This window comes from Eulemur rufifrons, chromosome 7, assembly GCF_041146395.1.
Source record: "Eulemur rufifrons isolate Redbay chromosome 7, OSU_ERuf_1, whole genome shotgun sequence".
Taxonomy (NCBI): domain Eukaryota; kingdom Metazoa; phylum Chordata; class Mammalia; order Primates; family Lemuridae; genus Eulemur; species Eulemur rufifrons.
The window spans coordinates 156375875-156504571 of record NC_090989.1 but is presented as its reverse complement, the minus strand read 5'-3'; the positions used below and the strand labels follow the sequence as shown (position 1 = coordinate 156504571).

Below are 128697 nucleotides of genomic sequence, written 5' to 3'. Positions count from 1 at the left end.
TGGGTCAGGCCTGGCACTTCCCTGGGCCTCAATGTGCCTGTCTGTGGGTTAGGCAGACCACAGCAGCTCAGTGAATAGATGAATGAACGAGGAGTTGGACTAGACAGTCTCCAACCCCCTAAAACTCAAACCCTCTACAATTTCCCCCTCCTCATTTGAGCTGCAAGTCTCTGCCCAGGTATGTGTCTGCAAGGACTGGCATTGGCCTTGGCATGGCTGAGCGGGGCAGAAGCCCTGGGGATGGTCAGAGCAGACAGGAGCTGCAGGGGCTGAGAGCTGGGAGGGATATCAGGCGACTGAGTCTTGAGAGGGTGAGGGGGTGAAGGTGCCCATCCCTGGGCCTGGCTCGAGGACCCCAGCCCGCCTGGGCAGAGCACCACCCCCATGCCACGCCATCCCAACTCACCCACGCCCAGCAGCTTCTCCCGAAACTTCTGCTCGGCTCCAACAGTCTGTCACTGGGGCTGGTGATTCACACACTCTGCTCTTCTTTCCTCTTCCCAGCTAATTATAGCTCCTGTGTGTTTTTCCCCCTGGAAAAATGTCTTCTTAAAAAAATATATCCTCAAGCCAGTGGTAATTAATTTAGTGAGCGTCACTGCGTACAATTCAGACTGACTCTGAGGACAGGCAGGTCCCAGGTGTGGGGGTGTCTACTGCCCGGCAGAGGAAGGATGGGCGTGGGACGCGGGGTGCACATGGGGACAAGCAGTGGAGGCTCAGCCCAGCCCCTTCCAACGCATCACGGTTCCAGGGACCCTGGAGAATAGCAGTCACGGTAATGGTAATGCGCCTCTACTGCGCTCCGGGCACAGTGCCAGGTGCCTGCCCCGTGCATCGGCATTTAATCCTCTGACACCTGCTGAAGCTGGCCCTGGTATTGGCCCCACTCTGTAGAAGAGGAAACTGAGGCTCAGAAACTCATCCAGAGTCACACAGCCATAAGCGGTGGGGTGAAATGTGAACCACGTGGCGCTTGGAGCTGGGAGACTGGGTGGGGACCACGACCAGTGGCCCGATCAGGGGAGGCCCAGCATCTTTAGGCTCCCAAGGGACAAGCAAGCACGTGGCCCTCTGCCCTGTCTCTCCTTCACTTGCCTTCTGGAATCACAGCAGCTCCCCTGGAACTGGGCCAGAGCTGAGACCACAGCGTCACCTGAGCTCTTCCTGGGGCCCAGTGAGCGGATGTCGGAGCAGATGCCTGAGCAGACAGCCTGGCCAGGCAGGGAAGGTCCAAGAGTAACAATGACTGAGAGGCTGAGATAACCTGAGACTGGACCAGAGATGGCCAGACAGAGTTAGACGGGGGACAGGAGTCACCAGTCCAACGGCAGAGAGCGAGGCAGAGATGGAGACTGAACCAGAGAGACAGCCGGGTCTTAGCTGAGACCAAGAAACAAAGACAAAACCCAGAGAGACCAGAAAGAGAGACACAGGAGAGGGGACTGAGCAAAGAGGGGGCAGCTGGAGTCCCAGACTGAGCGGCAAGGACAGCTGAGACTGGAGAGGCGCCCAGACCTAGTGTGGCAGAGGGGCTGGTTCTGCAGAGAGCCCGAGGGCTGGGGGTCCGGGAGAGAGTCTGCGAGTGGGGAGCGGAAAGGAAAGCGGGAGAATGGTGGAGGCCTGAGGCCCTCACAAGGCAGGCTGAGCTGGTGGGTGCGCCAGGGAGCACTGCCTGGGGAGCGGTCCCAGAGCAGGAGGGCATGTGGGCATTAGGGTGCTAGGAGGACCGAGGGTGGATGGGGGAGGTGAGCAGGTAGGAGGGGACAGCCACTCCAGGGCCCATCCTGGGAGAGGCTCCTCCCCTGGAGCCTGATCTCCCCCGACCCCAGCTGAGGAAAAAGACCCTCCCCAGGGGCTCAAGAACACCCGGGCGGGGTCAGACCATCTCATTTCCTGGTTGGGGAAATGAAGTCAGTCTGCAACAACCTCCCCCCCACCGTGCCCCTAACACACACAGCCCATTCCCCACCAGCCATTAGGAAATAAACTCCCTCTACCAGCTCCCAAGGCCAGGGGCCTCTTCAGATTCCTCTGCGGGTCCAGGTCTCCGTTAGCCTAGTACAGGACCGTGCTTCCTTCCCCAGACCCCTCAGGACAGGGCCTGCCCCTCCCCTCAGACCCTCCAGGCCAGGCCAGAGGCGTCTCTCTCCTTAGATCCTCCAGGCCAGGGCAGGACCCCTCCCCCAGCCCCTCAGCGGGCTCTGCCTTGGCAGCCCAGAAGGTGCTGACAGCCTCGCTAACTACAGGCAGACTGCCCCTGGCTCCAGCCTTCGCCTCCTCCAGCATCCGTGGACACCTGACACGGCCGCCGCCTGCCCTGGGTCAGGGCCCAGTGCCCAGGACCTGTTAGCCAGGCAGCTGTCGGGATTTCCGGCACGGGGGGGGCCTCTGGGGCTGACACCTCTCTCAGCCACTCTCTCGTCTGGAATCTGCTGGCCAAGTCTGCACTCTTCTGGGGTCTGTGTCTGGACCCTGGAGCATCTGTCATGAGGAAGGAGGGGACACAGCAGGGAGCAGGTGGCCTTGGGTGGCCTTAAGTTCAGAAGACCAGCAAGGCCTCAAAGATGTGCTCTTGAGCCCCAGGAATGGGGCAGGCAGTGGCTGAAGTTCCCGGGAACGGGGCCGGTCAGTGCAGGAGGAAGTCACCCCAGTGGGACACTGTGGTGACCAGAGCATTTTGATGGAAACACCCCTGTTGTGGGTCCCCAAAACAAACCAGGAAACCTCCTTTTGTAACGACAGGAGGCAACACAGGAGAGGGAGTCTGATGAACTGGGTACACCCAGCTCAGGCTCTGGGAGGTGACTGGGCCTCGGTTTCTTTATCTATAAAACGGGGCTGCCAGTAATTCCTTGCTCAGACAGTGCTGTGAATAAACAAGATTTCGCACGTGGAACTGACACTCGAACGGTGCGAGGAGCCGGGAGATCTAGGTGGTGGGCCCCTCCCGAATGGGACCACCAGCAAGGCCCCTCCCTCTCGGGTCTGTGTAACAGGGTTCAGAATGGCTGAGGGCCTTTCTACTCCGATCCGGAATCCTCAGGCCACTCCCAGGGGTCAGCCACCCTCTGCCCTCTGCACCTCCACTCTGGCCCCAGCCCCCTTCCAGGCCAGCCTGGCCTTTGGCCCCAGCTCCTCCAACATGAAGAGAGGGAGGAGGGCTGGGCCACCCCCATCAGAGACCATTTTTAGCCCCCTGAGGAACTCGGCGTCCTCCCAGCAAGGGTGCGTGGGTCGTAGCCGGGTATTAATAGCTCAGCTGGAGGAGGTGACCGGGACTTTGACAGCCAAACCCTGAGGCCTCACATCCTGGGCAGGCAGGGCAGCCCTCTTGTCTTCCACACCTCCCCTGCTGGCCCTACGTGCCACCATTGCTGTCCCCCAGGGGTGCTCTCACCCTCCAGCCCACACCCCCTCACGCATGCCTGGTTGATTCTTCCTGGGGTCCCCTGGTGAGGAGAGACCTCTTGGGTCAGGGCCCCAGTGGTGGGTTGGTGGCCTGAGGCTGGTCCCTGACCGGGACCGTGGGAAGTGAGAACAGAGAAGCCCGTTTGAAGGCTTCCCCCTCACACCCTGCTCTCCTGCCCTCTGGCCTCTCATTCCCGCTTGCCTACTGCAGCCCTGGCTCCTCCACTGGCTGCTGTGTGGGCTTGTCCCCAAATGTCTGTCCACACTGTCCCGGAATGGAGAAGAGACAGGAAAACGCAGCTGGCAGACTGCAGGCCGGGGGAAAGGGCCCCGGGCAGCCTGCACAGTGCTGCCTGCACGCGGCTCAGGTGGAACAGCAGGGCCTGAAGGGCTGCAGGGCCACGCCCCGGAGGCAGCTTGGGAAGTGACGGGGCCCTGTGCTGTGACTGCGGACCTAGAGCCTTGGCCCATTTCTGCCACAGAGGCAGGGAAGGGGCACGGATCCCCACCAAGTGTCTCGCACACCTGCTGGGAACACTCAGCCATGCTCCGTTAGCCCTCCCACCCCTGTTCTGGAGCCTACAGCTTCAAGGGCAGGAATCAGCAACGCTGAGGGAGCACTGTCGATGTAGGGGTGGGTGCTATGACCACCCACATTCCGGAGATGAGCAGCCGAGGCTCGGGGCGTCCATCCTGCAACCAGGTAGCCAGGGCCAGAAGCCTTCAGGAAGGAGATACGGCCCCAGCCCTGTGCATAGTCCTGTTCAAGCCCTGCAAGCCCCCACCGTGCTTGTCGCAGGCAGCCCTCTGCCACAGATCCTGCTCAGAGTCCTTTCCAGGAAATAGCAAGGCTTCTGGGTCTTTGGGGGCCTCCTGCTCAGTTAGCCATGGCCTTTAGGACCAGTCTGATCCTGACCTCTGACCTCTCATCTTACCTCAGTCCTGACCCTGACCCCAGACTGAGCTTGGATCCCCATCCCCATCAAGTTCTGAACAGTGACCCCTGCCCTCTGACCCCTGACTCCAAGCCAAGCCTGGACCTCTGACTGCTAGACAAGACTGAAGCCCAAACCTTTAATCTCTGGTCTCAGCTCTAGTTTAGGTCACGACCCTTAGGCCCAGATTGAATCTGGGCCACCAACCTCTGACTCCCACCCCAGGCCTAGCAACACTGGTCCCTGCTTCTCTGGGTCCCGGGCTCAGCGGCTCCCTAGCTCTAATTTTCTCAACCTGGAGGAGGCCCTGTGTGTTCCTCACACTGTCTCAGCCACCCCCACCCTGAGCCTTGAGCAAGCTGACACAGGGAGCACATCACGCCAGGCAATTTATGACTTGGATGAGCAGAGGCTGGAAACATATGCTATTTCTGGGCTGGATCTTATTGGTTTGGACTTGAGCGAAGCAGAGCCCACGGCAGAGGGAAGGGAAACAGAGAGGCGGACAGACCCTCAAACACACTGACACCACATGGTGGGCTGCAGGGGCCCTTGGGGGACCGGGGGCTGGGACCATGCTCCCCTGGGGCAGAAAGGCAGGTGCCCACACCCCAACCTGGCGGAAACAAATTATGATAAGTGGTACACACGCACCCCACTCCTGCACCTAGTTTTCTTTCTGAGGAACCCATATTCCTGGTGGCCCAGCATGGAACCTGGGTCCGAGTCCTGGCCCTCCTTCCTGCACGCCTTGAGACCTGAGGCAAGCTGCTCACTCGGCCTCAGCCCCAAATAGCCTCGGCACCCTCATCTGCAAAACGGGACTGTGACGCTCCCTTCCGCTTGGGGTTTTATGAGGACAAAAATGCAATTGTGGAGGCAGAGTCCCTGTGCTTGTGCATGCCTGGAATACGGGAAAAACTCACAAAGGGGAAGCTACTAATATTTTATCAGAGATCAAAGTCGAGCTGCTCCAGTTGTCCTCCCAGCCCCCGCCTCTGTCTCTCTACAAGGGCTCCTGGGGGAAGCATTTTGGAAACCCTTAACTTAGATTCTAGGCCGACAGCGGGGCCAAAAGTAGCGTTAGCTGACGATTACAGGAGCTGGGACAGCATGGAATTTGTCAGCATGGAATTAGGTCACAGAATTCTTAAAACAGAGGAGCCACAGAAGCCCAAAAATCCCAACATCCCAGGGTGCAGTCCTCCCCTGATCTCCTGGGCCAAGAATGGCACGAACCAACCGAGAAAGGACAGGCTCCTGCCTCCGACAGCAGCCAGGGCACTCTGGGCTCTTTGCCTGGGTGTCCTTGGAGCATCCAGGCAGCAGGAGGGCCCTCAGGCTCCACCACGATCACTGACCCCCTCACGTCCTGAGGACTGCCTGCTTCCCCTCCTCCACCTGCTCGGGTCCCCCGAAGGTCCAGTGCTCCCAGAGCGCCCCCGCTTGGTCATGCCCTGCCGACCCCTCCCAGGACTCCCTACCCAGCTGCTGAGGTCCCTTGTGGTAATTCCCAGGGGGCTCTCCCTGCTGCCCTTAGCCTCTGGGGTCCTAAAAAGTGGACTCCTGACACACTAGTGACCTCAGGCTCTATCCCCTCTGGCCTCTCTTTCCTCATGGGTGGCATAAGCAGTTTAAGGAGTTGGCACTGTGGGAAGCAGGTAAGCACCCACCTGTGTGCAGGGCCCCTACTGGGCACCAGGGTTTTGTGTCCACCATCTCTGATCCAGAAAACAGGGCCAGACCAAGGGGGTGGTGGTGACATGCCCAAGGCCACACAGCTGGGAGGTGGCTGGGGGAGGGTTGGACCTAAATCTGCTGTCCTGCTAAGAAAGGTGAGGAGTGAGGTCCCAGCTGTCAGATGGGTCACCCCTCAACAGGCAGCAGGAGAGACCCACAGTCCATGCATCCTGCACCCCAATCTCTGGGAGGTAGCCCAGCTTCCACCATGGCTGGCTGAGCCCCACCCCCTGGTGCCAGTCCCACATGACCTTTCCAGGTGGCTAATGAGGGCCCCGGCACCACTCAGTAATTGGCCTCATTAGGCAGCCAGGGCTGCCCAGGGGATGGGGTGGCGGATGCTGGGCCCCGTGGGGACCGACCAGACAGCCGCCCGTTAATTACCTGAAAAATCAGACAATTAGGCTTCCTGCCACCCGCCTGCCCACGTCCTGCTGGCCCCTAATTACTGAGCGGCTGCTGAGCAGGCTGGGAGTGACCTGGATTTGGACTGAGGACCAGCCCCGGCCATCTCGCACATCCCCTAGCCCCTGCCTCCATCACAGGCTGCAGAGACAGAGCGCTGGGGTGGGGGGGTCTTTCAGGGATCCTCTCCATAACTCCCGACCCCAAGCCTCCTTTCCCAGCCCTGGACCCTTCCCCACCCCTGCTATCTCTGCTGAAGGCAGCTCTGGAAGAGCAGAGATTGTGCCCAAAGTCTTGGCAGCCCTGAGGGAGGATGGGTGGGCTGCCGGGGGAGGGGCAAAGACCCAGAAAGGGGTCCAAGAGGTCTTCAGGGTGGGTGATGAAGTGGCTGTCTTCCCCCTTCTGCCTGGCTCCTCCAGGGAAAAGATACTGGCCCCTGTTCAGGAGTAAGAATGGCAGAGAAGAGGAAGTGAAAGTCTCTCCTGAAAGCCCTGGTATAGCCCAGGGGAGGCTGGGACATCCAGGCCTGTCCTCGGTAGTCCTCCCACTGGGAAGGGGAGACGGACCTGGACAAAGCAGGACCAGTGTGCAGCCTACAGTGCCAGGGAGGTGTGGAGAGAGGGGCCTTGCTTGGCTGGGTGGTCCTGGCAGGGGACCTTTAGGCTAAGTGAGGGGTGCACTGTGCCAGGCAGAGGGAACAGCACATGTGAGGGTCTGGAGGTGAATCCTCCTCTGCAGAAAGCACAGAGAGGTAGGGTACCCTCTCAGCAAACACCCGCATGTGCCAGGCAATTGGCTGGAGGCAGCTAGCTGGGCCCCGTCCTGGGTGGGAGCTGGGGTAGACACGCTGTGGTCTAGATTGAGGCTCAGTGGGGCCAGGTAGAGGCGTGCACGCGGCTCCTCTTGCCGAGTGCGCTGGGAGCCATTGCCTCCGCAGGCAGGGCTGAAGAAGAAAGTCTGATCTGGGGTGTGGGTCCAGCTTGCAGGAAGGACCTGGGCCACCACCTTCCTGATCTATTTCCTTTCCTGGTTCTGTGCTGGGATTGAAAGTCCCTTCTTTGGTTTCCTTGTGGGACTTGGAGCCCAAAGGTACCCACTGCTCTGAGGGGCACTCCTTGCCCAGGGAGGTCAAGAGGCTAAGCTGAGGTCACCCACCCAGCTGGCTGGAGTGCGCCTCCGAGAGGTGTCCACTCTGGTCTTCCAGTGAGATCCTGGCCCAGCCAGAGATGGCGCCACCACAACGGGAGGAGAGGCAGGAAGGAGATGGGACTGCACTGGGAGGCTGGACACCAGCATTGGGAGCTGCCAAAAGTCATGCCACTTCCCCCTCCCTAAGTGTAAATCCAGGGTGGCCCTGGAGACCCTGCCCCAGCCCACTCCTTCTCCCAAGCCATCCCTGAGAAGAAGGCCAGGAAGCCTTCGTGGCCTTCCTCCACTGCAAGCGCTGGATCCCGAGACTCAGGGCAGGCAGAGCCCGGAAGCTAGGAGCCCCTTTCCATTGGGCTGCTACAATCACTGGTGTGACTGCCTTGTGCTTCGCAGCCCTAATTGCCGCAGCTGCCCAGGTATTTCCTGCCAAACATACTACTTTGACATGTGGTGATCACTGCAAGGATGGGGGGCCTCCAGGCTTCTGCCAACAGCTCCCCATTGAGTCAGAGTACCGTGGCACAGTGCACACACATGTACACCCAACCGGGAGCCCTGAGTGCCTGCCCCTGCATTGTCACTGTTCGGTAGGGCACGTTGTGCCCTGCACAGTTCCAGGGCTCCAATCCCAGACGCCCTGCTGATCATCTCTCTGTCCTTACTGAATTGGTCCATGCTACACCTTTCTGGGCTCTGAGAGCAGGCCTGGGCCTCACTTCTACTCATCCTCTCGTGGTGGCTGATCCACTGCCTGACACACACAGCGTGACTTATAAATGTGTGTTGTATGGGCAGTGAGTGGGTGGGTGGGTGGATGGTTGGAGGGATGAGGGACTTACGCAAGGTCTCTTACCCAGCTGTAGATGTAAGCCTTGAACCTGGGTCCTGGGCTCCCATGTGCTGCCTGTCTTATCCCGCACCCAGCCTGATCACCCCGCCAGGAGCCCCGTTAGGATATAAAGGCATCTGTACAGTAAACACCTCTGATCTGTGCCCCGCCTCTGGCTGCCACTGGACAGCCTGGATCACCAACCCCTGCAGCTCTGCCAGGCCTGAGAAGGTGCTGCACATCTGAAGGAAGAGGACATTGCCTGGGCCAGGAGAATTCTCACATTCGCTCTCACCTCCAGGGTGCAGAGCTGGGCAGGACACAGCTGGGAGGAGAGGAGTGGAGAGCGGGATGAAGAGGTGGGGGTCCCTTATATCTCACTATCCCCCAAGACCCAGTGAGGGAAAAATGAGCATCTGGAGCTTAGGCCCTTTGTGCGGGGGGGGGGGGGGGGGGGTCCTTAGAGGCAGCTGCTGAGTGAGGCAACCTGGCCCAGGGGAGGGGTGGGTGTGGCAGACAGAGCGCAGCAGCACAGTGGTCTCAGAGCCTGCGGGCAGCCTGCCCGCAGCTCAGCTTCCACCTCCTCCCAGCACCAGCGCTGAGTCAGCCAGACCTGGGTATAACCTACCTCCACGGATCACGGGCCCGGACAGCCTGCTTCCTCTTGAAGCTTCAACTTAGTTGTCCCAAATCAGGTGAACAATGAGATTAAATGTAAAAAGATCTCTGGGGACAGTCCCTAGGCATTGCAGGTTTTCCACAAATGGAGGCTACTGTGTATTGGCCCATTCTCCAGAAGGGGAAACTGAGGTCTAGAAAGGCAGGTAAAGTGACATCCTGAGAGCAATGGCAGAGCCAAGTCTGGCACCCAGACCCCCTGGCATATGGTACAACATCCTGGCCACACTGATCCCTGGTTTGGGGCAGGCCAGATCCAGCAGGGTGCATGTAGATGAAATTTGTGGTCTCAATTGGGTGTGGAGAAAAGAGTCATTCACATCTAGTCAAGGTTGGCTAAGCAGGTCTCCAACGCGGTACCTTGGTGACACTCATGGTGGCTGACCCTGCAAGGAGCTTTGGAAGATCATGCCTAGTCTGCCCTAGGCAACTGGGTCTGAAATTCTACCCTGATCCCTTTTTGCTGTGCCTTCTCAATGTTGAAATCTGCCCTCTCCTCCCCCACCCCCAACCTGGGGCCAGCTGCCCAAGAAGCTATCCTGGGCCACACTCTTGGCCTGACACATCTGCTGGACATGGCCAGACATATGGCCTGCCTGTAACAATGTTGGGGCAGGATGGGCAACACCTTCTTGGCTCTTTCTCAGAGCCATGACAAGGTACAGGCTGTTCCTGGAAGATTGTGACATGAGCTGGGCCAGGGAGCACTGTGCCCATGGCCCACAGGTCTCTGGGCAGCTCTCTGGACAGGGGACTGCAGGCTCCCCTGTGGTCAGGCTCCACGAGGCCATAGCTTGGCATGTTAAGGCCTGCAACTCAGGGACAGGACTGGAAATTGGTCCTTTCCTGAGGGTAGGGACCAACTGCCAACAACCCCATCCCTAGCTCAAAGAATCATGATAACTACGTGTACCTCACTTCACAGTCTGAAAAGTATAATAATCTAGCATCTCCCAGCTGGTGATGGGAGTGGGGTTCCTGTGTGCCAGGGCCTGTGTGGGGTGGTCTTCAGCAATAGTTCTCTTGATCTTAACTACGACCTTGGGAAGAGGGGTGTGAAGACTCAGAGAGGGGCAGTCCCTTGCCTGAGATCACACATCCCTCGAACTCGGTTCAGCCTGACCCTTGAGCAGGTGCTCCTCACTGCTACCAACGATGTGGGAGTTGTGGCTATTACTAACTAATGGGCTGGGGGCCTAGGTGGGAGCAGGAGTGGACCTCAGAGGCCCAGGGACGTGCAGAAGATATGGCGGGGATGGCTCTTGAGCTGGGGAGCAGGAGGTAGAAGTCAGGACAGAAGCACCACCCTGGCTGGACCTGGCCCCTTGTCCTACTTCTTGGGCAGAGCAAGGAGCTCCAGATTCCCCTGGGGCTGAGGGCAGAGGCATCAAGGGACAGTGGCCTCTAAAGACAGCCTTCAGGTGAGGGGCTGGATGCAGAGACTCACAATTGTCTTGCAGTGCTCCCTGTCTTGTTCCCGTCACCAAGAGCCATCAAGCCACATGTCCTCCCATAATCCTTTCCCAACGCCTCATGTTCCACCATCATAGCACCGAGGATCATGGATTGAAACCCTGTGTCTGTCTCCTTCAGTGGATGGGCAGCTCCGGGAAGGTGGTCGCTATTGCCTTTCACAGCTCAGCAGCCGACACAAAGGAGACACTCAATGAATATTTGTTAAATGGATGGATGGTTGGTTGAATGGACGGACAGATGGATGAACGGATGGTTAGATGGTGTATTTGTTTCCTATAGCTGCTATAACAAATTACCACAAGCTTAGTGGCTTAAAACAGCACAAATGTATTATCTTACAGTTTTCGAGATCAGAAATCTAAAAGAGGTCTCCCTGGGCTAAAATCAAGGTGACAGCAGGGCTGCATTCTGGAGGTTCTAAGAGAGCATCCTCTTCCTCCTCGGCTTTCCAGCTCCTGAGGCTGTCCATTCTCCTTGTCTTGTGGCCCCTTCCTCCATCTTCAAAGCCAGTAATGTTGGGCAAGTCCTTCTCACACTGCCATCTCTCTGGTTCTCTCTTCTGATTCCCTCTTCTCTGAAGAGCCCTTGTGATTATGTTGGGCCCACCCAGATAATCTAATATAATCTCCCTATTTTAAAACCAATGATTAGCAACCTTAACCCCCCTTAGCCATGTTAAGTAACATTATCACAGGTCCTGGGGATTAGGATGTAGACATCTTTTGGGGAACATTATTCTGCCTATCACAGATGGATAGATGGTTGGTTGGATGTATGTATGTATGGATAGATATATGGATGGATAGTGGGATGGGTGGATGGATGGATGTATGGGTAGACATATGGATGGATAGTTGGATAGTTGGATGGATAGATGGACTGTATGGATAGATGTAGGGATGGATGGTTGAATGGATGGATGGATGGATGGATGGACATATGGATGGAAGGTTGGATGGGTGGATGAGTGGATGGATGGATGGGCTATATGGATGGATGGTTGAAGGATGGGTGGATGGCAGACTGAGCCCCTCCTCCCCAACCCTGGTGGGGATGAACAGCTTAAGACAGAGCACACCTATTACCTCCCATCTCCTGCACACTCTACTTCTACTAACATAGTACAAGAGCCCTGGGCCAGGGAAGGGATCTTTGCCAGGCCCTGAACTTCTTTCCTTTATGTTTTATCTTCCTAACTGGCTCTGGTGCTCGCAGAGGTGGGGAACCCTACCCCACCTTCCAGACTGACACTATAAGCCATATTTGACCTTTACCTGCTGGTGAGTGAGAGAATGACTTTGTGGGACATTCAACTGGGCTGGGAGGTTGGGAGTGGGTGGGAATCTGGGGTTGCCATTCCTTCTAGGTGCATGTGATGGAGTTTCTGCCAGAGGAGGCAGGGAGAGGAGCTCAGCCCTCGCAAAAAACTCACCCATTCAGGTGGGATGGGCTTTTTGTGGGGTGGAGGGCGGTCAATCAGCTTTGTGTCTATTCCTTGTTCATCTTCTTAAGTATAATATTTGATTAATATACAAGAGTATTGGTAAGGGACAATGCATAATAGCATAATGGACACCTGTGACCTGCCACACAACATTAGAACAGGAACAAACTTGCCTTGCTGGACCATCAGCTCTACGGGGCCTGGGCTTCACGTCTGCCTTGCTCACGCCTGTGTCTCCCCAGTGCCATGAAGAGCACCTGGCACCCTGCGGGCCTGAGACAGATGTCCATGGGTGGGACCTCCCTGCACATGCCGCCCTCCCCAACTCTTGCCTCCCCCAGAGTAGCACAAGTTTTGTTTTAGCACTTTCTGGCCTTTTGTGAATAGTTCTATCACATACCTACAAACTCCTAAAACTATATTGCTTAGTAATACTTTGCGGGGGTGGGGGGGTTATAATAATGGCTTTGAACCTAACGTGGCCTCCTGCAGTTTGCTTCTTCACCCCACATTATGGTTTAGGATTCAGCCACGTTGCTGTGGGAGCTGCAGTTGATTTCTCAATTCGCCTGTCACTGGATATTTGTGGCATTCCTAGTTTCTCCCTAGGAACAATCTGCTAAAAATGTCCCGGGTGGGGGTGAGGGTTATTATCATTACTGTTATCTCTGGTCCTGCTCCCACCCAGGCAGGTCCACACTCCCTCCTGCGAGCACAGCCACTTCCCAGGCCCACTGGTGCCCCAGAATGAGGCTCCCTGTGGCCTGAGCCAACCCTGGGTGGGGGTGCGGCCGTAGGAAACTTCTCATATCTGGATCCATGCCTGTGCAGCCCACTTTGAGTCACCCCGCATAGGCATATCTGGTCCCCCAGGCCCTCCGTTTAGAACAGGATGAAATGTCAAAGCGGACTCTGCAGTTGAGCATCATGTGCGATCCGTACGACCTCAGGCAAGTCAGTTCCCCGTTCTGAGCCTCAGTTTGCTCACGAGCGAGTGGGGGTAGCCTCAGTACCATCCTCCCAGGGCATTACAGAGCCCCGGAGAGGCTCAGCCAAGGGCATGGAGGCTGATGCTGTGGTTGTGGCTGTTTCCCTCTTCCTGCTCCAGCGGTTTCTATGCTCTGTCTACCTCAAATGCTGTCAGGAGCCTTAGAGAGCCCCTTCTACAGATAAGGAAACTGAGGCACAGGGGTTTCCCAGCCTATTCTCTGCTGCAGGACTGATTGGTCCTATACCAGTGTGCCCCCCGCCTCTGTGTGCGCACAAGAGACTGCCATGCTGTCCCCTCTCTGCCACATGGCCCTGGACTTGCCCTTGAGCTGCTTGTGCTCCTTTGCCTGCCCTGTCTCAGCTCTGGGTGTGAAACTGGGGGTGGCGAGAGGGCAGCCCTAAGCCAGGTCACTAAGCCAGGGTGAGTAGCCTATCGTGCAACTGACCCCAGGCTCCTGCATGGGCCCGGCAGTTACCTTCTACCCTCCTGAGCCCCTGGAGTCCCCACTCTCCCTGACCAGCCCCTCTTCATCCCAAGGACCCTGGGTCCTGCCTGTCCAGCCCAGGCACAGCCCCTACCCTGCTTTGAAGGGTGCTCACAGGACGGGCCCCTCGGCAGGCATCGAGGGGGTGGGCAGTGACAGGGAGCTTGATGCTGCCTCTCTGGACAGATGAGATGCTTCCTACAGAGTGGGGTGTGGAGTCCAGTGCTTGATTTTGCAGTCGCACCTGGTTTTCCACTGAGGAAGTTGGGTTCAGGATCATACAGGCGGAACAGAACACGGTGCCAGATCCCCGCTGCCCACTGCCCGCTACAGCCAGCGTTCAGTGGTGCCCAGTGCAAGGGCAGGGAGGGGCCCCTGCTCAGGTGTGTGTGCAGGGTCTCCCCCAAACACAGACCCTGCCCCCCACCACTTCAACCAGGCCAGTCCCTCTCAATGGTGCAAGCGCGGAGTTCAGGGCCAGCCCTCCCCACGGGGTTGCTCCAGAAGCACCGTCCCCAGAACAGTGAGAAAGGCCTTGCTCCCTTCAACGGCCTGCGCCCCTTCCCACCTGCCAACACTCACTCTTTCCCATTTCCTCTCAGGGAACCCCTCCTGGCTGCTGCCCGCCCCCGCAGTCCCCAGGCCCCTCCTCTGCACCAGGGTGGGAGCACGGTAATTCAAGTTATTTTTAGCCAAGCTGCATCCTCCAGGAGACTCAAGTCAAGGGGAAGCCGCCCCCGCGCCTCCAGGAGCTGCTTGCGGAAAGCGATCGATTAAAACCAGTGCTGGAGGGCCCCGTGCCAGGCAGGCAGCAGGCGCCGCGACAGGCAGAGCCAGGACGTGGGCCTTTCACCCGCCGGCTCTGGGTGCTGGTGCCTGTTGTTAGGAGTGGCGGGGGACCCTACTTGCCCCCCACAGCCACTGTTCAGCCACTGCTCCTCAGCACTGCCCATCAGCCTCATCTCGCCCTGTCCCCACCAGCCCTGCCCACAGCAGGAAGGGCCACCGCTTTCCATCCCCCTTCCCATCCCCACTCAGAGCAGGGTGCCTTGAGGGCAGGCAGCCTCTGCCCAGCAGGGGAGATTGGGGGGCAAGGAAAGACCCCCATTTTCCTGCCTGGCCTTCTGCCCAATTCAAGCCTTGTCCTAGGAGAGGTGCCAGGTGGGATAAGACAACTCTGACCCCCAGACTGCCAACACCTGGCCCTGAGTAAATGAGGGAAACAAGGACCAGAGCAGCGGGCAAGCGTGGGAGCAGGCAGGTGGCTGGTGAGCACCCAGTGAGCAGTGGCTGTGGGCCAGGCCCCGGGAGGGAGGTGCTTGGAATAAACAGGTCCCCAGAGTGTCGCCACAGCCTGCAAAGTAGGTAATGCCCAGGTGCCCCTCTTACAGATGAGGAAGCTGAGCACAGGGCCGAGTCTTTGCTCAAGGTCACCCCACTGCCTGGTGCCCAGGCAGGGCCAGGGCTGTGCTCGCAGCCTCCCTGTGAATGAGAAGATCCAGCCCGTGAACGGTGTGGGGCAGACACAGAAAGGGAGGGCTGGCAGATGGAGTATTGCAGGGGACGCCTGTGGGATGGGATGGGCCTGAGCCTCCCAGCATGCAGCCTCATCCATGTCCCAGAGCCCTCCGCCAGAGGCTCGTTCCTGGAGCAGGCACCGCCTTCCTTTTCCCCAGCCGTCCTCAGTGTGAGAGTCTCAGGCAGTGTTCACGCCTAGAAGAGCTTCCAGGAGTGGCCTTGACACAGGAGAAAAAGCTGGGTGATCATGGGCAAGTCACTTCACTTTGCTGAGCCTCGGTTTCCTCATTTGCAACATGGGGTTAACAAGAGAGGCTACTCCGAGGGTGTGCGAGGACCAGGGCTAACTGAGGCAAAGCTCCTGGCTCCAGTCCAAAGCAGGAGGCCTCTTCCCCGCCTGACCCCTGGACTCAGGGCTGTGAGCTGGGAAGGTGAGGGCACCCTGTGGGCCAGGTGTCTGCAGCTTCAGTGGCACAATGACAGCTCAGGGAGGCCAGGCCTTTGCCCTCTCCAGCCCACTGAGTTCTCCCCGCCCCTGCCTGACTTACAGGGCCTGCCTCCTTCCCCAGGAGGGCTCCAGGGCCCTCCTCCAACCCCTCGAGGCTCCGCAGGGGCCTCTGGCCTGGCTTGGATGGAGCCTCCTCTGTTCCACATCTCAGGGTGCTGTGCCTGCTGCTTCCTGCCCTCCCAGCCATCACGGACGGCAGCAGCCCTGGCCCAGCAGATACAAGAGGTTTGGGGCTTGGGGCCTCGCAGGGTTCACCCACAGGTCTGCCGCTTCACGAGACCGTCCCCTAGCCTATGTGGCTGACCCTGCTCTCCATGGGGGTTTGGGGGGTGTGGGGGCGATTTAGCAGCCCCTGGGAAGTTGAGTGACTTGCCAGTGACACACATCCAGGAAAGGGCTGTGCTGGGGCCAGAATCCAATGCCTGTGGCCACAAGCCCTTCTTGCTCAAGGGACATGTGATGGGACCTTTAGGATCCCCAGCCCTCCCATACCACCAGCTCCTCTCTGCTCTTTCTGGTGTCCCTTGTGCCTCCCTTAATAGGGCCAGGCCTCACTCTCCCTTACTCAGCCAGGGTGTGCTGGGGCCTGGGGGGAGTTTACACTGACGGTGGGGAGGCGGGCACCTCTCAGGGAACAGAACAGGTGAGGGTGACCGAGGGCTTTCCCTGCACCCCTGGTGAACCCCTGGGGGAAAGGGCAGCAGGCCCCTCCCCTGGGGTGCAGCTCTCCTGACACACACACTCACCCCCGCCTTGGCCCAGGCCTCTCTGGTTCCCTCCCTGACTCTGCCACATGCTGCCTGTGTGCCCTTGGCAAGTTCCTTCTCCTCCCCAGACCTCAGTTTCCCCACCCATAGGCTTGGAGAGGGGAACTAGATGATCTTCAAGCCCCCTACCCTGGTGCTGGTTTCCTAAACTCTGCTGGGGCTCCTGGGTCACAGTCTCTGTCTCCCAGGAGAGGTGGGGTGTGGGATGGGGACAGAGGGGGGACTGGGAGAGTTGGGACTTGACATCTTCGGGAGATGATAGACTGTCTTTCATTCAAAAGAATTCTTTGATTCTTTCAACGGTCACTCCATCCTGTCCTCGTGCCCTGGTAAGGAGGCCTCCATCTGACCCCTAGGAAGGGGCGGCCCTGGGATGCAGCCAGAGCATTAGCCCCACGGCTGCCCGGGGAGCAGAGAAGTCCGCTCTCCACCACCCTCCAAGCTGCTCTTCAGCCTGAGCTGGAGGAGGGTGCGTACAGGCGACAGGGGCATCTAGTCAGGACAGGGTTAAAGGAGAAAGGGGAGCTGGAAGGGTGCTGCGGTTGCCAAGGTAATGACATTGCTGGGGCCACTGCAGCCTGCTGGGGAGGGAAAGAAGAAGGGTGTCCTTCCCATCCTCGGCTTCATTCTTCCATTTCAGATGCTCTTTGTTAAAAAGGAGTCTCTTTAGCCTCCGTTTGTAGCTGGGCATGGGAGCTGGAGGAACCTCTTGGGGGTTCCCTCCAGCCCTGTCCAGTACCCACCAACTCCATCCTTCCCTCCCACCCTTCCTGACAGGTCAGTTCTCTGTGCTGCTGAGCTTCGCTCTCCACACTTGGCCAGTTCCTGGCTGCCTGAGGCCAACTGACCCCAGTCCAGACCTGATCAGGCAGGAGCCTGCCCTCCTCCCAGGAACCCTACCACCTCCTTTCCAGGCCTGCTCCAGATGGGGCAGCGGGTCTGAGTGGAGGCAGGGACTGGCACCAAGGAAGCCCCCACGCTGGGCATCTGTTGGCCATAGAGACTGGGGCTTCTCCCAGGTCACCTGGCAATCACTGTCACAGGGCCCCTTGCATGTACCGTCTCATGCTCTCCCAGATCCTGGTGGGCACGTGGACTGCGCTCTCTCTCCATTTGGCTGTGGGACCTCTGGCAAGTCATTCCCAAGGACTCCGTCTCCCCATCTGTGAAGTGGGGTGATGAGAACCCACCACTTCCAAAGGCTGCTGTGTGGCCTCAGGCACAAACCCACAGCCCTCCAGGGGGCACAGCCAGGCTCTGGGAGGTGTCCGGCCTGCTCAGCGTTGGGTGCTGCTCTTCACTCCACTGTGACAGAGGAGGGACGAAGGCTAAAAGAGGCGAAGCTACCACTGGTGAGTGGAGGGCAGAGTTTAAACCCAAGTCTGTCTGATGCCCAAGGCTGTTTGTTCCTTTAATGCCCAAGAGGCATGGCCTTGGGTAACTCTGAAGTGGGCCAGGAGGGCCTGCGCCCAAGGGTGCCCACAGGCTCCACTTTTCTCTGCCTTGAACCCTCGCTGGGGGAAGACACCTCACCACCACCACCAGGAGCTTGGAGCCACGGGAGACGTGACCTACCCCAGAGAACCTGCCCAGAACGGGTAGACAGGGACTTGATCTGTAGGTGGCGGAGGTCGTGGGAGGCTGGAGGGGCTTCCTGAGGGAGGGGAAAGGGTGCCTGGTCTCCAGCCCATGTGCAGCATGGCGACTCCATCCGCGGTCCCACTCTGCCCCCTTGCGGGCGACAGGCCCATATTCCCGGCTCAGGATACTAAATCTCCCTTGGGCTAGGTGGTCCAGGCGCCCCCAACAGAGGGAAAATCAGTGGCTGGGGCTGAGATGGTGTGTGCTATAACCTTAAGAATAGGCTGCACCTCTAAGCCTCTGCTGGAGCTGAACTCTCTTCCGATAGATAACTGCACTCCCGCCGGGCATTGTATGCTGCCCAGGGCCCCTTTCCTTCACCCGGGAGATTTGAATCCCAGACTCCTGAAGGGAAGTGAATTAAATGTTGTGTATTCCAACTGTCCATCCCATATTTCAACCCAACCCCAGTCATTCAGTGGCTGCTTGCACACCTCTCGTATCAGAGAGCTCACTCCCTTTGGGAGCAGCACATGGTTTGCAGGGAATTCTGATTGCAGAAATGACCCTTGTCCCAGTCTTCGCCCCTGGTTCTGATAACCATTTCATAGTCCCTCTTATCTGAACACACTGGTAGTCCCTGTCTCACTGGAACTTAGGCACTGAAGGGACCTCTGAGGATTGTCACTTTCCCCCCTCCCGGCTCTCCCTTCTTGTTCCTGGGATCCTGTCCTCATTGTTAGCATCCACTTGTCACTGACCTTCTTTCCCTAAACCCTGTCCCCCTCCCCTGAGGCCTTGTGGGGCAGAAGCAAGAATGGAACTAACAATGACTGCGCACCTACTATGTACTCAGCACCATGTCTGGTGCTTTACTCAAATTATCCAGTTTAGCCCTGAGAGGTAATTGCTATTTTTATCCCCTTGTTCCGCTGAGAACTGAGGATTAGTGAGCAGGGCTGTGGGTCCAGTAGAAGAGCTGACTCTTATCTCTGTGAAATCCCTCCAGGCCAGCCAGTCTCCTGCTCCTGCTCCTGTCATCTGCCTAGATTTATGAAATGTGCATATTTAACTCCTCAAACATTTATCTGGTCCCCACATACTCCCCGGACTGTGATAGACACTGCAAAAATAGCCCCAGGTGTCTCCAACCCTGGCATTTTGCTGAGTAGACTTCACTGGATCCCACTTGAGTTGTGAATTGGTTTGTGGGTCCGGGCAAGGCCTGGACAAGATAATACCCCCATAGGGGACATGGCTTGGGTGGGTCACATCCAGCCCCACCCAGCCTGAGTTTTGTCTTTTCCCCCAGGCTCACATATTTTTCTGCCTTATGGCCAAGGCATCTGAGAGGGGCCCGGTTGACTGATCTGCTGAATCCAGTTAGCGGCTCTGCCCAGAGGCTGGAGTATGGAGAAAGCTGAGTGGATTTGAGATGATGAGGCAAGAGCCACTCACTCATGGAAGGTGGGAGTGTGTCAACCCTAGAGGAATGGTCAAGTTCCGTGACTTTTCTTATGCCAGAGACTTCTTTGGCATCGGGCGAGATTTATTAATCTCTTCTCAAAATAATGTTCTTAAATATGTAAAATAGAACAGGATTACAAAAGATTTTCATGAGCAGGGGAAAGATGTCCACAAATTATGACTGAATGCATAAAATCAGGTTATAGAAGTGTTCATATGGTAAGGTTTCATTTAGGAAGACAGAGAAAGAAAGAGGAGGGAAGAAAGGAGGAAGGAAGAAAGGTAAAAAAGAAGGGAGGAAGAAAAGGAGAAAGAGGCTGGGTGTGGTGGCTAACACCTGTAATCCTAGCATGCTGGGAAGCTGAGGTGGGAGGATCGCCTGAGGTCAGGCGTTTGAGACTGGCCTGAGCAAAAGTGAGACCCCGTCTCTACTACAAATAAATAGATAGACAGATAGATAGATAGATAGATAGAAAGGAGAAAGGAAGAATACTATCGGCCAGGTGCGGTGGCTCACGCCTGTAATCCTAGCACTCTGGGAGGCCGAGGGGGGCGGATTATTTGAGTTTAGGAGTTCGAAACCAGCCTGAGCAAGAGCAAGACCCCATCTCTACTAAAAATAGAAAGAAATTATATGGACAGCTAAAAATATATAGAGAAAAAATTAGCCGGGCATGGTGGCGCATGCATGTCCCAGCTACTCGGGAGGCTGAGGTAGAAGGATTGCTTGAGCCCAGGAGTTTGAGGTTGCTGTGAGCTAGGCTGACACCACGGCACTCTAGCCCAGGCAACAGAGTGAGACTCTGTCTCAAAAAAATAAATAAATAAATAAATAAAATAAAATACTATCCCTATACACACGGCTGCCCCTACCATCTTTCCCACTTTGAAAAGTATGACAGTTCAGTGGTTCCAGGTCATTGCCCCCTTTGGCCTTGCAATGTCCCCTCAAGTCACAGCCAAAGCTCCTCATTCTTGTCACTGCCTCCCCCTTGTCTGGCAGCCGGGATTCCACCTGGGCCTATCCCTGTCACAGCCCCAGTGGTATTGCATGGCTATCATCCATCTCTCAATCGGCCTCCCCCACCAGACTGTGGCTTTCCGCTCACTGCTTTTTTTTGCCACTTGCCGTAATAGCTTGGCAAAACCAAGTCCTCAGCAGGTGTCACTGCTCACTTTTTGGGAGCTATGGGAGCCACTGCCCAGGTGGAGGGCCACGTAGCTGGGCAGCCTGGTTCCTTCTAAGTTGCCACAGCCCCTTCTGCTAGCCTCTGTCCTGCTTGCCTCTTTCTCGAGGGTGAGCAATCCGACCTGCTCCTCCCTGTCCCAACCTCCAGTCCCACCTCTCCCACTCCCTGCAATGAGGCCCTGACTTGCCACCAGGCATCATGCCACCCTCACCTCCTGGAGTCCCCATCTCTGCCTACCAGGTTCTCCACCTCTGCTCAGCACTCCACAAGGACTTTACTCCTGCAGAGACACCTTCTTCTCTGGCCAGGTCATCCATGAGCATATGAGCCTGCTCTTCATTCTCCCAATTCACACCTGACACATTTCTCTCACCTTCTCAGGAATGCTTTGGTAAGGAGTCCTGTCTCCACACCCCCCTTTCTCCTTCATTCCACAAATCTCTGCAATATACTTCTATCACTCTGTGAACTTACCTTGCCAGGGAACATTCATTCAGCAGGTATTTATTAAGCTCCTGCTCTACATCAAATGCTGTTAGGCAGTGGGAAAATGAAGGTGATCAAACCAGTCCCAAAGTCATGGTGCTTGTGACAATGTACAAATACACAAATAAATAGAGTCTGGGAAATTTCTATGAAGGAAGCAAACAGAATGAGAAAACACAGAGTAACTGTGGATGGGACAGAGGATCTCTATTTTAGACAGTGCAGTCCAGGGAAGCCTCTACAAGAAAGAGTACAACATCCAAAGAGCAAGAAGGGCAGTCCAGGGAGAGGGGATAGCAAGTGCAAAGGCACTGTGGCAGGAACATGTATTTGTGCTTGGTAAGAAAGGAGGCCACGGGTTTGGAAAGAAGTAAATGACAAGGAGTGATTGCCAGGGTTAGGGGAGGTAAGGAATTATCTTCAATGCAAGGGTATGCCCTTGCAGACTTTAAGGGACAGGATCTAATTTGTATCTTAAATAGAGGCCTCAGGCTCCACTGCTGTGTGGAAAATGAACTTAGGGGGAAGAGGCAGAGAGGGCAACAGAGTTGTTAGGAAGGAACACTTAATTCGGATGTTCAATTGGCATTTCATATTTAATGCATCTTAAGAGAAACATCGAGATCATCACCTCCCCCCACAGCACCCTCCTCCACCCCACCCCCCGCCAAAAACCCAAAAAACCAAAGCCCCTGCTTCTCCCCAATCTTCCTCATCTCTGTAAACAGCCCCAGCATTCACTCGGATGTTCAAGGCAAAGACTTAGAGGCTATCCTTGACTTCTTTCTCTCCCTCATCTTCTGCTTCCCAAGTCCGGTCATCCCCACTGCCCCTACTCAGGTCCAGGCAGCCATCGCTCTCCCACAGTGCTCTGTACCAGCCTCCTCACACCTCTTGCTCCTCCTCTCTGCCCCCTACAGTCCATTCTCCACGAAGGAGCCAGGGGTACTTTTTAAGAACACAGATCTGTCACTCCCTGCCTCACATCCATTCCTCAAGGACTCCCTTTGCTTTCAGGATCTTTAACAAGACCGAGCCCCAACAGCCAGGTCCTGAAAGAACAGTAGAAAGAGGAAAACCGAAAGGGAAGAGGCAGCCCGAACGGGGCGGAGCCAGGCTCGTAGCACTGCGTCCCCGACTGGCTTGCGTCCTTCCGGGCTTCGGAACCTTTCCTCCCGGCGCTGGGGGGAGCTTTTCCAGTAGTACCTTCCGGCGTCGTCGGCCCTATTTCCCATGGTGCGCCGCGGCCTCTCTTTCTTTTCCGGTCCCAGGCTCTTCAGCAGCCGCGGGTTACGGTGAGTATTGGTCGCGAGGCATCTGATGCCATCCGCGACTTATGGGCGGCGGCGGGGCGCGGGCTGCAGGGAGGACAAGGAGACTGGCTGTGTGGATGTGGGGAGTAGAGGCTGCGGCGTGGGGGTGGTTCTTCTAGGTCCCCAAGGGCTCCATGGATGGCAGGGGTAGAAGTCGGACTTTACGGGGGGACGCAGCCTTGTGGGGCTGGGGAGTTGGCTTCAGGGCCTCACCTGGGTTTGGGAGGCGGGGACAGATATCGGATCGTGCAGAGTGAATGGCGGCTGGTGGTGGCCGCAGATCCAAGCTTCTGTCTGCAACCTAATTCTAGCTTCTGAACTCACGTTCCACCAGGTCAGGGCGGCAGAGGTGGCTCAGCCCGGCGAGCCCGCAGCCCTGATCTCCACTTTTGTCTTCCAGGTGTAGACATGGCCAAGTCCAAGAACCACACCACACACAACCAGTGTAAGTTTCTTGGGCCCAGACCCTGGCAAGGATTGGTTTAGGGATATGGGGGCAGGGTGAGAGGGGGCACATAACCACTGTGGGCCTGGGGCTGATTTTGTTTTCAACTGGCAATATCTTTGGGGCTATAGGTTTAGGAGCCAGAGATCCACTTGAGATACCCACAAAGTTTTGCATTCAGCGGTAGTTTTCCAGATGTCAGTAACATCTGCTCTAGGAAGTGTTGGGTCCACCAAGCTTGCCAGCTGTGATGTTGGGTGGTCTTATTAGAGAAAATCTTGTTATTGGCCTAATTCCTTTTTTTCCCCACAGCCCGAAAGTGGCACAGAAATGGCATCAAGAAACCCCGATCACAAAGATATGAATCTCTTAAGGGGGTGAGTGTGTACGCGGAATCACACGTAAATGTCTTGTCTTGGCTCCAGGTGCACAGTATAGCGTGCCATACAGCCTTTTTACGGCCTCATCCTCTGCCTGTGCAGAGCTTGTCGCTCGTCTCATCTGGCCCACCAAAGCCTATAATTCCTTTCTCTGCCCTGCCAGACCCATAACAAAGCTTTCCTTGGCCTTCCCTGGCCTGAAGTGTAACCCTTTGGTCAGAATGTAATCTGCCTCCTGAGGGCATTTGGTTTGGCTCCCTCGCTTGGCCACAGCACTTAAGGTAAGGAGTGGCCTTGTCTGTGTGTACCGGGCACCTTGTGATCCTTCCATTCCACATTGACTGACTAGCCTTAAAACCTTGGATCTGACCCAGTGCTGGGCTTGGGGTCAGCTTCCTTTCCTGTGTCAGGGAGTTCTAAGGATTAGCTGAGAAGGCTGTAGGGTCTAGGGGAAGGCTAAGCCTGTCCCCAGTCTTTTCCTCCCCGGTACCGTTGCCGTATGATCTGTGGAGTAAGTCACAAAATCTGAACCTCAGTTTCCCCACTTTGGTGTCTTATTCTGCCTCATCTGTGAGTCTATTGGGCCAGCCTTGGTGTTTAATTGACACCTTCCTCTAAAGGGGGAGGGGATAACCCTGAAGGGATTTCAGGGAAAAAGCTTGGTTGAACCCCTTCTGTAGGTTGCCGTGCAACCTTGGCAGAGAGGGCAGCAGCCTTCCTCTTTTTCTTCTGCACTTGGATTTGACTGTTGGCTCTACTGGCCTCTGGGCATGTAACCTTGAAAGTGTGGTCTGCACAGCATTAGCCAGGTGGAGTGTTGGCTCCCTGGGGCCGTGGTACATGTTTCTAAGGGTTGGCTGTTTCCACATTTAAGGTTGACTTGATGCTGTCTTTAGAATGCTGGGCACTCTTATGGAGAGGGGCACCAGAGTGTGACTTGGGGGCCTTACATACTACTGCCTATACCTTTCCTGCTTTCCAGGTGGACCCCAAGTTCCTGAGGAACATGCGCTTTGCCAAGAAGCACAACAAGAAGGGCCTGAAGAAGATGCAGGCCAACAACGCCAAGGCCATGAGTGCACGTGCTGAAGCTATCAAGGCCCTCGTAAAGCCCAAGGAGGTTAAGGCTAAGATCCCAAAGGGCATGAGCCGCAAGCTCAGTCGACTTGCCTACATTGCCCACCCTAAGCTTGGGAAGCGTGCTCGTGCGCGCATTGCCAAGGGTCTCAGGCTCTGCCGGCCAAAGGCCAAGGATCAAACCAAGGCCCAGTCTAAGACCCAGTCTAAGGCCCAGTCCAAGGCCCAGTCCAAGGTCCAATCTGCGGCTTCAGCTGCAGCACCAGCTTCAGTTCCAGCTCCAGCTCAGGCTCCCAAAGGTGCCCAGGCCCCTGCAAAGGCTCCAGAGTAGAGGCCTCTGTCTGCCAACATGAGGACAGAAGGACTGGTGTGACCCCTGGGCTGCTGTCTGCATGGGGCTGGGGCCCTCCTGTGCTATTTGTACGAATAAACCTGAGGCAGGATCTGTTAGCCTGTGTCTATGATCCTGGGCTGGGTGGGAGGCGAGGTTGCTATCTCTGTTGGTGTGGGAGAAGACAGTAGTAGCCTTGTGTGGATGGTGGGGTGTGGGTGGGAGTCAGGAATTAGGGCCCTGGGGTGCAAGAAGGGGACCTAGTAAATAAGAAATGGTCAGAAGCTTTAGGGGAGCTGGGGCACATAGCTTGCCGAACTGGGTGAGCTGCTGAGGAAAGGAGGAAAATCCTAAACCTCTTTGTTAGGTCTTGAAGCATACCCTGAGGGAAGGGGCCGGGGCATTGCTGAGCAATTCTGCAGTCTTGGGCCATTCCTAGTGCACCTGGCCAGCATCTACTGCTCTGGGTTGTGCTGGTCCCCCAAGTGCTAGGGACCCAGGAAGGCAGGGCAGCATTGGCACTGCATTACTACCATGACTGGGCCTGACCCTGCTGTGCTGCTGGGTTAGCTGCTTCACATACATACAGGATCTTAATAGAGCAGCCAGTGGAGCAAGTAGTTTAGTACTAGGTATTTGTGGGGGCTTCCTGTAGAGGGTACCAGGTGGAGCACTGTTCTGGTTACACTTAGTCCTCAAAATCAGCCTTGGGCACTTTGGAAACTCAAAAAGGGGCACTTTTATGCCAGAGCAGAAGATGCGGCTCATGGCATATTGATCCCCTTGCCTCTGAAATAGATAGTACTGTTATCTTTGTTTCACAGGTAAGGAAACTTAATTGTATAGCTAGGAAGGCATGGAGGTAGCATTTGAGCCCATGCAGTCCACATGGGACTCTAGGAAGTTTATTTGCCGAACTAGGGTTGGGAGGATGTCAGATGGAGGTGGGGTCTGGAAAGGGAGCAGGAGCATGTTTTGTGTCCTGAAGATGGCTTGGCCCCACTGGAGGTCACCAGGTTGGATGACTTCCAAAGTGAGGCCTGTGTGCTAGTGTCCTGAACAGGGTGTAAAGGCCCTGCTTTCCCCAGTCATCCTGCCAGGAGAAAAGAGGTCTGAGAGGGAGGCCAGACCCCAGGTCAGGGGCTTCAACTAGGCTTTCTTAAGGTCATAGCCAGCTGCTGCCCTCAGCCTCCAGCTTCCACTTGGAGCCTGCCTTATGCGAAGGAAGCACAAGGTCTGGCACTTGAGTTTCAGTTGCCCGCCAAGCTCTGGACTTCCCTTCTGGCTACAACTAGAAACTTCAAAAAGCCAGCCCTCCCTGTCTCTCCTGTACCCCTCATGGAGGACAGGACAGATCAGCTCAGCTAAAGCAGGCCCCTGGGGTCATAGCTGACTCTTGGTACTACCTGAGGGCTCAGCAAGGTTGAGACTGAAGCCCAAATCCTGGGCCTTTGTACACACTGGTCCTTGGTCCCAGGCTAGGGTGCTGGAGGCTCTAAGATGAATTGACCTGGTCTACCCCGGGGTAACCTGCCCCTCTGTAACCTCTGCTCCCAACACCAGAACCCATGGGTTTTGACAAATGCCAGCAGTCATGTCTTGGAAGTTGTCCCTCTCCCTGCTCCACATCTGGCAGGGGCTCAGGTGGCCCCCTTCTGGTCCTGTCTCAGGATCCCAAATATATCCCCAGAAAGACAGGAGTGGTCCCCTGAGGTCCATGTCTTGGTATCTCCCTTCAGTGGGAACTGAATCCCTGACCTCACAGGTCAGATCTAAGTATGGTGGCCACTAAAAACAGGAGCTATGGCCCCTTATTGTTGGGCACAGACGTGGCTGGGTGGTACTGGATAGGAGTGCTATGTCTAGGGGCAAAGAGCAATGTGGAATGGTTTTGGGAAGACTCCAAAGCCAGGCTGTTTCTGCCATCTGTGAAATGGGAATGGTAACAGTATGTCCCCAGAGAAATGGGAGTTTCTGCTCCGTGAGTGTCCTTGTTAGTACTTCAGAGACAGACCCTGCCCATACAGAGATTTTATTATTGGGCAGAAGGAAGAGAAGGTCTTTGGCTCTAGTTGGGATGGAAACTCCAGGGTCAGAGGTTGGGGATCCTGGGGGTTCAGCTGTCACTGGGCAGAGCAGGTACGCTGGCCAGGGCAGGCAGCAACTGTGTATATATGTCGATCCCACGGAGGAACACGGCCTCGTGCAGCCGCTCATCATGGTCGTGCAGCAGTACAGGTGTGCGGTTCATGGGTGAGAAGCCCAGCGCTGGGACCCCCGCCTGCAGGGGCGAGGAGGGGTCATTAGGGAAAAGCCACCATTCAGACCCCGTCCACTGCCCACACACTGCCATGCAAAGGGCTCACCGCGCGGAGATAGCGGCTGTCTGTGGTAGCCGGAAAGATCTCCACCTCTAGAGTGAGGTTCCTGCACGGGGAAGAAGAGCCTGATGAATGGGGAGGAAGGAGGGGGCACAAGGGAAGAACTGAAGGTGGAAGACAGGTGGGGAGGGAGAAAGGGAGGGGGAGGGGAAAAGCAAGGAGAGGAGGAGGGAGCTGGGCTGTGTAAGGACAGCTGGTCAGTGTGCTCACATGTCCTTGAAGACCCGGCTAAAAGCTGACCACCAGGGGTCTGAGTCATCAATAGGTGTCGCTCTGGGCTTCATCCACTTCTGTGGTGGGGTAAGGGGGAAGATGGCAGCATCAGGACAGGGGCCTGGGCATCTTGCCCTGTTTCCCATAGGGTGGGCTGTGCCTGGCACAGAACACCTCCCTACCCCTACCCAGCAAAAGGCCCTCTTTCAGCCCCTCAAATGCTCTAGGTCTGGGACCTTCCCATGCCCTCCTACTTAACTCCTGTCCATCCTTTAGATCTTAGCCCAAGTTCTCCCCCAGACCTCTCAGACAAGTTTTTTTTGGAGACAGGGTCTCACTTTGTTGCCCAGGCCTGGCCTAAGGGCAGTGGTTTATGTCATCATAGCTCACTGCAACCTCAAAGTCCTGGGATCAAGTGATCTTCCTGCCTCAGCCTCCTGAGTAGGTGGGACTACAGGCTTGCACCACCATGCCCAGCTAATTTTTGTATTTTTTGTCAGAGATGGGGTCTCACTCAGGCTGGTCTTGAACTCCTGGCCTCAAGCAATACTCCAGCCTCAGCCTCCCAAAGTGCTAGAATTATAGGTGTGAGCCACCATGCATGGCCTTCTCAGACTAGTTGAATACCTCAATTATAGGTTCTCAGAGTGTGAGATCCCACCTTTCCTGGACCATATGTGTTCATATTTACATAAAAGTAATACTATATAAATATTTGATTTATGTCTGTTTCCCCTTTTCACACCATGAGGGCAAGAATTGTGCCTAATGTTACTCCCACAGTTCCCCAGCACCCACAGTGGCCTCCACAACGAATGCTTGTTGGGTGAATAAAGTATCTGTCACAGATTAAAAAAAAATGCCCACATGTATGCGGACACACCAAGCACACACTCCCACGCTGTTGCACACTGGGTGCGCCCAGTCTCCCCCAGCCTCTACACTCCCCCACCACAGGTCCCAACTCATACCTGAGCAAACTCCAAGGTGACCCCCTCGCCAGCTGCCTGGCACCAGGCATGCAGCTGCTCCTCGAAAGCCTAAAAGAAGGGAGATGAGCTAACTCCTCAGGCTTTCCCGGAGCCTTTAGGACATGATTGAGGACCCAGCCTCTCTCTTCCAAATCCATGTGGAGGTGGCACCTTTAGATCCACATCCGGTGCCACGCGGAAGTCAAAGCCAGCGCTCATAGAAGCAGGTACCACGTTATAGGCCACGCCACCCTCTAGCTTAGTCAGGTTCACAGAGGTCACGGCCCCCTCCTTCAGGTGGGGGTTTGACTGCAGCCTGCAGTGGGGGAGGGGGCAGGGGATGGGCAGCAACAGATACGAGGAGGTGGCTCAGCTTCCCTCCTCTCTTGTGCAGTCCCCCAGAGGCACCCCCATCCCCTTCCCAGGCTGCCTCACCTCTGCCTTTCCTTCTCCCGGAATGCCAGGATTGAGCTCACAACCTTGTGCTAGAAGAGTATGAGGTTAGATGTGACAGCAGCCCTGTGAGAGCCTCCTGAGCTCCCACACTCCCTCCCCTGTGCCACGCACCAGCTTCTCCGCTGCTGTGTCCTCAATGAAGCGCGAGCCATGGCCTGGCCTCCCAGTGCTGGTAACCCGCGCCCCTGGGGAGATGGAGGGGGAAGGGAAGGTCTTCGGCATGAGAAGGGCTGGAGATGCAATCAACCCTGGGGTGGGCTGGGTTCCCCCTTGTGCCAAGCTTCTCTGGCAGGGCTCTGTCCCCCTCAGAGCCTGCAGCGTAGAGCTGGTTTCTGCCCACAGTCAGGGTTTGCCCTCAGAGAAGCCCAGGACGGAGATGCCCAGGTAGGAAGGGGCTGGGAGGCAGAAGCCCTGGGTTCAAGGACTACTCAGGCCCCAGCTTGCTGTGTGACGCTTCACAGGAGCCTGCCCTTTCTGGCCTAGTCTCCCACTCATACAGTGACCCCTCCTCCAAGCCCATACTCACACCAGACGCTGCGCTCGCTATAAAAGACAGTGAAGGCGTCAGTGGGGTTGGCCAGGCCTGAGGGGGGAAAGGGGGTTCAGAGGATGGAGTTGCCTGGCCCCACTAGCATCCTCCCTACCCCTGCCTGGCTGCTCAGTGCTGGCCAACCTGCTCACCCTCATCCAGGGCGAAGCCAGCCCTCAGGGCCCGGAACTCAGGCCGCTCCACAAACAGCTCCATGCCGCGGTGACCCCCGATCTCCTCATCTGTAAAAGCGATTAGGAACATGAGATGAGGGAGCTGTCTCCCCAACACACCCTCCCGCTTCCCAAAGGTGTCCCTCCCTGAGCCATTCCTACCAGGCACAAAGGTCATGTGGATGGTTCTAGGGAAAGAGTGGCCCTCAACCTTCAGCCTCCTCACCGCCTCCAGGTACCTAGGTGGGCAATAAGCCAGGTGTTGGGGGAGCCACCAGAGGCTCAGCCTGGCCCAGTAGGCAGGGCTGACAGGCTGAAGTCCTGTGCCCTGGACCCTCCCCTACTACAGCCTGGCAGGAACTCCAGAAAGCCCCTGGCCCTCTCTGGGCCTCAGTCTCCCCATCCATGTTATAATCATGGCAGTAATTTTGCCCAAAGTAAGGGGTCAAGACGTCCCTTGGCCTTGAGGTTCTCCAATCACGCTCCCAGATCCTGGGTTAATCCACTGGGCTGGTGGGAACGTTGTGGGGATTGGGAAGAGAGGACACTCACTGGATGCCGACACACTTCATGTCCTGGGTGCCCCTGCCATAGATGTAGCCCTCAGAATCCTTGAAGGCCTCAAAGGGGTCATGACTCCAATGTTCCTGGAGGCAGGGATGAGAATTTAGTCAGGCCGCTGCATCTGGTTAATGGTGGGTTGCCCTAGGAGCCCACCATAGGGTTGGGGTGACAGGTGGAGTGGTGAGGACAGAATGCTGAAGAAGGCAGCTGACTGCCATCCTCCTCAGCCCGCCACATGCAGTTACTGCTGGGCGAAGGCTGCTTGCCGTATGGATGTTGAGAGTTAGTGCCAGGACCAGCACCACGGGCTGCTGAGATTGGATTCTGGGGTCTGTATTATGTCTGTCCCCAAGGCCTGCACTGCCCCCACTACCCACCTCGAAGACAGGCACCACATCCGTGTGAGAGTTGAGCAAGATGGAGGAGAGTGCAGGGTTGGTGCCTGGCCAGGTCAGCACGGTCACCACATAGCCAGGTGCCACCTAGAAAGTGTCAGGAGAGGATGCGGTCAGCACAGGGTGAGGAGGTGCCCCAGACCCATCTCCCCTCCCTACTCAGGGCCGCAGGCTCACCTCCACTTTCTGACAGCTCAGGCCCAGCTGGTGGGCTCTCTCCTCAAGGAAGGCCACGGCAGCCCCTGGGGGCACAGAGAGTCTTGGGCTGCTTCTGCCTACCATGGCTCTCAGTAGCCAGGCAGCCCAGAGAGGGGGGCAGATTCAGAGAAGGGTTGCTGCCTTCCCAACACAATTCCACACCCCTCAGAGACACCTGCATTTCTATCCCCAAGAAAGAAGATATTTTTGGCCAGTGTGACCCTTTGTGGAACGCCAAGAGGAAGTCCAGGGTTGGAGGCAGGCGTCATTATCTTCCTTAAATATGGGGAAACTACAGCATAAAGACATGCAGAGATTCACCCAACGTCTCTCAGCTGGTAAATCACAGAGCAGGGATTTGGACCCATGTACACAATTTCCAGCCACCAAGCTCGATTCCCTAAGGCCTGTGGACTTTGTCCAGCCCCAGTAGGCTCTGGAAGGCCGTGGTGGCTGCTCCAGTCTCTCCCAACCACTCCTGCTCTGCAGAGTGAAGTGGACTTATTCTTTAACTAGCTGCCAGGAGTAACCTCTGAAGCAGCACAGCTCCTGGGGAAAGGTTTCCTCCACAGCCTAGAGGGGCTGCCTCAGTCTGCTGATCTGGGGAATGGCTAGAGGGGCTGAGGAGTGAGTTTCGGCTGGGTGACAGCGGTTGGAGCTAGTTTAGAGCACAGTCCCCGACCCTTAGGCCCCATCACAGGCTCTGGAAACACCGCCTTCTCACCATAGTCCGGCTTGGGGTGGACGGTGCGGATGCGCAGGTACCGGCGAAAGAGCGTCACGGATGGGTGCTCGTCCTCGGAACCCTTGCTGGTCATGGTGCTGCGCGTGGTGAGCTGGGGGCAAAGTGAATGGCTAACTACCCCTCTGCACAACAGCCCCTCCCCAAGCAGTTCCCCGGACGTCCCAGAGGAGAGGACGCCCTGTTTCGGGGCCCCCATTAACGGAGCCCCCATTCCGTTTCAGGCGCTGTGCTGGCTGCTTTCAGCACATTTCCTTATTTAATCCCCACAAGAGCCCCATGAAGTCTGTGCCTCTGCCAGGGAGTAGCTGAGCCAGGTTTGACCCCCGGCATTGACTCCCCCCCCGCCCTCCTTCAAACATGCCCCCCAGCGGCCCGGCTTTCAAGCCGGGGAGCCTCCGACCCCTCTACTCTCCAGGGCTCCCCACCTCGCTTTCTCCAGGTCTCGAGCCCGCGCCCGCCTCCCAGCGTCCGCCCCGACTGTGGCTGGGACTCCAGTGAGTCTCAGTGAGGCCTCAGGCTCAGAACCGCCCTCATCCTCCCACCACGTGGCCGGAGCCTGCCCGCTGGGCGGAGACCGAAGAGTGCGAGTAAGGGCCGTCCCAATCCCTGCGGCCGCTTCGGCGCAGGCGTCCCAGCCCGACTCGGGCCTGGCCCCTGGGCGGCTCCGCCACTGCCATCCCCGCGGCGAGGGGCGAGCTCCGGGCTGGCCCCGCCCCGCCCGCAGGACACGCCCCCACGCGCGGCCCCCAGGACGGCCCCGCCCTCAGGGGACTGCCTTTCGTTCAGCCTCCGGACAGAGCCGGAGGAGAGGAGGCTCTCGGGGTGCAGGGCTGCAAAGTCCGCCTGCTCCCCTGCCCCCTCCCGCGAGTCTGCTACCGCTCCGCTTCCCATGACTCAGCCCCTCAAGGAGCTGCTCCCTGACTGCCTCGCTGCCTGTGTGGCGAGGTTACTGGTTAACGTCTGTCTGCCCCACACGAGGAGCTCTGCCCTGACGGGGGCACAGCGTGGGTGCTGGGACTACGAGCCAGAGATGAAAGCTAAATGTATGGTGACAGCACGAGTGATGGTGTGAACACGCCACTGTGTGGGCAAATCTAACACTGTGTATCAGTGGGCATGACTGTGTGTGCCAATATGAGTGTGAGTTGGTGGGTAGGTGTGACAGGATGTCATGGTGAGAGGATGTAATTGTGATGCTGAATGATAGTGTGAGAGGTGGGGAGACCATGCCAAACTTTCTGGCTCTTCTGGAACCTCCAGGGAGGGAGGCTAAACAGAGGCACAGGTGGCCCATTGGTACCCGCAGGCCGCACACAGGTGTAGACAGATGCCCACGTGTGCACCTGGCTGCCATTTTTACCCCCAGGAAGGTCTGCCCTCTGCTCCAGGGGCAGAGCTAGCTTGGGGAGTGGGGAGGGATGAAGACTTCAACCTCTGGCCAAAGAGGCAGGCTGGGAGGGGAGGGGAGAAGTCCATTCCACCCCTCCTGGGGTTTCAGTCTTGGGCTGCTCACCCATAGATAACAAGGGGCAAACAGGCTTGGCAGTTCACCAGCAATGTTGTATTTTTTTTTTTTTTTTTCATGACAGAGACTCACTCTGTCACCCTGGGTAGAGTGCAGTGGTGTCATCTTAGCTCACTGCAACCTCAAACTCTTGGGCTCAAGTGATCCTCTTGCCTCAGCCTCCTGAGTAGCTGGGACTATAGGCACGTACCATGACACCCAGCTAATTTTTCTATTTTTAGTAGAGACAGGGTCTCACTCTTGCTCAGGCTGGTCTCAAACTCCTGCCCTCAAGCAATCCTCCTGCCTCGGCCTCCCAGAGTGCTAGGATTAAAGGCATGAGCCACGGCACCGGGACCACAGTGTTGTGTTAATTCTTTTCTTTTTTTTTTTATTTCAGCATATGATGAGGGTACAAATGTTTAGGTTAAGTATATTGCCCTTGCCCCACGTGAGTCAGAGCTTCAAGCGTGTCCATCCCTCAGCTGTGTTAATTCTTAAACCTCATTCCCCACAGCCATCTCTACATATCCTGCTTCCTTTGGCCCCAGGTTCCTGACTCCCCCAACTCAGCTGCTCAGACCCTGCATTTCCCACCAATCCCCGATCCCAGTGGTCATGCAGTAGTGATACATCCCTTTCCCAGCCTTGTGTGGCCAGGTGCTTCACTTATCCAAACTCATGCAATCCTGCAGCCACCCTCAGAGCCAGATGTTGCCATCATGCCCCTTTTACAGATGATGAAACTGAGGCAGAGTGGTGAAGGCAGACAGCTAGGAAGTGGTGCGGTCTTAGCCCTCTCAGGCTGCTGGAGCACACTCTGCAGTTCCCAGCCCCAAAGCAGTCCCAGGCTTGCCTCCCACTCCTGCCTCTCCCAAAGTATGCTAGGAAATGGCACCTGTCACACCCCAGGCAAGACAAATGCTTTTTTATTGTGTCTGTGAGATGAAATGAGAGGTCCTGGCTGGGTCTGACCCTCTGACCTCTGCCCTCCAATCCCAGGCGATGCCTCCCTGGTGCCGGGAGGGTTGTGGTCCAGACCCTTCAAGCTCAGGCCAGGCCTGGGCCCTGGGTAGTGGGTTAGTTCAAGGCAGATGGTCAAGGAAGGCAAGGAGGACGAGGTGGAAGTCTTGCGGCTTATGGAGGTAGCAGGCATGGCCTGCGTTGCGTAGCTTCACCACAGAGTGGTTGGGCAGGTGGCGGAGCTGCCGCAGAGATTCTCGAGCCAGGATGCGGTCCAGCTCTCCATACAGGATGAGGGTTGGAGTCTGGAAGCCAAGGCAAGGGGCTGTGACCCTGGGGCCTGATGAGGATCTGACCACCCCCAAACCACCTCCTTAGGAACCCTTCCCCAAACACCCCACCTCTTCCATCTAAGATGAGGGATAAAGCCATGTCCCTCCAGGTAAGACTTGAGTCCTGAACCCCATGACCCAAGCCAGGGACAGGGTGCCAGGACCCTTGAAGATCCTTCTCCCAGTACCTTCACGGCCCAGAATTGCTCCTGGGTGTAGTTCTGGGTGGAGGTGGGTGCGATGGGCACAAATCCACGTAGCTGGTGGTGGCCTCGCATCAGGAAGGGCAGGGCATAGCGTCCGCTCAGCGAGGGGCTCACCAACACGGCATTCCGCACCTCCAGGTCCCGCAGCACCTGCTCCAGCAGCCCTGCCCGCCCTGCTTCTGTGCTTGCCTCCTTTGAAGGCGCTGAGTTCCCAAAACCTGAGAACAGCAGTAGGCACCAGCTGAGGGGCGCTGCAAAGCAGCCCAGGACCGCATGGCACATGCTACCCCAAACCTCCTAGAAGCTACTTTTTCTAATGCAATAGGCCTGCTAGAAAAACATATCTTTCGTTCATCCTATTAGCAAAACTAAAAAGACTAAACAGCCAGTGTTGGGGAAGATATGGGGAAATGGGCATTTTCATACACGACTGATGGGAAAATGAATCTGTGTAGCCTTTTTGGAGGGTGAGGTAGTGTTTGTCAAAATTTTAAAATGTGTAGCTTTTGACCCATCAATTGCCCTCAATGCTACCCTAGAAAAATTAGTGACCACATGCTCAAAGAAGCATGTCCAAAGATGCTTCAGCTACATTATGTGAGCATTTCAACTGACACTGAAAACTCTGTAAGTCAACCTACATATCCACCAGTAGAGGACTGGCTGGATAAACCCTGAGCCTCCTTCCTATGGTGCACACCGAGGAGTTAACCAGCGGGTGGTTTGCAGGGACTGGCGTGATCCACGCAACATGGTGTCCCGGCAGAAAACCGAGCTGCAGATGGATTAGCTGAGCAGGAAGGACAGCAGTCCCCACGAGACAACCTGCATATTGTCTGTATCTGTGTATGGACATGCCCAGAAGAGGGTCTGGCACGCCCCAAACTGCTTGGAGAGGCAGAGAAATGTGACACCGGTCTCTGAGGGCTTTACTATTTTTTGATTTTTTTTCTTAATGACAAGAATGATAGCACAAATCATCTGTGTATTTAAAAACACAAAAAGCTACATAGTCTGTAATAAAAAGTATAGTGAGCCCCTGCCCCCCGACTGCTTGTGAAGTAAGTCATGTTTCTATTTGTTCTGTGACATACAACAATCTACACTGTGGTTTTCAAAGCAGGAAAAAAAAATACAGACTTTTTTGTGGTGCCATCTTGTGTTGTGACCTGCCACTGCTTGTCCAGACACTGGAGTCCTGAAGCTCCCAGCCACACCTTAGGCTTCCCTACCCCTCCAGTTCCCCCATCTGGGGGTAGCTGCTGCATCCTGCTTCCCTAGACCCTGGGGTGGGGGTGCTCACCTGGAAGGTCAAGGGCCACGGCCCGGTAGCCCCTCTGCGACAGCAGCTGCAGGGTGCCCAGCTGCTCCCACGTGTGGGAGTTAAAGGCCTTTCCGTGGAGTAGCACCACCTCCACCCTGCGGGCACACAGGGGAATATGTATCCTGGGGCCTGGGGGAAGCCACCGTTCTTTCTTCCTAGGCTTCTCCCACTGCCCTCCCAGTCCCTGAGCACCCTGAGTGAGACTGGGGTCCCACACAGGGACTCCCCTTGGGCCTAGTCCCTCCACTAGACCCTTTGGTCAGCACCCACCTGCGTGGCTGATGGAGTGGGAGCACCTCGCGGTAAAAGATGGGGGAGTTGCCAGGGGTGAGACCAGCCAGGACTGTGACATTGGGGTCTCCCCAGAGCCAGGAAGTCTGCTTAGGGAGGCAGGGCAGCCCCACATACAGTAGTAGCATGAGCAGCAGACCCAGGCCCAGCAGGGCTACTTGGGACCGGCTCATGAAGGTCTGTACCACAGTCTGGAGGAGGAGAGGAGAGGGAAAAGAGGCTGGGGCTCAGTCCCGACAATGATCCCCGGACCCTACCCCAAAACCCCACCCAGAATCCCCCAGCAGGAAGAGCTGCAGCCCTTGCCCCTTCCTTTGCTCTGGGCAAAGGTCTGAGGGTTCACACCCAACTACTCCACATGCCAGGGCATCAGATACCCTGCAGAGTTAGGAGGTGTCTCTGAGGTATCCCCTGGCACACAGCACACTCAGTGACCACCATCATCACTGTGGCAGCAAACCACTTCTGATCATCAAGTGACAGCAGGCCCTGGGCTTGGCCCTTCACATACGAAGGCTCACAGATCCACAAAGAACACTGGAGAGCAGATGTGACTATAGGTCTCTTACAGATGAGGAAATGGAAGCTCAAGGTAGCAAGTGGGGGAGCTGGGATTTGAACCTGGGGCTGGGCTCCTAACCACCAGGCTACACTTGGCTTGCCAAGGAGGAAAGGGCTGCGAGGCGATGGATGAACTGGAACCTTGCTGGTGGACAGAGTGGTGAGGACCATCAAGGGGACCTCCCACTCAGGGCGTGTTTGGAAATGGTTGTTTTTACCTTGCTACATGTAACACTGCTAAAATCGGAATGGATTTCGTAATCACATTGTATTTAATGGCCTACCCCAGTTGTATTAAGAGGCTCACAGAGAAGGTCCGTGATGGAGGAAATGCTGAGGCACAAGCAGGGGGCGCGGGAGGAGCATGGTGTACCTAGAAATGGAAAGGCAGCACGGGGCTGGAGAGATGAACGTCACCTCCCTGTTCCCATTCCTCACACGCAAACGGCCTCATGCCAAATGACCTGCTTCACGGACCCTTCAAGTCAGGGGCCTTTGCCAGCCCAGGGGACAGAACTCTGGACCCAGGACTCAAACAGGGCAGGTAGCCCTGGCTTTTGAGATTGCCACTTCCTGACTGTGTGTTTCGATTTGTCAGTAAAATGGGATAACCTTGTGGCTGCCCTCCCAAGCCTGCTGTGGGATTTAATAATACAGTGGACTTGACAAAGGGATGTCCCTGTCATTTCTTGGGCCTAGGATGAGCATGCCTGCCCCACCCCAGGATTCTAATAAACACATCTTTATTGAGCACCAACTGGGTACCAGGCTGAGCTAGGAGCTGGGGACCTGTCTTGGGCCCCACCCACCTCTCCAGGATGTTTTGGTGATGTTTCCCCAGCCTCCCACCCCAGGCTCTGGGGTCAGGTGGTACGGGTGGGCCCCAGTGGCATCCTCTCTGGTGCTTCTGGAAAAGCAGGAGCCTGGCGGCGGAACAGTGCACTCTTCTTCCACAGCCTCCGACATACACCTCCAACTGGGTGTTACTCCAGGTTCCCACCAGGTGGTGCATCCCCCATGGGACCTTTTCTATCTGTCTGATGGGGGTATCCCCGTGCCTCTCCTGGGATGGAGGGACAGGGCTTCAGCCATTGCCTTAGCAACCTAGGGTGCCACCAGGACTAGACAGTAGTAACAGGACTGCAGCCCAGGGCTTAATCTGCTCTATAGATGGTGGGGCTGAGGTAAACTGTGCCTACATTAGGTCACTGGAATATACACTGACAATGACACAGGTGTATACACTTGCACACAGGCAATGAGTCTTGCCCTCATACGCTTTGCTTTTGCACAAGCTATTCCCTGCATATACATGCAGCCTCCTTGCACACGCACTGGCCCATGCGCAACCAATCCTTTGTAATAATACCCTCTAAATCACGCACACAGTCAGGCATCAGGAAGGCAGACTGATGGAGGCACACATGCTTTCAAAACCACACACAGGCTAGGTATGTAATCCCAGTTCGCCTGTAATCCCAGCACTTTGGGAGGCCAAGGCGAGATGAGTGCTTCAGGCCAGGAGTTCGAGACCAGCCTGGGCAACATAGCGAGACCCCGTCTCTTAAAATAAAAAACAAAACCCACGACCACATGCAGATCCTCAGAAATACTCAAACACACAGTCATACGACCCTAAAACTACACACAAGCCAAACACATGCACACACAGGCAGACACACAGGTAGATACATACTCTCAAAGTCACATGCACACAGCAACAGAGTAGACAAACGCCGACACAAGCAGGCTGACATACTGAGGAACACACCCCCAGTATAAGTGCGCAGAAACACACGCTGACAGACACCACACAGACACACATATACACTCAGACCTCCGAGAACACACGCAGACACGTGCGCGCGCGCATACACAACACGCCAACACGCGCACACGCACTCTCGCCGCCCCAGCGCCCGCGGCTTCCACAGGACTCTGCTCCAGGGCACCGGGGCAAGGGGAGGGGCAAAGATGGCGGCCCTCGGGCAGCCTGCCGACCTCTCTCCCCGGGGACACTCACCGGGCCGACTGGGCGGGCCCCGCCCACGCGGAACCAGCAGCCGAACAGCGCCCCGACCATGGCACAGCCTTCGCCGCTCGGGCGGCTGCTCCCGCATTCGGCGGCGGGGAGCGCGGCCACGGGACGCGCATGCGCAGTCCGCAGCCGCGGGCCTGGTGCCCAGTTACCTAGCCAGCCCCGCGGCAGGGGTAGTGGGGGCGGCGCCCCGGAGCTCCGAGGCCCGTCCAGGTTTTCCAGGATGCTATGGGCCTGAGGGATGGTGGAAAGCCACCTGGCTTCATCCCCCCAGAACATCTTCATCCTCGCTCAGCTCTCTGGTCTGTCCGGGAGTTAAGGATAAGATCCACAGCATAGGGTTGTCATAAGTACATACTTAAGAACCGGTCAAGCCGAGAACAGTGTAGGGGCAGAGGCCTCTTTGTGTGAATGCCAGATATTGTCATGCAGCAGCGCCAGGTCTCAGCCCAGCCACTTCCCTGCGCACATACACGGTGGTGGGGGGGCTGCTGGCCTCCTTCACGTGTATTCATGGTACCTACCCTGGTCGGAGGTATGTGACCAAAGTCTGGTCTGTCCCAGGCTCAGGGCTCCGCGCGGCGACCAGCCCAGCAGAGGGAGGCTGTACGGAGCATGTCGGGTTTACTTCTTTTTGGTACCCTGCAGAGGTTGGCAACACCCAACTCACCCTACAGGCAGGAAACAGACTCGGAGGCATTGGGAAAACGATCAAGGCCACCTGGCTGGACACTGGCGGAGCCTCGCATTCAAACCTGTCGGACCTCAGCTCCGTGCCAGGGGCACAGCTCTATGCCAGCCAGACAACTCTGGCCCTGGGCGGTTCTGGCTGGGCATGAGGGGGATGGGGCAGGATGGGAGCAGCAGGGATGCGATCCCGAAGCAGCCCCCCTCCTCAAGCTGCGCCATGTCCATGTGGAGCAGGCCGTTGGTGGTTTCGGGACCGCACGGAGATCATGGGGCCGAGGGCTTGGGGAAACTGAGGCCACAGAGAGAACAAGGAGAGGGTTCAACGGCGCCGAGAGAGTCAGCGGCAGCTTGTGGCCGCAAGAGGGCGCCCGGGAACACGGCCCAGCCCCCGCCCCCGGGCTGGCCTCTTCCCTGCTTCCCTGTCCCGGCCCATCCGCCGCCCGCACTCGCCTGCCTCCGGTCTGCGCCAGTCCACGCAGCTCCCCAGGTACCCGGCCTGCACTCTCGACCCTCTCTTCCTCTCTCCAGTCAAAACCCACCCGCACCTACCCAAATCTTCCCATCTCGGATCCCCAGGTCCCATTGTTCGGGGCTGCCCCCACCCCCTCCCCGTGTCCCCTTCCAGACCTGGCGAGCCCGAACGGTGGTCGGCGGAGGAGACAGAACGAGCTGTGGCGGCACCCGTGACTGCGGTGTTAACGCGCTGGGCCCCGGCGGGCAGCGCGCTGAGTACGCCGCGTCCCTGGCGAGCCAGAACTCCAAAGCCCTCCCCCCGCTGGGCACTTTGGTTTCCGCCTCTGGAAAATGGGCTTTTTACCCCAACTTGGGCTCCCTCCGGCCTAAGGTGCCAACGCACAACAGTGCGTTGGGGAGGATGAGGTCGATAAGCGAAACCGCTGATTGAGCACTTACTATGTGCTAGGCATGCACATGCGTGGCCTCATTAAACCCATCAACCGCCTGGAGCTAGTACTGTTAAATTATCCCCATTTGTACAGGACAGTAACGATGAGAGCAGCAATCGTAACGGGAGCCCCACGTTTTGAGTTCTTACCATCAGCAGGCACCCTCACTGTTGTTATTTTTTTAAGACTCTTAATTAAATTCCTAATTCTTGAGGTAGACTTTATTGTTCCCATATTGCAGTGGAAGGAGCTGAGGCCCAAGGTTACACAACTGAGTGGCAGAGGCAGAAATAACACCTAGGTCATCCTGACTCCAAAGCATGTTCCTAGAGTTCTGGAAGCCTCCTGGAGGCCTCCCTGCTGCTCCCCACTCCCCTCTCTGTGGCAGCCTCCCTGCTCCACCTGGGCAGTTGTTCTGTGGCCTCTCATCAGCCTGGCTTTGAACCACAGGCACTTGATCAGCACGGCAGCAGCAGGTATGGCGGCCGGCGTGAAGCAGAGCGAGGGCACCTTCCAGGTGCAGGGCCAGAGCCTCTTCTTCCGAGAGGCACGGCCCGGCAGTGGGCAGGTCCGCTTCTCTGTGCTGCTGTTGCATGGTATCCGCTTCTCCTCCGAGACCTGGCAGAACCTGGGTACGCTGCACAGGCTGGCCCAGGCTGGCTACCGCGCTGTGGCCATTGACCTACCAGGTACTTCAGGGGCAGGCTTCTGGGCAGGGGCTGGGGAGGCTTCACTGGGAACCCAGGGCTGGGGCCCTGGGAGGACTGGGAGGACATAGGCAGGCTGGGTCCGGAGTTTGACAGAGTTCATTGCACACTGCAAGGACCTTTGAGCTTTTCCAGTCTTGACCCAGATATGGTTTGGACACTGCCCAGCTGCTCCTAACTATTACCGGGCACTGTCTCAGCTAACTATTACCGGGCACTGTCTCAGTGTCTCCGAGCCTGTGTCCTCAACTGCGATGGGAGGTAACCGCACTCACGTTTGGGGCAGGCTCTAGTGAGAATGGAATGAGATTATCCACGAGTGTAAGTAGCCAGTACCTGATACATAGTAATTGATGTTCAGCCAGTTGGAAGTAAAATACTTTCACTGAGCTATAACCACAGGCTGTTGGAGCCCTGAATAGTGAGACCTGAGTCTCCTGGGGGATTGGGGGACAGGGCCTGGTGGGTGGCAAGGCCCCCAGTTGTGATCCCATATGCAAAGCCCTGAGCTGGGCTCTGGGGGATGTGGGGGCAGCGCCCAGACTGCCTATTATAACCTGGACCGCCGGTCTCAGCCCTTGGTGGAAGGGGCAGCATGGTTGATCTGACCCTCTCACCAGCCAGGGCTGGTGTGGTTTCAGGGCCCAAGGGCAGGCGTCCAGCCTGGACGGGACTGGTTACAACAGTGGTTTGGGCTGAGCTTTAGGGCAACGGTCTTGAGCTAATCTTGATGGTGAAGGTGGGATGGACTGACTGAAGTGGGGGGTGGGTATGAGTGCAGAACCAGCCCCTCAGCCTCTGTCCTTGAGGAACCCACCCTGTGCCAATCCAGGGCCAGGTGCCTTTTAAGCAGTTAATTTTCACAACAGTCTTAACTGGCAGATACTTTTGTTATCCCCTTTTAACAGATGGGGAAACTGAGTAGCTGAGAGAGAGCTGAGGAGGACTTACCCAAGGTCATATGGACAGTAAATGGATAACTGGGACTTGGATCCAATCCTGTTGGATGTCAGAGCCTGATTCTTTCCAGGACACTGTTACTCCTGGGAGAGATGGGCCCAAACATGAAGAGAAATGCCTCATGCTTGCCACAATGTGATAGATCGAGGCTGCTGTCAGAATAAACTTGGGCACACTGGGTGTTAACAGGAACCTGGGCACAGAGAGATTGACTCAGGAAGGCTTCCTGGAGGAAGGGATCTTCTTTCTCTTGTTTTCCCATTCACTGCCCTGGTCTTGTCTCTCCCACACCTGAATCCCTGCAGGTCTGGGGCGCTCCAAGGAAGCAACAGCTCCTGCCCCTATGAAGGAGCTGGTCCCTGGCAGCTTCCTGGCAGCTGTGGTAGATGCCTTGGAGCTGGGCCCCCCAGTTGTGATCAGTCCGTCGTTGAGTGGCATGTACTCCCTGCCCTTCCTCATCGCCCCTGGCTCCCAGCTCCGGGGCTATGTGCCAGTGGCCCCCATCTGCACTGACAAAATCAATGCTGCTGACTATGCCAGTGTGAAGGTACTCCTGTGTGGGAAGCTGAGATGCCCTGGCTGGGAGCAAGGAAGGCTCCATCCCTGGGCCTTTCTCATCTGGGGGCTGGGTAACCAAGGGTGTCTTCTGGGAGGAGGTCACCACTAAGCTCCACCCTTTTTGTTTACTTAGCAGATTACTGTGCCAGGCCCTGTGCTAAACTGTGTGCTGGGGCAGACACCAATCTGTGGCCCCACCCACTGGGCCAGCTTGTCTCTCCTCCTCATTTGGCGTGGCCCAAGGGAGAGACTGAATTGGTGGGGAGGGCTGGAGCTGGCCTCCAGGAGGATGGGGCTGGTGTGTCGGATTCCTGTTCACTCTGCCCTCCCTTCCTTTCTCTCAGACTCCAGCTCTGATTGTATATGGAGACGAGGATCCCATGGGTCAAACTAGCTTTGAGCACCTGAAGCAGCTGCCCAACCACCGGGTGCTGATCATGAAGGGGGCGGGGCACCCCTGTTACCTGGACAAACCCGAGGAGTGGCATACAGGGCTGCTGGACTTCTTGCAGGAGCTAGCATGAGGCCCTGCACTGCTGAGGGGGGTGGGCTGCCTGCCTACCTTGAGGTGTCTCTCTCTCTCTCTCTCCTCCATGGGCTCTGGCTCGTCATGCACGTGCAACAGGTGTGTCTGTCTATGTGTCTTTCTGAGTTCTTTTGGGGTGTGTCTTTTCTGCTTCTTTCTCTTGCAGTGATGGACTGATGAACTAAAATCAAGAGGAAAGACTCAGGAATCAAGGGACGCGTAATCTGGGGAGGGTAATCCTTCTGTGCTAGGCTTGCTGGGCTTCCCCTTCCACCCCCTCCTCCTCCTTCAGCTGTCCTGCAGGTCAGTCACTCCCCCAACACACACACTTCTCCACCTCTTTTAGGCCACAGATACATACATGCCCACATGCGTGCTTACACTTTTAGAAGCTATCTATGTTCCCAAATATGACCCTTCACTTGGGAGCAGCTGCATAGGTACATGTAACCCTGGACTGACATGCACATTCTCATGTGCAGTTGTGCATCACATGCACATACACACATGCCTCCACACAAACACTCGCACTTCTAACCATGCAGCACCTCACTGGCTGGGAAAGTGGGGACCCCATGGGCTGGCCCTTGCAGGAGACCCTTTTGCCAGGTTTAGGGTGTGGCTAGCCCTGGATTCTACTCAGGTTGCAGCTGGCCCCAGCCCAGAAATGCCCTACAGAAGGGAAGGGCCACCTCTCTGCCTCTCAGTTCTTGCTTTTCCCTTTCCTTCTGGATGCTCCACACCTCCTGGGGTTATCAAGCCTGGATCTTCTCAGCCAAGCTTGTTTTCTGCTGTGAGGTTTGGGGGTGGGGGTGGGGAGACAGAGAGTGGAGGTCGGTGAAATAAAGTGATGCAATTAGACCCCACAGGCTCTTGCTGTTTCCAGAGCGCCGCCCCTCCCCCACCCCCTGGGACCAACACTGTGGGCCCCTCCCCCACCCTGGTGGGACCAGATGGTCCCCCTGCCCTTTGTCCACAGGCCAGATGGAAAGGAAGGGAGATTGGATTCCCCTCCCCACCCACACACACCCAGGTGCCAAGACACTCAGTTGTTGGGGGAGGTGGAGGTCAGTGAGACCAGGCTGAGCCGATTACAGAGGGGGGGAATATTTGCTCCCCAGGGGGGCTCCCCGGAGGACTTGGGAACAGCTCAACTCCTCCTCCCACTCATCCCTTCCCTGGTAAGGGACTCTAGGGCGCCCATCTCTTGCAACCCTAACCCAAAAAGGAATTCTGGAGGTAGATTTGGGGGAATCGCGGGGCGGGGTGCACCAGGGACACACGGCTCCCAGGCCCCTCCTCCAGCTGGTCCGGTAACCTGTCCTACGCGGACAAGGGCCGGGCGGTGCGGAGCTGTGGGCGGCTGACGGGCACGGGTCTGGGTGGGCGACAGCCCAAGCGGTGGATGGCGATGGCGCAGGATGGAGGAGAGCGGGGAGCTGGGCGGGGCGGAGGGTCGAAGCCAGAGCTCCAAGGGACCCGGGCCGGGAGCGAGGCGGGGCCGGGTGGCGCTGGGGCGAGGCCGAGATGGGGGTGCAGGGGGCTCGGCAGAGACGCGGGGCGGGCGGCCCGGGCCGGAAGAACTGGCCTGGCCGGAGGGGAGCTGCACGGGGCGGAGCGTGGCTGGGGCCCGCGCTTCAGGCCGGACGCCCCTGCCCCCCACTCCCGGGGGCTCTGGGAGCTGCAGGGGAAGGGTCTCCCGAGCCCTCCCGGAAGCGGCCGCCGCTCGGGGCGCACCGCGGCGCGCGGGGCGGGGCGGGTGGCTGCGGCACTGGGGCGGCTGGGGCGGGCCCGCCGCGCTGTAATCGGATCCGGGGAGGGGGCGGGGAGGGGCCGGGCCGGGCGGGCCGGGGGGTGGGGGGGGCGCGGAGCCGGGCTCCGGGCCGGCCGGGCTCCGCGCCTGTCAAACCCCTCATTGTTCGCAGCTGATGTCACTCGCAGTTGTGAGCGGCCGCCTCTCCCGGGGACAATGTGGGACTGAGCGGCCCAGCCGCTGTGCCGCCGCCGCCGCCGCCGCAGGACAGCCCCAGCGAGGTAGGGCGCGGGCCGGGCGGGGCACGGCGGGCCGCGAAGTTTGGGGGTTCGCCTGGGGGTGGAGAGCCCGCGCCCAGATCCACGGGCTGGGGTCCTGGGTTTAGGGGACTGGGAGACTGCGAGGAACATGTTCCTTGTCCTGTACGGCCAAGGCCTGCACAGGTGGGGGGCGCTGGTCTGCCAGAGGAGCCCCCAGCACCAGGGAGGGGCTTCCTGGACCTTAGATCCCCGATTTGAGGCCCCATCCCACTCACTGTTTTGTGTTTTGGGCCTGCTCTTCTCTTGACCTCCTGCCCTGGTTCTGGTTCTGCTCCTCTCTGCCCCCATCTGCCATTCCCCTGCAGCTCCTGCTGGGCACACACCCCTTCCCATTCTCTGCGGTCCTTGGGGGAGCCAGACACAGACCTCCAGGCCACGGGTGTATGGAAATGACAGTAGGGGGCTCAGAGTGGTCCCTCTTGCTCTGTGACTCTTCAACCCTTCAGCTCTGACCTAGCTTCTTGCCAGGAGTCCTCGGGGCTGGAGTGGGGGTGGGGGGCTCTGCTACTCACTTCAACCGAGCCCTCATGCCTGCCTGGCCAGGAGAGGGAGGTGCTGGCCTCCTACTCCACTATCCCTGGCCCGCCATCTTGAGACCTGTGGCACCCAGTGCCCCACCCGGCCCCAGCACCCAAGGGAGTGGTCTTCAAGGTGATGTACGCAGGGCCAGTTGCTTTCCTCCTTCCAGAATGTGGGGCTCTGGGTCCCCACCAAGCCCAGGATGATCACCTTCATGCTGGACCAACAGGGTATGTGTCCCAGGGGCCCTGCTTCCCCCACAAAGAGCTCTTAGACACCATAGACTCCCTAGGAGCTGAGCTCCAGCGCTCACTGTTCCCTGGGATCACCCTCGTTGCCTCAGGTCCAGTACCTAGGACCCTATTCTTTCCTCATCTGAAAATCCCCTAGCCCTTCCAGGTCCTGGAGCCCCTTCAACCTCCAAGGTGCCCCCATCCCAGCCCCCACCCCCAGCCTTCATCAGCATGCAAGCTCAGGCTGCCCAAACACAAGGGGATTGTTCTCCTTGCATGCTCAGGGTGGGGGGCTGGGAGCAGGCGGCCCACACACCCTGGCAGGCCCAGGCCACTGGGAGGCTGGCTTGCCCCACCCTGTGTCCCCAGACAGGCTCTGTCCAGCCTCCCTACTCCCATCACTGCCCCCCTTCCAGCCTGTGTCACCATTGCCCAGTGGCGCTGACCCCTTGGGGAAAGAGATCTAAGCTGCACAGGTAGACCTTTGGAAGAATCCAGCTTTGCGACTTGCCTCCCCTGTAGCCTTACAAACAGTCTCCTTCCTCTCTGGGCCTCAGATTCCTCTCTTGATTGGTGAGGCCCTTCCAGCTGTGACAGGCTGAGCCTGACTCGACTCTGAAACCTACCCCACCCCCAGCTCTTCTAGCCCCCCTTCCCCATGGGGAGACCCACTCCGGCCCCCCAGAAATCCCAAAGTACAGCCCAAATCCGACACCCCAGTGACATGCCTGGAGAGCCCCTCGACCTGGAAAAACAGCGGGAGCAGAGGCTGGGGATGCTGCGGGAGGAATTAGGAATCTGGTCCAGGCAGATCCTGGCTCTGCCCGTGTGGCTGGTCCCTCACGCTCCGAGTCTTCTCACCCTACCCTCATTACTCCTCTGGGACCCTGAGCCCCATCTTCAGTCCCAAATGCCCCCAGGCTCTGTGAGCCCTAACTCTTCTCCCTGCACACTGAGCCTGGTCCTGCCTCAAATTTCCTATCTTTCTGGAGCTCTGTGTTTAGTGGAAGACAGGCCCAGGAATACCAACTGGGACTCCTTTAAGTTGCTGTCATATCTCTGGGGAGCACAGAGGCCTGAGTGGTTATATCTGACTTGGAAGGTTAGGGAGGGCTCCACAGAGGAGGTGGCCTTTGAGAAGGATTTTGACAGAGAGTGGGGAGGATGGGCATTTTGAGCTGGTATCAGCCTGGGCAAAGGCCCAGAGGCCTGGAGGTGCTAGGCGTGTTCTGCAGCCTGGTGTGTGTGGAGGATGGGGTGGAGATGAGACAGGAGAAGTTGGCAGGGGCCAGATCCTGAAGGGCCTTGATTGCCTGTTCATGGATATCAGGCTTTATTCCTTGGGCACTGGGGAGCCATGGGTGGCTGTTGAGCAGCAGAGTAAGCATACAGCGTTTAGCATGCAGAATAGAAGCTAGAGACCTTTCTCAATTAGGTGAGATGGTGAGGGGGGGCTGTGGTCTTTCACCTGGATCCCAGTCTGGACCTGGGCCTGCCTTGGTTTCCCTTGGCTATGAAGACTCTTGGGGACCTGCCTAATGATGCTGTAAAGAGGCTGTAGCATTTCTGGCACCTGCCAGCTTGTCAGAGCTTGCCCTCCTGCCTGGCACTTTGTCTATGAAACAGACGTGAATCAAGAAACTAGAGGCTGGAGTTTGTGGACCCCAGGATGTGCCCCTGCAGGCTTCTCTTTCCCTTCCCCCCAAAACTGGGTGTGATTGGCCTTCCTGGGAGGCTGGAAGGCTAAGAGGCTGGGCACATGGGTCTGAGGATGCTGGGCAGTTCTTGTGTAGGCCTGTGGAATCAGGAAGGGTGAGCATCTCCAGAGAATGGGCAGGGGAGTCAGCAGCCCTCAATGCTCATCCCCCCCCACCCAGGCCCAATGCCCACCCCCCTGCCACACCCTCCCTCACTTGATGCTCTGAGCCATTCCCTGTCATCACTGGGTGTGGCTAGCATGGTTGCTGTGGGAGTGGGAATAGGAGGAGGAGGCTGCTAGGTTGGGAGCTGGGGGTGTTGGGGGATGTGAGATACGGAGTGAAGCTGTAGACTGGACCCCTGCCCCTCCCCAGCCCAGGTGGGTCCACGGGCCCTAGCTGGTCCAGACACTGGCCAGCAGAGCCAAGGGAATCCCCCAAGGGGCGGGCCAGTCTACTTGAGTCGCCTGGCCCCAGGAGCCCTCCCCTCGCCTGGATTGTTCTTGCTCCAGAACAAAGCCAGGGTGGACACTTGATCCCTGCATGTGGGGGGAGCTGGCTAAGCCCCCAGCCCTTTGATTGGGCAGCTGTCATGGGAGAGAGACAGCTGGGGGGGAGGGGCAGGAAGGGGGCAGCCGCCATCGCTTACACAGCTGTCACCCCCCCCACCCCCTCCAGCCTGAGTGGCAGAAAGCCAGGGACAGAAGGAGTGGGCACTAGGTCTGGGGAGGGGGCCCAGGGAGCAGGAGGGAAAGCCTGAGGTCAGGGGCCTGGCCTGAGCTTGGTATGTTCTGCCAGGGAGCCCTGCTGACCAGAGGGGGCTGGGCATCCTCGGAGGTGAGCTGGAGGTCAGTGTGGCATGATGTGTGGCTGCCACGTGGGTGGCCCGGCAGAGACCCAGGGCCCACCAGACTGGAGCAGCAAATAACTCCCTAGAGCCCCGGTGAGGGCAGTGGGAGACAGTAGTGCCTAATGCGGCTGCTTGTTCTTCGGGCCCTAGGAGAATAATTTGGAAGACATGGATCAGGACCCCTTGTTCTCTCCTAAAGATAGGAAAGACCTTGAGGGTCTCTCAGAACAGGAAGGGCACAGAGAGACCAGCAACTCTCCCTTGACCCTTACCCCCAGACATACATAGTACAGGTAAGCAAACCAAGGTCCAAGTCAGGTGAGGGCCTGGCCAAGGTCACCCATTGGACTTGGGGCAGTGGGTCTCTGCTGCAGACCTAGGCATTGTTTTCATGGCAGAAATTCTAGTTCTGGCCATGTTCCAGCCCTCCTGGCCCATTTTTTTCTGGAGCCAGCATGGAGATAGCATGGAGACAATACCAGATGTCCCATTGGTTACCACCCCAAAGGGGTCCTTGAGCCTCAGAAAATTTTGCAGCTTAAAATTGAGGCTCTGGACATATTGCTAGTCCTTTCCAAACAGGACCCATGTCTACTGACCTGGCAGGGGTCTCAGAGACTACTAAAGCCCTGTCCTCACTACAGAAGAGCCCATCCTCCAGGAAGAGGACTAACAGACCCAGACAGGAGCACGTTGAAAGGGGAGGCAGATGAGGCCTGGGACAGCCCTGCACTAGCTAGCAGGACCCTGCCATGCCCCACCTCCCTGTGACCTTGGGCAGGTTACCGACCCTTTCCAGGCATCAGGTTCCTCTTCTGTGCAGTGAATTCATCTGCTCAGCTAACCGGTATGTTCTGAGCACCTTCTCTGGCCTGGCTCTGAACTGAGCACTGAGGACATAAGGAGAAGGCAGTCTTGGCTCCCACTCTAAGGGGTTCCTGGGCTTGGGCTTGGCTGTCCAGAGAGACAGAAACCAAGCACGTCATCACAAGTGCTTTGATGGGGGGAAGTGCAGGCAGCTGGGGGAATGTCTAGCAAGGGCAGCCAGCACGAGGCCAGCCAGGATGCTCAGAGAGCACAGTCCCCGCATCCACTGCTGATCTCCAACCTCTGGATGAGCCTACGGCAGAACTCAAATGGAAGGAGGAGCAGGTGCCGGGGGAGGTGCTCAGGGGACCAGAGTTGTCACCCCCATTGGATAGATGAGGGAATGGAGACGTCATGCCATACAGTGGCTTGCTTAGCCTCCTGAGAAAGAGCCAGACTGGAAGCCCCCTTCCCACTCCATGTTCAAGCTCTGGCTAGCAAGGGGAGTTCAGAAGAGAGCATTGGACAGAGCTCCATGCCCTTGACCATCACGTCAGGATGGGTCAAGTGCCGAGGACGAAGGTGTCCAGAGGCCTCCCGAGTGCTCCAAGCCCAGCACACTCATCCTTTGCCCCCACAGCCTCCCAGGCAGAAGGAATTTGCAGGGTTAGGGCTTGGTCTTGGCCCACACTTGGCACCAGTTGGTCCCACTCCCTCTTTTCCTCCTTGGGTTCTGGTCCCCCAGTGAGCTCCCCATCAAGGCTGAGCCATGGCAGGAGACAGCCGCTGAGGGAGAGAGATTTCCAACCAGGATTAAGGTTCAGGATTAAGTCAGGGCATGAAAAGGGGTCGAGTGGGGAGGGCTGGCGGCTGAGCTAATCCCAGCAGCTAATCTCAGGCTCCGCCTTCCTCCATCAGTTAATGGCCTTGACATTCCCGCAGCCCAATCCCTTTCTTACCCATCACCCAGTTCCAGGGAGAGGTGTTCCCTCCATTTTATGAGTGAGGAAATTAGATTCAGCGTCCAAGTGACTTGTTTCTGGTACAGTAGAAAGTGTTCCAGGCTGGGAATATGGCCAACCTGGACACTTCTTACCTCCTGTTCCCAGGGCCATTCTCAGCACGTAGGAGAGAGACTGGAAACCACTGTGCAGACTGCTGGTTCCCGACACCCCATCCCCCGCCCCGCAGCCCAGTACTGAATGAATCCTGCCCAGAGCTGTCTGCAGGGGTCCTCTGCTCTAGTGACCTCTAGTAGATGGGGCCTCTGGTGGGGGAGCTCCCAATAACCCCCTCAGGTCTTTGCCAGCCTGAGGGAAGGCAGGGGGCCTAAAGCCTTACCATTTTTGAGGCTACCCTCCCTACAAGACCTGCCATGGCTGCTCTAACTTCCTCTCCAGCTGCTCCTCCATGCTCTAGCCAGTGGGCACTGGCTCTAGGCAGTGGGTCCCTGGACTTGACCTCGTCTTGCTTGGAGTAATCTTTTACCCTTAACTCCACCTTCAAGGCCCGATCCACAGAGGTCCCCTCTCCCAAGAGGTTAGAGAGGAGGCTCTCCTCTCTGGGCTCTCATGGTCTTTCTAGTTAATTCTTTCTTTTAATGTAACAGAAGGGAAGGATACTCATGGCCTAGGTACCCACCATATAGTGCTTATCTCACTTTAATTCTTATAACTCTCTGGGGATAGGACTCGGTATCCTCTTTTACAGATGAGGAAACCGAGTCTCAGAAGGGTTACATGACCTGTCCAGGATTATACAGCTAGTGAGATACTCACAGGCACATTGGCCAGAGGGACATTTAGCGTTCGAGGTCCATGCAGTCTCCCTTCTCTGGGAGTTTGGCTAGCCTGGCTCTGGGGTCCCCACGCAAAGACAGAGGCAGAATGAACTGGGCTCCTCTCTAACCCCTCTTTCACTGCCTCTGCCAGAGCCGGCCAGGCCACAGCGTGGACACACTCCCAGGTCACTGTGGCCCCAGCCCCGCCTGACAGGATGAGTGGCTCAGATGCGGGGCTGGAGGAGGAACCAGAGCTCAGCATCACCCTCACGCTGCGGATGCTGATGCATGGGAAGGTGAGTGGCTGGGGGGCATAGAGGGCGTGGAGGGCGAGGCAAGGCTGGGACAGTATGAGTATGATCTCAGGTGTCCTGTTTTCTGTGCACCCCCTGCCTGGGTGGGGGGCCAGGCCTGGGGCACTGGTGCCCATCTGACTACTGTCGTCTTGTTTGCAGGAGGTGGGCAGCATAATTGGGAAGGTAGGTGCCAGTTCTGCTCTGTACGTCCCCTTCCACCTGAGGCCTTAGCCCAGGGAAGCAGGTGACGGCTGCTCTGGTTAAGAGTGGTTCTGTTTTGTCTTCTGCAGAAGGGTGAGACCGTAAAGCGAATCCGGGAGCAGGTGAGGCTGGAGTGTGGGGGAGGAGCCCAGGGCACCTGATGTGGAGGGGAGATCCCTGCCCCACCTTCTCCCTGAACCCCTCCATCTGGGCTGACCAGTGCGTGCCCCAGAGGGTGGTGGTTTCGAGCCTTGGCTGGGGCCTAGTGAGTGGGGCAGGCAGACAGGTTCCTGGTGAGGGAGCGAGGAAGGTGCCCCACTGCCCGGCCCTCGTTCTGTACCTGCAGAGCAGTGCCCGGATCACCATCTCCGAGGGCTCCTGCCCTGAGCGTATCACCACCATCACCGGGTCTACAGCAGCCGTCTTCCATGCGGTCTCCATGATCGCTTTCAAGCTGGATGAGGTCCGTGGCTGGCCAGGGTGGGAAACCTGGGGTGGTTCCCTGGGAGGAACATGACTCCAACTCCAGATAGTGGCTGTGGGAGGGGGGGAGTCAAGCCCAGGGCAGTGTTCCCTTGGGCTGGGACTGGGGAAGGGGTACCCTACTCATCCCTCAGCAGGGAGGTGCTTGAGGAGGGGCGGGGTGTAGCAGGAGTGTGCACGGCCAACCCACCATCTCCCTGCCCCAGGACCTTTGTGCCGCTCCTGCAAATGGTGGGAATGTCTCCAGGCCTCCAGTGACCCTGCGCCTTGTCATCCCTGCCAGCCAGTGTGGCTCACTGATTGGGAAGGCTGGCACCAAGATCAAGGAGATCCGAGAGGTGAGGGGAAAGGGATACGACCCAGAGGGAGCCACACCCTCCCGTGGTGAGAGGGGAACTGGACTTAGGGCTTCCTACCCCCTGGGAAGCTCTGAACCTGGGTAGCTCTTTTCTGGGCCTTGGGAGCAGCCAGAAGTAGCCCCCATTCTCTATTTGCAGACTACAGGTGCCCAGGTACAAGTGGCAGGGGACCTGCTCCCTAACTCCACAGAACGCGCTGTTACTGTGTCTGGGGTGCCCGATGCCATCATCCTGTGTGTGCGCCAGATCTGTGCTGTTATCCTGGAGGTGCTGCCCTGGGGCAGGGAGTGGGGGGCAGGAGATGGGCCCTGGGCCTGCCTTGTGAGGCACCCCCAACCTTATGCATGTGACACCAGGTGGGACAGTGGGGGGCTGCAGGGATGCATTTACCTGAGGGTTGTGAGGGCCTTGAGGCTACCTGGGCACCTGGGGGCTAGTGGGCCAGAGAGGGTCCTGACAGAGCCTCCCCGTTTATGTCTTCCAGTCCCCACCCAAAGGAGCCACTATCCCATATCATCCCAGCCTCTCCCTAGGTACAGTCCTTCTCTCTGCCAACCAGGTGAGGGGAACAGCAGAGCGGTGGGAAACATTCCCGGAGATGGAGGAGGGCATGGAAGAAGGAATTGGGGGTCCAGGGATGGGGGAAGGAGTGACTTTGGCTGCCCTAACCTGTCACAGTAACCCCCTTTTCACCCATTTTGTCCCTGTAGGGCTTCTCTGTCCAGGGTCAGTACGGGGCTGTGACCCCAGCTGAGGTGAGTGACCTACAGCCCAAGGCATCCCTTCTGAAACCAAACCTCCTCTGACCTCCGACCCCTCTTCTCTGGCACAGGTCACCAAGCTCCAGCAGCTCTCGGGCCATGCGGTCCCCTTTGCCTCTCCCAACGTGGTGCCAGGTAAGCAGCCCCTGCAGGAGGAGGCAGGGGCAGGTCTCAAAAGGGCAGCCCCCCCGCCCTTCCAGGGGGAATGGAAATGAGGATGCGGAAAAGGCCCAGAATCACACTCAATCCCTCTTCTCCCGCTCAGGACTGGATCCCGGCACACAGACCAGCTCACAGGAGTTCTTGGTTCCTAATGACGTGAGCAGGGAATGGGGTGGCTGGAGGGTGGGTAGGGGCCTGGGGGTCTGGACCTTGCCCAGGGTTTGAATTCCGCCCTCCCCCTAGCTGATTGGCTGCGTGATCGGGCGCCAGGGCAGCAAGATCAGCGAGATCCGGCAGATGTCAGGGGCACATATCAAGATTGGGAACCAAGCAGAGGGCGCTGGCGAGCGGCACGTGACCATCACTGGTTCTCCGGTCTCCATCGCCCTGGCCCAGTACCTCATCACTGCCTGGTGAGCCTGGGGTGGGTGGTGGGGGTGGAACAGGTCATGGGGCTCAGGTGCCCAAGAAAGGCAGGAGTGGGCGGGGAGAGCTGGCCTCCTTTCTCTGTCTGGGCCCGTCCTCTGCCTCCCCAGCCCTGTGCCATTTCCCCACGGTCTTCTACTTAACTCACCCCTGTTTCCCCGCCTTCTCCCTCCATCCCTCACGTCCTCTTTCCCCATTGCTGTTTCTTTGGCCTGCCCATGTCTCCCCTCACCCCTTACTGTGTCTGCTTGTCCTTTCTTCACTTCCTCACCTTCCCCTCAAACATATCCACCCCACGTCATTGTTCTCCCTTCAGTTCCTCTCTCCTGTCTTTCATCTGACCTCACGCCCTGTATCTGCCCCCATTGCCCCACTCTCACTTCTACTTTCCCCTTCATCTCCCCTCTCTCCAGTCTAGAGACGGCCAAGTCTACCTCTGGGGGGACGCCTGGTTCGGCCCCCGCAGACCTGCCCGCCCCCTTCTCGCCGCCCCTGACAGCCCTGCCCACAGCTCCCCCAGGCCTGCTGGGCACACCCTATGCCATCTCCCTCTCCAACTTCATCGGCCTCAAACCTGTGCCCTTTTTGGCTCTACCACCTGCCTCCCCAGGGCCGCCTCCGGGCTTGGCGGCCTACACTGCCAAGATGGCAGCAGCCAATGGGAGCAAGAAGGCTGAGCGGCAGAAATTCTCACCCTACTGAGGCTGGCTGAGGCACAGGCAGGGGCAGGCAGGACCACCAGCAGGGGGCTGCCTCCGCACCCTACCCGCCCGAGGAGACTCCAGCCTGGGGTCCCAAGCGCCGCTAATGCCCAGAAGCATGGATGCACCCCCTACCCTGCCTCGGTCTATGGGAGTTCCTCCTCTCAGAGTGGCGGCAGTTTCTGGCCCAGGGTTCTCAGAGCCGCGGCAGCCCCAGGGCAGGGGGCCCCACCCCTCAGCTCTGTGCTTGGATACAGGGAGCAGCCAGGGGCCTCCCTAGTGACCGCACCATAGGGGGGTGTCACTCATGCACTCCCCATCCCTTAGGGCTTCCCGGCCTACTGCGCCCCTGTGGGAGTCAGGGAGGAGGGATGGGGTGGCTGGGGCCACGCTTCTCTCCCCACCACCTGCAGATTCCTGCTGCTTCCACTGATACCCTTTTGACTGGAATGGACTGGCTGGGCTTGTCAGGGGGCGCCCCAAGAGGGGGCACTGCCGGGTGGCTGGGGAGTGGCATGGGGGCAGGGGCCCAGTTCTCGGCAGCAGACACTCTGTACAGTTTTTTCAATCCCTGTTTTTGAATAAATATTCTCAGCGACCAGGAAGTTGTGAAATACTGGTGTTGCGGGTAGCAAAACCTCCAGAAAATGGGTGCATCTGGGCCTAGAGGACCTCCAGCTGTGAATCCACCAACCTCAGTTGGACCTCAGCCCCTTCCACACACCAGTTCTGGGGCTTCAGGGCCCTTTGGGGCCAAGTCATCCAGCCTCCTGCTTCTAGCACCAAACTGATCCGGTTGTTTTCTGGGCATTTTTGAAGCAGAGGGAGGAGTTTGAATAGCTTTGTCCAGCCTCTCCGTGGTGCAGATGTCAGAGAAGTCCTTCTGAGTCTCTCCACTGGTTCCTCCTGCTGTGGTTGTAACCCAGACCCTGCCCTACTTGGTCCATCACTTTGTGAGCCCTTAGGGCTATCTTCTCTGTGACCCTGCCCACTTTCTTCCCTTGGCCTGGGGACCATCCCTGAGTTTCACAAACCATCTATGCTGGAGGGGCCCTTAGAGATGGTGCAGTGCACACATGGGAAAACAGGCCTAAGGAAGCATAGGTCTGTGCACAAGACCATGCAGTGTTGGGCCCAGAACCCAGGATTCCTGGCTCTCAGAAGCCGTGGGCCTCACCAGGCTGCAGGCACCCTTTCGCCTGTTCCAGAGCCAGAAGTCCTGGCAGGCACCTGTTGCCCCTGTGCTGGGGGCTGGTTGGGCCCCCCTCTGATACCACCGTCCTTTCTCCAGCTCAGAAAGGAGCTCTCAGGTGGCCCCTGGCATACTCAGGCTGCGCTCTCCTGCCAACTCGGGGGCCTGTTCTGGTGCGTCAGAATGGCCTAAAGCAGGGCCCTCTGGGGGTCCCTGGAGGCACTTCAGGAGTGCCCGCGGGTGCCAGGCCTGCGGAGTACAAGCCCGCGGGGGCCTAGGCAGCGCGCGGCGGGTAATGCGGCGCAGAGCCAAGCGCACCGGGCGCTGCAGCAGGCCATACAAGAAGGGGTGAGCCGCGAACGCTGAGTAGGCTACCCAGGTGACAGCTGCCTCCGCCTCTGCGGCCCGCGCTGCGGGCGCCAGGCACGCGCAGCCATAAGGCAGCCAGCAGGCTGCAAATTGGCCCACGGCCAGCGCTGGGGCCAGGGCCGCTTTGCCCCCGGGCAAGCGAGGCCGGAGGGGCGGCAGGATGGACAGGCGGCTATCCAGAGAGTCGGAGCGTAGCCGGGCCCCGCGCGCTGGCCGCGGGGGGCGAAGGGCGGCGCGGCGCGCCACAACGAAGATGCTGCCGTAGGCGCCGAGCAGCAGCAGGGCGGGCAGCGCGAAGGCCAGGAGTGCCCAGAGCGGTCGGAAGGGCCCGAGGCCTCCGGCCAGGACGGAGCAGCGAGCAGGAGCAGGGGGCGGTGCGGGCGGCGGCCCGAGCAAGGAGAGCGCGCCCAGCAGCCCGGCGGCAGCCCACACGGTGGTGAGCACGAGCACCGGCGGCGGCCGCGAGCCCGGCCGCAGCGGGTGCACTATGAGGCGGTAGCGCGCTAGGCCAAGTGCGGCCACGCCGAGCGTGCAGGCGGGCAGCAGTGCAGCTGAGAGGAAGCGCGCGGCGCGGCACGACGCGGGTCCCAGGCGTACACGGCCCAGCCCGGGCGGTGGCGCGGCCACCAGGCCCAGTGGCATGATGGAGGCGGCCGCCAGCAGGTCCACGACGCACAGGTGCACCAGGTAGAGCGCGTCGCGCAGTCCTGGCGTGCGCAGCACCACGACCAGCAGTGCTCCGTTGCCCAGCAGTGCCCCCACTTCCACGACAGCCGCCAGGATCAACCCGACCGAGCCTGCAACTTCTGAGACGTTCAGCTCTGTGGTGTTGGCCATTGGAGCGCTCAGGCTTCACCCTCTCCTGGGATGCAAAGAACAAAGTGCAGCCTACAGCTCCAGGATTCCCATCACCTGTCCCTTGCTCCTCTGGCCCCTCACCTCATTGGCTGCCCAGGGGGTGACTTCGACGCCCAGGCTGCCATCATCTTGGGGGCTTGGCCTGCCCCATGGAAGGGTACAAGGCTGAGTCTGCCAGCTCTCTCCCTTGCCCCAGCCCAGCTCCAGCAACTCAGCCCCTGTCGGAGATGGTACTGGCTGTCACTCTGATGTTGCCCTTTGGAGACACACAGGGCTGGCAAGGGAGGGGCAGGGCCTGGTGCCAGCCCCCTGGGTCCTAGCAGCTGCCAGCTGGAGGCTGGAGGCTCTGCTGTGGAAGAGCCTGGGGTGCTCCTGGGGTGGTGGTGGTTGGGGGCAGAGTAGGCACTGGCCAGGAGCCCAGACTGAGATGGTTAGAGAGTGGGCTTTGGAGCCAGCCAGACTCTGCTCTACCTTTCCCAGTGGTGGGAAATGTCCCGCATCTGCTCCCTGCCCCACCCTCATCAGTGGGGGTAACCATTTTTAGCCCTTGAACTGAAGGGAAACTGAGGTACCAGTGAGGCAAGAGCTGGAGCAGGAAGAGCCTTAGGTATACTCTGGTCCCCAGGAGGGCCAATTCTCTCAGAAAGAAAGGAGGCTGGGAAAAGTGAAGGAAAATCATAGGACATGGCATCTAATAGGTGCTCAGCTAATATTAACTTGGCACAGAATGGGAAACCACCCCTCTCCAATTTTCAGGATATGCAATTTGAGTAAACAAGATTCCCACCCTCCATTTTCCTGATTAGGCACAAACCCCAGTCCTGGCCAATCAGTGTGTGACATCTGCCCCCACCCCAGGGTGGTTGGCTCAGGGAAAGCCATGCAACCAGCGGTGCCCCCAGGTGAAGTCACCCGATCCCACAGCAAAACCCCGTCTACACCCTGAGAGCTTGCATTTGTATCTGAAGCTCCTTCCTTTTCCTTGAATCTCAGACTTGGGGATCCAGCTGCCTCTTCAGCATCTCCCTCAGTACTTTGACTAATTGGCACCTCAAACCTCCTCTGTCCCAAAGGTAACCATGACTCACGAGCCGTGTCCAATCTGCTCCTCCCAAGGTTTTCTCCATGTTAGTAAGACGCCATCTCAGACTGCCTCCCTTTCCCCTCAGCCCATATCCAGTCCATCAAGATCTCTGGAATACAGCCATTTCTCACCACCAACACCACTACTGGGGTCCCAGCTGCCACCACCTCTCACCTGGGCCATTTCAGCTTTCTCTGCTCCTGCACCTTGTGCTGGTCATTTGCCTGTTAGCTCAGACCCATTCCCCACTCCTCCCCAGGGTTACTCTGCCCTCCTGGGAACTGTACTTCCCAGGCTCCTTTGCCAACTGGCTTTGGGCATGTTCAGCAATAGAAGTCACCAGCATTAGACTGGAGGGTGGGAGGAGGGAAGAAGTTAGGATATTTCTCCTCTTATGCTCAGCCTGGGGCTCCCTTGAGGCAGCCCCCTCCGTGGTTCTAGCTCCTGCAGGGTGACCCTAGCCTCTGGGCATCAGAGCACTATTATCCCTCTAGCCTTAGGGTGGTAGTGTCTTCCTGCTGCTGCTCATCTTTGGATTGCCCCATCATCTCTCGTTTGGAAGTTCACTTCTTTCCCTGCCTCAAATTCCCCTTGTCTGGAATACCTAGGGTAATTTCTATTTTGTGACTGGGTATTAGCTGGCATGTGCCCACTCTCCACACAGCAGCTGAAGGGGATCCCTTTCAAAACAAAACAGATGGGGCATGATCCTGCTTTCATCCTTCCAAGAACTCCCTATCATCAGAATAGAGTCTCAGCTCCTCTGTGACATGAGCTGGCTTCCTTATCTGCCTTCTCCCCACCTCTCTGAGCTCACCCTCCTCCTTCGTGCCCACCACACTTCCCACCATGGCATTGGCTTGCTGTTCTTCCTATCTGTCAAACCAGTTTCTACTTCAGGATCTTTGCACTTGCTGTTCCTTCTGCCAGAACACCCTTCCCTCGGATCAGACCCTGGCTTGCTCTCTCCTACTTAATTCAGGTCTCTGCTTGAGAGAGGCTTTCATTGACCATCTTTTCTAAAATCGTTCCACCTTCCCACCACGCTGATCCTTTACTGTTTTATTTTCCTTCCTGGCACTTTCCCTACCTGATGCTCTATGTCGTATTTATGCAAGCATTTGTTCAGAGCCTGTTTTACTAGCATGTAAGCTCCATGAGAGCAGAGATCTTGTCTGGGTCCCGCTTGTGCCTGTGCCCCTAGAGCCCATCACAGGCACAGTCAGCATCTGTACAGACCTAGATAGTGGCGATCAGGACACAGACCTCCTGGTTTCACTCATTTTGTGCTGGAATTCAAAGGGCCTCTGTCCAACTCTCCATTATTTAGATGAGAGGACTGGGGTCCAGAGAGGGGAGAAATGTGTCCCAGATCACACGGCTGAGTTTGACTTGGAATCCAGGTCACCTGCTTCCTAGAGCTCTGTCCACAAAGGTGCCTCTTCCTGTTATGGCTACAACTTGATTATGGACATTTGCCTCTAGGAGGTGAAGCTGCATTGTTGAGGTTTTGGTCCTTGCCTAGTCAGGCCTGCAAGCCTGGGGCTGCCCCTGAGCTACCAGGGCCTGGGGAGAGCTCAGGAGGGCCAGGTGGGAGCAGCAAGTGCGAAAAGTGGACTAGGGAAGGCAACAGGGAGGGATTGGGACTGCGGTGGGTTGCTGAATGCATGCTCCCTCCAAAGCCATTAAAATAAATTAAAAATTTAAAAAACTTTGTAGTATGTGTATGTGTCCATGTGTATTGCAAAATTTGCAAAAGAAACACAGGAAGGATAAACCAGAAACTAATGAACTTGGCTTTTTCCAGCAGGCAGGAATGAAGTGAAGGGGACAGGAGGACTCTTCTGAGCACAACCGGTATAGTTTGGACCTTTTTGAACTATGTTAATGTTCTACATATTGAAAACAATAAATTAACAAAGATGGGGAAACCCCTCAAAGTGAATATAAACAGAAATAAATGAACCTATCTGTATTGCAAATGAATAACATAACCACACTGAAGAGAAATAAAGAACTGATCCAAGTAACATTTGAGCCTGCATTCAAACTATTATTTTGACTGTTGACCTTCAGTCTAAAGAGAAAAGGATAATCTTGAATAAGATGAAATGAATCTGGTCTGGGCAGGGTAGCTCATGCCTATAATCCCAGCATTATGTGAGGCCAAGGCTGGATTGCTTGAGGCCAGGAGTTCGAGACCAGCCTGGACAACATAATGAGACCTTGTCTCTACAAAAATTAAAAAAAAATTATATGGGCATGGTGTGCACGCCTGTGGTCCCAGCTACTCGGCACGCTGAGACAGGAAGACCACTTGAGCCCATGAGTTCAAGTCTGCAGTGAGCTATAATATGGTCACTGTACTCTAGCCTAGGCAACAAAGTGAGACCCTGTCTCTCTCTCTCTCTCTCTCACACACACACACACACACACACACACAAAGAAAAGGATTAAATAAATCTGGAGCTCTAACCTCTACTTAGAAAGTTTGCTTTTCACAATGTCACAATGGTTTGGGTATAGCAATCCTGTAAATCCTTTTTGTGTAAAATGGAGCAATAAATAACCATATTGATGTTGATGAAAACCCAGGTTCTTACTGTTTGAGAATTGAGGAAATATGCAATTGGGGAAGAATGGAAGAACTCTGTGGTGTTTGATTGGAATTGGAGAAATATAGATAGGTGTGTTGGTCATTTATTTACATACAGGCTGGTGTGCTGACTCATGCCTATAATCCTACCACTCTGGGAGGCTGAGGTGGGAGGATCCCTTGAAGGTAGGAGTTCAAGACCAGCCTGACCAAGAGTGAGACCCCTGTCTCTACTAAAAACAGAAAAAATTAGCTGATCAACTAAAAATAGAAACAAAAAATTAGCTGGGCATGGTGGCACATGCCTATAGTCCCAGATACTCGGGAGGCTGAGGCAGAAGGATTGTTTGAGCCCAGGAGTTTGAGGTTGCTGTGAGCCAGGCTGATGCCACAGCACTCTAGCTTGGGCAACAGAGTGAGACTGTCTGAAAAAAATATATATTTATTTACATACATATTTCCCAGCTCTCTTTGCCAAACACAACGACACCCCGATATCGAGGAACACATCTACTGCCCAGATCTTGGATTCTAAACATCATTTCCTGCTCCAGGGAACCAGGGCTCCTTGGAGAAATGGCTGATTCCAGGTTTGTACAAGATGAACCTGGAATATCTTGCGGTGCCAGAAAGTAAGGAAGTGCTCAAAAAATGACGGGGACACAGAAGGGACTTTCTGCTGGCCACATCTGGGAAAATTTGAGGATCAAAATAAATGACAGTAATGGATTATAACACATTGAATAAAATAAAAATCCACGAATCTATACTGATAATAAAGAAAAGAGAATATTAATTAATAAGTTTAAAAGAAATAATAGAGTAAGATAACCACCATTTGTGACCATCTCAGCAAAAACTGATTTAGGTAATTGATTTCAGGTAAATTATTATCAATGGATATTAAAGCTAATGGGTGAAAGATGAGGAATGGGACATTCACACCTCATAATATTTCTCCACAGATTACTAATTACAAAGGGCTTTACAGTGGAGAAACATGGCAGACACCATCTTAATTAGGTGATCAAAGTTAATGCTCATCACCAAGAATGGGACACCCCTGTCCTGACAGACTTCACTGAGGGCACATTATTTATGTAGTGTTTCTGCCCAGGCAATACCTTAATCTAATCATGACAAGGCGTAGGACACCCACACTGAGGGACATCCTATAAAACCACTGGCCTGCACTACTCCAGAGTGTCAAGAATGTCAAAATTATGAAAGAAAAAAAAAAAGGCTGAGGATTGTTTTCAGATTAAACGAGACTAAAGAGACACAACAACTAAATGCAATGTATGACCCTAGACTGGATCCTGACCGGCTCTCCAGCAATGGCACCCCCGTCCGTGATAGGGCTACTTGGGGTGATGCCTGGCATTCCTGCCTGGACAGCTCCCTTTCGTGAATACAGAGCTGCACCCCTCTGATACACGCCCACCTTGTCTGTAGTGTTCAGATTAAGACACACAGGGATGTTTAGTGCCAAGACACAAGGAATGCTTGATTTGCCTGGCAATGTCTGGGCTAAAGGACAGAATCACCGGGTGGGTCCCCAAATGACAAACTTCTGAGTTGAAGACTTTGAACTTTTGAAGACTCAATTATTAGAGGAGGCAGGTTGTTGTGGTGACGGACCAGAGTGGCAGGTGTGTGTGTGTGTGTGTGTGTGTGTGAGATCCACAACAACCCATGCAAGGGCTTGCTCCCTGGAGTGAGGCTGGAGCTGCCGCACTGCCTCACCATGAAGGGAAAGGAGGCCCAGGTTGGCACGGTTGTGGCACAGACAAGCAGAGGCTGGGAGAGAGAACACCATGTTTAACAAACCTGCCTGTGCATGTCTGACCACACCTCTTCGATGTAGTCTGGGCTAGGATGGACAGCCTAGGTGGGTGTGGGATCTGACCCACTCTTGGCCTGTGCCCCTCTAAACACATAGCCTTGAGCAGGCTGCTGCATCTGTGTCCCAGTAAGAAGCCTCCACTATGCCCATCACCCTAGGAGGCAAGACTCTGGGGCCACAGCCATGGCTGGGCTAACAGGGATTAGAGGGAAGGGCGATCACTGTCTGGGACACTGGAGGGCCTGGCAAGAAGGGGTGACATGGATCCAGCAATGCCACTAGTAGGCATGTAGCCAAAGGATATGAAATCAGTATGTCAAAGAGATAACTGCTTACCTACGTTCACTGCTGCGCTATTCGCAAAAACCAAGATGTGGAAGTAAACTAGGTATCCATCAATGGATGACTCGATAAAGAAAATGTAGTATATTTACACAATGGAATACTATTCGGGCTTAAAAAAGAAAGGCCTTAAAAATGAAATCCTGTCACTTGTGAAAACATGGATGAACCTGGAGGACACTATGCTAAGTGAAATAGCCAGGCACAGAAGGACATTACATGTGGAAACTAAAAATGCTGAACTCAGAAGTAGAAAGTAGGGCGGTGCTTCCTAGGGGCTGGTGGGCAGGGGATTGGGATGATGTGAGTCAAAGGATACGAGATTTCAGCTGGACAGGAAGATAAATTCAGGAGATCTATTGCACAACATGGCGACTATAGTTAACAACAATGTGTTGTACTCCAGAAAAACAAAAGAAAGGGTGATATGCGGGTACCAGAGATGGGCAGAAAGATTGGAAGATCATGGTCCAGCCCCTAGCAGGACCGGGGTGGGGGCAGCATGGGCAGCTCAGAGGCGAACCTGCAGCAGGTAGCGCAGGCGACACTGGCTCTCCTGGTAGATGAGGTACTCGCTCTGGGAGAATGTGGAGTTCCGGAACTCTGGGCAGGGTACCGGCCGGCCCTGGGGCACCATCACTCGCTGACCATCCAGCTCCAGCTCGGTGTCCTGGGTCGGATCTGCAGGGCACAGCAAGGGCCACAGGTGACCCAGGGGTCACTGGTCCCTCCACTCTCGACTTCTGCCACGGGCAATGCCTGCTCATTCCTACCTTGCGCGCCTCCAAGCCACTGCACAGGCTTGGCCTTCTGCCTGGAAGATCCTCCCCCATTTCTCTCTGAGAAACTCTTACTCATGTTTCAATGGTCAACCAACAACACTTCTCTTAAAATTTAAGTCCTCCTGGGTGCCCAAGAATGATTTGCTGAATCAGTGGATGTTTGCTGAATGACACAGTGAATGCCTACAGTGAGGAAGGCTGCTTCTCCTTCTCCCTCTCCATAGTCCTCTCCCAGCTCACCTCCTCCCTGAAAATGTCCCAGTCCCCTATCTCAGCCCCACTTCTACCCTTAGGCATGTCCTGCTTCCCCAAACTCACCAGGCTCTGTGTGGCCTCGGGCGATGACACTGTCAAAGCCAGGGGGCGGACGTATCAAGTTGGGCTCATCCATGGTGATGTGGTGCTCTTTGCCCAGTGCCACCTCGCCCAGGAACATGTAGCCAACATGGTGGGCCCCACAGAGCATGCCAGTAACTGGAGGGCATGGAGAGGCTCAGGGCTGGCACTCAGCCCTCCTCCTGTCTGACTCCCAGGGCCCCTCTCTGCGGCAATGCTATCTCTCTGGCTTTGCACCCCAGCCCAGAAAAGGCTAACTCTCCTCCAGATGTAACCCTCCTTCCTCCTCCCCCGTCCCCACCTGCTCCCTTCCACCTCACCCTGCTCCCTGTGGCCAGGCCTCTGCATCCTCTGCTGTACTCACCAAGGTCAGCAGTGGCCTCCCAGTGACCAAACCTGGGGAGGGGGCTTTTCTCCTTGGCCTGCTCTGCTGACTTTGCTCCTGGTATCCTCAGCCTTGACCTTGGGACCCCTTTGTGCTGGCTGTCGTGAGCCTCCCAGCCCAACACTCTTTCTTAGGCTACTCTACCCTCCTGTGGACCCCTTGGTTTTGCCATCCTCAGATATCCCAGAACTTCAGCCCCATCTGTCCTTGGATGGAGCCTTGGACCTAGCTCTCTGGGTTGGCTAGGTGGCGGCCTCCAATGATGGGGTCAGCCTGGGCCGAGGAGCCCATCTGGGGAAGTCACTTCAGTGAGGACACCCTTGACCAGACACTCAGAAGTTGCTGGAGACACCTTTGACCCTTTCCCACACACTGCCCATCCCACCTACACGTCCCTCCACAGCCCTGGGCCGGGTGCCATCACATCTGGCCTGGCTCACAGCACAGCCTCCCTGCAGCCTCCAGCCCCCGCCTTCCTCTCCACAGCTGCAGCCACTGAGATCTGCTACGGACAAGTCTGCCCAGGCTCTCCATTGCCGTCTGGATAAGGCTCACTTGATCATCCGGGGCCCCCAGGTCCCCTGCACCTGTTAGGCACTGCTCTGAGCTTCAGTATCAGGCAGTGGTTGGAAGTCCTGGCCTGCCACAGCCCCCGGCCTCCATGTCCGTCCTGGGCCTTGAAGTCTCCTTTTTTACCCCTCCCAGGTCTGGCTGGTGCGCTCATCCTGTCTGTACCGCCTTCTCCAGGAAGCTGTCCCTGACCACCAGGTGCCTCCTCTGAGTCCCCTCAAGCCCCAAGATGCCCCACTGAGCACTCTGGTCTGTAACCACTTAAAGATTCCTTTCCCAGATCCACCGTGAGTTCCCAGTGGGCAGGGACCAGGCCCAATCCACCTCAGTGCGTCCATGCCCACCCAGGGCTTGGCCCAGGGAGTGCACCTCACCATAGCCAGCTGATTTGCTGTTCTCTGAGGCAAAGTAGATGCCCTTGCCAACGCGGCCACCAGAATGTGGCATGATGCGGAGCCCACTGGTGAGGATGGCGGCCACCACGGCCACGTTGGTGCCATGCCACAGCAGCCTCCGATTGCCCAGCTTGGAGTGGTCCTGGAATCTGTCTCCCTGAGTAGGGGAGGAGTGGGAAATGGGAGACTATAGCCATCCAATAGCTCAGGCACCTCTCCCTGCTGCTCAGATGGGACGACCAAGGCCTAGGGCCTCTCTGGTCACTCACACACACTCCCAGCCTGGCAGGAACTGACTGGAGTTGCTAAGTCATTTGCCAAGGGGCAGGTAAGCCAAGGGTATCTCCCCAAGGGACAGAGTGGTGATGGGGGAGGGGGGAGGGTGAGTCTCCCTCACCTCCCCTTCTCGGTTCACTTTCCAAACGTGTTGAAGAGTAGGGCGCCTGTGGCTGCTGCCAGTCTGTTTTAAGTAAGTTTGAATCACCTGTCGGGGGAGAGCAGAAGCTGGGCACCAAGGGTGGCAGGCTTGGGGACTAAGCCCCCTCTAGTCCCCCTAGTCCCAGAGCTCCCCTCAGGCCCTGGTGTCACAGGGAGGGAAGGCTGAGGGCGAGGATTTCTCTGGGCACCCCAAAGGCAGGTGGGCAGAGGGACGGTGCCCACTGTTAGCCCGGCTCCCTGTGGGGCCCAGCCCACCTTGTACTCAGGCGCCCCAGAGTCCAGCAGCTGCAGCTGGCACTTGAGAAGCTGGTAGTCTCGGTCCAGAGGGTGTGGCTCCTCCTCCACTATCTTCTCCTCTTCAGAGGCTGCCTGCAGGGTCTGGGCCAGCTCGATGTCTGCCAGCACCTAGGATGACGGGCACTGGCCACTCATCTGCCCACTTGACCTCCGGCCTCCCTTGTCCTCTCCCGCATGATGGTACCGCAGCCACCCCACCTGTTTGGCCACCTGTCCATCCCCACCCCGTCTGTCTGCCTGGCCTTCCCCTGCCCTGTCCTCCAGCCTGCCCATTGAAGTCCATCCCTCTGGGCCTTGGCCATCTGTCCCTCATTCCCCTTGCCCAGCCTGGCTGTTCAGTGCCCCCACTGCCTGCCTGCCCCCCTGCCGGCCCTCACCAACAGCATGTCTTTCTTGGCCTGGAGAATCTCAGGGGAGTTGATGAGCGGGGGTCGGTTGCGGCCAAAGTTGTGTGGGATGACGGTATAGAAGTGAGAGGACAGCTCCTCCAGGCTTTGGCCACTGCCCGCGGGATCTTTCAGGGCCTCCTCCAGTGCCTCCAAGGCCTTAAAGCCCCGCGCAATCTGCTGCTTGCTCAACTTTCCCAGGGGCATCTTCTTCACATCTGGGGGTACAGGGGAGTGGAGAGACTTAGCGCTGTAGCCCTGCCACCCTGGGGCCCCTGCCACCCTGCCTGGCCCCTCCCCTCTCACCCAGGTTCATGAGGGCCATGGCATTGTTGAACATCTCCTTGCTGAAGATGTTGGTGATGAGCTTCTGTGTGGCTGGGTCCAGGGAGCAGGGCCGCACCCGCTTAGCCACAGTCCTTGCTGGGCCTCCGTCCACCTGGGGAAAGGGCACACATGGGCGGGAGCAGCTGGGTAGGGCACTTGCTCTCGGAGCAGGGTGTGGCATTAGACAGAGGCTGGAGAGGGGCGGTCTGTGCCTGTGGTTGCACAGCTGGGTGGTAGCAGAGCCCAACCCACTGGGTCTCTCCACCCTGTCCCCTCCCTCAGCCCAGGGCCCAGCCGCCCACCATGGCTACTTCACCTTCACCACAGCCTCCTGGGCCTCGTCCTCTCCCTGCACTTCGATAAGTGTGTACTTTCCAGGGTGGGCCACAAAGTGGTCCCTCTCTGCCCAGTTATTCTTGGTCTTCTCCTGAAATTTCTTCTCAAAGTCTTTCTTTGCATCTTCTAGCTTTTGGAACTGTTTGATTTTTGTCTGGCCCATCTCTCCCTGCAACCGACAGCCTTCAGGGTGTGCCCACTGCAGTGCCCACCACATGTTTGTTGGCTTCTGTGCCGGGCCAGGCCCTGTGCTAAGTGCCCATGAACACAGCTGAGGGGGGACAGTCAGCAGCTATGGCCTTTTGGGGACACTGGGGAGCATGTATTGAGCAGAAGAGGTGGGGAGGAGGTGGGCACAGGTGGGTGAGGCTCGGGGCACTCACCACACGGCCCCAGCGGTTCCAGCAGACAAAGTGGTCGCCCTCTTTGAGCAGCTGGATGATGTAGAACTTGTTGTTGTTGCTCCCGATGTTGGTCTGGTTCAGAGTGCAGTCATAGTCCTCGTACACCTGAGCCAGAAGGGGTCCAGGCCGGCTGGCATCCGACGGGGTGCCTGGCTGCACTCCCAGAGGGCTCCGATGGGGACAGGAGTCTGACTGCACTGGGGAGGGCTTGGGGGGTCATGGCTCTGCTCTCAGGGATGCAGTCTGAGAGGACATGGCTAAACCTGGCATCGGGGTGTGGGGGGTTCTGGGAGGAAACAGCCGTGCCCTACATGGGGGAACCTGAGGGGGACTTGGCTCTGCCCTGAGAGGCTGGTTTGAGGGGACATGGGTGAGCCCCTGAGAATGTCAGAGCCCTTCCCTAAGTGTGGTCAGAGGAGGCCTGCCTGGGGTCTGAAGGGCAGACGTGACTTACTTGGACGTGATGGGATACGGCCCTGACCTCTGGGGTCAGGAGAACATGGCCTTGCTCTGGAGCTCACTTGGGGGCCTTGAGCTACATGGCCAGAGTTGACCCCAAGAGGGAGGGGAGCAGGGCTGGATGTGTACTGTGAGGAAGCAGGCTCTGGGCTAGACTGGGGGCTGCAGCTCACCTGGGTCCCAGGGTTGCCCCTGAGTGGACATGTGGAGTCCACACGGATTACACGTTTCTCTGCGGGTGCAGCCCTGAGGGCTTCAGCAGTGGAGCGAAAGGTGTCTTCCTCCTCTGGTCCCCGCTGCTTCTTCTTTTCAGGGTCCTCAGTCTGCACCGAGGGCTTGCGCTTTGGAGCCATGCTGTCCTGGGGCACAGAAGGGACCCTCAGGCCTCTGTGGCCCCTCACATATCCCCGTGCACCGCCCCCCAGCTCCTGGCTTGCACAATACCAACTTGCCCCACCCTGGGCATGCCCTTTGGTGGCCTCCCACTGCTTCCCCTGCCTACCCTGTCCCCATTCCCAGCCCCAAACCAAACTGGTCACTCTGTACCTCAGATATGCCCCTTTCCCCAGTCACAAGAGCAAGTTCAGGACTCTGTCCACTCTGGTCGAGGAAGAGTTGGGCTCCCTACCCTCTCTAGCTCTCCAGTGTGTCATGAGGCAATAGGGAAAGTGAAATGAGAATCTCTCCCTCCCACTTTCTGGGCTCCTCCCTGTCCAGAATGCTCTCTGGCTATTCCTTCCCATCTGGCAGCTAGCTTTGACCTGGTACGGTTGCTGGGCTGAGTCACCAGAGCTATGGGGGAGGGTGGCCAGCAGCTCTCAGGGGCAGGACTCCTGGGGACTGACCTATCCCTCCAGAGCTTGGAACCTGGTGGTGCAGGAGCCTTTCCCAATGGACTCACGAGTTCTAGGGAGTCAGCCAGGGTTCCAAATCAGTGGCTTTGAACTGCCAGAGGGCAGGGGGCCAGGTCCCACCAGGTCTTGCCCTGCCCTGCCAAGGGCTTTGTGCACTCACCTAAGAGAAACGGGGACCTGGGAAAGGTGACTGCCACCACACCTGGCTGTGTGAGCCTCCCAGGCCAGTCCCAGGTCTGAGGCCTCCTGTAGCAACCCTCTGTGAGCCTTAGGCTTGTCTCAGGGAGGGAATTCCCAACTGTCGCCAGAGGCCGGCAGAGGAGCTTGGGTCGGGGGTAGGAATCCGGCTATTTGACCACCAGTGGGGTGAGTCAAGGGCTGGTGCAGGCCAAGTCGGGCGGCCTGTCCAACGGATGGGTGGACACTCGATGTGGACATTTCCAGGGCCCAGGGCACTGCCTCGCTCTCCCCACGGCCGCCTGGCCGCCTGGAACGCCCTGTTGTCCCGCGCCAGGCTAGTTTACTTTCGCCCTGGTCCAAGACCGGGAGTGACGGCTGGAACGCGGAACCCCGCATCTCTGGCGCCCCTTAGCGGCCAAGGGGCGCAAACACAGAAAAGGCCCTCCTGGCCTGACCCTCCCTAGGAGCCGGCCAGAAGTAGAGCGCATGCGCCACAGCCTCAAGCCGGAAGACCTGTGGAGGCGCTTGCTTCCTGCTCGAGCCTGGCGCGGCAGCCTATAGGAGCTCTAGGAGGCGTGGCCACAAGAGTCTATCCTATGGGCGCTTGGGGGCGTGACAGAGTCTGCTGAAGAACCCGGTGGAGTAGTGGCAGGCGGCGCCCGCCGGGCCGTGGAAGCCTATCAGCGTTCCGGGTCTTGCCATGCGGCGCCGGGGTTTAGGAGCCACGTGAGTTCTCCGGCAGTGGCTGCTACACACACGGTAGGCAGCATGTCTGCAACAGCCGCAGCTCATAAGCGGGGAAAGTCAGCCTCCGGGGCCAGTGCAGGGGCCAGCAAGCGACGGAGAAAGGTGAGCATGGCGCTTCCATGGGCCACGGTCAGTCCCGCTACTGGGACAACAGTCATCCCATCTGAGGGACCCAGGTCTGGGCCCTTCCCCAGCCCTTCGCCCGGGATGCCAGCTGGATTCATCTTCGTTCCTCTCTGCGCGGGCCAAATCCTGGAGAGCCTCGCGCTTGACCCGGGAGCCACCGCCTTTCTTAGTCCTGAGGCTCTCGAGGGACGGAAGGGGCCCTTGGTCAGTGTCAGGATGTTCGAGACCTGTGACCAAAGAAAGGATCGTATAATTCCCAGGCCGACTCTGCGGGGGACAGGGGCAAATCCAAGGGTGGCGGCAAGATGAATGAGGAGATTTCCAGCGACTCTGAGAGCGAGAGGTGAGCTGCTCTTTTCCACCTTGTGGGAGGGAAAACTGAGACCGATGGTGTGTGGAAGACTCTGAGTTCGCGCAGAGCTGGAGCTAGAACCCAAGACTCTGACCCTTGGCTCTCAGATCGTGGCTCTATTCCTCCAATTTCCCCTGAGAAGTCTCTTCTCCTCTGCAAGGTCTCTGTGTGGGGAGGACCCAAGGCCTCAGTGGGAGGCCATTGAGACCTCCCTCGCTCTTGGCAAGGAGCTAAGCGCGGGGCTGGACTGACAGGCAAAGGGAGAGGGATGCAAGAAATGCTCAATAGTTCTTCAGTCTGTTTTCCCACAATTTCACAATTCTTGGTGTCCCTGACTCTTAACATGCCAGGTACTAGCTTCACTGTTGGGAGTACAGAGAATGTGTTGTAGTGGAATGTGTATCTTATAGCTGTGTGTTCCGAAACAGAGGAGGAACATTTAAATAAGGCCTGGAGAGATGAGGAGGAGTCTCTCAGATAGAGGCAGGGAGGGCATTCAGGGATCAGAGGCACACTTTTTTTATGCTTCCATATAATCTTTATTACAGCCATCATAATCTCCCAGTAATTACAAAAAGAAAAGAATACCAAATAGAACCTATAAAAACAATATTCTCCAAATCATTTGAAGTTTAAGTCCTCTGGAAAAAAGGAATTACTAGAGATGTCATTCTGCTGTGTTACCCAATAGTATTATATATTATTACCATTTTTTACCCACAGTCTTGAATATTCAAGCTGGAATAGTTTAACATTGGTGGCAGATAACACTTCATTCATTGCACATCAGTGTTAAAACATTAAAAGCCATTTAGTTTTATTAATTAAGACAAATTAAGTTCACATATAATCTAAATCAAGTGTTTAAAAATCTACTATATGCTCCCTGGTCAAGATACATACTGCAAGCATTCAAAAAGCATTATTTTTCTTCTGATATAGTAATCTTAGAGTTTTGCTTTCTCCATTTTCAGAGATCGAGCTAATCATATAGTAAACATTGATTTGAAATGCATGTGTAACCTTTCTTAGCGGAGTTATTTTCACTCTGACATCTGTGAAATTTTCTTTATTTCTGTCACATCAAATGCTGTTCAAGAGTTTAAGGCTTCTACTTCATTCTACCGTGGAAGGGCAGGTAGTGGGTACATCCAGATTGTGGAGAGCTTTGAATGCCTCCCCCATTTCTGCAGCTGTTAGGGTTGGTTATAAGGTTTCAAAGGGTTGGGCAAGGTGTCAGGCCTGATTGTGTGGGATCGAGGCTCCCATACCAGGGAATCCTAGTGCCTTCCTTATGAGTTGGCTTTAGAAATTCTGCTTCTAAAATTGATTATGTGTTGCCTTAAATTGTACACAGAAAGACTTAAAATACTTTTCTTAAGCCTAAGGTTATTGTGGGTACCATGCCCTGTGCTAAGCACTTTTAAATATTTTTAAAATGTTATATTGTGAAATGTATTAGATACAGAAGAGCAAGTGAGATACATTCGTACCATAGAGAGGAATGATAAATGGTGAACCTCTGTGTACCTACCACTAAGGCTAAGAACTAGAACATTTGCAGAAGCTTAGACGCCCTGTCATTTCTGACCTGAGTTAATACTTATTTTGGTTTTCTTTCTTCTTTTTCATTTTTTGTAGAGACAGAGTCTCACTCTGTCATCCCTGGTAGAGTTCAAGTGGCATCATGGTAGCTCACTACAACCTCAAACTCCTGGGCTCAAGTGACCCTCCTCCTTCAGCTTCCTGAGTAGCTAGGACTACAGGCACACAATACTACACCTGGCTAATATTTAAATTTTTTGTAGAGATGAGGTCTCACTATGTTGCCCAGGCTGGTCTCCAACTCCTGGCCTCAAGTGATCCTCCTGCCTTGGCCTCCCAAAGCACTGGGATTACAGGCATGAGCCACTGTGCCTGGTCCTTTCTTCTTCTTTTAAGAAAGTTAAAAAAATATTTTCTCCTTCAGTTATAATTTAGATACAGTAACATTCACGTTTTAAGTGTATAGTTCTGCAAGTTTGGACAAATGCACATAGTTGTATAACTACCATTACCATGAAGTTATAGAAAGGTTTTGTCACCTTTCAGAATTCTTCCCTCCTCCTTTGTAGTCACTCTTCTGCCTTCCCCCAGCTCCTGCTAACCACTGTCCCTAGAGTTGTGCCTTTTCTAGAATGCCATATGAATGGAATCATTCAGTATACATTTCCCTTGCTTTTCTTTACAGTTCTGCCTCCTATGTGTGAAGGCTTAAACAATAGATTGATTACTCTGGGTAAACTGGGAAGTCCCAGCCTTGGCTGTATAAGGGAAGGGCAACACCAGCCTGACTGGGCGAAGGCTTGCCAGGCAAGGGCACCAAATGGTCTTTGGGGCGTGGTCGGCCTTGGCTTTCCTGAGAGTTTTCAAGGTCCCTTTTGGGGCAGTCGTAGGTGAGGTCATAAGTGAGTCCTGGGAAATATGGTTGGGGCAACTGATAAAGACTAGATATCTGCAGGCATGTGATTGGGGGAGTGGGCTGCCCTGGATTTTCTGTTTCTGAGTTCCCATGACCTGCCTCTAGCTCCCAGGAGCAGGTCAAAGCAGGGCCTGTCTTTGAGTGAAGTGAGTACCCTCAGCTGGTCCAGGGACGGGGGTATGGAGGCTGTGGCAGTGAGTCTAGGACAACGGCAGTCCAAGTGTGTCTGCCTCTTGGGTCGTTCAATCTGGTCCAGACCGACTGCCTCCTTGTCTGGGGGAGGTTGTTAGCTTTCTGCTTCCTGTGCTGGGTCTCCTGCTTCCGGTATCCCTTGCCTTCCTCTTAGTTTACTCTCTTGTTTGGGGAACATTCTCCATCTTTAAAAAAGGTGGAAGAACCAATTGTGAGGCACCTTGCACATCTGATGATGTTGTCATTGATGTTTTAACTGGGCAAGGCATCCCAGTGGTTATTTTCCTTCAGAGTTTTGTGTGTACGTCTCCTTTGTCTTAGTCTCCATGTATTGCTGTTTAGATATCTGACCAATTTTATTTTTATTTATTTATTTGAGACAGAGTCTCACTCTTTCTCCCAGGCTGGAGTGCGGTGGTATCATCGTAGCTCACAGCAACCTCAAACTCCTGGGCTCAAGCAATCCTCCTGCCTCAGCCTCCCAAGCAGCTGGGACTACAGGCACATGCTACCATGCCTGGCTAGTTTTTAAATTTTTTTTATAGAGACAGAGTCTTGCTATATTACCCAGGCTGGTCTTGAACTTCTGGCCTCAAATTATTCCTTGGCCTCCCAAAATGCTATAATTGCAGGTGTGAGCCACTGCTTCCGGCCCATTTTGATTTTTGATGCTTTGTTTGTGACCTGATTTCTCTTAGAAGCCTGTAGAACCTTCTGTTTCCCTCAGAGTTGAGAGACTTAATATCTTTCGGTTTTGGGTCTGTTTTCCCCCGTATGTCAGGCACTGAGTGGGGCCTTTGGGTCTGGCGAGTCACAGCCTTCAGTTTTCTGCACGTGTAATCACTGGCCATGAGGGCTGGCTGGGCTGGGGAAGGTTGAGTGGCAGGGACAACATCGAGGAGGCACAGTCCTAGTGGTTAGAGGAGAAGATGAGCCTCTCAGACCCAGCTCCCTCCTGCCTGCAGCCCAGCTCCGAGGAGGACTGAGGAGGTTGAAGAGGAGGAGCTGGAGGAGACTGCACAGGAGAAGAAGCTGCGCTTGGCCAAGCTCTACCTTGAGCAGCTCCGGCAGCAAGGTGAGCCAGGGGGCAGGCACGGTGAAGGGCAGGGCCTGTGCCTGCGCCTGTCTGCTGCAGCCCCCGCCACCTGATGGGTGACTGATGCAGATACCCACCGAGTGGCAGGGCTGCTGGTGCTGGTTGCATTCTTGGGGGTGGCCAGGAGTTCTAATGGGCCTCTTGCAGCATGTGCAGGGGGCTTTAGACTGATCTGATACGTAAGGGAGGAGGAGGAGGCCATTCAACCTGCTCTCCCCTCTTCTGAGACAGCCTGAGCTTCCTGCAGGACCCAGCCCTGGGGCCATGGGGTGGGGATGGGATGGGATGGGAACAGTGGGGTCTCAGCCTTGGTTTACTTGGTCTGGTCTGTCCTACACAGAGGATGAGAAGGCTGAGGCCCGTGCGTTTGAGGAGGACCAGGTGGCAGGGCGCCTGAAGGAAGACGTGGTGAGTATGGAGGGAGAGTGTGGGGCAGGGGTGGGGCTGGTCCTGCTCCCAGGACCTCACCTCTGTCCTCCCCATGCAGCTCGAGCAGAGGGGCAGGCTGCAGAAGTCAGTGGCAAAAGAGGTGAGTGAGCACAGTCCTTTGGTGTAAGTTGGAGGGCACGGGGGGCTCCACCTGTGTTGGTGGGCAGATGGCTCCATGGGGGCTGAAGCTGTGGGGGTCTTTGCTCTGGAGCATGGCGAACACTTGGGCAGATCAGGTCAGGTAGGGTCTGATCCCTGCAGCATTGGCTCCTGTTTTCCTTTTGGCCAGGATGGGTGGGAAAAGCCAGCGTTGGTGGGGGGTGGTATCTTCGTGTCCCCAGCCACAGTGACCCAGCCCCTGTCTGCCCAGATCCAGGCCCCAGCCCCGGCTGACATTCGCGTTTTACGGGGCCACCAGCTCTCCATCACGTGTTTGGTCATCACCCCTGATGACTTGGCCATTTTCTCCGCCGCCAAAGACTGCAGCATCATTAAGTGTGAGTGAGTGCCTGGGGTAGGTGTAGCCCCAGGGCACATCTGGAAGGGTTGGCCTGGGGAGAGGCAGTGGTCATGGCAAACAGAGCCTGATGGGGGGAAGCCTTTGGAGGCAGGTTTGCTCCCAAAGAGGTGATTTCTGGGTGACAGTGGAAGCTTCTGCCCAGCAATGGGGCTTATGAGCTCCCTGTCCCTAGAGATAGTTGAGCAAAGGCAGGATGATACTTTGATAGGAATTGACACCACAGATGGATGGTTAGACCAGAAGATGTTTGAAGCTTTGCACAGTCCTGGGATTGACTCCCTGGTCCTTCCGGGTTCCTGACGTCAGACAGCTGAGCACTGTTCTTGTCTACCCACCATAGTAACAGGAAGAACTCACCGTCAATCCCAAAGCACTTTTTTTTTTTTTTTGGAGACAGAGTCTCACACTGTCACCCCAGCTAGAGTGCAGTGGTATCAGCCTAGCTCACTGCAACCTCAAACTCCTGGGCTTAAGAGATCCTCCTGCCTCAGCCTCCCAGAGTGCTAGGATCACAGGTGTGAACCCTTGCACCCAGCCCCAAAGCACTTTTGCATCCTCTCTCTTTGGGCTTCATGGCTGCTCTTTGGGACTATTGTCCCCACTTAGCAGATGAGGAAACTGAGGTGTCTTGTCCAAAGGCTCACAGTAGCTGGACCAGGTCTTCAGACCTGAGTCCAGGACTTTTTCCATGGTCCCTTTTTCCATGCTGCCCCTTGAGGGGGTTGCCAGCCAACCCTATCCCCTCAACCCAGTAACCTCTCTCCCCGCTCGTGGCAGGGAGCGTGGAGAGTGGACGGAAGCTGCACGTGATTCCTCGAGCCAAGAAGGGTGCCGAGGGACAGCCCCCTGGCCACAGCAGCCACGTGCTCTGTATGGCCATCTCCTCGGACGGCAAGTATCTTGTAAGGCCAGGTTGGCCCGGGGGGGCAGGTGCGAGGTCTGGGTGCATGGGGGTGGGAGGATGTCTGTGGTCATTGTCTTCAACCCCACAGGCCTCTGGTGACCGCAGCAAACTCATTCTCATTTGGGAGGCCCAGAGCTGCCGGCACCTGTACACCTTCACAGGACACCGGGACGCTGTGTCGGTGAGGAGCTGGGCCAGTCTTGGCGGATATTTGGCAAGCACCTGCTGAGCGGGCCAGGCTCGGTGCTGGGCCCCTGGGGTCCCCGTGCTCAGGGAACCTGCCCTGTGGGGCAGTGAGCGGTGCCGTACAGGACACAGACATGCTGAAGGGAGGGGAGGGCTGGGGGAGACCGAGTGGAGCTTGCACAGGGATCAGGGAGGGCTTGAGAAGTCACGTGGGCCACCTGAGTGCCCCACAGAGTGCTCTTGGGGCAGCTGGCTCCCTGTGCCACGTGACCTGCTTTTCAGGAAGTACTCTGGGCCCGACCTCTCTCTCAGCTGACCTCTCTCTCAGCTGCCGTAGTCCAGGTTCCCTTTTGCCCTCTCTCCATGCACCCTTAGGGGCTGGCGTTCCGCAGAGGCACTCACCAGCTCTACAGCACGTCCCACGACCGCTCCGTGAAGGTGTGGAACGTGGCCGAGAACTCCTATGTGGAGACGCTGTGAGTGTGCGAGGGGAGAGGGTGTGCAGACGTGCGCACGGGAGCTCACGCGAGACCCCAGCCTGCTCTGTCTTGCCCTCCAGCTTCGGGCATCAGGATGCAGTGGCTGCACTGGATGCCCTGAGCCGGGAGTGCTGTGTGACAGCTGGGGGCCGGGACGGGACTGTTCGTGTGTGGAAGATCCCCGAGGAGTCCCAGCTTGTCTTCTATGGCCACCAGTAAGGCGGCCCGCTGTGCCAGGTGGGGGCTGCATGGGCTGGGGTTAGGGGTGGGGTTGGGCCATGCCCTTACAGCCCCCTTTTCTAGGGGCTCCATTGACTGCATCCACCTCATCAATGAGGAGCACATGGTGTCAGGTGCAGATGATGGGTAAGAGCTGCCTTTCTGCTGTCTGCACCCACTGCTGCTGCTCCTGAGCGCTTGCTGGCTGCCCGCCGGGCCCTGAGCTCACCTTGGAGAATCCCCCATGGGGGTGCTGTTGTAGCTCCTTTTCATAGATGAGGGCACTGAGGCAGAGAGCTCCGGTGACCTTGTCCATCTCCCACGGCTGGTGTGTGCCTTTGACCCCTCCCTGCCGTGTGGCCTTTCTCTCCTGCCCCTGGCCCCTCGCTGACTGTGCGCCCTGTCCATAGCTCCGTGGCCTTGTGGGGCCTCTCCAAGAAGCGGCCACTTGCCCTGCAGCGTGAAGCTCACGGGCTGCGGGGGGAGCCAGGCCTGGAGCAGCCCTTCTGGGTATCGTCAGTGGCAGCCCTGCTCAACACAGACCTTGTGGCCACAGGTGGGTGCCCTGCAAGGCGGGGAGGAGGGGTCACAGGGTGGGCTGGCCCTGGGGTGGCTGACCATCTCTGTCCCCTCAGGCTCCCACAGCTCCTGTGTGCGGCTTTGGCAGTGCGGGGAGGGCTTCCGGCAGCTCGACCATCTCTGTGACATCCCCATGGTGAGTGGGGCTTGAATGCTCAGCCTGTCTTTGCCACACTGCTGAGGCCCCTGGAGCTTGTGGCTCCTGGTATTAGCCCTTTAACAAAAGGGATCCTTCTCAGGGCAGGGCCAACTCCTGGCACAGGGCCTGGCAGGAACTCTCCCTCCTTCCTCTCCCTTCCTCCCTCCTCTCCCTCTTCCCCTCCTCCGCTCCCCTCCCTGTCCTAGGCCCTGTCCTGGCTGCTGGGGTACCAGGTAGGGAACAGCGCAGGCAGAGGCACGGAGGCCTGGTGCTGTGATCGGTTCTGCACAGCTGGTGCCAGATGGAGTGTCTGGCCGGCATGTGTGGGCCTGACCGTCCACACTGGGTGACCTGGGGGAGAGCAGCAGGATCTGTCAGGGATGTGTGCTGAGAGTGGAGGGCCTGGGGCAGTGGGGACGGCCATGGGGTCTGTAGGGCTCCACATCCAGGAGCCAGGCCTTAGGCCACACCCTTAACACTTGGCAGACGCTGTCTCCTTAGTCCTCACAAAGTCTTCAGCGGCCTGATGCTCTACTTGCCCCCATCTCACAGATGTGGAGGCCGAGGCCCTGATGGGTGGAGGGCTGGCCCACGCCACTGAGTGGCAGGAAGCAGAGGCCTGGTAAGGCCAAGCCCTTGACTGTGATGGTGGGGGCTGTGGGGGAGTGGTGGTCTGATGTCTTACCACGTTGTCCCTCTCTCTCCTCAGGTGGGTTTTATCAACAGCCTCAAGTTCTCCAGCACTGGGGACTTCCTGGTGGCCGGGGTGGGGCAGGAGCACAGGTTTGTGGGGACCCTCAGGGTGAGGGGCAAGGTGGCACTGGCTGGGAATAGGGGTGGGGACTGGGTGTGGGCTGGGCATGGACTGGGCACGTCTCAGCTGCGCCTCTCATCGCCCTGCAGGCTCGGCCGATGGTGGCGGATCAAAGAGGCTCGGAACTCCGTCTGCATCATCCCGCTCCGCAGGGTCCCCATAGCCCCAGCGGCCCCAGCTGCCGGCTCCTGACACTCTTCTCCTGTTTATTTAAGTCCTTCCCAGGCTGTGCCCCATCCACTTTGTATTAAAGCCTCCTTTTTGGGGCCTTGTCTCTTGCAGCTTCCAGAGGGGTGGGTGCAGCAGGGACTGTGAGAGGGACAGGACTCCCAACAGTCGCTCAGCTCTGCCCTCTGCAGCTTGAGGGCTTTTATCCTTTTCCAAAACCTGGGATGGAAACCTCAGCTGGCTGCTGGTCCCTGAGCATCCCACGTGAGCTCGTCAGCTCTGGGCTGGCAGGGGTCAGAAGCCGTGGCTGCCCAATGTGTGTACGGGCTGGGGCTGCGGTCTGACAGCTAAACTGAGGACAGCTGGCTGCACGTCACCTGACGTGACTCCCTCACCCAGGCCAGGCCAGGAAGCTGGAGCGGACAGACTGCCCCTGAGGTGCGGGGGTGGGATCTGGAGTAGGGGTGGGACCCTGCACTGGGGGGCTTAGGGTCATAGTTGGGAAGAGCTCTGCCTTTGGTCCAAATGACAGAGCAAGGCTGCATCGCCTGTCACAGCAAGGATGCTGCCTGGTAAACGTCTCCCAGGAATGTTTAGTGTCACTGATTTCACCAACCGGATAATTCATTCCTGCTGTGGGCGGATGTGGAGAGCTGGGCTGGAGGTGTAGAACAATGGGGTCCCCTCCTCTCAGGGGAAAAATGAGAAGGGGGTGTCCAGGGGAAGCCCTTAGCCCACTGGGCCCAGCAGCTGAGCCTCTGAAGGGGTGGCATAGTCTCCTGAGAGGAGAAAGCCACAGCCCACTGTCCTTCTGTGTTCATGAGGTTCCCCCACCCCCTCAGACGGACCTGTGCCTGCAGTTGTCCTCCTGGGGCCAGAGGGGCCAGGTTCAGACTGAGCCCCTGAAAATCCTGTTAAGGGTCAGAAGATGTCACTTGTATGTCCTGCCTCAAATTGAGCTCAACAATGGCATAAACATACCTCCCAAGTAACATTGCAAGCAACACAAAAAAGCCCCTGAACATGCGAACCCTTTCTCCTATTAGTCCATTCTCAGGGAATGAAAACCACCCTCGGAACTGAAAGGGAAACTCATTTCTCACGTAGCTTCTATCCTTCTCAACCTTGCTTTGCTGGGGCTTCCTTGCTGTAGTTGGATTCAGAGGTCCAGGCTTGGATCTGGCACTTCTATCACATTTGATTGGCCAAAGTCAGTGGCAAGCCAGCCCAGATGCAAGGGAAAGGGACTCCATCTCTTGATGGGGAAACTGCCAAGTCATATTGCTAAGGGTACAGAAACTGGGGACATTTCTGCCATGAATCCACCACCTATCCTACTGCCCAGTCCAGAACGTCACGCCCCCTGCCTCCTGCCAGAGCTGGGGTCTTCTTCCTCCTGAGCAGGCAGAGGATGTGGTTATGGCAACGTCAGACTCTGAGGGTCTAGCAGGAGTCAGGGATGGAACGAATAGACCCTAGCCTGCTGGCCACACAGGAGGGTGACATGACAGATGAGCAGCCAGTATTCACTCTTCCCTCCTGGGAATGGGCCTAGGCGTAAGGTCTCTGACGTGGTCTCACCACCACTGCCGCCCTGTGGGAATTGCTCATCAATCCTGACTTCAAAAGGAAAACTAGACATCAGGGAGGTGAAGGCAATAAGGCTGCTAACCCACCTTCCCAGGATGGGCCTGGGGCCTGCACCCTGGGTGTCATCTTGCAGCCCTGAGATGCACCCTCTGATAGACTAGCAAGGGTTGAGGCCTGCCAGGTATTCATTTCCATTTCCTTCTGGAAATGGAACAATTTCTCTTAGAAAACAATCCCTTCCCTCTTGTAGTATATCCATCCATCCATCCATTCATCCATCTGTTCAACAAAACTTTATTACAGTTCCAGTAATCCCCCAGCTCCTGTTCTAGGCCATGAGGATACAGAAACGGACAGGAGAGTTCCTGCATTCAAGAAGCTTATCCTCTCTGGAGGCCATAAAACACGTAAACAAGCAGGCCAGGTGCGGTGGCTCACGCCTGTAATCCTAGCACTCTGGGAGGCAGAGGCGGGAGGATCACTTGAGGCCAGGAGTTTTAGACCAGCCTGAGCAAGAGTGAGACCCCATCTCTACAAAAAAAAAAAAAGAAAAAATTAGCCAGGCCTGGTGGCCGCACCTGTAGTCCCCGCTAATCTGGAGGCTGAGGCAGGAGGATTGCCTGAGCCCAGGAGTTGGAAGCTTCAGTGAGGTATGATGAGGCCACTGCACTCTAGCTGGGCAACAGAGTGAAACCGTCTCCAAAACCCCCAACCAACCAGCCAAACGTAAACAAGCACACATGTAATGTCAGTTTAGGTGATTGTTATGAAGAGATAAAGCAGAGTAAGAGGACAGAGACTGGGGTAAGCGGTCTGTAAGGTCTCTGGAGAAGTGACACTGAGTGAGACCCGAGTGATGGGAAGATCTGGAGGAAGAGCATCCCCAGACTTGGAACAGCTGTGCAAAGGCCCCAGGATGAGAGGAGCAGAGGGGTGGCTGCTCTGGCTGGTGCAGGTGGTGGAAAGGCAGGGAGTGAGCTGGAGAAGTCATAGGGCCAGTCCAGCAGGGGCCTCAGGGTCATGGGAAGGCCCTGGGATTTCATTCAAATGCAGTGGGAAGCCATGCGAGGGTTGAGAGCAGTGATTGGCTCTGGTTCGCATTAAAAAGAGAAACAACTCCCTGGCTGCTGTGTGGGGAGTTGTTTGGGGCAGGGGCTTGGGGGAAGAAGGGAGGCCAGCTAGGAAGAGCCAGCGGTAGCAGGTAAGAGACAAAGGTGGCGTGAGAGGATGGCAGCAGCAGTGGGGACGTGACACTGAGCAGGCGCTGTGTGCTTGGAGGTAGAGAGGGCCGGTCTTGCTGATGGGTGGGTTGTGGGATGTAAGAACAGTGGGCCGTGGTGATGTTTACTGAGATGAGAAAGCCCAGGTCGGGGAGAAGGATGGGAGGGGCGAGGGCTCCGTCAAGGACATGTCACTTTGCAGTATCTGGTAGACATGGGGAAGTTGAGCAGGCAGTGAGTCCGGTGCTGTTTGATAACACCTGGGAAGCCATGCGATTGTGGGGGCAGACCACCCCCATTCAGGGTGGGCGTGGGACCTTTCTCCAGCCTATTGCATTAGCAAATTCCTATAACTGTGGTGACTGCTTTGGGGGTGGGCACATGAATCTTATTAATCCAGCGGGAATCAGACTTGGGACTTCAATTTGGAGCTATTGAGAGGAGAAGTAGCTCTGTGAGGATGCAGTGGGAGCTGTGGGCAGCCATTCTGCCACCATGGTGGGGGGGATCGCTGGGAAAAGGGCAGGGAGAGCGTGAGAGTGAGAACGAGCCAGGGCAAGCTTGGACTAACGGGTTCAGCTCTACCTCTGCTGGCCAGTCCCCCTTTTGAGGCAATTTGAGTTTTCTCTCACTTGCTCCAGAATGGTTCTTGACTAATAGCAGACTAACACGTATGGACACAGTTTGAAGATGAGGTGAGGACGCAGGAAGGAGGGAGAGTGGAGTTGGTATGGGGACACATTTGAGGTGTCCCCACACCCTGAATAAGCCACATGGCATGCCAATGAATGAGCCTCTGAAAATCATTCTGTCCATTGACTTGTGCAAAAGTTACAGCTCTGAGATCCAGCAACCATACGGAAAGTCCCTGCGGCAGGCCTCTCACCAAATGGGGCAAACGTGGGTTCCCTTCCTGCTCCAGACCTGCACCTCCCACGGCGGGGCAGCACCGGGAAGGAGTGAGGGTAGGCACTCCTGGAGCAACTACCCCACTCACAGTCTTGGGGTGCTGGGGCCCAGCTGGGTCACGTGGGGTACTAGAATCTTCTTCAAAGATCCACTTTCCGGGGCCTCCTGACTGGAGAAGTGTATGGACAGAACCTCCGGGCAGAGGTGATAAGACAGGTGACAGCTGGTGCAGGGAGGGGCTGGCTGCCAGCTCTTCTCCACGTGTCTGCTCCCCTGCCCTGCCCTCCCCTGCTAATTCACCACATCCCTGCCTCAACTCTGTCCTCCCCGCCCCCACCTTTTCAGGGCTTGTGCATCTGGTTGCTGTCCAGTTCTCAGTGCTGAATTCCACCTTCCCCACTGAGAACCACTGGGGATCAGGTGAGGATCACTTTGGAGGCATGAAAGGGGCCATGGCGTTCCTCAAGGTGCAGAATCCACCAAGTGAACCCCTGGGTCCTGCAGGGCAGGCAGCTGTGCTAGGGTCTGCATATGAGGGTCACTTCTCTGGGGGTGGGGGTGGAGCTGCCACAGAAGAAATGCCCAAGGCAGAGGCCAGTGGGAGGGGCCGCCTTAGCACAGCCCACTCCCAGGAGACCCGCTCACCCCCTCTGCAGGCCGTGGGCTGGGAGCACATGCAGAGGGCCGATCACATTGGGTCCCTCGCCGACCTGCTTTCTTCTCTCCTTTCCACCCCTCCCTGAAGGACCTCCCTACTGAGGACCTCTGGGGGGACTCTGGCAGAGGAGGGGAGAATGGTGGAGGTGGTGTGGGAGGATGGGTAGAGGCCCTGGAATGCTGGTGCTTCTGCACCCAGGGGTCACCCAGTGGGCCCGAGGGTGCTTGCATGTTGCTCCTGTGCTGTGTCCCTTAGCCCAGCCTCCAGGAGGCTCCCGCACCATGCTCCCCACCAGGTGCCTCACCCAGCACACCCCCAAAACCCTCCTTGGATGGTGTCACCCCTCTGCTCTTCAGCCCCTGTGGTGGCTTCTCCCTGCCCACTGGCTGGAGTCTGAGCTGGTCCTGGTGGCTCTGAAGGCCCCAGTTTCATCATGTCCGCCAGTGCCCCAGCCCTGGGCCTCTTCCCTGTCTGAATCTCCCTCCTTCCTGGGCTCCAGCCCTCTACTCACCCTAGACTCAGAATGTGGGATCTTTTCTGTGCTCTTGAAGTACAGGGACCTTCATTAATTTCTTTGCTCCTCAAATGCATAGGCCCAAATAAGAGGATCCTGATTGCTCTGAATTGTCTGTAAAATTTACATGAAATAAACTTGTTTGATGTGATTATGAAGCTTTCAAAATTTTAAAAATTATTGCATAGTAAAATTGACTTTTTTGGGGGGATGTGTAGTTCTGTAAATTATAAATTATAATACATGTATAGATTCATATAACCATCATCACAACCAAGATATAGATCAGTCTGTCACCCTAAGAAACTCCCTGTGGTTCCACTTTGTAGTCAAAACTTGCCCATTGCTAACCCTGCAGGGCACTGATCTGTCTTTTTGAGAATGTCACATAAATGGGATCATATAGCATGCAACATTTTGAGAGTGGTTTCTCTGACTCAGTATAGTGTCTTTGAGATTCATTCATATTGTTGCATTTTTTTTTTTTTTTTTGAGACAGAGTCTCGTTCTGTCACCTGGGCATGAGTGCCCGAGTGTCAGCCTAGCTCACAGCAACCTTTAATTCCTGGGCTCAAGTGATTCTCCTGCCTTAGCCTCCTGAGTAGCTGGGACTACAGGCATGCGCCATCACACCTGGCTAATTTTTTCTATTTTTAGTGGAGACAGGGTCTCCCTCTTGCTCAGGCTAGTCTCAAACTCCTGACCTCAAGCGATCCTCCCATCCCAGTCTCCCAGAGTGCTAGGATTACAGGCATGAGCCATCATGTCCAGCCTGCATTCCTATTACTGAGTAGTACTCTATTGTATGGATGGACCCCAGTTTGTAATCACTCATATTGTGATGAATACTTGAGTTGTTTCTAAATTTTGGTGATTACGAATAGAACAGTATAAACATAAATTTTCACTTCTCTAGGGTAAATATCAAGGAGCTAGATTTTTGGTTCATACATGTAACTTTACAAGAAATTGCCAAACTATTTTCTGGAGTAGCTGTACCATTTTTTATCCCCACCAGCAATTTATGACAGTGCTAGTTGCTCCACATCCTTTATAGCACTTGTTATTGTCAGTGTTTTAAATTTTAGCTATTTTAATAACTACGTAGTGATATCTCATTTTAGTTTTAATTTGTTGTTTCCTGGTGGATAATCATGTTGGGTATCTTTTCATGTGGCTATTTTCCATCTATATATTTTCTTTGGTGAAGTATCTGTTCACATCTTTTGCTCATTTTATTTTTTTTTTTTATTTTTTTATCTATTTTTTTTTTTTTGAGACAGAGTCTCACTCTGTTGCCCGGGCTAGAGTGAGTGCCATGGCGTCAGCCTAGCTCACAGCAACCTCAAACTCCTGGGCTTAAGCGATCCTACTGCCTCAGCCTCCCGAGTGGCTGGGACTACAGACATGTGCCACCATGCCCGGCTAATTTTTTTTTGTATATATATATATATTTTAGTTGTCCATATAATTTCTTTCTATTTTTAGTAGAGACGGGGTCTCGCTCTTGCTCAGGCTGGTCTCGAACTCCTGATCTCGAACGACCCACCCGCCTCGGCCTCCCAGAGTGCTAGGATTACAGGCGTGAGCCACCGCGCCCGGCCGATCTTTTGCTCATTTTAATATTAGGTTTTTGGCCTTTTAAGAATGTCAAATAAATGGAATCATACAGTATATAACCTTTTGAGACTGGCTTCTGTTACTCAGCATACTGCTTCTGAGGTTGTACAAGTTGTTGTGTGTGTCAGTAGCCTGGTCCTTTTTTGCTGAGTTACATTCCATTGTATGAACGTATATCAGTTCTTGTTTATCCATTCACCCTTCAAAAGACATTTAGATTGTTTCCAGTTTTTTGGCTATTACAATTAAAGCTGCTGTGAACCTTCACGTACATATTTTTGTGTGAGCATAAGTTTTAATTTCACTAGGGCAAATACCCAGGAGTGGGATATCTGGGTCATATGATAACTGTATGTTTACCTTATAAGAAACTACCAGACCATTTTCCAGGGTGGCTATATTTTTCTCAGTCCAACCGGCAGTGTATGAGAGGTCCATTTACTCATCCTTCTTGCCAGCTTTTGGTGTTGTCAGGATTTTTTATTTTAGGAGTTCTAATAGGGGTATAGTGACATCTCATTGCTGTTTTAATTTGCATTTTTCCAATGGCTAATGATATTGACCATCTTTTCAGGCATTTACTTGCTATCCTTATATCCTCTTTGGTGAAGTGTTTGCTCAAGTGTTTTGCCCATTTTTAATTGGGTTGTTTATTTATTATTTAATTTTGAGAGTTTTTGATTTAGTCTTGAAAGGGGTCCTTTCTAGAATGTGATTTGCATATATTTTCTCCAATTCTGTGGCTTACTTTTCCATTTTGTTAACAGTGTCTTTCACTGAGCAAAAGTTTTATTTTATTTTATTTTACATTTTTTTCTCAGACCTTGCAGGGATGAAAAAGTTCTTAAATTTGAAGTCAAATTTATTATTTTTTTCTTTTGGAGTAATGCTCTTGGATCATATCTAAGAACTCTTTGCTTAGCCCAACATTAGGAAAGTATTCTCTTGTTTTCTTCTTCAAGTTTTCTGTTTTACCTTTAGAACTATGTTCCATTTTGAGTTAATTTTTTACAAGGTAGGAGGTTTAGGGTGAGGTTCCCGTCCACCCCACCTCTTTTTACAATTGTTCCAACGCCATTTTTTTTTAAAAAGAAAGACTATACTTTCTACATTAAATTTCCTTCACATCCTTCTTTAAAAAAAAGAGCAATTAGTCATATCTGTGGGGATCTATTTCTGGACTCTCTATTCTGATCCATTTGTGTTTCTAATCTTCACTAAAGCATATCATCTTGATTATTATAGCTACTATAGCTTTATAGTAAGTCTTAAAATTGAGTTATGTGACTGCTCCAACTTTTTTTCCAAAATTGTTTTGGCTATTCTAGTTCCTTTCCTTTTCTATATAAATTTCAGAATCAGCTTATCTATTCTAAAATTCTGCTGGGATTTTGATTCAAATGACATTTAATTCGTGGACCAATCTGAGGAACATTTAGTTATATTGAGTCTTCCAATCAATAAACATGATATATATTTCTGTTTATCTATGTCTTTTATTTTGCTCATCAGCATTTTATGGATTTTAGAATACATATTCTGCACATGTTTTATTAGATTTATATCAAAGTATTAAATTTTTTGGAGCTATTATAAATGATAGTGTTTACAATTTTGATTCTCAATCATTCATTACTAGTTTATAGACATATGATTAAATTTTGTATGTTAACCTTGTATCTTTTAATCTTGCTAAACTCACTAAGTTCTAGGGGCTTTTTGTAGATTCTTCGTAATTTTCTATATAGATAATCATCTGCAAATACACTTTTATTTCTTCTTTTTGAATTCATATGTATTTTATTCCTTTTTCCCGTCTTGTTTGTTGCACTGACTGAGACTTCCAATACAATGTTGAATGGGAGTGGTGAGAGTGAACTCATTGTCTTGTTCCCTATTCTAAGGACTAACATTTAGTTTTTCACCATTAAGAATTATTTAATCTGTTAGTTTTTTGTAGAAGTCCTGTTAAGAAAGTAATTAATACTTCACAATTCCTAGTTTGCTGAGTTTTTGTCATGTATTTATGTCGAATTTTGTCAAATTATTTTTGCAATCGATTGATATAATCGTGTGGGTTTTTTCTTTAATCTTCTTATACGATGGATTATATTGATTGATTTTTTTCAAGTTTCCCTCTGGTATTATTTCTCTTCTTCCTGAAGAACTTCTGTTAGCATTTCTTTAAGAGCAGGTCTGCTGGCAATGAATTCTCTTATTTTCTTCATTTGAGACTGTCTTTATATCACCATTATTTTGAAAAGATATTTTTGATGGATATAGAATTCTGGGTGACAGTTCTTCTCTTCAAGCATTTTAAAGATGTTGTTCCACTGTCTTCTAGGCTCCATGGTTTCTGATGAAAAATCCACAGTCATTTGAATCATTTTTTTATTATTTCAGAATATTACGGGGGTACAAGTGTTTAGGTTACATATATTACCTTTGCACCACCCGAGCCAGAGCTGCAAGTGTGTCCATCCCTGGACGGTGCACATTGCACCCACTAGGTGTGAATATACCCATCCCCTACTGCCCCCCATTTGAATTATTGTTTCCCTATAAGTTATCCATCATTTTTCTCTGGCTGCTTTTAAGATTTTTTTAATCTTTGGTTTTCAACAGCTTGTTTATTATGTATCTGGGTATGGTTTTCTTTGAATATATCTTTTTTGGTGTTTGCTGAGATTCTTAAATCTGTAAACTTATGGCTTTTACCAAATTTGGGAAGTTTTTAGTCATCATTTCTTCAAACAATTTTTCTGCACCAGTTTCTTTCTCCTGTCTTTTTGGGTCTCCAATAACACGAACATTAGACCTTTTGATATTGTTCCACAGTTCACTGAGGTTCTGTTTATTATTTTTTTCCAATCTTCTATTTCTCTGTGGTTCAGATTAGCTAATTTCTATGACTCTATATTCAAGTTCAGTGACTGATTTCTCCATCATCTACATTGTGTCAGTGAGCCTGTCAGTGAATTCTTTATTTTATATATTGTAATTTTATAGTTCTAAAGTTTCCATTTGGTTATTTTTGTTTTGTTTTGTTTTGATTTCTCTGCTAAGAACTCCTATTCTCCATTCATTTAAAAAGGGTTCACTTTTACCTCATGAATAGTGGTTATAATAACTGCTTTAAAGTCTTTAATACTTCTAACACCTGGCTTACTTGGCGATGGCATTGATTGATTGATTGTCTTTTTCCTTCAAAATTAATTGGATTTTCTTGGCTGTTCATATGTTGAATAATTTTGGATTGTATCCTGGACATTTAAAGTATTATGTCTCTGGAGAATGTTTAGTTTTTGTTTTAGCAGATAATCAAACCAATTAGGTTAAGGCCACAGGCTTTGCCTTGCTTTCTTGGGATGATGATTCCAGTATTAGATCAGTTTTCAAAGCCTTTTGTAAGCTCTTTGCATCTGCCCCGTGCATGTGCTATTTGGGGTTTAGTCTGGGACTTGGCAGTGGTTTACGTTGTAGTTTATTTTTCAACGGATGCTCAGGTGTGAGCCTGAGACTTGTGTTGGTTACACACAGAATTAGGGGATTCCTTTCCCTTTTCTTTCTAGGTTTTCCTCTTCCCAGTTCCTAAGGATGTGCTTGGTTCCTCTGGCCAGAAATATGGGCTTGTCTCAGAGTTTTAGACCCCCACACTGTTGTACGGTTCCATGTGACTAGAGCTGCCTTCAGGGTGAAGTGGCAAGAGAAATGAGAGAGAAAATAATTTCTTTCAGACTGCAAGTGTCCCTTTGTACATTTCCTCTAGCCAGGGAGATGGTTTTTCAGGTGTCCATAGCACCGCCACCGTGGCAGTGCAGCTCTGTGACTGGGCCTGGCCTTTTCCCTAGGTCCCCCCACACCGGCCTCTCCCACATTCACCCTGCACATTCCCAGTGCACTCCTCGGTGATCCTGGGGCTGTGACTCTGGGGGGCCCGGAGCCTCACGGTGTCAGGTGGCTCTTCAGAGGCCAGGATCAGGCAGAGAGGGGGCCCTGCCCGTGCACCTCATCCATTCAACTGTGGCCTCAAGGCCCTGAGGGGGACAGAGGTAGGCAAGAGAGCACTTAGCACATCCGAGCCTGAAATGGGGCCCCGGCTGGCCCTGGGGGGCTCGTGGGGTTCCTTGGGCAGCATGTGGGTGGGTTCGACACGAGTCAGCAATTCAGCTCTTCTCCCCACAGGTCATCGTTGGTAACAGTTGGGTGAACGCACTTTTCTCCCCTCTGTGTTCATTTACACGTGTCTAATTATGTTCCCACACAGTTTTGTTCACATAAATGGGGTCATAATAATGATCTGCAGTTTTTTACTTTATAAATACATCTTAGATATGCTTCCTCATCAGTAATATAGATCAAATTCATTATTTTTAAGTTATAGCATAAATGGACTATAAACCATTAAATCAGTCCCCTAGTAATGACTATTTAAGTTATTTCAATTAAATGTTATTACCAAAGACTGACTATTTAAATACAGCTTATATCAATGAGCCAGTATTTCTGGTGTCTTGCCTTTGAAGTCAGGGCTTTGGCCATTTCTGGCAGAAAAGACTGGGCAGCACTTTTGTCTTTTCCTTGGAGGGGGCTCAACTGTTAAAAGCCATCTGGCGCCTGAGTAATAGCTGCCCTTATGACATCAGCAGTGTCCCTCCTCCACTCCTGCTGTGCCATGGCTGAGGAACACAGGCCTGAGGGGATTCGAACCATCTACACCCAATCTGTGCGTGACCAATGGTGAGTAAGAAAGAGCTCCTATCTCTTTCATGGACACCAAGGGCACACCGGGCTTGTCAGAGGTGTCCCCATGGATCTCTCAGGATAAGGGGACCCCAGTCACTGAAGACTCTGAGGAGCCCTGGAAGCTGGGGATGTGTAGGTGACTGAATGAAGAGGGAGGGACAGCAGCCTCACTTGCCTTCCCTCTAATGCCGCCTGCAGGAGAGGCAGCAGAATGAAAGCAAAAATAACCCCTCCCCAAAAGATGAGCCTCAGAAGAAAGAGAAGCCGACCTCAGCACCACTAGCCCCAGAGGCGCTGACAGAGGTAGGAGGAGCCCTGACCTGGATGTCACTGAGCCTTGTGTCCTAGTGTCTTTTGCACAGTCCTGAGCTAAGAGCAGAAATAAACTCCTTGTTTGTCTTTTCCCCCATTTCCTTCTCAGGCTAAAACTCTGGCTGTGATTGAGAAACTGAAAGCAGAGCAGGCTAACAGGAAAGCCATGAAGGTATGACCGCCCAGACGACACAGGGCTGCGGCTGAGGGGGCTGTGTTTGTGGAGTGGAATGACCAAGACAGGGGAGGCTTGACTTAGTTAGAATTGTGTGTGTGAGTGAGAGAGAGAGAGAGCGAGAGAGAGAGAGGGAGAATGTTTGACCTTGTGCATGTATGTTTGCTTGTGAATTAAGATTTAAAGTATGAAAGTCGGGCCGGGCGCGGTGGCTCACGCCTGTAATCCTAGCACTCTGGGAGGCCGAGGTGGGCGGATCGTTTGAGCTCAGGAGTTCGAGACCAGCCTGAGCAAGAGCGAGACCCCATCTCTACTAAAAATAGAAAGAAATTATATGGACAGCTAAAAATATATATAGAAAAAATTAGCCGGGCATGGTGGTGCATGCCTGTAGTCCCAGCTACTCGGGAGGCTGAGACAGGAGGATCCCTTGAGCTCAGGAGTTTGAGGTTGCTGTGAGCTAGGCTGACGCCACGGCACTCACTCTAGCCTGGGCAACAGAGTGAGACTCTGTCTCAAAAAAAAAAAAAAAAAAAAAAAAAAAAAAAATAAAGTATGAAAGTCAAGGAAAGTGAAAATGGGGAAGAAACAAGAGAGGCCAACCTGTATGGGGTGGGGGAAATTTTGAATACTACGACATGACAGAGGGAGAGAGAAGGTTGTGCTGCAGTCAGGGGTGAGAGGGCAGGAGCAGCAAAGATGCCACTTCTCCAGCAGGTGGGAGGGGCCTGAAGGGAAGAGTCATGGATCCCAGGTAGGTGGTCGGGCCCAGGTGGAACATGGTAACCCTTTGAGCCCCAGATCACAGGGTTCTTCCCTTAGACTGGCCAACCAGGCCCATGCAAAACCAGGTGAGGGAGCTAGGGCAGATATACTCCCATTTTGCAGATGGGGACATTGAGACTCAGAGGTCAAGGTGAGGTGTCCATGTCCATTAATCTGCAGGTGGCAGAAGTGGGACACCCACCTCATCTCTTGGGTCCAGCTGTTACCCTGCTCAGTGTTCCTGAATTTCAGAAGGGACAATTGTTGATAGGGAATCAGGGCCTTTCCTGGCACACCTAGGGCTGAAGTGGGTGGAGAGCATTCTCTGAATGTCCCTCTTTTCTCTTCAAAGCCCCCAGAAAACGAGAAGAAGGTCTTTGACAAAGGTACAGCGGTCATAGCGATCCAGGCCTGGTGGCGGGGCACACTGGTACGTCGGGTGCTGCTGCACGCAGCCCTCAGGGCCTGGAGCATTCAGTGCTGGTGGCGGCTGATGCTGTCCAAGCTTCTGAAGAAGAGGCGGCGGGCGGTGCTAGAGGCCTTTTCACAGGAGGAGTGGGCAGCAGTCACACTGCAGTCCTGGGCCCGCATGTGGCGTGTCCGCCGGCGCTACTGCCAGGTGCTCAACGCTGTCCGCATCATCCAGGCCTACTGGAGGTGCCACTCCTGTGCTTCCCGGGGTCTCATCAAGGGCCAGTACAGAGTCACAACAAGCCAGCTGCAACTCCAGCTGGAGATCTTGCTGGGCTCTGGGCCTTGCACTGTGACGGAGTGTATTCCCCTCCCAATAAAGGACTGAAGTGGTCTTTTCCAGACATTCTCTGTTTGACAAGCTCCAGGAAGTCAGGGCAAATGATGGCAGATACTCGGCATCTCATATACCAGTTCTGAGGAATTGGCAGGATTCTGAGCCCCTTGTCCAGACTGAGCAGAGACTGCAATTGATTAGCTATGTCTGCCACAGGTAGGAAAGTTGGGAGTACAGATCTGCCGTTGGCCAACGCCAAGGAGCATCTTTCATGTTTGGCCTATGTAAATGGTGCGCTCTCCCCAAGACTGTGTATAATGGAAGCCTTTGGGAGGGTGGCCAAGACAATGGCAGCACATTCTCCAAGAATTCACCCTTCTGGGTCTAGTTGCTCAGAGCTTGTTCCCCCACCCCCATGACTGAGAGGAGCACGCCCACCCCAAGCTCTGTGAATCCTGTCTCCCTGCCTAGCTGGGGACTGTATCCTCATACTCAGCTTCTGAGTCAGAATCTTGAGCCCCTAACTGGAAGCTGTTAGAGAGCACGACCCAAGTTCTCACTCTCACCGCAGACACCATCCATTCCTTCCCCCAGCCCCTGGAAGCTAGGACTCGTTCTCCTCCAGACCCGCTCTGTGTGCGTGGCTCCTTAGGCAAGAGGGTGGGGGAGAAGCATTCCACTGCCAGTCCAGCCCCAGTGAGTGTCAGGCTATCACGGACCCAGGTGGGAGGAGGCATTAGTCTTGTGTCCCTCACCCTCTCCCCAGGCCCGGCCACTGCAGGGGCTGGGCGAGGCAGAGCTGGCTCCTCTAAACATCCCTTCCTGTGAAAGGCTGCCACCTGGGGCTGGGACTGGGTCCCAGGTGATGATCAAAGGCCAGTTTAGAGGTCAAGGCCTGAACCTCTGTTTGTGTGGACACTGCTGTCCTGTGGTTCCCTGCAGAAAGGGAGGAGTTTGGGATCTGGGTCATTCTTCACTGAGGCTGCAAGCTCAGAGGTCTGTGTCCAGCCATGCTCCATTGACTCTGCCCTGGTGAGCTGGTCCCTTGGCTTACAGAGGTTCGGCGATGCTGCCCAGATATCTCAGGCTCTAGCTGTCTGTCTTGCTCTTGGGCGTGGGCTCTGCATTTCCCGCTTTATCCTGATACATTCTGCCCCTGTGTCTCACTCAGGGCCTGGGTCTCTCACACCCACTCGGAAGCATTTCTGTCTTTCTCCTTACCTCCCTTTGTCTTGGGGTCAGTGTCTCAGGGCAAAGAGCTCTGTCCTAGGTCAGATCTCTGGCTCTGCTTCCCGCTGCTGTGTGGCCTCTCAGAACCCAGTTTTCTGAGCTGTGAGCTTGGGCTAATGATCTCCACTGTTCAGGGTGAATGTCAAGTACCATAAAAATTCAGCATCTTCAAAATGTCAAGTTCTACACCTTAAATATATGCAACTTTAATTTGTAAATTATACCTCAAGAAACCTAAAAAAAAAAAAAAAAAAAAAAATCAGCATCAGCAGCAAAACAAGGAAAGGGGTCACAGCCACAAACCTTAAATGCTGGTGGCCAAGGAAAAAGCAGCACTTTCTGAGGCCAACTGGGAAGGCCCAGCAGAGCCCGGGAGGTTTGCCTGTTGTTGTCAAGGTCCCCTGCTCTAGGCCCCTCAGTGGACAGGGCTGGGGACTACATGGTGTGTATATGCACAAGCAATACACATATCTAAGTTTACTTCTGTATCTAGATTGAAATCTACGAGTTCACACGGATACCTCCAATCCCAACCCCAAATCAGAGTTCTTTCTAGGTTGCTCCTTTCCGTATTTCTCACTCCTATTTCTGAGGTGCGACTCCTGGCTCCCATTATCCTCAATCAGTTTCTCACTTGATCTTTCCCGTGTGCAACTACCCTCCCGTGGCCGCGGCTGGCCTCTCCCGTACTCGGACACTGCCCCTGCTGTGCTTGAGCTCTGACACGCCACATGCGGGGCTCAGGACTGGCTCCCTCAGTCATCTCCTGACCCACGTCAATGCCCCTTACCCAGCTTGGCCCGATGTGGAATGCCAGGCTGTTCTGTGTGTGGACATCCTCCTCACTGCGCAAGTTCCGAGTTCCTCTGCTGCCAAGGCTGCTGTTCTCATCCCACTGGATATGATACCCATTACTGGTAAGACCTTGTGCCTGTGTGGACTCCTCCTCCCACTGCCAGGCCCGTGCTGGGCGTCCCTCCCATGCCAACGCTTCCTCCCCCTTGGGATCCTCACCTGGCTCTGGGCCGTGATGGCTCTTTCCCCGGCTGCACCTGCGTTGCACTGCCCAGCCTAATGCCTTTCAGGCTGAATGATTCAGGGAGCAAAGGGGAAAAAATGAAGGCAAGGACAAGAGAAAATTGAATTTCCAATTAAAAAATAGAAACAAACCATTTGCAGAAGGAAATTCTCAGTCACTGGCTAAAATCTACTTCAACGTTTTCACCCCAAATCTCAAGGAAGCAACCACACCAAAACCCCAGAAATTGTCCATGAAAAAATGAATCAAAATGTTCAAGCACAGGCTCATGCTTAGGCCTCCCTCTCCCACTGACAATGCACAGGAATAACAGAAAAGAAATACATTAATTTGAAAAATCTCTAGTAGTATCTAAAATATAGGGACGGGGCCTTCAGTGGACTGAAATCATGTGGAATCCCTAACAGCAGAAGGCATAGGTGAAAAGACTGGAAGAAAATAAATTAAAGCTCTAACAAGGCCTTAGGCAGGTGCAAGAGTGGCCATGCGGCCCCTCCACCTTGCCGGCAGCTGGACCTGGGGGAGGAGGGCGGGTGGGAACACACAGAGGAGCAGCCGCTGACTCCTCAGCAGAGCCGTGCAGCCGGCCAGGGAGGGCCTGTGGCCAGGGGGATCCGTGACTGGCCTGGGGAGGCGAGGCAGGGCCTGGTGCCAGGGACAGCAAGGCCCCTGCCCAGAAGGCCACCCACTGACATCCCACCCCTGAGAGCCCACCCCACAGAGGAGGAAGACCCAGAAGTTCCAGTGCTGGTTGGCTGTGTGCTCCTGAGAGTACAGAGAGTGGAGGGAAGGGAGGTTCAGAGCACTGATGAGAGGGTTCTCAGCACCGAGGAGACAGTTTTTAGGAGATTCTTTAGAAAGAATCCCAGTTTAAGGCAGTCGACCAATTGCACCGAGATGTTTGAAAACAGATGGAACCCAAAACGTGTGGCACAGTCTCAGCTGCTACAGATAAAATACCGAAACCTTTCAAGAGGAAATAAGACCCACTGTTTACTGACCAAGGAGTAAGTTGGGTTGACTTCAGCTTTCTCAGCAGCAACATGGGGTGCAAAGAGAGAGGGAGCCACACCCCCAACTGTCTGAGGAAATCTTTTTAAGCACAGAATTATAAACTCACTGCAAGTGTTATCCAGGTGTTATCCCATACCTCCCCTGCAGTCCGTGCAGTCAGGGATGTGGCACTCATCCGTCTGCTATGGGGAAATGAAACACAAAGATGAATATTCAGATAAGCATCGGCAAGTTTTGGAGGAAGGCAGAAATCTGACAGCCAAGGGAAAGATTTAAGAAGGAAAATTTAAGGAGTGAAATTACTATCCTCGTTGGATGGAGGAAGACATCTTAGGTACAAAGGAACAACCCACTATTAAAAAGCCACTTATGGACCTTAGAAAGGAATCGTGATTGTCAAAATTAAAACCCAAAAGATGGGATGCATAGCAGAAGGAACATATATGCAGATTAGCAAGTGGAAACTTTGACATGAAGAATCCTCCTGGATTGTAGCACAGAAGGGTGGGAAACGAAAAGGTTAAAGAAGTGAAAGAGGCCGGGCGCGGTGGCTCACGCCTGTAATCCTAGCACTCTGGGAGGCCGAGGCGGGTGGAACGCTCAAGGTCAGGAGTTCGAGACCAGCCTGAGCAAGAGCGAGACCCCATCTCTACTAAAAATAGAAAGAAATTATATGGACAACTAAAAATATATATAGAAAAATTAGCCGGGCATAGTGGCGCATGCCTGTAGTCCCAGCTACTTGGGAGGCTGAGGCAGTAGGATCGCTTAAGCCGAGGAGTCTGAGGTTGCTGTGAGCTAAGCTGACGCCACGGCACTCACTCTAGCCCGGGCAACAGAGTGAGACTCTGTCTCAAAAAAAAAAAAAAAAAAAAAAAGAAGTGAAAGAATGAGGCATTGGTCCAGAAGTTTCAGTCATGGCTGAATGTGCATTCCTGAGAAAGGAGCTATAGAGATGGAGGCAGAAACATGCAAAGCCTTGGTGAGTTTCCCAGAGTTTAAAGAGACTCACTTCCTTTAAAAGGTGAAGGTAAACACATGGCACTCCACACAAGTCGCAGCACAATGTCATAACTAACTGAAGAATATAAAATGCTTACATATTTAAAGAGGAAAAGAAATCCACAAATTACCTCCTTGGGAACGTTTCAGACAGACACCAGCTTTCTCAGCAGCAGCACTGGGTACAAGAGAGTGGGAAGCAATATCGCCAATACTCTGAAGGCAAATCAATCTGGGCATTGAACGATAACACTGCCCCAAACATCATTCAAGTGTAGGAGCAAAGTGAAGGGCATTTTCATTAACTCAAAGACATTTTTATTAATTTAAAGTTTAGTCTACATCAAAAGTCTCTGAAGGTATTTCTGGGAAATTAACTTCATGACAAAGAAAAATAAATCCAAGAGAATGACACAAGAAGTGGTGATGAGTACAGATGCCACCAAAACGTATTGTCATGACCAAAACGATTTTCCTATTAAAAATATGTATATATCTATAAAAAAAATATGTATAGTATCTCAAATGATACCAACATAGGAGGTTGCTAGAAGCAGTGGCTGGAGAAATGGAAATTGGGCTAATATTCTTACCTGATTTGGGGCACAAGTGACACTGATTTGCTCCAGATGCTCCACGATGCAAAATAAAATATGTGTTAAAATTTAAGTGTAAGTACTAGGAGAAAAGGAATAAGGTATAGAATTTCTATGTAACTTAGAAATTATGTTCAACTAAAACAGAAACCTAAAATACAGTGGGTCAAGCTAGAAGTTTGTTTTTAGGTCACATGGAAGAAGTCTGAGCAAAGACGGGCCAGGCCTGCTGTGGCAGCTCCACGGTGTCATCACGGAACTAAGCACCTACTATTCTGTCACCCCCTCCTCCCACCACATTAGGAAGGTGACCCGTGTCCTCCCACTCTCAAAGTGGTTACCTGAGTGCTGGCCATCGTGTCTAGATTTCCAGGGAAGAAGAGGGTTAAGGTGCAATGGTAAAAAGGCCCATTTGAGCCCAGGCAGCCTCCTTCAAGAACTTTCCCAGAAGACCCACCCAGCGACTCCTGCTGACATCTCATTGGCTGGTGAGCATCACATGACCACACCAGCTGCAAGGGAAGCTGAGCAATGCTATTCATTTGAATGAGCATGTTGCCAATGCCAATAAAATCAGTTCTTTTGTGAGGAAGTGAGGATGCAGATATGGGTAAGCAACTAACACAATTTCTAAAATAGTAGAAGGAAAAAAATCATCAATTTCAAGACTCACTGAAAACTCAATTAAATTGACAAAAGACAGGAAAAGAAAAATGAATCATAAGAAAAAATGGTAGATTTAAAGCACAAAATAAGATGGCAATAAGTCCATGTATATTAGGAATCAACAAAAGTGAATTAATAATATTCATCTATTTAAAAATGAGAGTCTCGTACCGGGGTAGACAGGTCTTGCTTGTGGTGGACGTGGACTCCCCTTCAACAAATGCTGCTCTCGCAGCTCTTGAGAGCCGGCTGCAGCTTGCGGCTTCAGGGATTGCTTCAGCTGCGAACAGCCTGCTTTGCCCAAGGTCAAGCCCTTCCAAATTCGACCCACAATCACTGACCCAAGTCATTGGACTCAGATTGGGACAATTCTGCTGGGCCATTTCAGCATCAGAGCTTCCCGGGATACTTGCTAGGGATAATAGAGGAATACTATGAAACAACTATACACACATTAATTTGATGAAACAGATCAATTCCCTGAAAACCAAAAACTACCCAAATTTGTCCAAGATGAAATAAATTACCTGAATCATCCCATAGTTATTAAAAAAGTTTAATTTGTAGTTTAAAACCTTCCAGATGGTTTTACTGGCAAGTTCTATCAAATATTTCATAAACAAATAACACCAGTTCTACAAAATTTCTTCCACAAAATAGTACAAAAGAGGGGACACTTCCCAATTCATTTTATGAGGCCAATATTGCTCTGATACTAAGACCAGACAAAGACAATGTAAGAATAGAAACTATAGACCAATATATCTTATGAACAAAGAAGCAAAAAGTCATCAATAAAATATTAGTAAATCCAATTTAGTAGCAAAAACTATATAAAAGTATCTAATATTACAATCATACATCATTAATGATGGAGATAAATTCTGAGAAATGCATCGTTAGTTAATTTCATCATTGTGGAAACATCATGGGGTGTACTTACACAAGCCTAGATGGTACAACCTACTACACACCTAGGCTATATGGTATAGCCTATTGCTGCTAGGCTACACACCTACCTGTACAGCATGTTACTGTACTGAATACTGTAGGCAATTGTGACACAATAGAAACTTTGTGTGGGGAAAAACCACATGCTGGTATCAATCGATTAGGACTAGAAGGGAATTTCTTCAATCTGATAAAGTGCATCTATAAAAATCCTACAGCTAATGTCTACTTAATGGTAAAAGACCGGATGTTTTCCACCAAAATTGGGAACAAGGCAGGGATGTTTTCTCTCATGAGTCCCATTTTCTAGCCAGAAAAAGAAATAAAGTCCTAGCCAGAAAATGAAATAAAGACATACAGATTGGAAATGAGGAAATAAAACTGCCCGTATTCACAGGCAACATATGATTGTCTATGTAGGAAATTCCAAGTACAAAACAAAACCCAAAAATCTTCTAGAATAAATAAGAGAATTGAGCAAAGTTGCAGGAAACAAGGTTAACATACAAAATTCAATTCTATTTCTATATACTAACAACAAACAACTGGAAACTTAAATATAAAGAACAATTCTATTAACAATAGTTCCATAAAATGAAATTCTTAGGTACAGAAAAACTACAAACCACTGATGAAAAAAATCAGAGACCTAAATAAATGGAGAAACACACTGTGTTCATGGATTGGAAGACTCAGTAAAAATGTCACTTACCCCAAAATTGATCTATATATTTAATATAATTCCAATCAAAATCCCAGAAGGATTTTTATAGTTATAGACAAACTGATTCTAAAATTTATATGAAAATCAAAAGAATTAGAATAGCCAAAATACTTTTGAAAAAGAACAATAAAGTTGGAGAAATCATACTATCTGATTTTAAGACTTATTACAAAACTACAGTAATAATTAAGCCTGTGGTATTGGTGAAAGGATAGACACATAAATCAATGAAACACACTAGAGAGTCCAGAGGTAGCTTCATACAAACAAGGCCAATCAATTTTTCTTCTCATTAAACTTTGTTTTAATCGGTCTCAAAATTCTGTGACAGATTTTTGGTCAAGTTGTGTCCATTAAAAATACATAACCTAAACATTTGCACCCCCATAATATGCTGAAATAAAAAAAAAAGTACTGATTTTAAATATGAATAACTTAAAACTGCCACATGAAAAAAAACCCCAAATGGTCCACAAAACATTCTGCTTTCCTTCTGAAGGTTTTATGATGCTTTGTTGTCATTAACTAGTCTTTTACTGTTAAACAGCCAATTGAGACAAACAGTTCTTTTTTTTTTTTTTTTTTTTTGAGACAGAGTCTCACTTTGTTGTCCAGGCTAGAGTGAGTGCCGTGGCGTCAGCCTAGCTCACAGCAACCTCAAACTCCTGGGCTCAAGCGATCCTCCTGCCTCAGCCTCCCGAGTAGCTGGGACTACAGGCATGCGCCACTATGCCCGGCTAATTTTTCTATATATATATTTTTAGTTGTCCATATAATTTTTTTCTATTTTTAGTAGAGACGAGGTCTCGCTCTTGCTCAGGCTGGTCTCGAACTCCTGACCTTGAGCGATCCACCCGCCTCGGCCTCCCAGAGTGCTAGGATTACAGGCGTGAGCCACCGCGCCCGGCCGAGACAAACAGTTCTGAGACCGTTCTTCCAACACCTATCAAGACTGGGGTGGCAGGTATTAGGATAATATTCATTTCGCCTTCTGAGCTTTCTGGGCAAACTTGGTGACGTTGCCAGCTCCGGCAGCCTTCTTGTCCACTGCTTTAATGACACCCACAGCAACTGTCTCATACCATGAACAGCATAAAGACCTAGAGGAGGATCATCAGAGAATCTCTCAACACACATGGGCTTGCCAGGAACCATATCAATGATGGCGGCATCACTAGATTTCAAGAATTCAGGGCCATCTTTCAGCTTCTTGCCAGAGTGGTGATCAATCTTTTCCTTATGCTTGGCAAAAATGCAAGCAATGGGAGCTGTGTGACAATTCAGTATAGGGACGTAGCCACCACTGGTTTAGCCTGAATGGTTCAGAATAATCACCTGAGTAGTGAAGCCAGCTGCTTCCACTGGTGGATCATTTATGCTGTCACTGGCAACATTGCCGTGATGATCATCTTTGACAGACACATTCTTGACACTGAAGCCCACATTGTCCCCAGGAAGAGCTTCACCCAAAGCTTCATGGTGCATTTCAGCAGGCTTTACTTCAGTTGTAATGTTGACTGGAACAAAGGTGATCACCATGCCGGGCTTGAGAACACCAGTCTCCACTTGGCCCATGGGGACAATACCAATTCTACCGATTTTGTGGACATCCTGGAGAGGAGACACAAAGACTGATCCGTTGGACGAGTTGGTGGCAGGATGCAATCCAGAGCTTCAAGCAGTGTGGTTCCACTGTCATTGCCATCTTTACGGGTGACTTTCCATCCCTTGAACCAAGGCACGTTAGCACTCGGCTCCAGCATATTGTCACCATTCCAACCAGAAATTGGCACAAATGCTACTATGCTGGGTTGTAGCCAATTTTCTTAATGTTAGTGCTGACTTTCTTAACAATTTCCTCATATCTCTTCTGGCTGTCGGGTGGCTCAGTGGAATCCATTTTGTTAACACCAACAATTAGTTGTTTTACACCCTGCGTGTAAGGCAGAAGGGCATGCTCACAGACCTGCCTATTCCTGAAGATACCAGCTTCAAATCCACCAACACTGGCAGCAACAATCAGGACAGCACAATCAGCCTGAGATGAGCCTATAATCGTGTTTTGATAAAGTCTCTGTGACCTAGGGCATCAATAATAGTCATGTAATATTTGCTGGTCTCAAATTTCCACAGGGAGATACCGATCTTGACCCTGAGCTTAAAAGTTCTTGGTAAAACCTTATCACTGCTAAGCCATGAAACTGCTGGCAATGGTTGGGCAAGTCAGCATGTTCAGCTTTTAAAACTTCATGGAACTGATGATGGTTAAGTCAATAATGCCAAGTGAAGTTTACCGTTGACACTACTGGTTCAGTAACACGATAGATTCCAATATTTTCCACAGAGTACCTACTGATGAATAATACAATGAATAACCATAGGCATTAAGCACCTTACGTTTAAGCTTTGTAAGTTTGTCCAACTAAGCCTTTTTTGTGCTCCATATGCTTTTACTATTATCAGTTTTATCGCATCTTGGCAGATTCCATTTCAGATTGTACTGAGTTAGCATTTTCTCAACTTCTTCAACAAATATTCTCACCTACATTCTCACACACACTATTCCTAGAAGTTAATTCTTCAGTCACTTCAAAGTTGGAATTTACCCCTTCAGCAAGCTACAGCTGAGCTGTATTGGTGCCTCTGCCAGCTCACTACGTGCCAAGAAAAACCACATGACACAATTTGCCTTGTTTTTAAATTGACTATTGATGTTGTTCCCACGTCTTCAACTCTGAGCAGTGATTCTCATTGAAAGGCTAATAGTGTTAAGTTTATTTTCTCCGGATACATTTCTTCAGCTGCTACAATCAAACAGGATTTAATTAACTCATTACTGGTAAACAGCTTCCCCTGCTTTGCTAACAAATGAGCCATTTGGAAACTTACTTTGCTTACAGTCTCATTTTCATTTTTTAGTTTTTGTACAGAAATTCTGCTGTGATGAGATATACCATTTAAAATTTCTAAATTTTATAATCATTGCTTTCTTGTGAATGAGGAATACTGTGGATTGCTCAGTCTGGTAATGTTGATGTATGATATTGTATTCTTTTACTGCAGCTATAGTGTCATTGGGTAATGAACACAATGTTTGGCCATTGTCTTAAAAGTGTGACATTTAAATCCACTTTTCTCTTCTTGTTTTGAAGTGATGAGTGTGCACTGATAATAAAAAATAGGTCAAAATATAGCAATATGTGTGGCACTCAAAACAACTTTTTAGCTATAGTTGCGCCATTGTGATTTTTGTGTGCTGAGCAGCAGAGGGAAGTGAGGAGAGTGACACAAATTGTCTCTGTCACAACTATTTAACTGTCATTGTAGTGCAAATGTAGTTACAGACAATATATAAGTGTGGCAGTATTGCAGTAAAACTTTATGGACACAGAAGTTTGAATTTTATATAATTTTCATGTGTCATGAAATATTCTTTTGAAATTTTTCAACCACTGAAAAGTGTAAAAAACATTAAAAACCACTGGGATGTACAAAAGCTGGCAGTGGGCTGGATTTGACCTATGGGTTGTAGTATGCCAACCCATGCCCTAAGTCAATGCCCATTACATGGTACCCAGCCGCTAACAGGTAGAATGTACGTGTGGAAATGGTAGTGGACCTGGTGCTACCTCTTCCAGTTATCTACCTTGGAATTTTTACTTTCTGTCCCTGAAACTTCAGGTTCTATCTAGATTGGGGGAAAGACATTTATCGGGGGTCACAGTAAGAATCCCATTAAATTTAAAGCTGTGGCTGTGGCCTGGTCACTGTAGCCTCATTTTGCCAAGAGACAAGAAAATACATCGCAGATGTGTTGTGGTTAGCATCTCCTTTTGCCTAATATTCTGTTCCTCACTTCCTTAGAAGTGTATCATCTCCTAAGAACACTCTCCAGTTAAACTTCTGCATGCAACCTTCCAGCTCAGAGTCTGTTTCCAAAAAGCTAGTATAAGACAGGGTCTGACCCACAGAATGCCCCAGTCTGCCATCATGTTGTAGCATTTAAGCACCCAGGATTACCCAGTTACAGACGTCCCACAATTAGGGGGGACGTCCCACAGTTAGGACATCCCCCTAAACAAACAAAATTGAGACTCTCTACATATCTCCCAGTCCCCAGACCCAGTGTTAAAGCAAATATGTCTCTTGGGCCAGGGCCTCTCTCCAGGTGAGACAAACTCAGGGCTTCTGTTGTGACCCTAAGTCTTGGTCACCCAGGATGGGACAGGATTGGGCTGGGGACCACCAGGAAGGAGAGAGAGAGAGTCTTTTGTGGGCAAGCGCTCTGCCCATAGCCCTGGAGCAAGGATCCGAGCTGTGGCAGTACAGGAGCTCGGACTCATTCTCAAAATGCACCTGCCAGGAACTCCTAGCTGTGGCAGTAGACATTCAGTGGACAGAAGAGGGGGACAACGAGTCTCTTTGTTTTTTTTTTTTGAGACAGAGTCTCACTCTGTTGCCCAGGCTAGAGTGAGTGCCGTGGCGTCAGCCTAGCTCACAGCAACCTCAAACTCCTGAGCTCAAGCGATCCTCCTGTCTCAGCCTCCCGAGTAGCTGGGACTACAGGCATGCACCACCATGCCCGGCTAATTTTTTCTATATATATTTTTAGCTGTCCATATAATTTCTTTCTATTTTTAGTAGAGATGGGGTCTCGCTCTTGCTCAGGCTGGTCTCGAACTCCTGAGCTCAAACAATCCGCCCACCTTGGCCTCCCAGAGTGCTAGGATTACAGGCGTGAGCTACCGCGCCTGGCCAAAACAACGAGTCTCTTTGGTGGGAGACTAGGGGTCCGGGGCTTCCCCTGGTTGCAGCATTCTGCCTCACTGTCTTCCTTCCTGCTCCCCACCTTTCTTTCTGGGACCCCAAGGCCCCACATTTGCCCTCTCTCATCTCTCTCCCAGGTGTCTCCCTTCTCTGTCCCCTCCCTTCCCCGTGCCACCCTTTTCCTCAGTCCCACAGTGCCCCAGCCTCTTCACTTCAGACCTGGGGACTTCCAGCACCAGCCTATGCCCACTCTCACCCTTACTGGGGCAGGGAACAGGGGAGGGAATGACAGGACTTGTCTCTAGGAATGGAGAGAAGACTTTCAGGCCATGAGGGCTTCGAATCTCTGCGCAGAAGTGGGCTATGGGTAGATAGTCCGTTTTTCCATCTATTCATTATTCACTTGACGAACAAAATTTTTCACCTACTGTGTCTTGGTACTGTGTAGCCTTTGGGGACACAAACATGAAAAATGCTCAGGCTCTGCCCTCCAGGAACCAGTGAGGGAAGGGGCCAGGCAGCAAACAGGTGACTACCATAGTATCTGATGGGGACCACCGTGGAGATCTGTAGAGGGGGCTTGGGAGTCTCAGGGTGCAGGAGCCACTCAGTCAGCCCTGGGTCTGCATATGAGGGTCACTTATCTGGGGGTGGGGATTGGGGTGGGGGTGGAGCTGCCGCAGAAGAAATGCCCAAGGCAGAGGCCGGTGGGAGGGGCCGCCTTAGCACAGCCCACTCCCAGGAGACCCGCTCACCCCCTCTGCAAGCCGCGGGCTGGGAGCACATGCAGAGGGCCGATCACTTTGGGTCCCTGGCCCACCTGCTTTCTTCTCTCCTTTCCACCCCTCCCTGAAGGACCTCCCTACTGAGGACCTCTGGGAGGACTCTGGCAGAGGAGGGGAGAATGGTGGAGGTGGTGTGGGAGGGTGGGTAGAGGCCCTGGAATGCTGGTGCTTCTGCACCCAGGGGTCACCCAGTGGTCCCGAGGGTGCTTGCATGTTGCTCCTGTGCTGTGTCCCTTAGCCCAGCCTCCAGGAGGCTCCCGCACCATGCTCCCCACCAGGTGCCTCACCCAGCACACCCCCAAAACCCTCCTTGGATGGTGTCACCCCTCTGCTCCTCAGCCCCTGTGGTGGCTCCTCCCTGCCCACTGGCTGGAGTCTGAGCTGGTCCTGGTGGCTCTGAAGGCCCCAGGTTCATCACGCCCGCCAGTGCCCCAGCCCTGGGCCTCTTCCCTGTCTGGGTCTCCCTCCTTCCTGGGCTCCAGCCCCCTTGTTCCACTGGGCTTAGAATGTGGGATCTTTCCCTTGGAGTGCAGAGATCTTTATCCCTCTCCTCCCACCCCAAACACACTTGGATACTATTACATAACAGTGTGATGATTTCTGCATTCGAACCAAGATGGATGGAGGTATTAAATCAACTTTTACTGAGCATAATTTATATACATATGATAACATGTATCCATTTTAGGTGTACATCTTATCTATTTTTGACAAGTTTATATACATGTGTGTCCACAATGATGATCAAAATATAGAACATTCCCCTACCCACATAGTCCCCATCCAGTCCCCGTCCTGTAGTCTGGGTGGCCACTGTGTGTCCCCATCGTGGCATTGCCCTTGCTCAGCACACACCTGGATCCACACAGCCTGCCCTCTTGGGAGTCTGGCTTCTTTTGCTTGGCTAATTTTTTAAGATTCTGGGTGGAGGTTTCTTAGAAGATTTTTTTTCCAGAAACAATGAGAACCCAAAGCACCGGGGAAGTGTGGAGATGCTGGAGTCAGCATGCAGCGGGTTAGAGCCACGTCTCAGAGCGGAGTGGAGCTGGGACCAGTGCTGGCCCCATGACTGGTCAGCCGTGAGTGGGGTGAGCCAGGCCTGGGCTCCGCACCTCAGTTTCCTTAGCTGTGAAGCGGGGCCGATTCCCTGCGTTGCTACTACCACGGACAGAGGAGTGTGGTGATGAGGGGCTTGACTCTGGAGCCAGGCTGACGGAGGCCCCGCATTGATGGGGGCCTCCCAGGGCCTGACCAACACCTTTATCTTCAAACAGATGCTTCCTGCCCCTTCCCTGCCCCGCATGTTGTACCCCACTACTTTCCCCATCCTCCACCTTGCTCCCGTCTCTCCCCCACCCACGAACTTCGCACTGATGCCCCCAGCCTCAAATGTCCTCCTCCCCTTCCCTACGTCCCCCCATAGCCCACATGGGCCTCTCCAACACTCACCATACACATGACTACAAATTCACTCCTCAGTGACCCCTGGGCTGTGACTCTGGGGGGCCCAGGGCCTCATAATGTCAGGTGGCCAGGATCAAGCAGAGGGGGGCTCCGCGTGTGCAGTGGCCACCCTCATCCATCTGATTGTGGCCTCAAGGCCCTGAGGGGGCAGGAGAGTGCTTGAGCACATCTGCACCTGAGATGGGGCCCCGTGGCCCTGGAGGCCTCATGGGGTTTTCTGGCCTGTGTGTGTCCTGCTCTCAGGACCCATAGATAGGCCAGGCACAGGGGTTCTAGCCACAGGGAGGAAGTTTGTCTTGTCCCCCCCATTCCACTATCCTCATCAAAGGTGATGGTTGTTAATTTTTGTATATATCTTCCTAGGCCCCACCTCTTTTTAAGATAATGCTTTTATAACACGTGCATAAATAGGTCCTTATATTGGGGTTATCTTGTTTTTCATCTTGATGTTTCACTTACTAAACATGATACACTCTTCTATATCTGTAAACAGAGAGCAAACTCATTCTAATCATTATTTGGTATACTATTGTTTAAATGAGCTGTATATCATTTAATTAATATCAGCTGGGTTTTAATGAGTATCATTTTATACCTTTGTGCCAATGGGTCCGTGTTTAGGGTGTTCTTTGTAGCTAGGAATCTGGCCGTTCTGGTGGGAAAGAAAGGACAGGTCTTCTAGGTTTGCCCTGGAACGGATTCACCCTCGGGGAGCCATCCTGCTGCCTGCATCACAGGTGCTCTTGTGATGTCATCAGTCCCGCCTCTCCTCCGCTCTTCCTGCTGGAGCTGTGTGCTTGGAAGAGTGCAGACCTGAGGGTGATGGAACCAACTCGCCCCTAACCATGGGTAATTTAGTAAAGTGCAGACCTGTGGGAAGTGGACCATTTGTCCCTAAGTTAGGGGATTGAATGCTTTGTAAGAGGCAGTCAGATTCACTTAAGTTTTCCGAGGGGGCGAAGTAAGTTTCCCAAAGTTATGAGAGGATCCTGCTCACGTCTGAAGTCCCAGACAAAATCAGGAAGCTGAGTCTGTGGCTGACTTGGCACCTAGTGCTGGGGAGGGCACCCTAACTTTTTCCCATATTCTCCCCCTGAACTCTGATCACAGAAGGACAGCAAACCATTTTAAATTATTATCAAATGATGATGATGAAATCACATTGAAAGAATGGAGCTTGAAGGAGCACAAGCAAGATGAGCGATGTGCCTCTCCACCCCCAACACCCTCGCCCGCGCCGCAGCCATGCCCTTCCCTGCAGCCCCGTGGGTAGACAGGCCAGGCTGCGCCGAGCTGGGGAAAGCGTTGACTTGTGGCATCTCTGACCCTTTTGGTCCAGTGGAGTGACCATACAACTTATTGTCAAAGAGAGACTCCAGGGAGTGAAAGGGGCCCTTGTCCTCATCACACCAGGAAAATAGGCACAGTTTCAGTATGTCCCAGGCAAACTGGGGTGGAACAAACAGGGACTGACCCCTCCTTGGCGGTCCTTTGCCCTATTTCCCTCCTAGGCGGAGGCTGTGAGTCTGGCTGGGACATGGAGTGTAGACTGCGGCAAGGAGGGAGGCAGAGGAGTGTGAACCCAGACCACAGGGGGTTGGGAGCTGCAAGTGGGGGCTGTGTGTGGAGAATGCAAGGGCCAAGGTGCAGGACGGTGAGGTCTAACGTGTGGTGTTAGTGCGTGTGAGTGTGTATGTTTGTACTGACATATGTGTTAAGTGAAGTCTAAGCTGTTAATAACTGTGTGAGGTGGAGGAGTCTCTTACTACTTTGGCGAGGCAAAGGGACAGGGTGGGTGGTGGGTTTGACCTGAAGTCAGAGTTGAGAAGGCAGGGCCAGCAAAGGATGCCCCTTCTCCAGCAGGTGGGAGGGGTCTGAAGGGAGGGGTCATGGATCCTAGACAGGTAGTCGGGCCCAGGTGGAGCCTGTAGGTCTTTCACCTCTAAATCATAGTGTTCTTGCTCTAGACTGGCCGATAAGGTCCATAGAAAATAGGGTGAGGCAGCTAGGGCAGCTGTACCCCCATTTTGCAGATGGGAACATTGAGACTCAGAGGTGAGGGTGAGGTGTTCATGTCCATTAACCTGAGGCTGGCAGGGGTGAGACACCTGCCTGGTCTCCTAGGTCCACCTGTTGCCCTGCCCAGTGCGCCTGACTTCACAGGAAGGGGTCTTCACTGACGGAGGATTCAGAGCCCCTTCCTGGCACGTCCTGAGTGGTCTAAGCATCCCAAGTGTTCTCCGTTTTCTCTTGCAAGGCCCCAAAGAGAAAACCATCATGACAGAAAAGTCTGCGGTTGTGTTCATCCAGGCCTGGTGGCGGGGCACGCTGGTGCGCCGCACGCTGCTGCACGCGGCCCTCCGAGCTTGGATCATTCAGTGCTGGTGGCGGCGGATGCTGACGAAGCTGCTGAACAAGAGGCGGCGGGCGGCGCTGGAGCTCTACGCGCGGCAAGAATGGGCGGCAGTCAGGCTGCAGTCCTGGGTCCGCACGTGGCACATCCGTCAGCGTTACTGTCGCTTGCTCAATGCTGTCCGCATCATCCAGGTCTATTGGCGCTGGCACAGTTGCCATTCCCGTGGCCTTATTCAGGGCCATTATGAACTCAAAGAAAACCATCTTGATATTCAACTTGAAATCTCTCTGGGCTCACAGGCTTGTAAGGTGCAACAATGTATACCCCTTCCAATAAAAGAATGACCAGGTCTGCTATATCTCTGTTCTCAGCTCTTTTTGTCAGAAATGTTCTCAGGAGGTCATCATTCGAGCTAATGATGGCAATCACTAGGCGTGTCCCTAGTCGGCTCTGAGGAATCAGCAGGGATTGTCTGACGTCCCACGTGGCGGTGGATTCTGAGAGCCCCAGTCCTGGATGAGTAGCAAGGTCCGCCATAGGTAGGAGGGCTGGGGTTGACCCCAAATTGACCCACTCTAAGGAAACTATGTAAATGGCGCCCCCTGTAGTTGTGCAACATGGAGAAGTGTGCCATCATTTTTTGCTTTGCAAATTTTTAAGTGTGGTAAAACATATATAACAAAGTTTACCATTTTGATCATTTTCCAGTGTACAGTTTGGTGGCATTAAGCACAGTCACTTTGTTGTGTAACTATCATCAACCTCAGTCTCCAGAACATTTTTCATCTTGCAAAACTGAAACTTTGCACCCATTAAATAATAACTCCCCTTTCCTCCCTGCCCCCAGCCCCTGGCAATCACCATTCTATTTTCTGTCTCTCTGAACTGGACAGTTCTCAGTACCTCATATGAGTGGAATGATACAATATTTGTCTTTTTGTGACTGGCTTATTTCACTTAGCAGAATGTCTTTGAGGTTCATCCATACTGTACCATGTGCCACATTTTCCTTTTTTAGGCTGAATAATATTCCATTATATGTATGTACTATATTTTATTCATTCATCTGTCAGATGGATACTTGGGTTGCTGTCACCTTTTGGGTACTTGAATAATGCAGTTATGAATACAGATGTCCAAATATCTCTTCAAGACTCTGATTTCAATTTTGGGGGGTATACATTTTTGGGGGTATACATCCAGAAGCGGAATTGCTGAGTCACATGGTAATTCTATCTTTAATTTTTTAGTTTAGTTTTTTGTTTTTTTTAAGAGAAGGGGCCTTGCCTCGTTGCCCAAGCTGGAGTGCAGTGGCTATTCACAGGACGATTCCATTACTGATCAGCACAGGAGTTTTGACCTGCTCCATTTCCAACCTGGGCCAGTTCACCCCTCCTTGGGCAATGTGGTGGCTTCTGCTCTTGGGAGGTAACCATATTGATGCAGACACCTGATCAGCATAGTGCACCATAGCCCAGAACTCCTGGACTTAAGCGATCCTCCTGCCTCAGCCTCCTGAGTAGCTGGGGCTACAGGTACGCACCATCACACCTGGCTATTTTTAATTTTTTGAGGAGCTCTCATAATGTTTCCCATAACAGCTGTTCCATTTTACAGTTCCCCCAGCAGTGCGTGAGGATTCCAATTTCTCTGCATCCTCACCAATACTTGTTATTTCTGCTTTTTTGATAGCAGTCTTCCTAATGGGTATGAGGTGGTATCCCATTGTGTTGTTGATGTGCACTTCCCTAATGATTAGTGATGAAGGGCATCTTTTCATGTTCTTGCTAGAAATTTAAATCTTCTTTGGAGAAACAATCTATTCAAATTCTTTGCCCATTTTTGAATTTTTTTTATCCTGTTGTATTATAGGTGTTTATATATTCTGGATTTTAATACCTTATCACATACATGATTTACAAAAATTTTCTCCTATTCTATGGATTGCCTTTCATTCTCTTTTTGTATTTTCATGCACAGAAGTTTTTAATTTTGATGTAATCCAATTTATCTTTTTATTTCTTTGTTACCGGTGCATTTGGTATCATAGCTGAGAAATCATTGCCAAATTCAATTTTATGAAGCTTTCCCCTATGTTTTCGTCTAAGAGTTTTATGATTTCATATCTTATGTTTAGGTCTTTGATCCATTTTGAGTTACTTTTTGTAAGTAAGAGTAAGGTAAGGGTCCATCTTCATTCTTTTCTACGTGGGTATCCAGTTTTTTCTAGCACCATTTGTGGAAGAGAGTGTCCTTTCCTTATCGAGTGGACTGGGCACCCTTGCTGAAAATCATTTGACCATGTACTTAAAGTTTATTTCTGGGCTCTATTCTATTCCGCTGGTCTATAGGTCTGTCTTTATACCAGTACCACACTGTTTTGATTACTGTAGCTTTGTAATAAGTTTTTAAATTAGGACGTGTGACATCGCGAACTTTGTTATTCTTCAAGATTATTTTAGCTACTTGGGGTCCCTTTAGATTTCATGTAAATTTTATAATGAATTTTTCTATTTCTCCAAAAAGTGCGATTAGGATTTTGGGAAATTGAATCTGTGGATCCCTTTTGGTAGCATTGACATCTTAACAATATAAGGTCTTTATTATTATCATATTTTTACAAAAGACTTGCTGAGTGGAAACAGCATAAAGTCTTATAAGTACATGTACACAGCATATCTTTATATTTGTTTGTATCTTCTTTAATTACTTTCAGCGACATTTTGTAGTTTTCAAAATGTAAGTCTTTAACCACCTTGAGTAAGTTTATTCCTAAGTATTTTATTCTTTTTGATGGTATCGTAAATGGAATTGTTTTCTTATTCTCTGTTTTGGATTGTTTATTGTTAGTATACATAAATACAACTTATTTTTGTGTGTTGATTTTGTATCCTGCTAGTTTGCTGAATTTATTTATTAGTTTTCAGTTTTTTGTGTGTGAAATATTTAGGAATTTCTACATGTAAAATCATATTATGTGTGAACAGAGATAATTATACATCTTCCTTTCCAATTTATTTATTTATTTTTTATTTTTTATTTATTTATTTTTTTTTTTGAGACAGAGTCTCACTCTGTTGCCCAGGCTAGAGTGAGTGCCGTGGTGTCAGCCTAGCTCACAGCAACCTCAAACTCCTGAGCTCAAGCGATCCTCCTGTCTCAGCCTCCCAAGTAGCTGGGACTACATGCATGCACCACCATGCCCGGCTAATTTTTTCTATATATATTTTTAGCTGTCCATATAATTTCTTTCTATTTTTAGTAGAGATGGGGTCTCGCTCTTGCTCAGGCTGGTCTCGAACTCCTGAGCTCAAACGATCCGCCCACCTCGGCCTCCCAGGGTGCTAGGATTACAGGCGTGAGCCACCACGCCCGGCCCTTTTCCAATATAGATGCTTGCTTTTTATTTATTTTTCTTGCCTAATTGCTCTGGCTAAAATTTCTAATACTATGCTGAATAGAAGTGGTGTAAGCAGGCATCCTTCCTTGCTTTGTTGCTGATCTTAGATGAAAAGCCTTCAACTTTTCACTGTAGAGTATGATATTAGCTGTGGGCTTTTCATATATGGCCTTTATTATATTGAGGTAATTTCTTTCTATTCCTAATTTTGGATACTTCTTTGTTTAATCAAGAGAGGGTATTGAATTCTGTCAATTTTTTTTCTGTGTAAATTGAGATAATCATGTGGTTTTCTCCCCCTGCATTCTGTTAATGTGGTATGTTATTGGTCCCCAACCTTTTTGGCACCAGGGACTGGTTTCATGGAAGACAATTTTTCCATGGACAGAGGGTGGGGGATGGTTTTGGGATGATTCAAGCATTACATTTACTATGCAGTCAAACCTCTCTGCTGATGATCTGTATTTGCAGCTGCTCCCCAGCACCAGCATCACTGCCTCAGCTCCACCTCAGATCATCAGGCAGCAGATTCTCATAAGCAGAGCACAACCTAGATCCCTCGCATGCGCAGTTTACAGTAGGGCTCACACTCCTATGAGAATCTAATGCCACCGCTGATCTGACAGGAGGTGGAGCTTATGTGGTGATGTGAGCAATGGGGCAGCTGTAAATACAGATGAAGCTTCACTTGCTTGCCCGATGCTCACCTCCTGCTGTGCAGCCTGGTTCCCAACAGGCCACAACGTTACTGGTCTGTGGCTCAGAGGTTGGGGACTGCGGTTTCACATTGATTGATTTTTGTATTATGAATCATCCTTCCATTCCATTCCAGGACTAAATCCCACCCGTTCACGGTATATATTTCATTTAATGTGCTGTTGAATTCTGTTTGTGTTTTACTGAGGATTTTTACATCAAGAATATTGTTCTGCAGTTTTCTTTTCCTGAACCATCTTTGTCTGTCTTTGGTATCAGGACAATTCTGGCCTTAGAAAATAAATTGGAAATGTTCCCTCCTCTTCAATTTTTTGGAAGCACTTGAAAAGAATTAGTTATTTCTTTAAATGTTTGGTAGAACTCACCAGGGCAGCCATCAGGACCAGGGCCTTTCTTTGTTGAGAGGTTTTTGATTACTGATTCCATCTCCTTACTAGTTATGGGTCTATTCAGATTTTCTATTTCTTCATGATTTAGTCTTGGTAGGTTTTGTGTTTCTAGAAATTTGTTCACTTCTTCTAGGTTATCTGATTTGTTAGCTATGAAACATGTTTGTTGTGGGCTGACTATCAACTTGTCTGAGTCCAGTGAGACAGAACATACTCATATGCAACATGTTACATGAAGCAGATTTATTCCTTACCAACAGGCATGAAGGGACGACAGAAGCCTAGGATTCATCATGAGCCAGTCCCTCAAGGTTCAGGAAAGCTGCCCAAGGTGGATGGAGTCATATCTGCCACACTTGCATGGCAGCTGAGGGACCCAAAATAGCAGCATGCCCTTGGTTTTTTAGTCTGGGGAAACAGGAATTGCTGGGCCAAAGCACTGAAGGCATCCTGTTTGAGCTGAACCACAAACCACCTCAGGACATGCTCTCTAAAGGAAAAAAATATCTGGGAGCACCGAGATTGGGATTTTACAGGCACAAAAGAATGGCTGGAGACACTGAGAGTGGGATTTCACAAGCACAGCCTAATCTAGCAGTTGTCCGGTTCACCTCCACCTCCACCAAGTTCAGTGTTCCTCAACATGCCCTGCAGTACTGTGTTTCCCTGCCACTGGAGTGCAGTGTTTGGTGTCCATGCTGTTCTAGTCAGGCAGGGCACCACCCCACTAGTGGGCTGTCGTGATGTCCTTTCTTCAGTTGCTTTGTGAGAGGGCTGTTCCATCATTCAGTGGCTCTGTTGGCCTGTGGATGACAGAGTGCATGGAAAGTGCATTGTATCCCATGATAGTGTGCCCATTGTCATGTTGCTTGGCCATTGAAGGATACTCCTTGGTCAGAGTGAAGTCCCATGGGGTAGCCAAAAACATGACATAAGTGTCTCTCATGGGCAGCCATGGTAGTCCCACCATCTACATGTATGACATATATTTGTCCCTTCTAAGCAGCAAGCTGTCTTCATAGTCCTTGTCCCCATACAGGGGATCATTTAATAGGCCCATCACTCAGTTGCCATTCTCCTGACCGGGTGACTAGGCTGTTGGCAACAGCCCATTTGTCAGTAAAAATGTAGCAAGATATGGTGGTGGGGTGGCTGGCATGGCTATCATCACTGCATGTAGTTTGGTCCATTGGATGGAATGTCCGTGTCCAGTCCCAGTCAAAAGATTGCCATCCACTAGCCACACAGTGGCTGCAGCCCAAGGCACCTCATCTCCTTTTAGTGTTGCAGAGCTGTCAGTAAGCCATGCCATCCCATCAGCAGATGTGTCTCTGAGTCTTGGGCTTCAGGTAGCCACAGGAGGAGTCAAAGCATCCCCATGGGCTTGCTCCCTCCTGGTAAGCTGGCCATTTGTTCACGGAGCCTACTGGTCCTTGTGCTCCTGGCTGGGCCTGAACTTGAATGTATCACTTATATTTGTCAACCTAAAGGAAGACACTAAAGCAAAATTAATAAAAGTGAAGAGTTTATTTGGGCCAAGATGAGGACAGCTGCCTGGAAGACTCAGACCCAAGTAACCTCAGATAGAAGCTTCAATTGGCCTTTGTAACAAACAGGTTTTTATTAATAAATGCAAAAAAGGAGACAAGGAGTAGGCTGATACAAAGTTGTTTATCAGATGTCCTCACTGGTTTACAGAAATAATATTGATTTGTGTTTGGCTATACATTGCTGAACTGTAGGGTATGAGTTATGGTGTCTGGCATGTGACATCGTGAAGTTAATTTATAGCTACCTGTAGTGACAATCCACAAAGTCCAGAGTCCACATAGCAAGTGGCTTTGAGAGATAATTACTTAGCTCATGGGGGGAAGTGGGATGTGGGATGTGACGGCTGCCTCACTCCCATGCCTCTCTGGGCCTGATAATTTAGAGGAGGCTCACATTCATCAGACAGAAAATTTCTTCTCTTTCTCACATTTAATAAATAAACTCTGTTGAGTCTGTCTCATTTTATTAGTTTACTTATAAACCCCACTAGAAAGAACATCGAGACAGTCTGCTAGTGGGGTGGGACCCCTTTCTGACTAGGGCAGCACGGACACTACACATTCCACTCCGGTGCAAGGGGAACACCGCACTGCAGGGCATGTTGAGAAACTGAACTTGGTGTGGGTGGAGGTGAACTAGACAGCTGCTGGATTAGGCTGTGCTTGCAAAATCCCACTCTCAGTGTTTCCAGCCGTTCTTTAGTGCCCGCAAAATCCCAATCTCTTCCCCAAATGAGAATGGGCGGGGCAGGTTGCAGTGTCCCACGTGGCACTCTGGCTGTAAGAAGCCTGGTCTCCATCAGTGCCCAGCAGCAATCAAGGAGTTGTCATTTGTCTGGCAGCTGCCTCACACAACTTACATGTCCAAAATCCGAGAGGCTGGTGCACCCCAGTGGCAGTTTTCTGTTGCCACAGACTCTAATCAGCATGCATGGACATTGAGGACATCTGTAATTCCATTAGGCTAGCAGGCTCTAAAAGTTGCAAAGGCAGAGCCTGGGCCACAGCTTGTTGAATGGTTTCCAAGTCCTACTGCTACAAAGGGCCCCATTTTAAGTTGGCAGCTTTACTGGTGACCTTGTCTAAGGGACCAAAAAGCCAGCCAGTTGAGGTACATGCTATCTCCGATACCCAAAGAGGCCTAACAGCTGCTGGGGCTCCTTTTTATTAGTGGGTCACCAGGGCCAACAATTTTTGCTTGACTGTATCTGGAAATTTCTTTGGTTTCCCACTCAAGTGGCCTTGACATTCAGCCTGCAATAGCCCATTGCTCATCTCTGTGTTCTGGAGGCCTTTTGACCAGTCAAACTGGGCTGTTACATTGTGACAAGGTGGGTTGTAATATTTTTATCTGTCCTGAATTAACAAAGTCATGTCCTTTTCCCCATATAATATGCAGTGTTGGTTCTTTTGAACAACCCAGTGGGGCTTAGGCAGCTGAGGTGATAGGCAGGAGTGGATATGTCCCATGCTATGGCTCCAATCCTTAGCTGCAAATGGACATGCACCCTCAGCTTTTGTTTACCTGAAAATGTTTTAATTTTTCCCTCATTTTTGAAGCAAAGTTTTGCTGAATATAGGATTCTTAGTTGACTTTTTTTTTTCTTCCTTTAGCACATATATATATGTGAATATATCAACTAACTGCCTTCTGGCCGCCAAGGTTTCTGATGAGAAATCTGCTGAAAATATTATTGGGGATCCCTTGTAAGTGATGAGTTGCTTCTCTCTTGCTGCTTTCAAGATTCTTTGTGTTTGTATTTTGACAGTTTGATTGTAATGTGTCTCAGCACGGGTTTCTTTGATATCATCCTGCTTGGAATTTGTTGAGCTTCTTAAATATTGATATTCATGTCTTGAATCAAATTTGGGAAATTTTCCAGCCATTATCTCTTAGAATAATTTCTCTGTCCCTTTCTCCCTTACACATATGTTGGTCCCCTCAGTGGTGTCCCACAGGCCCCTTAGGCTCTGTTCACTTCAATCTTTTTTTTTTCCATCCCTTAGACTCAATGATTTCAGATGTCCTGCCTTCAGGTTTGCTAGTTCTTTCTTCTGCCTGTTCAAGTTTGCTTTTGTATCCTTCTAGTGAAATTTTTGTTTCAGCTCCAGAATTTCTTTTTGGTCTCTTTTTATGTGTTTTTTCCTTATTGATAACTCCATTGTGTTCATACATCATTTTCTTAACCTTGTTCATGTTGTCTTTTAGCTCTTTGAGCATATTTAAGACAGTTTAAAAATATTGGTCTAGTAAGCCTGCCATTTCTGTTGATTTACTTTTTTCCTTCAATAGGCCATACTTTGTGTGTGTGTGTGTGTGTGTGTGTGTGTTTGTATGCCTTGTGTGGTTTTTCTTTTTTTTTTTAATTGTTGTTGTTGTTGTCAAATGTCCAGTTAAGTTCTCTTCAATTTTTCTTCCTCGGTCACTGTTAGGAAATTTACTGGCATGTGCAATAAGGAGACATTGCTGATCTTGGGGTTACCATGTTACCAAGTGAGATCAGCCCCTGCATCATGCACGAAAGGACATTTGAATCTTATAACATAGTGTTATAACTCTAGAGATCAGATTCTCACTATTTCCCAGAGTTTGCTAGGCTTTTGTTTGTTTGTTTGTTTGTTGTAGGGCTGCAGTCCCCAATCCCCAGGCTGCTGACCGGTACCAGTCTGTGGTCTGTTAGGAACTGGGCCACACAGCGGGAGGTAAGGGAAGCTTCATCTGTATTTACAGCCACTCCCCATCACTCACATCACCACCTGAGTTCCACCTCCTCTCAGATCAGCAGCGGTATTAGATTCTGCATCATGATGAGTTGTATAATTATTTCATTGTATATTATGATGTAATAATAATAGAAATAAAGTGCATAATAAATATAATGCACTTGAATCATCCCAAAACCCTTCCCCCACTCCTCTAGCCAGTGGAAAAATTGACGTCCATGAAACTGGTCTCTCGTGCCAAAAAGGCTGGAGACTGCTGTTGTAGGGTGTCTCTATGATGGGGATCAGTCTTAGGAGTAAACTTAAGGTCTTTTCTGATCCTGTGCCTTTTCTGCAGCATGTGTGGTGACTTTCTAAATTCCCTCTTTATATGTGTCTGCTTTTGAATATCCCGCTCCTTAAATGTTTGGCTGCCTAAAAGAGAAAAAGAGAAAAGGGGGGGGGATCCCTGGTTCTTTAAATTCCTTGGAAGTCACTTGAGCCAGAGAGGGAGGAGGTTGCACCAACGGTAGTGAGGATGGCAGCAATGGCTACCTGCCTCTGTCTGAATTTGTGTGATCAGAAGCAGCACTCAGAATACAGACCCCTGATATTTCGAGGGCATGGTCCTTATTGTTCACCTTGGTTCCTGAAAGATGAGTGCAAACTGTTCTGGAACACAGGCACTGTTGCCTACGGTGGGGCTGGAGAGGTCAGGGATGAGTAGTTGATACCATGCTAAGACCTGACATTGACCAAAATTAACCACACTTTGCTATCCAAGCTTCTGGACATTGCAAGCCTTCCAACAGACCCCAGAGTTCCAACATAGCTATATCAGATATATTCTGACAGTGCCATTATTCTCTAGATGGAGAGATGGATTCCTGGTGCTCTACTCTACCATCTTTCTTCCAGCTTAGGTACAGGTTTTCGTGTGAACATAAATTTCATTTTTTTCTGTGATAAATGCCCAAGAGTGCAATTTCTGGGTTGTATGGTAACTGCATGCTTAGTTCTTTAGTAAACTGCAAAATTGTTTTCCAGAGAGGTTGTATCATTTTACATTTCCATCAGCAATGTGTGAGAAATTGTTTCTCCATGTCCTCATCAGCATTTGGTTTTGTCATTATTTTGACCATTCTGATAATTTACATTACATTATGGCTAATGAAGTTAAACAGATTTTCAAATGCTTATTTGTCATCTGTACATAATCTTTAGTGAAATGTTTGTTCATGTTTTTGCTCATTTCATAATTGGAGTGTTTCTTTTTTTGCTATTGAGCTTTGAGAGGTTTTTTTTGTTGTTGTTTGTTTGTTTGTTTTTTTTTTTTTGAGACAGAGTCTTGCTCTGTTGCCCGGGCTAGAGTGCCATGGCATCAGCCTAGCTCACAGTGACCTCAAACTTCCAGGTTCAAGCAATCCTTCTGCCTCAGCCTCCCAAGTAGCTGGTACTACAGGCATGCGCCACCATGCCTGGCTAATTTTTTCTATATATATTTTTAGCTGTCCAGATCATTTCTTTCTAATTTTGGTAGAGACCGGGGTCTCGCTCTTGCTCAGGCTGGTCTCAAACTCCTGACCTCGAGCAATCCTCCCGCCTCGGCCTCCCAGAGTGCTAGGATTACAGGCGTGAGCCACCGCGCCTGGCCGAGCTTTGAGAGTTTTTAAAACATATATTCTAGGTGTCACTGCATACCTACTAGAATGGCCAACATCCGCAACACTGAAAATACCAAATGCTGGCTAGTACATAGAAAAACAGGAACTCTCTTTCATTGCTGGTAGGAATGCAAAATGGTACAGCCACTTTGGAGGACAAAACTAAACATACTTCTACCATATGACCCAGCAATCATGCTCCTTGGTATCTACCTAAAGGAATTGAAAACTTATGTCTACACAAAAACTTGCAAATAGATGTTTATAGCAGCTTTATTTATAATTGCCAAGACTTGGAAGCAGCCAAGATGCCCTTCAGTAGGTGAATGGATAAGGTGTGGAACATCCAGAAAATGGAATATTATTATTTAAGGGTAAAAAGAAATGAGCTGTGAAGACACGAAAAGGCATGGAAAACCTTGAATGCACATTACTAAGCAAAAGAAGCCAATCTGAAAAGGCTACATACTGATTTCAACTACATGACATTCTGGAAAAGAGAAAACTATGGAGACAGTAAAAAGATCAGTTGCCAGGGTTTTTGGAAGGTTCTGGGAGGGATAAGTAGGTAGAACACAAGATTTTTAGGGCAGCTGAACTATTAAATATTATGTATTCTATAATACATGTGAATACATGTCAGTATACAGTCATCCCTGGTATCCTCGGGGGATTGGTTCCAGGGCCCCCTCAAGGACACCAAAATAGGTGGATGCTCAAGTCCATTATATACAATGGTGCAGTATTTGCATAGAGCTGCACAATCCTTCTGTGCACTTTAAATCATCTCTAGATTACTTATACTACCTAATGTAATGTAAAGGCTATGTAAATAGTTGTTATACTGTAATTTTTTTAAAATTTGTATTATTTTTTATTATTGTATTTCTTTTTACAAACTATTTTTGATCTATGGTTGGTTGAATCTGTGGATGGGGAACCCATGGATATGAAGGGCTGACTATACATTTGTCCAAACCCATAGAATGTACAACACCAAGAATGAGCCCCAATGTAAACATAAACTTTGGGGGATTATGATGTATACATGTGAGTTCATCAATTGTAACAAAAGTGCCACCACTCTAGTGGGGGATGTTGATAGCGGGGGAGATTATGCATGTGGGGAGGAAGGGGTACATGGGAAATCTTTGTACTTTCCTTTCAATGTTTTGTGAACTTAAAACTGTTAAAAAAAAAGTGTTTAATAAAAAATTGTAGATACAAGTCCTTCATCTGACATGTGGTTTTCAAATATTTTCTCCCATTTGGAAAATTCTTTTTATTCCCTTAACAGATCTTTTACAGAGAGACCTTTTTTTAAAAAAAAATTTTTAATTTTGATGAAGTCCAATAATCAATTTTCCCTTTTTGAATTGTATTTGCAGTGTTAAGTCTAAGAACTCTTTGTCTAAATTTTCTTCCAATTTTTCCAAAGGTTTTTAGCTTTACATTTTATATTTAAGGTGGTGATCCATTTTGAGTTAATTTTTGTATAAAGTGTGAGACTTAGGTCAAGGTTCATTTTTTTGTTGTTGCCTGTGGATATCCAATTGCTTCAGCATCATTTATTAAAAATGCCATCTTTCCTCCATTGAATTGCTTTTGTACCTTTGTCAAAAATCAATTGAGGCTGGGCGTGGTGGCTAACACTTGTAATCCTAGCACTTTGGAAGGCCAAGGTGGGAGGATCACTTGAGCATAGGAGTTGAAGACCAGCCTGAACAAGAGTGAGACCACTTCTCTACAAAAAATAGAAAAATTAGCAGGGTGTGGTGGTGCCTGCCTGTAGTCCCCGCTACTTGGGAGGCTGAGGCAGGAGGATCACTTGAGCCTACGAGTTTGTGGTTGCAGTAAGCTATAATGGTGCCAGTGCACTCTACCCAGGGCAACAGAGTGAGACTGTGTCTCAAAAAAGAAAAATTATATTATGGGGAAACATGTTCCTAAAAATTATAAAAATGGTTCTTATCTATAAAATACTGATATGTGACAGATAATTCAAGATTTCTTGCTTCCTAGGTTTTCACTATAATTTAAGGTTACTGAGAGTTAAAAATTCTAACTTTTATATATATAATTCTATATATAAGATGTGTGTAAGATACGTTTTGATGAGAAAAGTATAAAAATGTGTTCTTTATTTAAAAAAGAATAATTTTGTCTAATTCAGAAGTTATTTAAAGGTTGTTTCAAAATATGAAACAAGATAAAAAGGACCCAGTAAGTAGGAGAGAGAGATGTGAAAAAGTTATGAATACTAAGATGTATTTTTGGTAAGTAAGATTAAAAAGAAAAGAGAATAATTTTATATGTGAAAGAATCTTCTATGATAAATTTTTGTCCTAAGATGAAATGACTGGTTATTTAAGAAAGAGGAAACATAGGATAAAGCAGAAAGTCCAAGCACGTCATCAGTGGTCTCAGTAGGTTGTGGTAAAGTTTGTGAAAAGAGAATTTATAAAAGGAATTTTGTGTGTAATTAAGTTGGCTACAATTGGAAAGGCATTATTTATACCTTTCTAAAGATTGAGATTTGATATTAAAAATAGACTAATACCAAATTAAAAACTATGGTTCCCTACATGGACAAGAAGATTTCTTAAAGTATGGATTTGCTCTTAGTAAAATTGCAAGAAGTTTTCATTTTTCATTCTGAATTCTGTTTCTTTAACAGCCTTCTTCTGATAATTTTTCTATTTTTTAGTAGAGACAGGGTCTTGCTCTTGCTGAGGGTGGTCTCAAACTTGTGGGCTCAAGCAATCCTCCTGCCTTAGCCTCCCAGAATGCTAGGATTACAGGTGTGAGCCACCGTGCCTAGCCCCCATAATATAATTTTTTATGAACATTAATAGACCCAAATATATTTAGTCTTTATATAAAATTTAAGAAGCCAAGAACAAACTTACATTTATGTTCAGCAATTTGTTTCAGTGTTTTTAAATCCTATTTGAAAATGACCCAGACATTTAATGAGTATCTACTATTTAATTTAACATAACTTTAACGGCCGGGCGCGGTGGCTCATGCCTGTAATCCTAGCACTCTGGGAGGCCGAGGCGGGTGGATTGCTCAAGGTCAAGAGTTCGAGACCAGCCTGAGCAAGAGTGAGACCCCGTCTCTACTAAAAATAGAAAGAAATTATATGGACAACTAAAATATATATAGAAAAAATTAGCCGGGCATGGTGGCGCGTGCCTGTAGTCCCAGCTACTCAGGAGGCTGAGGCAGGAGGATCGCTCGAGCCCAGGAGTTTGAGGTTGCTGTGAGCTAGGCTGACGCCATGGCACTCACTCTAGCCCGGGCAACAAAGTGAGACTCTGTCTCAAAAAAAAAAAAAATAATAATAACTTTAAGATTTAAAATTATATAAAAAGTGTATTTATAAGTGTTTATCTAATTTACAATTACTTAATTTATTTATTTTTAATAGTTTACCTGGATTACTTATGAGAAACGAGATATTAGACAAAGCTAACCATCATTTCGAGTTATTTTCTTGTTAACCATTTTTATAGCCTGTGAATAGCAAGTGTTCAACTAAGAGGAACCTTAAAGTTAAATATATGGGTATTATGCCAGTAACTCAGATGATGCAGCTGTTTTCATTAAATCAACAATATTAAATTCATGTTAGTTATCAAAAAAATTACACAAAGAAAGATCATTCTGTTTTAGGCTGGGTTTATAGTTTTATAGCCCTTGACACCTAGTAGAAATATAAAACTGTCTGACTAGTAAACCCAGGCAAAAATGTATGCTGACAATTTAAAATATTTTTATTTTATCTTACCAATAATTTAAAAATTTGCCTATTTAAGACTTACTTAAATCACATGAACTAAAAGGCATTTGTGTTAATTACTATATATTTTATATGAGCCCCTATTTATCTAAGCCAATCTAAATAAAATTTTAAAAGGCATTTATGGCTATGCCATATTTTACCATGTAGACACACTATATTAATATAACATAATATATGTATACATGTGTAAACACACCTAAAGATATATACACACACAGGTAAAGATCTCATAGATTTCATTTTAGAACTTTAGTCATGAGATAGTAATACAAGCTCACTGGTTTATAAAAGACAGTTGGAGCCAAATTATATTTCTGACAAAATTAGAACCTGTTCACATGGCTAGACTTTATTTACCCCAATAGGTAATCTAATGAAGGCTACGGACCAAGATTTTGGGTAAAGCTGTTTCCATGACAATTTGGTTTTTAAAAACCTCTTTCACCATCTCCTCCCACTTTTTTCCTTTTTTAAAATTTCAAATGAATTTAGGGTTAAATTTTCTTTTTTTTTTTTGTGCCATGGCATCATCAGCCTAGCTCACAGCAACCTCAAACTCCTGGGTTCAAGCAATCCTACCGCCTCAACCTCCCGAGTAGCTGGGACTACAGGCATGTTCCACCATGCCTGGCTAATTTTTTCTATATATTTTTATTTATTTATTTATTTATTTTATTTATTTATTTTTTTTGAGACAGAGTCTCACTCTGTTGCCCAGGCTAGAGTGAGTGCCGTGGCGTCAGCCTCGCTCACAGCAACCTCAAACTCCTGAGCTCAAGCGATCCTCCTGTCTCAGCCTCCAGAGTAGCTGGGACTACAGGCATGCACCACCATGCCCGGCTAATTTTTTCTATATATATTTTTAGCTGTCCATATAATTTCTTTCTATTTTTAGTAGAGATGGGGTCTCGCTCTTGCTCAGGCTGATCTCGAACTCCTGAGCTCAAGTGATCCGCCCACCTCGGCCTTCCAGAGTGCTAGGATTACAGGCGTGAGCCACCGCGCCCGGCCTTCTTTCTATTTTCTTAGTAGAGACAGGGTCTAGTTTCTTTCTATTTTCTTAGTAGAGACAGAGTCTCGCTCTTGCTCAGGCTGGTCTCGAACTCCCGAGCTCAAATTTCAGCCTCCCAGAGTACTAGAATTACAGATGTGAGCCACCACGACTAGCTGAGCTTAAGGTTATATTTTCGATGTTTACCTTTTAGCTAGGATGGGCTGAATCCTATAAGAAAAGCAAAATCTCTAAGTAACCTTGAACTAGTAACAAATCTGTCTTTTGTTTGCTGGTCTGGTTTACTAGCTTGATGAGCAAATGCAAGCAGGAAAAACTTTTAGCAGTTTTTTTTTCTTCTGGTTTTTTCTTTTTGGCCTCTGGCAAAAAAAGCAAAATTTTATATGGGACAGAGACACATATGTTATTGCTCTGAACTCAAGATTTTGACCTGCTTGATCTGAGAGCCTAACTTTTATAAGCATTTATCTGGTTCTTTTTCTTTTAGATTATTAATTTTTAAATTAAGTATTCTATCCCCATACACAATTGTTAGTTAGGCAAACCTAAATTTATACTTCTGAAAGGTGTCTAGGTTCTTGGTTACCATGGAAGTGTTGTAATTTTTAAAGTCATTAATTTGAAAGTCCTTTTAAGACTTTTTATCTTGGCTGAAATGCCATAAAAAGTAAGTTTTATCTCATCACCAGTAGGAAAGTCAGCAGCTTCAAAGTAGGCAGAAAGAAAAAATAGAGAACTTAGAAGACTCTACATGTTTACTCTATAGTTGCAGGTTTTTCAGATAATGACAATTTGAGCTCTGACTTTTCCTTGACCTAACTTTGCCCTTCTATTTAAAAATGTGCACAAGAACAGGCCATAATATGTAGCCAGCTGGAGTCCCAGAAAACCTGGCATGCCTTAATGTTTGTGAATCCCCATTCCTTTCCTTATTCATCTCTTGAGAGCAAAGAAAAGCCTTTAAGTCCTGTTAGGGAATGTCAGGAGTTTAGATTTGTGTTTTAGATGGTGGCAACCACCCTAGTGACTTTTAATAGCCATGCTGCACCCACTATCTAGAACATTTATTTTTGCTTTTGGAAGATTTTTAGAAACAAGCAAGGGAAATGAGTCACACCAAATTGAAAGAGACCATGATAAGAGCGTTCACAAAAATTTTAACCTAGGCTTATAAAACTACACATGCAAACCAGAAAAGACATGGCCCCCAGACAGGATGTAAATTCTGTAGAAACCAAGAGTACTCAATCCAGAAAGACACATGTCTTTATATCAGAAGGAACTTATACCAGAAAACACAAAAAGTCTTTTTTCATCCAAGGAGGAACGTAGGGTTCTTTATTAAGGCGACCTTATCCAAACCAGATCCCAAATCATATAAACAAGCCTCTACCAAACTGGGGGAGGCTCAACCTGAGAGAAGACTCGCTGGGGCAGGAAAAGCGACCTGACGGCGGAGAGATCAAAAGGCTCAAGTGACTACTATATACCGGTTCTAAGAATCGCCCCTTCCTTCTGATAATGATCTTTTCAGGCCCTGTTTCTAACACCATAAATGTCAGCCTAAATAACAAACATTTGAAGAGGAGGCGGTATGAATTATTTAACTCAGAAAATGGATAATGTATACATACTAGAGAAATTTATTGGGAAATGTGTCCTGTCGAGATATGTAATCGTGAATATAAAGTGAGCCCATGCCTCGTGGTGGCTTGTTTTCTTCCAGCTCTGCTGTTCTGCAGGCTCAGAACAGGGAGATGGTTGGTTTCGTCTCATACATATTTGCAGAGAGAGAGTGGGCCAAGGGAGTGAAGTTGTACAGGGGAGAGATTATAATAATTAGCCACAGAATCTGAACTGGGTAAAGAAAGAGGCAAGGGCATGTTCAGAGTGATGGCTGCAAAAAATAATTATTAGGGCCAATACTTTGGAAGATCTTATCGCATCTGAAGAAATATTCTATTGGTGTTATTGAAAAGGTGAGCTGGAAGGAAAGAACATAACCAAAGGATGCAACACTAGCATAGCAATTTGAGCAATAGTACAATTGTTGGTGATGGTGAGGTCTAGAGCCTCACTGTCCAGTGGTGATTTAAATTTAAATAAAATTAAAAATTCAATTCCTCAGATGCACTAGGCACATTTCAGGTGCTCCACAGCAATACACGGCTGGTGTCTACCATGTCAGACAGCACAGATAGAGAACATTTCCATCGTCACAGAAGGTTCTATGGAACAGCACTGCTTTAGCATGACCATGGGGTGGGGCAGAAAAGGTTTATTTGAGGTAAGAATTAAGGAGATTGGTAGGGTCACCTTGGCCAATGATAAAATCACTGAGTATTGAGATAAGAGTCAAGGTGGGGGTAATATCTGAGGGAGCCCCATCTGTCACCCAGCCCTTGGGGAGAGGAGTTCTGGTGAGAGAATTACAGAGAAAGAGTTAGGGTGTTGTGAACTTTTGTTTTCTGCTAGTCCCCAGGGTCACCACCTACCCATTGGCATGCCAGCCCCGGCCCTACCCACCACTGAGGCCAGACTCCTGTCCTTCACCAGGGCCTGCACTGCTCCCAGGGGGATCAGCCAGATGCTGGTATCTCTGTAGGTGCTTGCCCAGGAGGAAATGAGGCAGCCCAGCCCCCAGCTGACCCTGACCCCAGGCTGACAGAGCAAAGCCTCATAGTCCATCCTTATATGCAGAGGTGCCCTGAGTCTTCAGGAGGATGAAGCCCACTTGCTTCCCAGATCCCTGGGTGAAAAGAAAGGAATGGGGCTGGGGATGGGAACTGGGACTTCTGGCTTTGTCCTATATCAGGGCCGACTGGGGCTCCAGTTTGTTTTGACAACTGAGTGAGTAGCATATGGCCACTCTCAGTCCAAAACAGGGTCCATGGACACAGGGGGCAAACCTCACTGAAATTCTTTCCTGGGGAGAAGAGGAGGCAACAAGACTCAAGTCTCAAGATTCCCATTAGTTGAGGGACACCATGAGACATACCAGAGCAGGTTAGACCTTTATTGGGGACCAAAAAACACAGTGCCCCTTCTTGCCTGCCCTTAGCAGTTGATTATCTCAATGTGGAACTGCAGGTGAGTGGCTGTGACCACACAGTGGCCCCGGAGGAGAGCGCAGGTCTGGCAGTTGTGGCACTGCCAGTGGCACTGGATGACATAGAGGGCATTGAGCACCTGGCAGTATCGCCAGTGGATGCGCCACATACGGACCAAAGACTGGAGCTTGATCACTGCCCTCTCTGTGGTTATGTAGCTGACCAGAGCTGCCCGCCGTTTCTTCTCCAGCAGCCTCAACAGTGTCGTCCTCCACCAGCACTGGATTATCCAGGCCCTGAGAGCCATGTGCAGCAGCGTCCTGCGCACCAGGGTGCCACGCCACCAGGCCTGGATTATTGTGGCTGCTTTTTGTCTTTTTTGATGTTTTTTCTAGGCAGAGACAAGAGGAACTTACTGCTACTAACTTCTAGGATTTTCCTGGAAGGAGCCCGGATTCTGTCTCTTAAAAGTCAGCCCTTCGTTATAGAGCTCAGGGGAGTTAGCAGGACACTAACTCAGGGCCAGCAGACCTGTTGGTGACCGTCTTCTGCCACTAGAACACATCAACTCACTCTGAGTCACAGTGTCCTTCTATTGGCTACCTCCCCAGTGCACGGATGGAAGAAAAACCATTAGTATCTAGAAGGGTGCATTAGGGACTGAGGGAGCTTGTTAGTCACACTCCACCTCTTCAGTGCTCATTGGGTTTGGAAGGTTTGGCCTCATAACCTTTTGCCTGGTTACTCTCTGCTAACTCTAGTCCCAGACCGCCACTGGCTGCTTCCTCTCTGCTACGACCATGTATTTTGATACTATGGTGGGTTTCCATATCCTGACCACAGATTCTGCTTCCGGCCTTCCCATATTTTGAGCATTCTACTTCCTAATTGAGTTCTAACATTGTCACTTCTCGGCCCTATACACTTCTTGATGGCTTTCATTCTTTCCCGTCACCCTCCAGGTCTCAGTCAGACACAGATTTAGACAGCCCAGGAGGAGAAGAGGATGGAGGAAAAATGAACCAATATTGAGTTGACTCCTGATTAGCCTCTGGATCCGTAAGAGGCAAAATCCCACACCCTCATGACACGCACAGAAAAGTCCTGAATCTCTCTTAACTACATAGAATTCTACCCACCTTGTTTTTCTCATTTCTCTTCTCCAACAGCCTCCATTGAATGGTTTCTTCAATATCCTCGACTACAATTAAAATTAAATGGCCCTCGTGCTGTCATTAGAATTAAATGGGAAATGCATACATGAGTTAAGATTGCTGCTTCTCTCTGTGGCTCTGTACAAAGATACTCACTGCTTTAATGTCCCCTCTTTTCCCAAGACCTGAGAAGTCCAGGGAGATACCCGGCCACCCCTAGCCATGTCTCTTACACAACATTTAATCCCCATGGCTTGTCTCTAGATGGTTCATTGGCCCTGATTTCTCTGCTTCCCAAGGTACGGCATGAATAATATGAGCAAGGGGGGAGCTATGAATTCACAATTGCATTATGACATAGGGATTGGGACATCTGCTGCAAAGCTGGGTGTTTGTCAGAAGTAAGCTCCACTGGAACTTGTACCACCTGCCTCTTTCTCTCCTGTCAGAGATGTGCCAGAGCTTGGGTGGAAGGGCAGGGCGCTGGAGTGGCATTCCATACTGGAGTGCGCCTCCTCTGAAGGCAAGGCCGTCCGCAGCCCCTTCCTGCTGCCAGTCACCCAGCAGAGCGGGAGGGACAGCAGTGGCTCCCCACACAGCTCTCCGTGTCTTCTCGGACTTGGCACTCCCTGTTTTCCCTCGACTCAGGCTCCGGGAGCCTCACATCACCTTAGGAAACTAGAAAAAGATCCATCAGACAAATCTAGAAAGCAGTAAAATAAAGATAAAAACTGAAATTAATGACCTAGACAACAAAAATGGGTAGCGGCAAATAACTTTAAAAGGAAGTATTTTGATCAGATCGTTTTAAAGATAAACACTCCATGAAACTGGATGATGAAGACAGAGAACAAAGTGGAATGAAAAAAGTGAAATAACCGCAGGGAACTTAAAAAAATACAAGGGAATATTATGGTAAGAAATTTGAATGGTAAGATGAAATGATTTTCTAACAAAATATAAATTGCCAAAATTAACGAAGAAAATGTGTAAAACTTGATAAATTGAGAAGGCTGTTAAAGACCCACCAGAAATAAGGCACCATGACAAGGTAGAATCACACCAATTTTTAAAAACTTACTAATTCAGATATTTCCAATATGATTTAAACTATCAAAGATATTCTAAAAGATAAAAATTTCTATCAAGCATTTCATGGGGCCAGTGTTAGTTTCCTGAAATGTCCTGCTGGGATTTTGAATGTAAGCATGTTGATTTTGGGGAAAAAGCTTATCTTTGTGATACTGAACTTTCCCTTCTAAGAACATGGACTATTCCTCCACTTGTTTAGGAAAAATTCTACGTTTTTGTATAAAATTTTGTCAGCAAAGGTCTTTTTTAAAAGATATAATTCCCATCCCATCAAACTCACTATTTAAAACTGTAAAATTTAGAGGTTTTTGATATAT

At 51.9% G+C, this 128697-nt stretch overlaps 11 protein-coding genes and 1 pseudogene across 14 annotated transcripts; 6 read left to right on the top strand and 6 right to left on the bottom strand.

Moving 5' to 3' along the window:
* Window positions 1–22326: 22326 nt before the first annotated feature.
* Window positions 22327–24717, top strand: RPL29 (ribosomal protein L29). The gene is made up of 4 exons (XM_069473685.1): window positions 22327–22354; window positions 22773–22817; window positions 23130–23194; window positions 24180–24717. Exons 2-4 carry the CDS (start codon window positions 22781–22783, stop codon window positions 24603–24605), a joined length of 528 nt encoding a protein of 175 aa, XP_069329786.1. The 5' UTR covers window positions 22327–22354; window positions 22773–22780; the 3' UTR covers window positions 24606–24717.
* A 1904-nt stretch (window positions 24718–26621) lies between these two features.
* ACY1 (aminoacylase 1) lies at window positions 26622–31770 on the bottom strand. Its single transcript, XM_069475789.1, has 15 exons — window positions 31656–31770; window positions 31210–31321; window positions 30465–30529; window positions 30270–30374; window positions 29881–29975; window positions 29491–29567; window positions 29308–29397; window positions 29153–29209; window positions 28738–28811; window positions 28606–28655; window positions 28342–28486; window positions 28171–28239; window positions 27197–27276; window positions 26972–27032; window positions 26622–26886 (listed from the first exon to the last, which is right to left on the bottom strand). Exons 2-15 carry the CDS (start codon window positions 31301–31303, stop codon window positions 26722–26724), a joined length of 1227 nt encoding a protein of 408 aa, XP_069331890.1. The 5' UTR covers window positions 31304–31321; window positions 31656–31770; the 3' UTR covers window positions 26622–26721.
* A 1876-nt stretch (window positions 31771–33646) lies between these two features.
* Window positions 33647–39263, bottom strand: ABHD14A (abhydrolase domain containing 14A). 2 transcript variants are annotated; one of them, XM_069475790.1, is made up of 6 exons: window positions 38435–39263; window positions 36719–36784; window positions 35830–36041; window positions 35539–35654; window positions 34218–34453; window positions 33647–34002 (listed from the first exon to the last, which is right to left on the bottom strand). In XM_069475790.1, exons 1-6 carry the CDS (start codon window positions 38732–38734, stop codon window positions 33820–33822), a joined length of 1113 nt encoding a protein of 370 aa, XP_069331891.1. In that variant the 5' UTR covers window positions 38735–39263; the 3' UTR covers window positions 33647–33819. The 2 variants fall into 2 exon arrangements, with proteins under 2 accessions (XP_069331891.1, XP_069331892.1); XM_069475791.1 differs by lacking the exon at window positions 36719–36784 and having other exon boundaries at window positions 38435–39261.
* A 292-nt stretch (window positions 39264–39555) lies between these two features.
* ABHD14B (abhydrolase domain containing 14B) lies at window positions 39556–43656 on the top strand. The gene is made up of 4 exons (XM_069475792.1): window positions 39556–39626; window positions 40495–40733; window positions 42017–42258; window positions 42614–43656. Exons 2-4 carry the CDS (start codon window positions 40523–40525, stop codon window positions 42791–42793), a joined length of 633 nt encoding a protein of 210 aa, XP_069331893.1. The 5' UTR covers window positions 39556–39626; window positions 40495–40522; the 3' UTR covers window positions 42794–43656.
* A 992-nt stretch (window positions 43657–44648) lies between these two features.
* Window positions 44649–54675, top strand: PCBP4 (poly(rC) binding protein 4). 2 transcript variants are annotated; one of them, XM_069475787.1, is made up of 13 exons: window positions 44649–44829; window positions 50906–51050; window positions 51210–51233; window positions 51341–51373; window positions 51598–51714; window positions 51941–52072; window positions 52232–52360; window positions 52578–52652; window positions 52804–52848; window positions 52926–52989; window positions 53120–53172; window positions 53260–53429; window positions 53856–54675. In XM_069475787.1, the coding sequence occupies exons 2-13, from the start codon at window positions 50970–50972 to the stop codon at window positions 54142–54144; spliced, it is 1212 nt and encodes a 403-aa protein (XP_069331888.1). In that variant the 5' UTR covers window positions 44649–44829; window positions 50906–50969; the 3' UTR covers window positions 54145–54675. The 2 variants fall into 2 exon arrangements, with proteins under 2 accessions (XP_069331888.1, XP_069331887.1); XM_069475786.1 differs by lacking the exons at window positions 44649–44829; window positions 50906–51050 and having other exon boundaries at window positions 51213–51233; window positions 51341–51714.
* A 27-nt stretch (window positions 54676–54702) lies between these two features.
* Window positions 54703–56797, bottom strand: GPR62 (G protein-coupled receptor 62). The gene has a single exon (XM_069475788.1). It carries the CDS (start codon window positions 56539–56541, stop codon window positions 55450–55452), a length of 1092 nt encoding a protein of 363 aa, XP_069331889.1. The 5' UTR covers window positions 56542–56797; the 3' UTR covers window positions 54703–55449.
* PARP3 (poly(ADP-ribose) polymerase family member 3) lies at window positions 56503–68235 on the bottom strand. 2 transcript variants are annotated; one of them, XM_069475785.1, is made up of 12 exons: window positions 68092–68235; window positions 67719–67904; window positions 67066–67191; window positions 66663–66851; window positions 66326–66458; window positions 66011–66237; window positions 65592–65741; window positions 65296–65382; window positions 64878–65055; window positions 63531–63686; window positions 63007–63111; window positions 56503–56566 (listed from the first exon to the last, which is right to left on the bottom strand). In XM_069475785.1, the coding sequence occupies exons 2-12, from the start codon at window positions 67896–67898 to the stop codon at window positions 56550–56552; spliced, it is 1548 nt and encodes a 515-aa protein (XP_069331886.1). In that variant the 5' UTR covers window positions 67899–67904; window positions 68092–68235; the 3' UTR covers window positions 56503–56549. The 2 variants fall into 2 exon arrangements, with proteins under 2 accessions (XP_069331886.1, XP_069331885.1); XM_069475784.1 differs by lacking the exon at window positions 56503–56566 and having other exon boundaries at window positions 61116–63111.
* A 1099-nt stretch (window positions 68236–69334) lies between these two features.
* On the top strand, window positions 69335–78057 carry RRP9 (ribosomal RNA processing 9, U3 small nucleolar RNA binding protein). The gene is made up of 15 exons (XM_069473684.1): window positions 69335–69428; window positions 69713–69795; window positions 73423–73532; window positions 73894–73961; window positions 74041–74082; window positions 74353–74479; window positions 75280–75404; window positions 75495–75587; window positions 75968–76068; window positions 76152–76286; window positions 76375–76437; window positions 76701–76846; window positions 76926–77005; window positions 77718–77791; window positions 77912–78057. The coding sequence occupies exons 1-15, from the start codon at window positions 69348–69350 to the stop codon at window positions 78012–78014; spliced, it is 1431 nt and encodes a 476-aa protein (XP_069329785.1). The 5' UTR covers window positions 69335–69347; the 3' UTR covers window positions 78015–78057.
* An 11119-nt stretch (window positions 78058–89176) lies between these two features.
* IQCF1 (IQ motif containing F1) lies at window positions 89177–91298 on the top strand. Its single transcript, XM_069472045.1, has 4 exons — window positions 89177–89227; window positions 89446–89550; window positions 89669–89731; window positions 90852–91298. The coding sequence occupies exons 1-4, from the start codon at window positions 89177–89179 to the stop codon at window positions 91296–91298; spliced, it is 666 nt and encodes a 221-aa protein (XP_069328146.1).
* An 8150-nt stretch (window positions 91299–99448) lies between these two features.
* LOC138386918 (elongation factor 1-alpha 1 pseudogene) lies at window positions 99449–100404 on the bottom strand (annotated as a pseudogene).
* A 5855-nt stretch (window positions 100405–106259) lies between these two features.
* IQCF5 (IQ motif containing F5) lies at window positions 106260–108197 on the top strand. Its single transcript, XM_069473682.1, has 2 exons — window positions 106260–106334; window positions 107743–108197. The coding sequence occupies exons 1-2, from the start codon at window positions 106331–106333 to the stop codon at window positions 108183–108185; spliced, it is 447 nt and encodes a 148-aa protein (XP_069329783.1). The 5' UTR covers window positions 106260–106330; the 3' UTR covers window positions 108186–108197.
* Window positions 108198–126141: 17944 nt separating this feature from the next.
* IQCF2 (IQ motif containing F2) lies at window positions 126142–127539 on the bottom strand. Its single transcript, XM_069472044.1, has 3 exons — window positions 127522–127539; window positions 127274–127363; window positions 126142–126525 (listed from the first exon to the last, which is right to left on the bottom strand). The coding sequence occupies exons 1-3, from the start codon at window positions 127537–127539 to the stop codon at window positions 126142–126144; spliced, it is 492 nt and encodes a 163-aa protein (XP_069328145.1).
* Between the last annotated feature and the right edge of the window lie 1158 nt (window positions 127540–128697).

What these genes read in the sequence shown, in the direction of transcription:
- RPL29 (XM_069473685.1), top strand. Translation starts at nt 22,781, where the DNA reads ATGGCCAAGTCCAAGAACCACACCACACACAACCAGT. An exon ending in CCACACCACACACAACCAGT is followed by an intron (nt 22,818 to 23,129) that starts GTAAGTTTCTTG and finishes TTTTCCCCACAG; the next exon opens with CCCGAAAGTGGCACAGAAAT. An exon ending in GATATGAATCTCTTAAGGGG is followed by an intron (nt 23,195 to 24,179) that starts GTGAGTGTGTAC and finishes CCTGCTTTCCAG; the next exon opens with GTGGACCCCAAGTTCCTGAG.
- ACY1 (XM_069475789.1), bottom strand. Translation starts at nt 31,303, where the DNA reads ATGACCAGCAAGGGTTCCGAGGACGAGCACCCATCCGTGACGCTCTTT. An exon ending in TAGCGAGCGCAGCGTCTGGT is followed by an intron (nt 28,812 to 29,152) that starts GTGAGTATGGGC and finishes CCATCTCCCCAG; the next exon opens with GGGCGCGGGTTACCAGCACT. An exon ending in ACACAGCAGCGGAGAAGCTG is followed by an intron (nt 28,656 to 28,737) that starts GTGCGTGGCACA and finishes ATACTCTTCTAG; the next exon opens with CACAAGGTTGTGAGCTCAAT.
- ABHD14A (XM_069475790.1), bottom strand. Translation starts at nt 38,734, where the DNA reads ATGAAGATGTTCTGGGGGGATGAAGCCAGGTGGCTTTCCACCATCCCT. An exon ending in GGGCCCGCCCAGTCGGCCCG is followed by an intron (nt 36,785 to 38,434) that starts GTGAGTGTCCCC and finishes TTCCATTTCTAG; the next exon opens with GTACACCATGCTCCTCCCGC. An exon ending in CGTGGCCCTTGACCTTCCAG is followed by an intron (nt 34,454 to 35,538) that starts GTGAGCACCCCC and finishes TGCTGTTCTCAG; the next exon opens with GTTTTGGGAACTCAGCGCCT.
- ABHD14B (XM_069475792.1), top strand. Translation starts at nt 40,523, where the DNA reads ATGGCGGCCGGCGTGAAGCAGAGCGAGGGCACCTTCCAGGTGCAGGGC. An exon ending in TGTGGCCATTGACCTACCAG is followed by an intron (nt 40,734 to 42,016) that starts GTACTTCAGGGG and finishes GAATCCCTGCAG; the next exon opens with GTCTGGGGCGCTCCAAGGAA. An exon ending in CTGACTATGCCAGTGTGAAG is followed by an intron (nt 42,259 to 42,613) that starts GTACTCCTGTGT and finishes CCTTTCTCTCAG; the next exon opens with ACTCCAGCTCTGATTGTATA.
- PCBP4 (XM_069475786.1), top strand. Translation starts at nt 51,412, where the DNA reads ATGTGGAGGGGAGATCCCTGCCCCACCTTCTCCCTGAACCCCTCCATC. An exon ending in CTCTCCCAACGTGGTGCCAG is followed by an intron (nt 52,990 to 53,119) that starts GTAAGCAGCCCC and finishes TCTCCCGCTCAG; the next exon opens with GACTGGATCCCGGCACACAG. An exon ending in CAGTACCTCATCACTGCCTG is followed by an intron (nt 53,430 to 53,855) that starts GTGAGCCTGGGG and finishes CCCTCTCTCCAG; the next exon opens with TCTAGAGACGGCCAAGTCTA.
- GPR62 (XM_069475788.1), bottom strand. Translation starts at nt 56,541, where the DNA reads ATGGCCAACACCACAGAGCTGAACGTCTCAGAAGTTGCAGGCTCGGTC.
- PARP3 (XM_069475784.1), bottom strand. Translation starts at nt 67,898, where the DNA reads ATGGCTCCAAAGCGCAAGCCCTCGGTGCAGACTGAGGACCCTGAAAAG. An exon ending in GGGGCAACCCTGGGACCCAG is followed by an intron (nt 67,192 to 67,718) that starts GTGAGCTGCAGC and finishes CTTCTGGCTCAG; the next exon opens with GTGTACGAGGACTATGACTG. An exon ending in CATGGCCCTCATGAACCTGG is followed by an intron (nt 66,238 to 66,325) that starts GTGAGAGGGGAG and finishes CTGTACCCCCAG; the next exon opens with ATGTGAAGAAGATGCCCCTG.
- RRP9 (XM_069473684.1), top strand. Translation starts at nt 69,348, where the DNA reads ATGTCTGCAACAGCCGCAGCTCATAAGCGGGGAAAGTCAGCCTCCGGG. An exon ending in AGCGACTCTGAGAGCGAGAG is followed by an intron (nt 69,796 to 73,422) that starts GTGAGCTGCTCT and finishes TCCTGCCTGCAG; the next exon opens with CCCAGCTCCGAGGAGGACTG. An exon ending in CCTCGGACGGCAAGTATCTT is followed by an intron (nt 75,405 to 75,494) that starts GTAAGGCCAGGT and finishes TCAACCCCACAG; the next exon opens with GCCTCTGGTGACCGCAGCAA.
- IQCF1 (XM_069472045.1), top strand. Translation starts at nt 89,177, where the DNA reads ATGGCTGAGGAACACAGGCCTGAGGGGATTCGAACCATCTACACCCAA. An exon ending in GAACCATCTACACCCAATCT is followed by an intron (nt 89,228 to 89,445) that starts GTGCGTGACCAA and finishes TGCCGCCTGCAG; the next exon opens with GAGAGGCAGCAGAATGAAAG. An exon ending in CCCCAGAGGCGCTGACAGAG is followed by an intron (nt 89,551 to 89,668) that starts GTAGGAGGAGCC and finishes TTTCCTTCTCAG; the next exon opens with GCTAAAACTCTGGCTGTGAT.
- IQCF2 (XM_069472044.1), bottom strand. An exon ending in AGAGAAATGAGAAAAACAAG is followed by an intron (nt 126,526 to 127,273) that starts GTGGGTAGAATT and finishes GTCTCTGCCTAG; the next exon opens with AAAAAACATCAAAAAAGACA.